The sequence below is a fragment of the Macaca nemestrina genome, chromosome 2 (assembly GCF_043159975.1).
Source record: "Macaca nemestrina isolate mMacNem1 chromosome 2, mMacNem.hap1, whole genome shotgun sequence".
In the NCBI taxonomy this organism is placed as follows: domain Eukaryota; kingdom Metazoa; phylum Chordata; class Mammalia; order Primates; family Cercopithecidae; genus Macaca; species Macaca nemestrina.
The window spans coordinates 193,051,067-193,195,245 of NC_092126.1; the positions used below are offsets into that span (position 1 = coordinate 193,051,067).

General features: G+C 36.0%; 1 long non-coding RNA gene across 5 annotated transcripts; it reads right to left on the minus strand.

Moving 5' to 3' along the window:
• Nucleotides 1–15,788: 15,788 nt before the first annotated feature.
• On the minus strand, nucleotides 15,789–82,726 carry LOC139361811 (uncharacterized). Of its 5 annotated transcripts, none has more exons than XR_011619459.1 (8): nucleotides 82,694–82,726; nucleotides 75,216–75,462; nucleotides 73,154–73,191; nucleotides 67,640–67,718; nucleotides 62,344–62,456; nucleotides 21,075–21,268; nucleotides 16,864–16,981; nucleotides 15,789–16,203 (listed from the first exon to the last, which is right to left on the minus strand). It is a non-coding gene; the product is annotated as an uncharacterized lncRNA (long non-coding RNA). The 5 variants fall into 5 exon arrangements; XR_011619460.1 differs by having other exon boundaries at nucleotides 62,344–62,463; XR_011619461.1 differs by lacking the exon at nucleotides 62,344–62,456.
• Between the last annotated feature and the right edge of the window lie 61,453 nt (nucleotides 82,727–144,179).

Consider the following 144,179-nt stretch of genomic DNA (forward strand, 5'->3'; position numbering starts at 1 on the left):
AATACATAATTTTTAATCTATTATTTAGTCACAGAGTAGTAAGAAAGGCAGGATAAATGCTTCGATGCTTTTATTTATCAGGAGGCCTTGCCAATTATAACAACTTCTTGCTTCTTTGAACCCAGGGAAAATAAGCTGGCCTAGCCTCTTACAGGATAAGAAACCACCTGGAGAGAGGGAGCCAGATGACTTCCAACATGCAAATGAGGTTATCTTGAATCATAAAACCTCCTTCTCCCACTGGCTACCAGCTGACTTCCAATGTACGAGTTTTCCCAGAAAAGACCAGCAGCAAGAAACCACCCAACAAATGGCAGGGAAACTGTATATACTGTTTATATATATATGAGATATCTATATCTATCTATCTATATATATATGATGCAACCTAACAGAAATCAACATATTTGAATGAGAAAACCCCAATGAAGTGGCAGACTCAAAAAATGATTAGCAACAAGAGAAAAATGTAAGCACACACATATATGTATTTATATGCACACACATATATATGCACAACATATATCTGTATATGTATTAAATATACACACATATATGTATGTATTAGTGAAAGATAACTTTTGTTCAAGAATCAAATTTGGAGCTAAAATTTAGAATTCTAAAATTCTAAACGAATGTGAATTTAGATAGTCTAGATTGTTTGAATTATAATCCAATACAAATGGAACTTCAGTATTCAGTTCAGAGGAGACAATATCGTACCTTACCTTTTGATAGTGAGAGGTTGATGAAACAATCAATCTTACTGATATCTCATATCTATAAAATGTATAATAAGTTGTGCTTCACTATAAGAAATCAGGTCTTCTTTAAAGGCACATTAATAGTTGCATTCCTAGAAAACAATAACTAATTTTTGTCTTTACTCAATGTTATCACAAAAAAAAATCCTTACATAGGTACTTAGTAACTTTTAGAAATATACAGAAAGTTTGATCAGAAGCCATACCCTATCATAGAAATAGAAAAAATAATCTTTGTTATGAGAATTTGATTATTTATGAATTGATAACTAATAATATGATTACATTACCTCTCAAGAATAACCTGGAGATTAAACAAATTATCCTTACCAAAGTGAAACCAGAAACAATGAAGAAATGCTGTGTGTGAAACCTTGTAGATCAAAGGACACATCATGGGTACAAAGCAATTTCCTAGATTTTCTAGAAAATTATGCAGTGAGAAAATGTTTCATGTTATTTCTTAAGATAATGTGAGAACTCCTTCAATTTTATACTTCAATGATCTTAGACCCTTTCAAAATGCACAAGTTATTTCCTGTGCAGAAGCAGATCTATATTTGTTTGGTCTAATGATATGTGTGCAGCTGATTGCATTATATTCTTTTTATAAAGTTGATATTAAAGGGGGTAGTGAAAATTAAGGTATTCATCTTAAGTCTTTTTTAATACAAATTGGATTACACACAAGGAAAATTTCTGATGCTACCATTTAAAATAACATTTATTTTATTTATTAAAAGCTCCACACTACTTTTTATCATTTTTCATTAGAAATATTTTTAACCTGAAATGTAACAGTACAATATTTAGCCTGATTTTAACAGATCAGATGTGCTAGTGTTCACCATTCAAAGCCGGCCATTAGCACATTGCCCTTTCTCAAATGGTGTTTGTAAAACGTTTTTTGAAATTGTCTTCAAGATGTTTTGGAAAATGGCAGCAGTGGTGGCAGCATTTTGGGGGGGGTCTTCCGTAATCTACATACAAGCAGAAAGAGTGATTAGAGAGCTAAATTAAATGTTCAAAATTTATAACAAAACTAGATGGCAAAGTATTCCCAAGAACTGCAAATTATAAGGTGGCAGGATTAAACTGGCAATACATGGTAATTATGTGCTATATCCACCTGTGTGGAAGAAACCAGAAGGAAGCAATGGGAAGACTGATAGAAAAGAGAATATGGAACCCCCAAATAGCTAACTGTTGTGCACTAGAAGCCATCAGAGACCAACTGGCAATTAGCAGCTGAAAGAGGTGGGGGAGTTGCTCCCTCTAATAATGGGTGACTACATGGAGTCCATGGAAAGATGTGAAGAGGCTTGGACATTTGATAGCTTGTGAACTCTTGAAACTGACCAGCCAAGATGCCTTTCTATAAGATCACCACACAATCTGGAGTAGAACTAAATTAAGCAGGACAGAGATGAAGGAATAAGAAATAGCCAGTTGAAAACAGGTTAGAACTTATGCCAAATAATTTCACAAAGTAAGCTGTCATCTTTTAAAACCTAAACAAAACTTTCCTAAAGTTGGGAAAGCTATCTCATCTAAGCCCTCTTCTAAGAGTTTATGAACATTAAAACCACATATATATAAGCAGCAGGAAAAAAAATGTCAAATTTCACATGAAGTTGTTATAAGGTAAAAGGAATAAAGAGGAAAATTACTTCCCTACAGAAAATAAAAGCCCACCAGAAAGTCAGGCTCAACACAAAAGAACAGATCAAAACTCTATTGTACTATTTCAATATAGAGTAAAATATATTAAGAACAATGATGCAACCTAACAGAAATCAACATATTTGAATGAGAAAACCCCAATGAAGCGGCAGACTCAAAAAAAGATTAGCAACAAAAGAACAGTGTTTTGTATATGGAAACTAAGGTAGAATAGAAAAAGAGAATAAACACTACAGGTAGTGCTCTATTAAAAATATAAGCTAAAAGGAAAATAAATTAAATATCAAAAATAGTGAGTTGGGAGATCAAGTCAGGCAAATTACTTGAGTCCAGGAGTTTAAGACCAGTCTGGCCAACGTGGCAAAACCCATCTCTACTAAAAATACAAAAATTAGCCCGGCATGGTGGTGTGCGCCTGCAGCCTTGGTGATAGAGCCAGACCCTGTCTCCAAGAGAGAAAGAAAGAGAGAAAGAGAGAAAGAGAGAAAGAGAGAGAGAGAGAGAGAGAGAGAGGGAGAGAGGGAGAGAGGAAGGGAGGGAAATATAAAAACCTAGCCCAATTCATGGCTCATTTGGCAGCAACACTGAGACGCTTTACACCAATAGACCCTGAAGGGTCAGAAGGCCGTCTTATTCTCAAAATTCATTTTATTACTCAATCTGCTCCTGGCATTAAATAAAACTCCAAAAATTACATTCCAGCCCTCAAACCCCACAACAGGACTTAATTAATCTCGCCTTCAAGGTATACAATAATAGAGTAGAGACAGCCGAGTAGCAACATATTTCTTAGTTACAATTTCTTGCCTCCACTGTGAGAGAAACCCCAGCCACATCTCCACATAAGAACTTCAAAACGCCTAAGCCACAGTCGTCAGGCATTCCTTCAGGATCTTATTTCTTCTCCTCCAGGATCTTACTTCAAGTGCCAGAAATCTGACCACTGGTCCAAGGAATGCCCACAGTCCGAGATTCCTCCTAAGCCATGTCCCATCTGTTCGGGACCCCACTGGGAATCGGACTGTCCAACTTGCCCAGCAGCCACTCCCAGAGCCCCTGGAACCCTGACCAAAGGCTCTCTGACTGACTCCTTCCCAGATCTTCTCGGCTTAGCAGCTGAAGACTGATGCTGCCTGATTGCCTTGGAAGCCTCCTGGACCATCACAGACACTTTGGGTAACTCTTACAGTAGAGGGTAAGCCCATTCCCTTCTTAATCAATATGGAGGCTACCAACTCCACATTACCATCTTTTCAAAGGCCTGTTCCCTTTGCCTCCATAACTGTTGTGGGTATTGCTGGCCAGGCTTCTAAACCTCTTAAAACTCCCCCACTCTGGTGCCAACTTGGACAGCATTCTTTTATGCACTCCTTTTTAGTTATCCCCACCTGCCCAGTTCCCTTATTATGTTGAGACATTTTAACCAAATTATCTGCTTCCCTGACTATTCCTGGACTACAGCCACATCTCATTGCTGCCCTTCTTCCCAACCCAAAGCCTCTTTCGCATCTTCCTCTCATATCCCCCAACCTTAACCCACAAGTATGAGACACCTCTACTCCCTCCCTGGCAACTGATCACACACACATTACTATCCCATTAAAACCTAATCACCCTCACCCCACTCAACGCCAATATCCCATCCCACAGCACGCTTTAAAAGGATTAAAGCCTATTATCACTCCCCTGCCACAGCACGGGCTTCTAAAACCTATAAACTCTCCTTACAATTCCCCCATTTTACCTGTCCAAAAACCGGACAAGTGTTACATGTTAGTTCAGAATCTGTGCCTAATCAACCAAATTGTTTTGCCTATCCACCCTGTGGTGACCAACCCATACACTCTTTTGTCTTCAATACCTTCCTCCACAACTCACTATTCCATTCTTGGTCTTAAAGATGCTTTTTTCACTATTCCTTTGCACCCCTTGTCCCAGCCTCTGGACTGACCCTGACACCCATCAGTCCCAGCAGCTTACCTGGGCTGTGCTGCTGCAAGGCTTCAGAGACAGCCCTCATTACTTCAGCCAAGCTCTTTCTCATGATTTACTTTCTTTCCACCCCTCCGCTTCTCAGCTTATTCAATATATTGATGACCTTCTACTTTGTAGCCCCTCCTTTGAATCTTTTCAATAAGACACCCTCCTGCTCCTTCAACATTTACTCTCCAAAGGATATTGGGTATCTTCCTCTAAAGCTCAAATTTCTTCACCACCCATTACCTACCTCAGCATAATTCTTCAGGAAAACACACGTGGTCTCCCTGCCGTTCATGTCTGACTGATCTCTCGAACCCCAATCCCCTCTACAAATCAACAACTTCTTTCCTTCCTAGGCATGGTTGGATACTTTCGCCTTTGGATATCTGGTTTTGCCACCCTAACAAAACCATTACATAAACTCACAAAAGGAAACCTAGCTGACCCCATAGATCCTAAATCCTTTCCCCACTTCTCTTTCCGTTCCTTGAAGACAGCTATAGAGACTGCCCCCACACTGGCTCTCCCTGACTCATCCCAACCCTTTTCATTACACATAGCCGAAATGCAGGGCTGTGCAGATGGAATTCTTACACAAGGACTAGGACCTCACCCTGTCCTTTTTGTCCAAACAACTTGACCTTATTGTTTTAGGCTGACCGTCATGTCTCCGTGTGGCAGTTGCCGCTGCCCTAATACTTTTAGAGGACCTCAAAATCACAAACTATGCTCATCTCACTCGCTATAGCTCTCGTAACTTGCAAAATCTATTTTCTTCCTCACACCTGACACATATACTTTCTGCTCCCCAGCTCCTTCAGTTGTACTTTTTGTTGAATCTCCCACAATTACCATTGTTCCTGGCCCGGACTTCAATCTGGCCTCCCACGTTATTCTGGATACCACAACTGACCCCCATGATTGTATCTCTCTGATACACCTAACATTCACCCCATTTCCCCATATTTTCTTCTTTCCTGTTCCTCACCCTGATCACACTTGGTTTACTGATGGCAGTTCCACCAGGCCTAATCGTCACTCACCAGCAAAGGCAGGCTATGCTATAGTATCTTCCACATCTGTCATTGAGGCTACCACTCTGCCCCCCTGAACTACCTCTCAGCAAGGCAAACTCATTGCCTTAACTGGAGCCCTCACTCTTGCAAACAAACTACGCGTCAATATTTATACTGACTTTAAATATGCCTTCCATATCCTATACCACCATGCTGTTATATGTGCAGAAAGAGGTTTCCTCACTACACAAGGGTCCTCCGTCATTAATGCCTCTTTAAGAAAAACTCTTCTCAAGGCCTCCTTACTTCCAACTGAAGCTGGAGTCATTCACTGCCAGGGCCATCAAAAGGCTTCAGATCCCATTGCTCTAGGCAATGCTTATGCTGATAAGGCAGCTAAATAAGCGGCTGGCTTTCCAACTTCTGTCCCTAATGGCCAGTTTTTCTGCTTCTCATCGGTCACTCCCACCTATTCACCTGCTGAGGCTTCCACCTATCAATCTCTTCTCACACAAGGCAAATGGTTATTAGACCAAGGAAATATCTCCTTCCAGCCTCACAGGCCCATTCTACTCTGTCATCATTTCATAACCTCTTCCACATAGGTTACAAGCCACTAGCCCGCCTCTTAGAACCTCTCATTTCCTTTCCATTGTGGAAATCTATCCTCAAGGAAATCACTTCTCAGTGTTCCATCTGCTATTCTACTACCCCTCAGGGATTGTTCAGACCCCCTTCCTTCCCTACACATCAAGCTGGGGGATTTGCCTCTGCCCAGGACTGGCAAATTGACTTTACTCACATGCCTCCAGTCAGGAAACTAAAATACCTCTTGGTCTGGGTAGACACTTTCTCTGGATGGGTAGAGGCCTTCCCCACAGGGTCTGAGAAGGCCACTGCAGTCATTTCTTCCCTTCTGTCAGACGTAATTCCTCAGTTTGGCCTTCCCACCTCTATACAGTCCAATAACAGACTGGCCTTTATTAGTCAAATCACCAAGCAGTTTCTCAGGCTTTTGATATTCAGTAAAACCTTCATACCCCCTACCCTCCTCAATCTTCAGAAGAAGTTAAACAGACTAATGGTCTTTTAAAGACAAACCTCGCCAAGCTCAGCTTCCAACCTGCAACTTACAAAGGACTGGACAATACTTTTACCACTTGCCCTTCTCAGAATTTGGGCCTGTCCTCAGAATGCTACAGGGTACAGCCCATTTGAACTCCTGCATGAATGCTCCTTTTTATTAGGCCCCAGTCTCATTCCAGACACCAGACCAACTTGGACTGTGCCCCAAAACCTTGTCATTCCTACTATCTTCTGTCTAGTCATACTCCTATGAACTGTTCTCAACTACTCATAAATACCCTGCTCTTGTTTACACTGCTGGTTTACACAGTTTCTCCAAGCCATCACAGCTGATATCTCCTGGTGCTATCCCCAAACCGTCACTCTTAACTCCCTCTTAAAGTAAATTAATAATATTTGCTGGCAGGGCACACTCCAATACTTTCACCCTGATGAAATCCTATTCTTTACTTTTATACTCATTCTTATTCTCGTTCCCATTCTTATACCACCCTCTACCTCTCCCCAGCTATGTCCACCACACTATCAATCTCATTCACTCTCTCCTAGCTGTTTCTAAGCCTCCTTTAACAAAAAATTGCTGGCTTTGCATTTCTCTTTCCTCCAAAATTGCCGAGGCCTCAACTTATTCACTGCTAAAAAAAGGGGACTGTATATTTTTTAATGAAGAGTGTTAGTTTTACCTAAATCAATCTGGCGTGGTGTATGACAACATAAAAAAATCTCAAGGATAGAGCCCAAAAACTCACCAACCAAGCAAATAATTATGCTGAACTTCCTTGGGCACTCTCTAATTGGATGTCCTGGGTCCTCCCAATTCTTGTCCTTTAATACCTGTTTTTCTCCTTCTCTTATTCGGAAAATTGTGTCTTCTGTTGAGTTTCTCAGTTTATCCAAAACCACATCCAGGCCATCACCAATCATTCTCTTCGACAAATGCCCCTTCTAACAACACCACAATATCACCCCTTACCACAAAATCTTCCTGCAACTTCATCTCTCCCACTGTAGTTTCCCACGTCACCCCTAATCCCACTAGTAGAAGCGCCCTGAGAAACACTGCCCATTATCTCTCCACACCACTCCCCAAAATTTTTCGCTGCCCCAACACTTCAATACTATTTTATGTTGTTTTTCTTATTAATATAAGAAGGCAGGAATGTCAGGCCTCTGAGCCCAAGCTAAGCCATCGTATCCCCTGTGACCTGCAGGTCCAGATGGCCTGAAGCAAGTGAAGAATCACAAAAGAAGTGAAAATGGCCTGTTCCTGCCTTAACTGATGACATTCCACCATTGTGATTTGTTCCTACGCCACCTAACTGAGCCATTAACCTTATGAAATTCCTTCTCCTGGCTCAGAACCTCTCCCCCTGAGCACCTTGTGATCCCCGCCCCTGCCTGTAAGAAAAAAATCCCCTTTGACTGTAATTTTCTACTACCCACCCAAATCCTATAAAATGGCCCCACCCCATCTCCCTTCACTGACTCTCTTTTCAGACTCAGCCCGCCTGCACCCAGGTGATTAAAAAGCTTTTAAAAGATTAAAATTTCTCACCCAAAGCCTGTTTGGTGATCTCTTCACACGGACACATGTGAAAAAGAGTGCTTAAAACTTTCCTCTCAGCAAATTTTCACTATAAAATATAATATTATTAGCTAGTCCTTGTGCTGTACGTTAGATCTCTGGATTTGTTCATCTTACATAGATGTAAGTTGGTGCCTTTGATCTGCACCCTTTCATTTTCTACCTCTTCCCACCCCTGGTCACCACAGTTCTACTGTCTCCATGTATTTATTGTTCTGTTTTGTTTTCAGATTCCACATATAAGTGAGATCCTGCAGTAATTTTCTTTCTCTGTCTGACTTATTGCACTTAGCCTAATGTCCTCCCAGTTTATCTATGTTGTTGGGAATGGAAGTATCTCCTTTTTTAATGCTGAATAATGTTCCATTGTATATATATGTACCACAGTTCCTTTATACATTCACCTGTTGATAGGAACTTAGATTGTTTCCAGATTTGTTTTTTATTTTTATTTTAGAGACATAACTCACTCTGTCACCCAGGCTGGAATGCAATGATGTAGTCATAGCTCACAACAGCTTTGAACTCAAGGACTCAAGGTATCCTCCTGCCTCAGCTTCCCCAGTATTTAAAATCACAAGTGCATACCTCCACACCTAGCTATTTTTTATTATTGATTTTTTGTAAGGGTGGGGTCTCCCTGCATTGCACAAATTGGTCTTAAACTCCTGGCCCCAAGCATTCCTTCTGCCTCAGCCTCCCAAAGTGCTGGGAGTTAAGCCATAAACGACTATGCCTGGCCCAACAGCTTGGCTATTGTGAGTAGTGCTTCAGTGAATAAGGGAGTGCAGATACCGCTATGAGGCAGTGATTTTATTTTGTTTGGGTATATACCCAGGACAGGGATTGTTGAGTCACACAGTTAGTTTATTTTTTTAAAATTTTTTGAGGAGCCACCATACTGTTTCACATAATGGTTGCGCCAATTTATATTCCCACCAACAGTGTACAAGGGTGTATTTTTTTCTCTCTCTCTTTCTCTTAACAACAATTGTAATTTCTTGTCATTTTAAAAATAGCCATACTAAAAGGAGTGGGATGATACCTTGATGTTTTGATTTGCATATACCTGACAGTTAATAGTGTTGAGCACCTCATCGTATACCTACTGACCATTTTCTTAAGGCTAGTTCAGTGACCTGTTGGCCATTTTTTATGTTTTCTTTGGAGAAATATCTATTTAGATCTATTTAGATCCATGGCTCATTTTATTTATTTATTTTTATTTATTATTTGCTATCAAGTTATGAGAGTTCCTTATATATTTTGGATATTAACTCCTTATCAGATATATCATTTGCAAATATTATCTCCCAATCCATAGACTGCTTTTTCATTTTCTTGATTGTTTCCTTTGCTCCACAAAACTTTTTTAGTTTAATGTAGTCCTACTTGTTTATTTTTACTTTTTTTGCCTGAGCTTTGGTGTGATATCCAAAAACAGTCATGGCAAAGGCCAAAGCCTTTTCCTGTTTTCTCCTAGGAGATTTACGGTTTCATGGCCAGTATAAGAATCCAGGTTAGTTCCTTTGCATGTGGATATCTGGTTTTCCCAACAGTATTTATTGAAGGTACCATTTGTTATTTTCTGTACTGTGTCTTCTTGGTGGCCTTGTCAAAAATCAGTTGACTGTATATACTTGGTTTTTCTATTCTTTTCCATTAATCTGTTTGTTTTTATGCCAGTACCATACTGCATTGATTACTATAATTTTGCAGTGTAATTTGTAATTCATAATATAAAAATCAGGAAGTGTGAGGTTTCCAACTTTGTTTTTCTTCATCAAGATTGTTATAGCTATGTGGGGTCTTTCACAATCCATACTAATTTTAGAATTGTCTTTTCTATTTTTGTGAAGAATGCCATTGGAATTTTGTACTGTGTATCTTTTGACAATTTATTTTAGGTTTAGTTATTAATAGTTTTGTTTTTTAACTCTTACACATCATCATTAGAGTCCTAGAGTATTCCAAAAAATGGCACTTTTTACTTACACAATTGCGTTTTGTACTTTCATATGTTTAATGTTATTAGTTAGGAGCTTTTTGTTGCAGTATAAAGAACTTCCTCTAGCAATTTCTGCAAGGCAAGTTTAGTGGTGATATATTCCCTGAGTTTTTGTTATTTTTGGATAGTTTTTCTCACTCATTTCTGAAAGACAGCTTTGTTAGATAAGATATTCTTGGTGCAAGGTTTTTTCCTTCAGCACTTTGAATATCTTATCCCACTCTCTTCAGCTTTCTAAGCTGAGAATTCATGGACAGTTGTATTGGCATTTTAAATGGTTTGGTAATATCTACCCCTCCAAATCTCATGTTAAAATGTGACATCCAGTGTTGCAGGTCGGGTCTGATGGGAGATGTTTAGGTCATGGAGGAGGTAAATGGCTTGGTGTAATTTCCATGGTAATGAGTGAGTTCTCACTCAGTTCTCATGAAATCTGGTTGTTTAAAAAGTCTGGCACCTCCTCCCCGCTCTTACCTACTCTCTCTCACCATATGACATCCCTGCTTCCCCTTCACCTTCCATCATGATTGTAAACTTCCTGAAGTCTTACAAGAAGCAGATGTTGGCACCATGCTTATGGTACAGTCTACAGAATCATGAGACAAAATAAACTTCATTTCTTTATAAATTACCCAGTCTTAGGTATTTCTTTATAGAAATAGATGTGGACTAACACAGAAAATTGGTACTGAGCAATGGGACATTGCTATAAAAATACTGAAATGTGGAAGTGGCTTTGGAACTGGGTAACAGGCAGAGGTTGGAAGTGTTGGAGATCTCAGAAGAAAGGAAGAAAAGGGAAAGTTGAAACTTCTTAGAGACTTATTAAGTGGTTGTGATCAAAATACTGGTAGAAATATGGGCAAAGACAGGCTAAGGTCTCAGATGGTCATGGGGAAGTTACTGGGAACTTCAGTTAAGCTCACCCATGCTAAACCTTAACGGAGAAGTTGGCTGCATTGTGTTCACATGCTAGGGATCTGTGGAAGGTTGACTTAAGAGTGATGAATTAGGGTATCTTGGCTGTAGCAAAGTGGTCAATATGTGACCTGGCTGTTTCTAATGCCTACAATCAGATATAGGAACAAAGGGATGACCTGAAGTTGGAATTTGTAATTAAAAAGGAGGAGGAATGAAAAATTCCTGGAAAATTTGCAGGATTGACTATACGGTAGAGAAGAAATTAATATTTTCAGGAAAGGAACACAGGTGGGCTACTGAGCAACAACTTCCTAGGGAGAGATTTGCATGCCTAAAAGGGAGCCAAGTGCTAATATTCAAGACAATGAAGAAAAGGCTTTGAAGGCATTTCAGAGATCTTTGAGACAGCCTCTCTAATCACAGGTTCAGAGGCCTAGGAGGAAAATAGTATTCTGGAAACCAGACATATGGCCTTGCCACCTTATTCAGCCTCAGCTCACTGTTCCCTGAATCCAGACCACTCTGGCTCCAACCTTGCCTCAAAGGACCACAGATATAGTTCAAGCTGCCACTCTGAAGGGCATAAGCTACCCTAAGTTCTGGTGGTTTCCATGTGATGTTAAGCCTGCAAGTGCATAGCATGTAAGACTTGCTTGGCAGTTCCAGCCAAGGAGGCTTGGCAGGTTCCAGCTAGATTTCAGAGGATGTATGCGAAAGCCTGGATGTCCAGGCAGGAGCCTGCTACAAGAATGGAACTATGGCAAAGCGCCTCTACTAGGGCAATGCTGAGGAGAAATGTGGAGTTAGAGCCGCCACACAGAGTCTCCACGAGGGCACTGCCTATTGGAGCTGTGGTAACGGGGCTGCCACCCTCGAGAACTCAGAATGGTAGAGCCACTGGCAGCTTGCATCCTGAGCCTGGAAAAGCCAAAGGCACTCAACTCCAACCTATGTGAGCAGACTGGGGAGCTGCACTCTGCAAAGCCACAGAGGTAGAACTGCTTATGGCCTTGGAAGCCCGCTCATTGCACCAGTGTTTGCTAGATTCAGGACATAAAGTCAAAGGAGATTATTATGAAGCGTATATATTTTTAGGTATGTGAGATATTTTGATAGAGGAATACAATGCATGGTAATCACAGGGTAAATGGGGTATGCATAATTTCAAAGATTTATCATTTCTTTGTGTTATAAATATGCTAATTATACTTTCATTTACTTTAAAAGGCACAATAAATTATAGTTGACTGTAGTCACCTATTGTGCTATGAAACACTAGATTTTGTTTATTCTATCTAACTATATTTTTGTACTCATTAACCATTCCCACTTGCCCCCTTGTCACTCTTTCCAGTCTCTGGCAACCATCATTCTACTCTCTATCTCCATGAGTTCAGTTGTTTTATTTCTGAACTCCCACAAAGGAGTAAGAACAGGTGATGTTCGTCTTTCTGTACCTGACATATTTCACTTAACAATGCTCCAGTTCCATTCATGTTATTGCAGATGATGGGCTCTCATTCTTTTTTATGGCCAAGTAGTCCTCCATCATGTATATGTACCCTGTTTTATTTATCCATTTGTCTGTTAATAGATATTCAGTTTAATTCCAAATCTTGGCTATTGTGAATGATACTGCAGTAAACATAGGAGTGCAAATATCTCTTTAATATACTGATTTCCTTTCTTTTGGGTATATACTTAGCAGTGGGATTGCTGAGTAGTTCTGTTTTTAGTTTTTTGAGAAACCTCCGAACTGTTCTTCGTAGTGGCCGTATTAATTTACATTTCCAGCAACAGTGTGTGAGGATTCCCTTTTCTCCACATCCTCACCAGCATTTGTTATTACCTCCTTTTTGGAAAACAGCCATTTTTACTGGGATGAGATAATATCTCATTGTAGTTTTAATTTGTATTTCTCTGATGATCCTCGATGTTGAGTGCATTTTTATATACCTATTCTCTATTTGTATGTCCTCTTTTGAGAAGTATCTATTCAGGTCTTTTGCCCATTTTTAAAACAGATGGTTAGATTTTTTTTTTTCTTACGGAGTTTTTTTGTGTTCCTTATATATTTTGGTTATTAATCACTTGTCAAATGGGTAGTTTACAAATATTTTCTCCCAGTTCATTGGTTGTCTCTTCACTTTGTTGATTGTTTCCTTTGCTGTGCAGAAGCATTTTAACTTGATGTTATCCCATTTGTCTGTTTTTGCTTTGGTTGCCTGTGCTTTATTGATAGGTGTCTTGTTTTCAGCTATTGTAAATAAGATTACTTTTTTGGTTTCTTTTTCAGATTGTTCACTGTTGGCATACAAAAATCAATACATTTTTGTATGCTGGTTTTATATTCTGCAACATTATAGAATGTATTAGTTCTAATAGTGTTTTCATGGAGTTTTTAGCTTTTCCCTAAATATAAAATTATGTCATCTGCATAGATAATTTGACTTCTTCTTTTCCGATTTAGATGCCATTTATTTATTTCTGTTTTCTGATTGCTCTAGCTAGGGCTTCTGGTACTGTGTTGAATAACAAAGGTAAAAGTGGACATTCTTGTCTTGTTCCAGATCTTAGAGAAAAAGTATCTAGTTTTTCCCCATTCAGTATGATACTAGTTATGTGTCTGTCATACGTGGCTTTTATTGTGTGGTAGTATGCTCCTTTCTATACCTCAGGTTTTTTAAAGGTTTTTATATGAAGGGATGTTGAATTTTATCAAATGTGTTTCTTCATAGTTCAGTCTTGGCAGCATATATGAATTTAAGAATTTATCCATTTCTTCTAGGTTGTCCAACTTATTGGCATATAGTTGTTCATAGTCTCTGATGATCCTGTGAATTTCTGCAGAGCATCAATTGTGATGTGTCTCTTTTTAAAATCTCAAATTTTCTTTATTTGAGTCTTCTCTATTTTTCTTAGTCTGATTGAAGTTTTATTGATTGTGGTCATTCAAAAAACCAACTTTTGATTTTACTAATATTTTATGGGGTTTTTTTGGTTTTAATATCATTTATTTCTGATCTGATCTTTATTATTTCTTTTCTACTAATTTTGGGATTGCTGTGGTCTTGCTTTGTATTTCTTTAAGATACATTGCTGGGTTGTTTATTTGATATTTTTCTGGTTTTTGATGTAGGCACATATTGTTATAAACTTTCCTGTTATTACTGCTTTCACCGTATCCCATAGGTTTTGGTATGTTGTGCATTCATTTTTATTTGTTTCAAGGTATTTTAAAATTTTAAATGTCCTTAACGTTTGTATTCACCCATCAGTTATCAAGGAGCATATTGTTTAAATTTTATGTGTTTATGTAGTTTCATGTGTTTGTATAGTTTCCAAACTATAGTTTGTATAGTTTCATGTGTTTGCATAATTTTCATGTGTTTGTGTAGTTTTATCCGACTCTACAAATAGTATAGCTGGATACCATTTGTATAGTTGGATAAAACTACACAAATATTCTTTTTTTAAAATTGTACTCAGAGAGGATACTTGATATAATTTCAACTTTTTTGAACTTTTAAAGACTGTGTTTTGTGTCCTAACATATGGTCTATCCTAGAGAATGGTCCATTCTTCTCCTTCGGGAGAAGAATGTGTATCCTGCAGTTATTGGAAAAAATGTTCTTTAAATATCTATTAGGTCAGTTTTGTCTACAATACAGATTAAGTTTGGTATTTCTTTGTCAGTTTTCTGTCTGGTAAATATGTCCAGTGCTGAAAGTGGGGTGTTGATGTCTCCAGCTATTATTTTATTTGCCTCTTTCTCTCTCTTTAGTTCTAATAATATTCACATTATATATCTGAGTGTTTCAGTGTTGAGGTATATATATTTAGAATCGTTATATCCTGTTGCTGAACTGATTTCTTTATCATTATATAACGACCTCCTTTGTCTCTTTTTATAGTTTTTATCTTAAAATGTATTTTTAAGACAAAACTTAAAAAATTTTCTGGACAATTGTGTTCCAGAACACAAGTGTGAATATTTGCTATACATAGTCTAGCTCTGGGGTGCAATTTATATAGACAATTATTGCTGAATTTTTAGGTCTAGGTTATTTATTGGAAATATGTGAGTTAAGTTTCCTGGTCAATTTTCTTGAGCCTACAGTCTATTCATACTATCATTATATTTCATATTTGCAATAATAATGAATATGAATATTGCAACACTAGAAATTAACTAATACCAACATAGAACACTTAACTGAATCCTTAATAGTTGATTCATACTGTTTTGGAAATTGTGAATTTTGGTGTCCTGAAAACAAAGAATAGAAACAGGAAGTAGACAAATCATTTTACAAAAATTTAGAAAAGAGCTTTCGAATACATATTTCAAGGGCTTTAGCAATTGCTGCTGTAACTTTCTTGTGTGTCTGAAAATATTCTTTAAAGCATAGTTTCTTTTATTAGGAAGTACAGAGTTACTACATCCTCTAACAGGGAGTGCAGCCTCATTGTATGAGGATGGGAGTTAATCCTAGAATTTCTCTTACCTACATTTTATGTGATCATTTCCTTTTGAGAGAGAGTGAGAGATTCTGAATGATTTTTCCATATTAATATTTCTCTACCAGCTTCAACAGGGTCAGCAATAGTGAGAGTGTGACTTGGAGTTCCTGAGGTTAAATAGCTTAAAGTTCTGAGTCATCCTGGTAAAATTCTTCCAGCTAGTTCACCTCCACAGACACTAAAAACCATGCTCACCATAGCTGCCTAATAGAGGTCATCAGATCCTTTATCTCTGCTTAGGTCGGTCACCAAGAAAACTCTATGTTCCCAGGGATCCCATCTTACCTAGACTTCTACTCTCTCAAGAGCTCAGTGAATTTTCTGGTTTTCTGCTCTCAAGCCCAAGAACTCTCCTCTTCCACACTCGGTGGAACTCACAGACCTTCAGCTAACCCTCCTGGTTAGTTCATTACCCCCTGAAGTCCTTTCAAATGTTGGCTGTTTTGTCTCCAATAAAGCCTAACCATTAGGCCTAGAGATAGATGAGGCCTTCTTCCATCTTATTTTTCAGACCATTATTCCGTCATCTTCTCTTCTAACATCAACTCCTTTGAAGCTCATGCCATGAGGCTGCACTCCCCGTTTCCCCTCTTTATAGCGATTAGCAACTGACTTCTAGAGAACTCCAGATCATTTCTGCAAGAAATAATATGGAATGATTGTACCAGAGTTTTAAAATGATTTCAATACATGTTAGAGAATCTTGTTAATATCCTGGTTCCTCAGCTTTTAAACAACTTCACTTCTAGTTCATTTATCCTGGACCCAACTTCAGCCACTCATTCCCACAGTTATGCATTAGACTGCGTTCTGACTATTAACTGCAGACCTCTCAATTTTCTTAGATTCTCTTTGGGGTCTTTATAATTATTCCCTTACAGAAACTCTCAGATTATTTGCATCTCATACTCTATCATACTCCTTTTGAATCTTCAACCCTTGTTAAATTCAAATCCCTATCTACTCTGCAATGGTCTCCAAGTCATCTAATACACACAATGATACTGACTAGCATCATTTCAAATTCATTAAATGTATCCCTGATAATTTGAAGATGATCTTTAGCTTCAGCTAAGAAGCCTAATACATTTCTCTAGTCAGTCATTCTCACTATTTGCCAGATGACCATTTTACTATTTTCTTTCTCTCTAAATGTGGGAAACCTTCTGCCAGTTCCTCATTCTCAGCTAATACATTTCTTTTTATATCACTGATAAAAAGAAGCAATAAGATGACTTTGCTTTTTGATGTCACTAAAAAGAGAAATTCTACATGCTTTCCCATGAAGCTACCAACCTGCAGAAAGGTGATTACGCACTCTTACTTTCCTCCTTCTGCAGTGTGTGCCCTTCCATCTGATGTGACCACTCTGCTGCAACGAAGCACATCCACTCTTCACTTAAGGACGTCAATTCTGAAAATTTTTACCCAATATAATCAATTTTCTTTTCTATTGTCTAAGTCATATCAGCAAGCACACATGGTATTATAATTCTAGTTTTCAAAAAAATTGTTTTACATCCCACTAAAATTATTATTTCCATCTCATCTCAGTTCATTCCTCACTTATAATAAAACCTCTTAATTTTTTTTTCTGTACTCAATGTTTGTGATTCCTGACTTTCCATCCTATTATGAATCCACTTGTTTCCAACTATTAATACTTCATAGAAATTGCTCTTGTCCAAGTCTCCAATCATATCCATGTTGTCATATTCAATAGTAATTTTTCTCAGTACCCATTTTAAGCTATCAGTAGCATCTGAAATAATTGTTCGTCTTGAAATACTTTAGTCACTTGGCCTTTGAAGTTATTCTAGCTCTTAAGCCTCCTCCTAATTCACAGTCTACGTTGCTGCAAAGCTTTTATCCTTCTAACCTTTAAATGTTGTATTTACCCAGTAGTTAATTCACGGATTCTTATGCTCTCTACATACATTTACATTTTTAGTTTATCTAAATTACTTTTTGGCTTAAAATACTGTCTTTAAGCCAGAGATTCTCAAGCTTATATCTGTAACTCAATCCTGCCCTAATCCCTGTACATGAGACTCACATACCCAACTGCCTATTCAATAATTGAGATTTTAGAAACTTCAAAATTAACAGGGTTGGAGTTTTAAAATTTATTCTCATGTCTTGCTGCCAAAGTCTACTCATCCCTGAGTCTTTTCTGACTTAGTATATTGCTGCTGTGTTTTAAAACAAGCTCAGGACAAGAGGCTTGGTCATCATCCTTGACTTCTCTTTTTCTCTCACATAAGCACATGCAAATCCAGAATCTAATCACACCATTTTATCACCGCTCACACCATCATAGCCTAAGTAATTGTTATATGTTACTTATGTTATTGTAATAACTTCCTAATAGTTTTCCTACTTCCAATTTCACTCTTCCACCCTCTATTGTCCCATGGGCAGATGGAGTAAGCATCATTTAAATTTATTTATTTCATTTTACTTCCTTAAAATGTGTTGAATAATTGATAAATGAATATATAAATACATAAATTATCTTTGGGAATAAAGGGTGTAAAAGAGAAAAAAGGAGAGAAGAAAAAATGTGTACCCCAATAATTCTTTAAGTAACTGAGGAATATTAGAAGATAATGGTAAAAGGATAATGTACTATAATGTGATTACATTAATAAAATTACATGGAATTGAATATTGTCCTGGTTTTGTACTACTTTTATTGTGTTATCTTTGGTTCATTATTTTTCTGTGAGTCTAAGTTTTTAAACTCTGGTAGGTAGGATTATAACATGGCCCTCATAGTGTACATGCACTGATGTGCACACGCTTTCTCCCTACTCAAACACTAATATAAACACTTCCATGAAGAGATTTTGCAGATGTAATGAATATCCCAAATCAGATGACTTTAAACAAACATAACCTGATGAGCCTAACCAAATCAAGTGAGGCCTTAGAATGGACTCCTGATGATGACGATTGGAAACACAAAGGCAATTTTCTATGGCTGAATTCGAAGATGGAGGATGGCATGTGTCAATAAATGCAGGTGGCTTTTAGGAGCTGACAAAAACCCCCACCTAATAGCTAGCAAAGAGGTAGAGTTATCAGTTCTACAGTCACAAAATACTGAATAAAGACACAATCTCATGACTTTGCCTGAAGGCTCTGAATTCCAGAGGAAAATGCAACCTGACTTACACTTTGATATTAGCTTTGTTACACCCAGAGAAGAGAACTCAGTCCCACCGTGCCCAAGATTCTGACCTACAGAACTGTGGGCTGATAAAGATGCATTGTTTTAAGCCACTACATCGGTGGCTATTTCCTATGCAGCAATAGAAAATGACCACATTAATCTCTAAAATAGGGATTTTAATAACATCTTTTTTATGCAACCAAGGGAAGGTAGCACTTATTTTTTAAATAGAATTTGCATAGTACCTCTAAATTTGAAGAAAGAAACTTGTAGAGAGAGATATTGGTAAGACTTTCAGCTGGCACAATGAAAGATTATAGACTAGGAAATGAGAACAATAGCTGGCTCTAAGGATGTTAATATGCCTCATGGAGCTGGGGCTGAGTATGCAGAACTCCTGGAATATGAATACATATTCATCATCAAATTCTATTGCAGGATATGTTTTATTTTTTTGAAAATGTTCTAATATACTTAGTGAATCTACTTTTTGCAATACCTTCTAGATTTTGTATAGAAAATGAGAAAAGCTACTATATTATTTGACTCTGACCATGTGGTAGGTACTATACTAAATACTTAAAATGTCATTTTTAATTTAAACAAAAGCAGATAATTAAAATTAATAATCGTCGTAGTCTGTTCTCACACTGCTATAAAGGACGACCTGAGACGGGGTAATTTATGAAGGAGAGAGGTTTAATTGACTCACAGTTCTGCAGGCTTAAATGGAAGCATGGCTCTGAGGCCTCAGGAAACGAACAATCATGGCGGAAGGTGAAGGGGAAGTAAGACACTTTTTATGTGGTGGCAGGAGTGAGACAGAATGAAGGGGAAGGTGCCATGCACTTTTAAACCATCAGATTTGTAAGAATTCACTCACTATCATGAGAGGAGCAAGAGGGAAATCTGCTCCCAGAATCTCATCACCTCCCACCTGGTCCCTCCTGAGACACGTGGGGATTCCAATTTGAGATGAGATTTGGGTGGGGACATAGAGCCAAACCACATCAACAATCAAGGCTGGATTTGTCTCATAAACATCACCATACCACCAAAAGATGCCAGAGATTCTAGTGCTCAAAGGAAAATGGTTTCTCAAATATAAAATATTTTTTAAGTATTGATGCACAAAATGGCGTTTTAATATTGAGTCATTAGAAATCATATCTTAGAATGAGTTCACAGTCAGTTCAGTTGCCATTATATATCATTTTGGCTTAAGATTTATTGTCAGAAATGTCTTTAAACTGTGGCTCTTTTCCATGCTCAAGAATACCCTGAAAATCAAGTTCAGAGTTTCCACCTGGTAGACATTTTATGCTCTCTGATAATTTTCTCAAGTTCATCCTCCATTCTCACATCTCCTTTTAACTAGGTCCAATCTATTTATTCAGTGTTTTAAGTTTATTATTATACACATTCATTTCTAGAAGTTCTAATTTTTATATATAAAATATGATATTTTATATTATAATCCCTTTTTATATTTAATCAGTGAAACATTTTAACTTTATTATTTCTCACCAGTTGAGAAATAGTTTTTATTATAAAACTTCTTGAGTTCGGAATTCTATTCTTTTTTATTTCTGCTGACATTTCAGAAGCATCATTTCATTGTTTAAGTTTTTTAATTGTTAGCTCATGTTCGATAGGAATTTTAAATTTTTCCTGTGGTTTTCCTATGCTCTATAGATGGTAATTGTTTTATAGGATGATTTTTTTTTTTTTGGTCTGTTTTTCATTGGCATCTTAGGATCTTCACAGTTCCATAACTCACTGGTTAAATTCTTCACCTAGGAGACCAGTAACATGGGTGATATAACCTGGATTCAATGTCAGAATATGCAGAAAAGACTAGGGCTTTGATTTTTAATGGGTCTACTTTTTCCTTTATGAAAACATCTAGGCAGTTTCAAACTTCTTTATTACTTCCTTGGATAGACAGAATACAAATTAACTTCCTCTATGTGGACAGGACAAAACGTATTTCTTCTCCTGTGGGCATTGAAAGTTTATCTCCTTGCCCCTGAGGCTTTTGTCTGATGCAATATGTGTTTATGTAACAATAGTTTGCAGGATCCCTGCTCAGACCTTAAGCCTTCTTCCTTTTCATACCCATAAATATCTTTCTTTTGATTATGGCTATATATTATCAATCCTCTTTCATCCATTCCACGCTTTCCCTGGAACCAGAAATCACTGTATAATTTAAGTTAAAAAAAAAAAAAAAGGAAGAAGAAGAAGAAGAAAAGGTTGGGGAGTGTCTGAGCTATTGTATGAATGATCTTAGAAAAATAAATTTAATCTTTCTGAGCTTGAGCTTTCTCACCTGTAAAATAAAAATGCTGTTTTCCATTTAGAAGGGTTATGGGAAGATGAAGTGAGGATGTCTTATTTTCATTCTATTGTTTGAGGTTACAGCCAGTTAAAGGTCCATTTTTAAACCTAGGAGGTGGCCGTCTCACAAAGATTTAGATAGGGCCTGGGTGTTCTTTCTTAGAAATCACTGGGACTCTGGATAGGCTGTGAAGAGAAACACAAGTACTGATGATACAGTATCATTACTTTACGGAGAACTTCCAAGTGGGAAACTACGTCTTCAGACATTTAGGAAACAAACTCAAGCAGAAAGTGATAATGTATTGGATCTTAATGACATGTGTTACAGGCTTGAAATCCTATACAATAAAACTGTCTTCTCCTACATCTATTAGGTTAAAGAACTGCATATTAATGTTGTACTGGAACCTGCACTACTGGTTCATGAGTGCCAATTGTTAAATATTAGGAAATTTTGTGAACCAATTAGTAGAATGAAATTGACCAAAGAGGAAGTAGTCATACCACAGAAGTTAACAAATACCACAAATCAGGACACTGGTAGATTAATTAACTTGGAACTGCTTTACCAGCCAACACTGCATATAAAAAATGATAGTTATACAATTCCCTCCTATTTAATTATATTTCATTTGACTTTAGTTCTAACAAATTTTTCTTATTTTAACTATTTAAACTACAGTTATAATTAGGGAGAAGAGATTTATATATCAAACTGGAGCAATCTGAGGAGAGTCTGAAAACCTAGGATACACCGAAACCTTAGAATTACTGTAGATCTCATCTCACTAAACTAAATACTACTATGATTGGCTGAAATTTTGGCTTTCCCTACATGCAACAGGGCCCCATTATAAAAGCGTGTTGTTTGAGGAGGAGCTATGAAAGTTCTCAGACTAGGTTTGGAGATCTCACAAAAACCGATTGAACATGCCTATGAAAATGATTCTTATTATTAGATAAAATGAAATTCAAATATGTGGCAAATACAATTTCCTGAAATATTTGTTCAGAGGAAATTACTTATACCATTATAAAACACTCTCCCCCAATAATTTATTCTGGTGTATTTTCCATCAATATTTTGGTTTCCTGTTATAAATGTAGTTAAAATATCCAGTGCATCCTGCTATCTGATTTCCATCACACTAAAGGTACGTTTGACTAATGACTACTTATATAACTTCTTGTTTTACAATATCCTTTCTAATCCTAAATCACTCTCAAAGCCAGTAACAGGTTCTGATGTGTCATGTCACTCAGCATAAAGCTCCTCATGTATTTTTGATGCCACTCAGACTATGGCACGGAAACTCTCAACCTAAAAATCTTACTGTGAACTTTCCAAGGAAATAACTTCTGTAACAATGAGGATTTTTTCCAATATTTTTTGACCTATACTTACTTTTGATGAATAACTCCCTAATAGCACCTAATACAACAACATGTAAACCACTCGTTGCACCCTTGGGGTTCTTTGAATTCTTCATACATTGTTATCTCCTTAATTTTGAGCAGGTATTTATATTTAATCAGAATTATGTAACTGTATTTTCCATGTATTTACTTTGAGGTGCCCTAGTCACCCTAAATATACATTTCTGCTTTGCCTGACCAGTAAGCTAATCCTGAAGGGGCCATATATTTTTAGTATTTTATATTTTATCTGGTCAAAGTGTCTAAAATGAAGATCAATACCTAGTGGGCAGGCAAAATATGTTGAAAGATTCTTCTTACTTGTTTGTCAAATATGTGTAATAGATATACTAAGTCTAGGAGACACCGTATGTAACTGGAAGAATCATCAATTTGTAGCTATGAAAATGGAACATTGCAGTATGGCTTTTTCTTTTTAGGAATCATTATGCTTTAAAGGAACCAATAAATTTATGCTGATATTTTAAACATTTTCAATAAATATGGCATGTCCAGACCCACCAGGTTGGCCAAATTGCTCAAGTTCTCTTGTTAGTCTGGTCTTATAATTACAGTTAGTTTGGTGAAAGGAATTGTTGGTGCATATAGAGGTTCAAGAAATTGGGCCGGGGCTCTGTAACAGAAAATATGAGAGATTTCAGAAAGTCTGAACTTTGGAGCTGAGTTTATCAACAAGTGAGGCTAAGGTCCAGACTGATAAGAAGGTGGAATCATGGAGAGCTGAAAACAAATACCGGGACTTGGGGAAAGGATTCTAATATCCTGGAAAATAGGGTTTATGTACTAAACAGGATTGTCAGTTCAGAAAAGAAAATCATACTCTAAAAGAGAATCAAAGCAGAGTTAATTTAGCAGAGACGGTATCACATTCAGGCACTGGAAAGCAGGGTAAGAAATCAAAGTAATGGCTGGCATAAGACTGTCGTGCTCTCTAGATGCTTGCCAAATATAGGGCTGTGAGAGTCTATAGATCAGAGTTAAATGATTTTATTTGGGAAAGAAAAGCAAAACAAAGGCAGACAATATAGAAAGATTACTAAAGTCTTGTTACACTGGTTGCAAATAAGATGATGCTACAAAAATTCTTTGGAAGGTGAAAGATACACAAATTTGATAGATATATGAAAAGTTCTTCACAGATATTTATCTCTACCTCTTCCTTATCTTGCTCCAAGTTCCACAATTTATTCAGAAGACAGAGACAGAATCAGTGAGTAAAACAATATTAGCAGACTGGTCATTAGTATATTTTAGGCTTGAAAGCATTTGAAGCTTTTAGCATATCTAAATATATGTAACTATTAAACTATTAAAAGTGTTTCTGATCAAAACATATGCTTTCAGATATACACCAGTTCAGAAAGTCACTTTAAACTTCTTGAGAAACACACATTTTATAGACATCGCTAAATACTAAGCAGTACACCAGAAAGTTATTTCAATTAATCTACTCAAGTATATAAATGGTTCTACTAGTTAGACTTTCATAAGAAAAAGTGTCCATAAAATCTCAACAGACTTACATATATGTTTCTTCATATACACACCTTATTTGCTCAGCTTAAATTTAACTAATAGTTTTCTCGAGAAAAGTTTTAAAATAGGAATTATTCACAAATTGCAAAGAAGTGCTTCTAATCAGTAGATCATGTTGTGTAAAAATAGCTATACTGGGAAAAGTAACTTGAAATATACCTTTTAATTCATGAAAGTTTTTAAAAGTACCATACATGTGTAAGTTAGCTTCATTGTGTATTAAAGTGGGAATAACCTGTGAAAATACAGTGTTTATTAGGATAATAGTATTTCAATGTAAAAACATTTTTATCCCCCAAATTTAGATTTTTTAAAAAGTCACATAATTCAAAAATCAAAATAACCTGTCAGTGTATCTTTCATTTTTATTTCATATAAAAAGAATTTATTCTCCAAAAAAGCAAATTATATGTTTGATATTTACATATAAAATATTTTGGTTGCCTTTTATAAAACCTATTAAGATATAAATATTTATACATATAACCTTCCATTAATATTAGTCTATTTCAATTGTAAGAAAAATATACAATTTTATCAGATAAGGTGGAAAATAGGGCTAATTATCTAAATAATATCCGTGCACCCCCCGAACACATTCTCTTTCAAGTGTCTTATTTTCTGAAAAATGGTCTGTTAGCTATTCCCACTCATTTAATCTACTTAGATTATTAGGGTAGACACTGGTTGCATTAAACAAACAAAAATCTATGGTCACATTACTGTTATTTTACTCAAAGAGCAAAAAAAAGAGAGAGAGAAAGCTTTGCAAAATGTTTTAAAAATCTCAATTGTTTAACATAGCATAGTAACAACCACATACACAAACAGGGAAATAACAAATATTCATCCAAGAAACTCATAAATATCTTTATTGTTTCAAATAATGAATAAAGGGCTATAATTTTAGACAAGTTAAGTATGACACATGCAAGACCATGATGTTTAAAATAACTGCCAACCTGATTATTATAAATAATCAAAGATAAATTGTATCATGCCAACATATTAAAAAATATTTTAAAGTATTGGTTAGGGTTATTAAATAAATAGTTAATTATAAATAATGACAGCTAATTTATATATTAACTAGTTGAATACAAAATAACCATAATACAGAGAAGTGACCAGTAGCATGAGACATGTACAGATAATCAGAAATTAAAATATTTGGATGTAAAGATATTAATATGCAATACCTACCACACTTCAACATAATTTAAACTAAGTCATTTGAATTAAGGCTTTATCAAAAAGACATATTCCTAATTCTAACCCTGGATACATCTTTATTCTTTTGAAATCAGGACAATGCTTAGGGATCTTGATTAAAGATAATAAAATTGCAAGAATAACTATCATGCCTGTGTTGACCTTCTAATCCCAAATGTGAGGAAATAACCTTTACCTAGAGGCTCCAACACTTTAAATGGAAAGTAAAATATTTCTAGATGGAGAAGGATTTTGTAGTGAGTGTGGCTGAAGAACTAAACTGATGATGTTGAAAAAGAATAGAAGGAACTGTATGAAAAAATCTGTGCAGAAAGAAGATGAGCTGCTCATGAGCACTGATTACTCTTGACATTTATATTACCATAACTGCGAATGTGTATAACTTAAGCATGTGTCAAAACTTTCCTGGACTCCTCTGCAGCAACCTCCTAAATCTTGCTTCCTCTGCAGTGCCCCAAATCTTCTGCTTCAGTTACAACTACTAACACTAATCATGACAATTAGCAGGTGACAAAATATGATTCTCCATTGCCCATTATTATTGGCCAGGAATTAGCACCATTAGTGCTGCTATTAAGCACTGATCTGTCAGTCTTTATTCCCAACCCATGCAAAGGATAACAAAACTGAACTCACCATAAAATGGAAAAACACTTATTTTTACTACTTAAACTTTCTAAATGTCATTCATGCTACACATACCGTGACAATATCTATTTCTTTTCTCTGATTCCTTTTCCTCTCTCTAAGAAGACTTGTTTTTAAATGCTTCACCAATATGTAAAATTGATCTTTGTTATCCTTTTTCCTATTACCTTCGTAGGTACTGACAGAATAGAATTTATCCCAGGTCACCTTTGTTTCAAACTACAAAACTCCCTTCTACACACCCATGCTTGTCAGGTTTTCTTCTTCATATGAAAAACGGAATATCAAACATGATCTGTTGTTATTAACTCAAATTTTATACATGACTAATTCGTTTAGTTGGGCAATTTACCTACTATACTTTGCAACTGAGTGTTATTATTTATGGTTTTATTTAATTTTTAAAGTAAAGAGCATTAAGAGCAAGAGACATCTGTCAATTATTTTTTTCAAGCTAAAGAAGGCAAAGAAGAAAATGATTATGTTGTCATGGAAACTAGTAAAATATAACAAAAACATTCAAATTCTGTGAAGCCAAAACTCCAAAAATAGTGTCATTAAAGGGGATAATCGAACTATGTTTAGGAGAAGAGAACGAATATTCTCAAGACAAAAAATAAAATGTAAGGTATAAAAAAATACAATGAACACAAACTGGTAATATGCTTTTAATCTACAGAAAATTCTGATCTATAAAGGAAATAGAATATACATGTGAGGTTCAAGAATGAATATTTTAGAAAGTCCGTGATTCCAGATGTTTGACTCTTAAATATTCTTAACATCACCATATTACAATACAATGATCTCTCTTGACAAAAGTGGTAAAGACTTTTACAAGATCTGAGGCATACTGATAAAAATTACTATTTATTTATTTATTTATTTATTTTTGAGACAGAGTTTCGCTCTTATTGCCCAGGCTGGAGTGCAATGGTACGATCTCGGTTCACCGCAACCTCTGCCTCCCGGGTTCAAGCGATTCTCCTGCCTCAGCCTCCCGAGTAGTTGGGATTACAGGCGTGCGCCTCCACGCACAGCTATTTTGTACTTTTAGTAGAGAAGGGGTTTCTCCATGTTGGTCAGGCTGACCTCGAACTCCTGACCTCAGGTGATCTGCCTGCCTCGGCCTTCCAAAGTGCTGGATTTACAGGCATGAGCCACTGCTCCTGGCCTCCTACAATTTAAAACTGATACAAAATAAATGGTTTTAATTTCTGACATTTTAAAAATCATATTACTGGCCGGGCGCGGTGGCTCAAGCCTGTAATCCCAGCACTTTGGGAGGCCGAGACGGGTGGATCACGAGGTCAGGAGATCGAGACCATCCTGGCTAACACGGTGAAACCCCGTCTCTACTAATAAAATACAAAAAAATAGCCGGGCGAGGTGGTGGGCGCCTGTAGTCCCAGCTACTCAGGAGGCTGAGGCAGGAGAATGGCGTGAACCCGGGGAGCGGAGCTTGCAGTGAGCTGAGATCCGGCCACTGCACTCCAGCCTGGGCGACAGAGCGAGACTCCGTCTCAAAAAAAAAAAAAAAAAAAAAAAAAAAAATCATATTACTGGTCTAAATATTTCCACTCATTTTGAAATATATTACAATTATGTGAACTGGTTATCTAATTTAACATCAAAGACACAATCTAGAAGAAAAAGTATCTTGTTCTTTTTGTTTTTTCCTTCCTTGCTTTCCGCTAATGTTTCCAGAACATCTTAAGTTATATTTTATTAGATCTTAGAAATTATCTTCTTCCATTGTTTCACATATTCAACATTTTATATATTGCATTAATTTATTATAATTATTTTGTTATATAATTTGTACTGTGGATATTTACTTTACAGAGAAACCTATACAGTTAAATAAAACACAATACAATGTTATTCCAAAGGTTTTAAAACAAACTATATATCTGATTAATCTATTAGCTTCCTATACCAAAACCATAAGAGTAATCTTGAACAAAAGCAAAAGTCAGAACACAAAGATAAACTGAACAAAGAATTCATTGTTCAATTATCTCATTTATTCTTTCTTTATTTTTGAAACAAGGTCTGGCTCTATCACCCAGGCTGGAGTGCAATGGCACAATTTTGGCTCACTGCAAACACTGCCTCCCAGACTCAAGCAATCCTCCTACCCCGGCCTCCCAAGTAGCTAGGATTACAGGTGCACATCACCACGCCAGGCTAATTTTTGTATTTTTAGTAGAGACTAGGTTTCACCATGTTGCCCAGGATGGTCTCGAACTCCTGGGTTCAAGCGGTCCACCAACCCTGACCTCCGAAAATGCTGGGATTACAGGTATGAGCCACCACACCCCGCTATTCTGTATTTATTTTGATTGTGTAAAATCTAAATTTTATTTTGTAAGATTTAAACTATGATCAATTAACGACAAAATTTCAACCAAATTAATAAATACTTATTCTGACAGTCTTTAAACATGGCCTGTTTGTTTACTAACCCTCCCTTTCATTCACACTCTTTAAACATGGCCTGTTTGTTTACTAACCCTCCCTTTCATTCACATTCTTTAAACATGGCCTGTTTGTTTACTAACCCTCCCTTTCATTCACACTCTTTAAACATGGCCTGTTTACTAACCCTCCCTTTTATTCATACTTTGATAACTCTGCTCTCTCTCTTTGCTGTAATTTAACAAACACACACTCTGTCTCTCTTTCTCATCTATCTCTGTATCTCTCTATTTGTCTACTATAAATGTATACATTTGGAGAAACTGAAAACCCACAATATTAAATGATATGCTTGAAGGTCACACAGCTCACCTTTTGATGAGTCATGTCTAGAGTTCAGGAATCTAATCTCCTATTTGGTGCCAAGTTACCCCTTAATTCCTAAGCACAGAGCAATTTCCCAGCAATTTTAAAATTATGAGCAGATGTTAAATGAGCAATGAACTAGGAAATTGTATAAACATGAATAAAGTTTAGAGTGGTAATCAAATAAAACTTATAACAAGTGCATTTAGCGCATCCTTAATTGTATGCACAATCCATATTTTACTGCATGGTAATTGTGGATAAATAGTAAGCAAAGATCATAAAAGACTACCATTAGTCTTTTAAATGGACAATTGTATTGTTTTAATTCCTTAATTGTTTAAGACCTACATTATTAGTTATTCTTGATTCTGGCTTACCTTTAGCTGTGTTCGGTCAAGCTGTATTTAGAATGATTTCATCAGGTGCAAACACACACACCTTCGCCGGAGCATTTTGAAGATATGCTATAGATAATTGAAAAAAGCAATCTATTCAAAAGCAGCATGGGGGCAGGAATGGCTTCTGAAAAATCCAGGAGCATGGACTAAGTCTTCAGGGAAGTTAGAACATGTTTCCAGCAGTGAACTATTTTCATCAAAAAAAATAGTACAAAAAAGTTTCTAACTTTAAAGAAAAAGTTGCTTGTTGCTTCAAGTAACAGAGTGTTACCAACTGGGACTGCTGAGCTCAGGGTTAAGGTAAAAGTACAACGATAAGCAGGGGAAGAGCAAGGAATTAAACTTGAAAAATCCTGGAGCACAAAGAGGAAGCAAAGAGGGAGGCAGGTTGAATGACTGAATCACACTGGCTCCTTGCCAGTCAGCGCCAAAATACACGCCATGCCCATCTCACTCTTTGTTCCCCCTTAAGTTTAGAATCAGGAAATCAACACATGACAAGTTAAGGGAGGACCACTGGCTACAAGTTGCTTTGTGATACTTTTACTAATTTTCACATAACACAAGAGGATACTATTTTCTTAGAAGAAACATCATTTCTTATCATTTGCTTGCTGAAATTTAACTAATTTGACTGCTTTTTGTTTAAGGAAAATTTTATCTTAAATGAACAGGGAACAACAAAATAAACTATAATACTACAATTGTTACATAACTATTTTGAGATTCTTTGAAGGAAAAGATTATTTCAGGAGCTGTTGGCTCATGTTTAGAAAAGTCAAAAAGGATGTGTAGATGTTGAGGATTAAGGATGAAAATTTTGGAAAAATGATTTATCAAACTCACTATGGCAGAGCTTTTGTTTTTGTAGCCTATTAATGAGTCATGAAACCAATTTAATGGATCAAAACCAGTATTTAAGTGGTAACTGGAATAGAATAAAAAACCAACAGAAATAACTAGTGCATGATTTATGGTAAAGATAAATATTGTTTGAGGAAACATTTGCTTTTATTTCATGAATGTGTGGTGGGATGTGTGTGTGTGTGTCCTGGCTCACAGCTATGGACTAAATGTGTCTCCCTCAAATTCAGGTGTTAAAGCTCTAATCACCAGTGTAATGGTATTTGAAGGGGAGGCCTTTGGGAAGTAATTAGGTTTACATGAGGTCTTGAGGATAGAGTCTCCATGATGGAATTATAAGAGCTCTTATATAAAAAGAGGAAAAACCGCGGAGTTTCTTCCTCTCTTTCTCTCTCTCTCTCTGTGTCTCTCTCTCTCCCCCCCCACCACACCCCCTCCTCTCTCTCCCCCTCTCTCTCTTTCTGCATGCACAAAGGTAAGGCATGTGAGGACATAACCAGGAGAGGGGCCCTCACCAGGAACACAACCATGTTGGGTGGTGCCTTGATCTTCAACTTCCAGCCTCTAGAACCAAGAGAAATTAGTTTGTTGTTTTAGCTACCCAGTCTATAATCATATGTTATACCAGCCGAACTAAAACATTCACTATGCCAATTTGTTATTTGAGTTAAAAAAAAAAAAAAACTACATCTTTCAAGAAAGAGTGACTTTGAAAATCATTACCCTACCTCCCCCAGCCCTGGTATAAGTTGAAAGGGACAGATGCCTAGGAATGTACAAACAGTCCTTTGGGTGGTAAAGTCACAGGAACCCACCAAAACTTTACTTTTCAATCCCACTTTATTCTCACTGTGTAAAAGTCCTGTCTTCCTAACTTGATTTCTATTTTTAATGTTCTCTCACATGCACACAAAAAAGCACCACACTCAGTGAAGCTCACGTAAAAAGTATCCCACAATACATTATACTTACTCATGCTAATTAACTTCTTTTTAACAGCTTGCTTTTTAGGCTTATAATTATTTAAAATTGGTACATCTTTGTTCAGAATTAGGAATCTATAACAATGATGGCCAATTGCTATCCACTCACTTTTTCTGTTTTAAAAGTCAGTCTTCCTATGTTAATCTAAGTATATATACACCAAACACATATACACATGTACACATACCAACCACAGGAACAACAGGAAACCTTTGGAAAATCATTATTGTCAACAGGCTTCAGGACCATCCCCCTACCTATTTTCTATTCATGCATAAATGGGCAGAAAAGCAGCATTCCATCTGGCTCATCCCACTGGGTTTCAAATATGCCATCTGGCCCATATTCCAGAATTCTATTCCTCTCTTCCAACTACCTAATAAGACTACAAAAGAAACTCTGAGTCTACCTGATACCATAAGAAGTATTTATGGAAGAGTTATTCATTAAGGTCATGTTTTTATGCAATCCTTTTTCTAAATCATGGTTATGTTGTGATATCTCACTCCTGAATCATTTGACCCTGTGGAATGAGAATCACTACTTTTCAACACAGTGGAAAAGTGAGCTGCCTCACCTCTCCCTGTGATAAAAGAATGACCAATTCTAATGCTAGTGGAGGCGGGAAACTCCTATGTGAGTTTTAGGAGAAATAAATGGTATATATATCACATACTTACAGCCATATGTCTGTATAAAACGACTTATAATACAAAATTATCCTATAATAGCTATCAAAACTAGAATTTTTCTAAGGTTTTTAATATAAAATGTCCTACATGCAGTGAACAATGGATTTACAAAGGATGAGCTACTCAGTTTTGTTAACGTTATCGGATTTTTAAAAAATCTTTTGCTGTCCCAGGTTAATAAATAAAAGGGCTAGTGAAAGTTAACAGTCCTTCTGTTAGGAGAGTTTTTTGTCCAAACAATGTATGGAGCAACAAATATGTTATACGAAGAAAGTGCTTGGTGTTAAAAGTCAGAGAGTGTAGCTCAGAGAGGCTTAAGTGATTCTGTGTGACTCAAGATTGATGCAAGTAATAATATGGGTTAAGGGGCAGGTGGAGGTAGCAAAGAGGGCAATAAGTTTGTTTAATGGAATGTCTTTCTCTTATATTACTGATGAAAGAGGAGGCTGTTATCTGCTGGTACACACTTAACTTTATATATTTCTTTGTTTTCTTGTTCACAGATTTACAGTTTCTTAGAATAAGTGCAATCACTAAAACTCTAATATCTTTATCAATGCGTTAAGTTCATTTTTTTTTCTAGGTGCTTAAGTACACTAATTCATTTTGAAGGACCCGTAAAATAACAACAGATTAAATGTGCGTATATTTCTCAAATTATTTCATGTTATGAGTTAAAAATTTGCTTAGCTATCTGTCATCCGTGTATTTTTATTATGGTAAATTATATGTATTAAAAATTCCCGTCTTAACCATTTTATATGTACAGTTGAGTTGCATTAAGTACATTAATATTGTTGTATATCCATCATCATTATCTATCCTAAGAACTTTTTTCATCTTTTCAGACTAAAACTCTATACCATACTCACTAAACAATAAACTGCCCATTGCCCCTCTCCTCAGCCCCTGGTATTGATCATTCTACTTTCTGTCTCTATGAATCTGACTGCTCTATATACCATATTTAAATAAAATAATGCAGTATTTGTCGTTTTGTGACCAATTTCACTTGGCATAATGCCATCAAAGTTCATCCATCTTGCATCACGTGTCAGAATTCCCTTATTTTTAAGGTTGAATAATATTCCAGTGTACATATATCCCATATTTTGTTTATCCATTTATTTTATTTATTTATTTATTTTAGATACGGAGTCTCCCTCTGTCACCCGGGCTGGAGTGCAGTGGTGCGATCTTGGCTCACTGCAAGCTCCACCTCCCGGGTTCACGCCATTCTCCTTCCTCAGCCTCCCGAGTAGCTGGGACTACAGGCGCCACCACCACGCTCGGCTAATTTTTTTTTGTATTTTTAGTGGAGACGGAGTTTCACCATGTTAGCCAGGATGGTCTCGATCGCCTGGCCTTGTGATCCACCTGCCTCGGCCTCCCAAAGTGTTGGGATTACAGGCTTGAGCCACCGCACCCGGCCCCCTTTGTCTGTTAACAAACGTGGGTTGCTTTCACATTTTGATTATTGTGAATAATGTTATGAACATGGGTGTATAAATATTTGTACAAATCCTTACTTTACATTTTTAGGGTATACACCTAGAAGTATAATTGGCAGATCATATGGTAATTCTATTTTGAACAGTATTGAACAATAGTTAGAAATCTCGATCTCTACATTTGCTTATTGGTTCAATTCTGGTACACTTGTATAGAGGCTTCCGAATTGCTAACTGGTACCCACCACAATGGAAAAAGCTTTATTAATTTTAGTATTGTGTTTATATGTGCTTTCTTTTGCCTTGAAGCTTGTAGACTTCACTCATTTCCAGAGATACTTAGGTCATGATCTTATCCTCTATCCCCTTCAGTGAGGTTATTTCATATACTTAAAATACACTTAGATCTTTTTACTACATTTTGCATTCATCCTTGCATCCACAACCTCTAAGTTTTTGGTTTTAATTTATATACTTGAAGATTCAGTCTTTGTACTGTAAAGTTCCAAAATTTTTGAGAAATTCATAGTGTTATGCATTCAACACAACAATATCATACAGAATAATTTCACCGTTCTAAGACACACCGTTTGCTTCACTTGCCCAATCTTCCCCTCTTCCTCTGATCTACTGACAATCTGGGTTTTTTGTTTGTTTGTTTTTTGAGACGGAGTCTCGCTCTGTGGCCCAGGCTGGAGTGAGCGGCGCGATCTCTGCTCACTGCAAGCTCCGCCCCCCGGGTTCCCGCCATTCTCCTGCCTCAGCCTCCCGAGTAGCTGGGACCACAGGCGCCGCCACCACGCCCGGCTAGTTTTTTTTGCATTTTTTAGTAGAGACGGGGTTTCACTGTGTTGGCCAGGATGGTCTCGATCTCCTGACCTTGTGATCCGCCCGTCTCGGCCTCCCAAAGTGCTGGGATTACAGGCTTGAGCCACCGCGCCCAGCCGACAACCTGTTTTAACACCTCTACAGAGTTTCCTTTTCCAGAATATCATATAAGTGGCATATACTCTATATAGTTTTTTTAGACTCTTCTTTCACTTACCAATACGTGCTTGTTAATTGAACTATGTCTTTCAGGACTGGATCCTCAGTCCTTTCTATTGTTAAATAGTATTTCAGTGTTTGGATGTAGTATGGATAAACTATTCCCCTATTGAAGGACATCTTGGTTGCTTTTAGTTCTTGGAAACTGTGACTGAAACATCCACAGATATTTGCATGCAGGTTTTTTTTTGGACATAAGTTTTCAAATCATGTGTATAAACATCTGTAAAAACGATGGCTAAATTATGCGGTAACACTAAGTTCAGCTTTGTAAGCCATGCTGTCTTTCAAAATGGCTGCACCATTTTCTATTTCCACCAGCAATGAAGGAAAGTTTCTGTTTAGGTTTTGTTTTTAACTAGCAATTTGGCAATTTCAGAAATAACTGGATAAAGAAACAAAATTATATTCTGCATTAAACCTGCATTTGAAACCTCCTCAGTGATTCCTTTATATGACATAAATCAAGGACAAGGTTGTGGAGTGAAGAACTCACAGTACAGACTGAAAAACCACTGGTAAACTATATGATCTCAGGGTAGGAACTATCCTCTCTGTGCCTTAATTCTTTATCTGTGTAAAGAAATAATGTGGTACCTCTTTTCTAAGAATTTTGAAAATTTAGACGAAATCATGCTTGCTGAAGACAATCATGAAAGGGTTTTTGTTTGTTTGTTTGTTTTGTTTTTTCCACTAATACCATGGGCTGATTCCTCTTGACTTTTACTATTGCTCTGCATTTCACTGACTTCCTGTTACCTTTCACGATGGATTTTTCTCAAATAACTTTGATAGTGTTTTAACTACAAACCTGACTCCACACTGTGAATTCTTGGCAAATGATCTTTCCTCTTACTTAGCACAGTAGATTTAAGAAAATTAATCACAGTTTTATGGTTTATAACCATATGATATGATATTTATAATCATGGTTTTAATATTATATCTATATATGGTTATATTTATATGTGTGTGTGTATGTGTGTGTGTGTGTGTGTGTGTTTATGTCTGTAATACCACCAGCCTAGGTGTCATCTAGTAGAAACACCTGTAGCTCTTGTTCTTACACATATTATTTCTCCACAACTGGAAAGAAGCTTAGCTCCCGATACACCCAGAAACTGAGTAACATTTGTCATCTCTCTGTTCTGTCCCTACCAACCTCACAAACACACCCACACACATACCGTCTCTCATTATTATCTGGAAACTATTCTTTGTGTTTCCGAGGCATCTGGGACTGGCACAAAGGAACTAAGAACATATCTGTTTCTTCCGTTTGTCCTTCATTCCCTAAGGAAGCTTGGAACGCCAGGATGGGTATGAAAGAGGAACCTAGAAATTCTATCCCCTATCCCACCCACCCTCCCCTGCATTCTCTAGGAGGTGTGCCTCTATAGTATCAGCAACTACTTTTCCTTTCTTCCCTGCACCCATGCCTGGCGAAGCTATGTCCAGAATTAGGAATCTCTACCCACAGCCTAGAGCTAGCTATCTCCAACTCATAAAAGAAATGTGTGCTAGACACAGGGAGGGCAACAGCACACACTGGGGCTTATTACAGGGGACGGGGGAGGGAGAGCATCAGGATAAATAGCATACAAGGCTCAATACTTACATGATGGGTTGGTAGGTGCAGTAAACCAACACGGGACATGTTTACCTATGTAACAAACCTGCACATCCTGCACATGGATCCTGGAACTTCAAATAAAATTAAATTAAATTTTAAAAAACTTAAAAAACCCAAATGTGTAAAAAATTACTCTGTTATCTTTTATCCACTAAAATTTCCTGAGCACCTAAAATGTACCAGTAACAAATAATTGGCACATGTTACTGCAAAATACCTTTAATATCATCATCACTATTGGCATTATTATAATATCATCATAAATCCACAAATGTTTATTAAAACGCAACTACTGGAGAAACTGCAGTACAGTGCTAGGAAAAACTGTCCTTGTCCTACACTTAATGGAATTTATAGTCTATTGGAATAATAATAAAATTTTACACAGTAGATTTCAATTTAAAAATGCATTCAGTTACACCATCTATTTTCTCTTTATGACATGTTAAACTCTAAATTCCTGAATATTTTGCTTCTCTTGTTTTCCTATTTTATCATAAATATAATCCTCTGGTTTTACTCATCCAGCTGCTTCTACCATGATACCTATCATTTAATCACGTTATCACAGAGGTACTGCTTTCTGGAGCATCTGTCTGGGAAGGTTATTCGGGCTTTAAGCATGCTGCACTTACAATGGCCATTTAGTTATAAATATTCCCTGTATAAGCAGCTGTCCATAGTATACACAAGCTCTGGAGGGAAAGCCTGGCTGGAGATTTGAAATGAATGAGTTATGTTGTTGGTAGATGAGGCCATTGATAAAACCACCCAGGAAAAAGAAAAAAATATTAGATGAGAACATGGGAGAAAACCCTAAGGATTTACATCTAAGAAACAGATGGGATTGGTCAAAGGAGAAGCTTGCCTAGGAGACATGGTAGAATAGTCTGTGATACATGAGAAATTAGGAGACTGTGCCCTGGATGGGAGCTTACAAGAACAGACAGTGGTCAAACATGATTAAGATCCCAGGCTAAACAATTTCAAAGTAGTTTCTGCAATTAGCGTGTTAATGGTGACCCATAACAGGTGACTTCAGGGAGTTGGAATTGATTTTGTGTTTCAAGAGTGAACGTGGTCAGGAAGTGAAGAAAGCCCGACTATATGAGCATTATATTATTGACAGCATGAAGAGTACATTTTTATTTTATTTTTTTGTGTCCACACTTCTAAAAATAAAATATTCTCTTCTCTTTTTTAATCTCCTTCCCTTCCCTTCCTTCCCCTTCCCCTTCCCCTTCCCCTTTCCCTTTCCCTTCCCCTTTCCCTTTCCCTCTCTCCTCTCTCCTCTCTCCTCTCTGCCCTCTCCCCTCACCCCTCTCCCCTCTCCCCCTCCCCTCTCTCCTTGCCCTTCTCTTCCCTTCCCTTCCCTTCCCTTCCCTTCCCTTCCCTTCTCTTCTTCTCTCTCTCTTTCCTATCTTTGGTACCCTGAGACTACTTACCAGTATTCTTCAGACACTAGAATGCTGGAGTGAGAATTTGACAGTCAGGAGAAAAAAAAAAAAGTTGAATTTATATAATTCTTTATAAATGATAACTTTTACTTCCCTGGTACTGGATTCAACATGTGGAAGGGGTTAGGTGTCTGCTTCACATTTCTGCTTCTCTGGTAGTCAGCTAAAATCCATTTGGTAAATAACACTGCTCTTTGGGGGCACTGAATGCCAAGATTGGTGGCTGGTTCACTGAGTTATCTCTGAAGTGGCTCAAGAAAGAAAAAAAAAGTCTGATCTCCATGGAACATTCTTCTAAAAACAGATATATCAACCAAATGAAAAATTCCTCACCAAAGCATGTATAGAGCAAACTTCCTGGTACTGAAATTTTGGCATGGTAGACCAATCTAGGGAGATTTATACTTTTACTTTTACCCTAGAAAAAAAGTATCATAAATTATTCCAAAACGATTCCTTCTCTATTTACAACACTACTTGGAATGCATTCTAAAACATGAGTTAAGTGATTATTTCACCCTTTTCTACGTATTTGATGTAGCTTCCTGAATCTCTCCTAGTTTAATGAATTCTCCACATTATGTGAGTAAACTCATACAACAGTGCCTAACACAGAAGAAGCATGCGTGAAATATTAAGTATTTTGGGTGAGAGGCAAATCCTATGTCTTCCTTGAAGCTGAAATGCTCTGTGATTGCTTTTCAACCTCTTTGTGCATCTAGGATGCAGATACATAACCTAGATTTTAACATAAGAAACACCCTCTATGGTTTTTTAATTGAAATACACTGACAGAAGGATATTTACACTGACAGAAGGACATTAAAGAAACAGGGACAACAGAACGTATATTCTGATGGCCAACAGTGGCCATGGGGCAAATGTGCGGATTTCTGGGGCAAAAAAGTAGCAGTGCCTTTAGGAGCAGTCTATGATGTCCATAGAAGTTGGATGATCCTGCGTTCGGTGGTAGAGACCTGTTCCTCCTCTGTGCCATGAATTTGGCTAAGTCCTGACTGCACCCTAGCATTCTTTTTCCTACTGTTTTTCTGTACTTCATTTTCAATGTTTTGGGTATTTTGTGATCTACTCACACTGTTTTTAAAAAAATTATTTTCTGCTTAAATCAGAATCAGACTCTTTAGCCTACAGCTAAAAACCCTGAAAGATACAATTGCTATATACATCAAAACTCAGGAACAGTCACCAAGGACCTTATCAAATTTGCCTGACTATAAATTATTAATGCCTCAAAACAATTCAAGTATGGTATACCAATGTGAAAATAATGTTTATTCTCCAGATCTTGCACTAAATGAGATATAAATGCTTGGTTATTTAAAACATCAATTTGGTGACTGAGTCCATAGAAGGTCATGATTGATGTCCACCAATGGAGACGGTTTGTCTAGTTTGATACATAAATGCCCAAACTCAATGGGCCATTTTCTGGCTGATTTCTAGTGATGACCCCTGAAAGGCATGTTGATTTAAAAAGCAAACAAACAAACAAACAAAAACAATAAAACTGCTTAATAATGTCCCAAGCAATATTTCCAGTCTCTGTACTTTAAGGACGGTTTTGAATGGATCTCCAGACGCTACCTATTTGTTTAGTTTCACAGCTTAATGATCAGGGCCCTTCCTGATGGACCACTGTCCTACCTCAATACCTTTGTTGCCAAAGCAGGAATTTTCTAGCTAATAAGGAAGTCCGCTGAAAATCTGTACCAGTTTCTTCCTGTTGAAGCTGGAAGACTGAGCTGCATATTTCTTTAAGAGGAAGGGTATGCTTCTGGGTTTGGCTCAAAATAAATCTTTGGTTTGGAAATATCATGAAGAACGTGTATCTTTTTCTTTGTTTCCATTGTTTACTTCCTTTATTTTTTAATTTAATTTTATTTAATTTCTGGGATACATATGCACAACATGCAGGTTTGTGACATAGGTATACATGTGGCATGGTGGTTTGCTGCACCCATCAACCTATCATCTAGGTCATCTAGGTTTTTGTTTGTTTGTTTGTTTGTTTGAGATGGAGTCTCGCTCTGTCACCCAGGCTGGAGTGCAGTGACTTGATCTCTGCTCACTGCGAGCTCCGCCTCCCAGGTTCATGCCATTCTCCTACCTCAGCCTCCTGAGTAGCTGGGACTACAGGCGCCGCCACCGCGCCTGGCTAATTTTTTTTTAATTTTTTTAAAATTTTTTAAATATTTTTTAGTAGAGATGAGGTTTCACCATGTTAGCTAGGATGGACTCAATCCCCTGACCTCGTGATCTGCCTGCCTCAGCCTCCCAAAGTGCTGGGATTACAGGCTTTTGCCACCATGCCTGGCCTAGGTCATCTAGGTTTTAAGCCCCACATGCATTAGATATTTTCCGAATTCTCTGCCTCCCCTTGACGTATATCTTAATATGCTAAGTTGTACTCAGTATAAGAAGAATTTTCTCTTGATGGATTTATTATATAGGATAAAACATAGAAGTCATCTAGAAGCCTAAAATTTAAAAGTCCATATTGATACTCTGAGAGTGTCTTTCAGTAAGTGAAATTCATATATTTCTGCATGGGGAAGAGAAAGATCCCCTAGTCTCTATATGCAAATACAGTGGCTTTATTTTCTTAAGTTGGAAGTAATATTAGCCAAGAAATGCCCTTAGTACCTACTTGCTACTATAAAGAGTAATTATATGAAGAAGAGAACCTCCAGCTGGTATGTAGATAAACAGATTGTTCAGAAAGTTAACTTATTTAATAACCTAGGAAAACAATTGAAAAAGTTCTCTTCCAGTGTTCAGCTGAAGTTACAAAGAATATTATGCTTTACCAATATTATTTAATTAGCAAGATAGACACATCATCAAATCCAATATCTTTCAGGTAAAACCAATGTAGGTTGACATGTAACCTAGAAGTTTCACCTTCAGGGTTTGCATTAAACCAAACTTGTTTTATTTTTAGGAAAATCTCATCCACATTAATGGCTATTCTTTTCAGTTTGACACTCCTCAATTTTTAAAAGAGAAAGAGAAGTCTCCTGTAAGCTCAGCTGATGGTTTAAATATATGATTTTATTCTTTTTCAGAACAACATTAAGATCTGCTTTCCAGTATTTGTCAAAGAGCACAGTCAGTTCACTGCTATATAACACTCATTGAAACCCGCCAGAGAATTTTTAGAGTAGTGAAACTACTGTGTGTAATACTATAATGGTGGATATGTGCCATTAAAAATTGGTGTCAACCCAAAGAATCTAAAACACCAAGAGTAATCCCCAATATAAACTATGGATTTTGGTGATAACGGCTTTGGTATGAATGTAAGTTCATCAATTGTAGCACATCTACCACTCTAATGGAGGAATGTTGATAATGGGGGAGGCTATGTATATATGGGGGCAGGAGGTGTATGGGACATCTCTCTACCTTCCAATAAATTTTGCTGTGAACCTAAAAATGCTTTAAAAAACAGTCTACTAAAAACAACAACAATTTGGCTGAAATGAATAATTTCTATAGAATATTGCCTAAGAGAAATCTAAACATTCCATTCATTTATCAATCAATTTACATTATTGCTTTCTATTTTTTAACAAAAGCTCTGGAACACTCTAAACAAACAAGGCCTTGTCTAAGCATTTACTATGTAATAAATAGAGATGAAAGTAGAATAATCTTAGTTAGAATGCAAAGGGAAAGCCCTGATTCTAGCCACCGAATCCCTGGAATCCCATAGATCTGGATAGCAGAGTTTGGAAAACATGACATTGCATACAGTAATCCAGATTGATGTGTTAAAATGTTCCATCAAAGATTATTGTATACCAGGGACATGCTGTTTTGAATTCTCACCACCTAGGATTTAACTTATTACATTGCGTATGCTGCATGGCATGGGTCATTGGCTAGATTTCTGACAGATACAACCCTCTAAAGCTCATCACTGTATTTATTATAATTACAATGTGAAGATGTTTGCCATACTTGCCATGCAACTCCTCTTTACTCACAGGGAAACTGTATTTCACATACCACAGCTAGGAATAAGTGTACCCAGGTGGATCAGTTTGTTTCCCTCTTTGGGACACTGAGACACACACATAATGTGTTCCTCATTTACAATGGTTTCTAACAAGCTCAAGGACAAATTTGCGGCTAAAATCTAGCAAGGATATAATTACTTCTGACCATACTTTTTGTGCTAATTGTTAATTTCATGTACTCTGCTTGTATCTTTAATTTTGTTTGTTATTGCTTTTTTAGACTCTAATTTGATCTTTAACCTGTTTCATTTCCTCAACCAAAAAAAAATAAAATGTTTGTATTATTATATTCTTATTTTTGGAACAAAAAAGATACAAGTTCAATAAAATAATATAAAAACTTACTCATTGTTCCTCATCCTTGTGAAGTCTTAAGTGTGTTTATTTCATACAGTGATATGGTTTGGCTGTGTCTCCATTCAAATCTCATCTTGAATTTCCACGTTTTGTGGGAGGGACCTGGTGGGAGGTCATTGAATCATGGGGGCAGGCGTTTCCTGTGCTGTTCTTGTGATAGTGAGTAAGTCTCACAAGATCTGATTCTTTTAAAAAGGGGAGTTTCCCTACACAAGTTCTTCTCTTGTCTGTCACCATGTGACAAGTGCCTTTCACCTTCCACTGTGATTCTGAGGCCTCCCCAGCCATGTAGAACTCTAAGTCCAATAAATCCCCCTTCCTTTGTAAATTGCCCAGTCTTGGTCTTTATCAGCAGTGTGAAAATGGACTAATACATATAGTAACTTCTGATGTTTTTCTTTTATTTTCTGAATATGTATCTTCAACAAATTCACTTATTCCTAAACTGTCCTTACACATAAATGCACACACACACACTCACACCCCATATAAAGCACTATCAGGTTTGCAAATATTTGATGTGATCTTGAACAGCTCTTTGCGGACAGTCCTTTTTCCTCAAAGATAATTAAGATAGAACCATTTGTCTTCCACTTTTAATTCAAATACCTCCTAGGTTCCCAGTTTGGAGCAAAAACATGAAATTCAAAATGCTTTCAAAACCTTAATAACTTGGCAGAGCAAATAAATAATAAAGGCAGCCACTAGTGTCCTTGTACTTTATTAGAAGAATACTTAATGGCAGAGCTTTTTGAAAATGTTTTCAGAAGCTAGGCAGACACACCAAAGAGAGTTATTATACACATACAGATATAAGATATGTAAATTGAGTTGAACTTTGTTTGCATCTATAAACCTATCCTCAATGAAGTTAACCATGAATTTTATAAAGCTCTGCTATAGTAATTGGTATATCTAAAATAGTAATGTTCCTCCCAGGAATGGTCTGTTGGAAGCAACAATCTCAACATTGAGGAGAACAGAAATTTAACTTTATCATTTTCAACCATATTTCAAGGGCAATAGGGCAGTTTCTGTGCCATCAGTTGATTGACCAAATTAACAAACAATACTCAACTGTCCTTAAATAGTTAAATAATTTTATTAGAAGTATTCTTCTTAAAGTGTCAGGCTCAAAAAGCTATCTAGTTGAAAATAAATATTTCCCAATGTTAAAAAATTATCTGCTTAATAGTCAGAGAGCCCAGCAGATCCCCAGGGATAATTAGACAGAATCACACTATGGAAACTGGGAGGCACATCAAGCAGATAATTTTTAATACATTTTAAGCAGAGGCTCTCCACTTTTGGCCTGTAATTATTTCTCACACGATATGATCCTTCCCAGGGCAGAATTTTTGAATATAAACATAACTTTCAGTGGGAACCACTAATGAATGGGCAATGCTTAGTGCTATCTAGCACAAGGACATGCATAAATAATTATCTCAAAATGCAAAAACAGAATGAACTACTCTATTATTCAAGAGTCATGGTGCTCAATACATTAGTATCCCCCAAACTAATGACATCAAGTAGACTTTTATTCTAGCTAAAACTTTCTAATCCACAAAAGGAATATAGATAAATTTATCTTTTTCAAGTTTGAGATACTTTGTAATTTACTGTATAACTTTCAACAATATATTTGTAGTATTTCTTTTAAAGTCAGCATTTTAATCAAACCAAATTTTCTAAAATATTGATTTATGCATTGAATATTTTGTGTAAATTAATCTAATGTTTTATTTATAGTAATTGTATTTATCTCTGATTTTCTTAAAACTCTGCCACAGGACAAACTCTGTAGATAGATTTCACAGACTCTAGATCCAACGTAATATTTATAAAGCCCACTAGACAATAAATGATGACAAAGAAAGTTAATGATTTTTTATACTCCACCTGGAGCCAAGACCAAGATAGGAAATGAAGCACCTTATTGCTTTCTAGTTTTTTTGTTTTTTGTTTTTTTCTGGCTTACTAAGTGAGAGAATAAAGGTATCCTGGCTTTGTTGGGGGAGTTGGGAGGAAGGGATGTGTGTGAATGTGTGCTCACTGACAATAGAGGCAGATTTCTGAGCTGACCTTTCACCTCCCCTTAAATGTGTAACTGGCATTAGCAGAGCACACATACATATTTACTCCAAATTTGGCAGACGCTATCTTGGAAATGCTACTTGAGATGACTTCATCCCTCATGACCCGTGTGTTGTTTCTAGCTTTCACTTATTTTTTTTTTTACAGTCCCTCCAGTTTATCCATTTAAAAGAAGAAAAATATGTCTTACCGTCATGTTTTATTTAGTACTTTTGGTCTTCTGAATTGGGAAAACCTGTTCGCAACAACTTGCTAGCATAATTCCAAAAATTATAAATTACATTTTTTGGGATTGCAGCAATTTCTCACATACGTTAGTCTTTTCCCTCTATAGAATACTTGATGAGGCAAAACATGAATTGTATCTATGTGCCCTCATGAATTAGACATGTACAGAGCTGCAATTATTCTACTTCCCAAAGAAGAGGTTGAGATAACAATACTGAGGATTTTTAAGACTATCTTTTGTTGTATTGTATTGCTATGTCCAGCTATTTCCATCAGAATGGAGAATAAACTCTAATACTACTAATACGGTTTTGCTCTGTGTTCCCACCCAAATATTACCTCAAATTGTAATCCCCTCATGTCGAGGGAGAGATTTGTTGGGAGGTGATTGGACCATGTGGGCAGTTTCTCCCACACTGTTCTCGTGACAGTGAGTGAGTTCTCATTTCCTTGCTTCCTGGCACTCTCTAGCCTGCAGCCTTGTGAAGAAGGTGCTTGCTTCCTCTTTGCCTTCCGCCATGATTGTAAGTTTCCTGAGACTTCTCCAGCCATGTGGGACTGTGAGTCAATTAAACCTCTTTTGTTTATAAATTACCCAGTCTTAGGTAGTATCTTTATACAGTGTGAGAATGGACTGATACAACTTCTTATTGTAGCCTTTTTTTACATTGTGAAGATAAATTCAAAAACTAGGGCCCAGTTGTTGGTAGATATTCAACCATCAGATCTGTTAGCAGCTCTGTGGAGAAAAACAAGGCAACTCAAAACAACTTAAAATGACAAGACTTTCTGTGAACTTCATCTCATAAGAATAGCGCCATTTTGACAAGATAAACGATTTATGATGCATAGTTTTATTTGGGTCTCTGGATTACAATAAAGGAAGACACCCTATATATATTATTGTAATTTTAAGGTAGAGTCAGTGAGAAAAAATTATTTTGGAAATATGGGACACACGAACATATTTCAATAACATTTTGTGTTGAAATTTTCATGTAAAAAAGCTCACGTACTGCTAAGTACAATGATGGACCTTTAAAGAATATAAATTTGAACAAAATAAACCTTATTCTTCATTCCTTTCTAAAACTAACCTTATCACACAAAGCATGTGTCTTTATATATTTTGCTATGCCTCTCCATTCAATTTAATAATGAAATAAGAAAGACTATATTATCCACTCCAACATTTGCAAAACGTGGTTGGAGTTGTTTGCCATGAGAAATAATTGTTTTCCTAAGCATATTTAGTATTCTTTCAGTCCTTTACCTTCCTTGCCCCTAAATGTGGAATGAATGGTTCTATCTATAAACTTATAAAGAATAACCTAAGGAAGAATAACTTGGGCACCTTTCTCATCTTCTTCTTGGAAGTTTCCAGATATCATATGCTTACGTTTGCTGCTCTGCTCTATTGCTTTCTCATTTGAATGTCATGTGGCGCTGCCTGTTAACATCTACAAACTGATGGTTATATTTTGGAATTTACAAATTTTCAAACCTCCAAACTGCCCTTCAGACCAAATTGTTTTCCCATTTAGTGTCCATCAGAAATAAAGATTATATGTTGGCTCTCATCTTTAACTTTCATTTCATTTTTAAAATTTCTTCGAAGAGTACTAACTTATAAATCATCTCAGAGACACCAATAAAACACACATAAACTTTTGTTTATATAGCTTCTTATTGACTATAAGTTAATGCATAATGTCAAATTCATCTCTGAAAGAATTACATATAATGGAAGTGTAAAAGCAATTAACAGACATACTTAGGAGAAAAAGGTTGAAATATGCTGACATCTAGTATGCTTTGTCAAACCACACAAACTGTTCACTGGGCTTGTGCTGACTGATACATAGGTTGGGTTTCGATGAATTCAAAATTTCAAATATGCCTAAATATATTTTGTTTTCCTCATTACCCTTACATCACATCATTTCTTTTAATGCCTTTGACTTTGTTTCTCTTGAGATTCCAAACCACAGGCTCAGAAATGATATCAGGAGGACCTTATTCATGTGTTTTATTTTTCAGTAGAAACCAAGGTCTAGAAACACTGAACCGTTTATTCAATATCACACACCTAGTCAGAAACAGAGAGAAAATTACAATTTAGTTATGAGAAGAAAATCAAACTCTTCAGGTGTTTAATTACATATGCACGGGAGGCAGTTACTACTACATGAATAATATGATAAAGGCTTACATTTGTTGAACACTTACTCTATGCTAAACATGATTCTCAGCAATTTACATACATTACTTCATTTTTGTTTTTGTTTTTCTTTCCAACATTTATTTTAGGTTCAAGGGGTACATGTGAAGGTTTATTACATGGAGAAACTGTGCATTGCATGAGTTTGGTGTACAGATTTTTTTGTCACCCAGATAGTAAACATAGTACCTGATAAGTATTTTTTTTTTTAATCCTCACTCTCCTCCCACCCTCCACCCTCAAGTAGGCCCCTTTGTCTATTGTTTCGTCCTTTGGGTACTCAATGTTATAAGTGAGAATACGCTGATACTTTGTTTTCTATCACAACGACCTATAAGGAACACATATTATCTCACTCATTTGCTAGATGGCAAAAGTGAGACTAAAAAAGTTTATGTAATCTGCCCTCGTTGCATGGTGGGTAGTTGAGGCAAGAGGAATTTGAAACCTGGCTTGACTAACATAAAGCTTAATACTTTAATCCACTGTGAAGCTGTTCTCTCTCTTAAAGTGGAAATGGTTCTCAATTTTCATCCTGGAACTACATTTACCTTTTAAATTTCCAAACTCTCCATGCTATCTTATCCTTGTGAGAAACCATTTAAAATTATTTAAAAATATATATTAAAAATAAATAATATTCAAACATAGATATTCGGTAGTTATCTTTTGCTCATAATATATAAATATGGGTCCAGAATCATCTAACATAGGAAGGAGAACTTAAATGTCAATAACCAAATTAAAATTTTAATGACCACAACTTTGCATTGTGCCTTCTGCGCATTTTCACAAGACACTTGACAAAACAATACGTATACACACACACCTACAAGTATATATTTATTTACATGTGACACAAATAAGTTTCCACGAAAAAATGAACTTAACTCTTACCACTTAATTTAGCTTTTACTCTTGTAGGCATTTTATGAATATAAATTTGTAATATAAAGTCCACTTCATAAATTTAAGCACTAAGAAATAGATAAAACTATTCACATCATATCCATTTTACAGGTAATAGAACTGAGGCAAATGAATGTCCAGATTCACACAGGTAGAAAAGTGGATTTGAAGCTAAGCAGTGGAGCTTCAGTGTTCATGCCACTAACGATTACTCTTTCTTGCCTCATGGTTTTGGGTCTCGCTGTGCTTAAATAAAGCAAAGGAATTCTTTCAATACGTGAACGCTACCTAATACAACCAGCTAAATACTATTGCACGAAACTTTATTGTAGCAAAAGACAAAAACCACCACAAACTGTATTAATTGTTGAACATTATTTGTTATGTACAAATTTCATATAAATAAAATGTTATAAATATAGTATTAGATTGTTTCTGTATCAGCATTGTCCAGCAGAACTTTCTGCGATGATAAAAGATTGGACCCAAGATGTCCAATAAAGTTGCCACAAGTAATTATTGAGCAATTAAATGTGGCTGCCTTGGTTAAGAAACTGATTTTAATTTTATGTAATTTTAATATATTTACATTTAAATAAAATAGCTACCATATTAGACAACTCAGCACTAAAGAAGGCCCTAAAGTCATGCTTTCAATCTTTTATGACCGTGACTAGAGTAAGAAATATATTTTACATCACAATGTCCTATGCCATATGAATGCAATTGAATGTTTGGATGTGTATCTAATAAAATTATTTTTATAAAATAATAGTAACAGACAGTTATTCTGATATTAGCTTTTCAATTCTATTGTATAAAGAAAAATTTGACTCAAAAAAATTGATTCTATGTCATATCAACAGTTTGAAATCAGCTGTTTGACAAATCTAGCAAAGGGTATGTGTGTGTGAAGATGTCACTTCTACTCTCTTTGTACTCCCTTGTTTTATAAAGAGAACTGAATGTCACTGCCAAGAACAGACAAACGGCATTGAACATTTTACTGCTGTCCTTCTTCCAGTGGAGTTAAAGGAAATAAAGAGGGTCTTGAGTCTTGAGAGGAGAAACAGCCTCAGTGGTAGACTCACTTTCAATTTTCAGAAAGGGCTGATGCTGATGCTTCAAGAGAGTCTTCAGGATGTCAGAAGACTTAAGGAGAGAATGTGGGGATAGGGAAAAAGAAACTTTCTCTTTTCAGGCCAGAAGTGTAAAAAGTGTGCTCAGGGATACATGCATCTGAAAGACATCACAATGGATCCCTGCAAGTAAGCACAGAGAAGGATCTATGCTAGAAGGAAATCTAGGAAAAGAGACTGAGGCAAGGAACAAAGTCAGTCTTCTCTACTCTGGGCTGTAGAAGAGGCTGGTTTATATTTCAAAACACTAATGTACACACACACACACACGTACCTGTCCTAGTGACTGGATAATCTGGTCTTAAAATAACAAAGGTACATATTAAAACTCTGTCACAATTAGCATATGACAAATCTAATGCTTATTGATGATGTCTGCTAATTAAGTTTATTTCAAAACAGTATATGAAAGTACTTACAAGTAGCATGTGTCAGGTTGACTGGGGGAAGGCTGTCAACCTCCCCTTTTAAGTTAATAACTCAGAGCTAGGTTTAACAGTAATATTATATTATAATAATTTGTCTTAATTGAGTTACTAACAAAATATATGCAATGTTATTGAAACTGTTTTCTAATTTTACCTTTTTGACAAGGAGGTTTCTTCTTTTTACTTTTCCATGTATATATATATACACACACACACGTATATATTTACACACATCTAATAGTAAGCCTACGTTGTATTAGTATTTCAATGCATATTCATTATATATGTGTGTGTGTATATATATATCCACACCTTTGAATGCCATTTATGCAATGTATTATTATCTTATTCCCATATCATCTCCTCTCCCTAAAGAAAAATATTCTAGGAAATCATCCCAGTTAAAACATAATTATTGGTGTATTTATTACAAACATCTAATCTCAACAAAATTAACTATAGAAGTGTTTTGGCTTTGAAAGTGTGAATACTATAAACTTTACAAAAAATGTGATGCTCACTTCATAGCCCACATACTAAAATTGGAAACAGATAGATAATTAGTAAATGTGCAAAGACTCTATCTAAGGATAAGACCCAAATTCATTTGGACTCTTTTTTTCTTCTGTATTCTCCTTGCATCTTTTTACATAAGCCTGAGATAAATTTTAATAAGAGCAAAAACTGAACAAATATTTTAAAACCAAAATATAATCATTAAAAATAAATAAAGGTTAAATGGGAGCAAATCCATTTATATCTGAATATGTGTAATAAAAACATCCACAATCTTGACATAAATTTGATAATCTCCTCTAACAATAAATACTGTAAAATACACTTACAACACTTTCTAAAAACTGTTTAGAAACTGGGATAGAGAGTCAGGCAATGCATTTAGAGCACAAGTTAAAATAACTCTTTAGAAACAGTAACTTTTTAGTAGAAAAAGTTTAATAAGAAAATAAACAAGTACAAAAATACAAATTACTTTATATTGGTATTTTAATGAATATATATTTCCACATCTTTTAAAAAGTAAAATTGTTTGTAATATACATACGACTTTATTTCTGCCTTAATTAAAGCAATAATATATTACCATTGGAAAGAAATATATGTATATAATATATATAATCATTTACATATAAATCATTAATATATTTTTATATCATTTATATATAATCATTTATATCTCTTGTATATAAAATCACATATAATATATAAAATCATATATGTGATATATAAAATCTTTTATGTATAATCATTTATATATAATCAAAGTTTTGTTAGATGCATAATATTATATCATTGAAAGATGAAATAATTTTTTAATCAATTTTTATTAATGAACTTACACATAATTTGCCGCAATTAACTAAATAATACTGAAATGAATATCATCTATGCACAAATTTATGTTCTTTAAATATAATTTAACGTAAAACATTTAAGAATTTTGTATTGTTTCCTTAGGATTAATTTCTATAAGTGAATTTGCTAGGTTAGTTAGTTTTTATACTTTCAATATTTTTTATACATATAATTATGTTCTTTTCATATATTTTGATGTCAATGTAGCACTAACAAAATAATGAATACTTTCTGCTAAGACATCAGAGAAGGCAAAAAAAGAAAGTCTGACCTTTGAATTGCTTTCTCTTAAGGTAGTTATCAAATTTTGGTGCACATCAAAGTCACCTGGGAGGTTTATTTAAACAAAGACTGGTGGCCCCAACCTCAGAATTTCTAATTCAGCAGGTATTAAAAGGGGCTTGACAATTGGCATTTCTAGCAAGTTTCTTGGTGACATTGCTGCTACTCGTGCGAGGAACACACTTGGAGAAACACTGTCCTAGGGACCTGGCAGGTTTGTAGAAGTATCTCTCCGACAATTACAGTAGAGACTTCTGACAACAGAGAGCTGAACAGAACTTGAAACTGGAGGGCACTACCAGATAGCCTTACCGGATTTTACAAATTTTAAATGGGGAAATAATACCATAGTCACAGCAACTTTTCCGTAAGACTAGCCATAGCTCAATTCATGAAGAGAGAATTACTTTAAAACTTAAACCTGAGAAGGATATTATAAGAAAGGAAAATTACAAACCCAAATCACTCATGAACATAGAAGTAAAAGTACAAATTATCAGTAAATTTAGAAGTACACTCAAATTTAACACTTTTTTTAAATGTTTGACAGTTATTTCTGAAACAATTAAACATCCACTTATTGCCAAAACGCGTATCACACTACAACTAGAAGGGGGAATTTCTTAATCATCTAAAAAACAATAAAAATCATCAAAATTATGGAAGAAATTTTGAAAGATGCTTTTCTGTGATATGAAGGGATAAGGATGCCCATTACCACAATGTCTATTCAGCATTCCAAAGGCAGTTCTTCAGAATAAAATAAGTCATGAAAAAGAAATAAACCGTATTAAAAGTTGAAAAGGAAAATAACTCTAACTTATGATGCATAGACAACTTCATTATTTACGTAAAAAAGTTTAAAAACTGAGAAAAAAAGATTTAATGTAATAAATGGCCTCAAACAAGCATTGTGAGTATAAAAGTAATTGTTTTAGCAACAGATATTTAAAAGATATAATTTTGGCCGGGCGCGGTGGCTCAAGCCTGTAATCCCAGCACTTTGGGAGGCCGAGATGGGCGGATCACGAGGTCAGGAGATCGAGACCATCCTGGCTGACACGGTGAAACCCCGTCTCTACTAAGAAATACAAAAAAATAGCCGGGCGCGGTGGCGGGCGCCTGTAGTCCCAGCTACTCGGGAGGCTGAGGCCGGAGAATGGCGTGAACCCGGGAGGCGGAGCTTGCAGTGAGCTGAGATCCGGCCACTGCACTCCAGCCTGGGCTACAGAGCGAGACTCCGTCTCAAAAAAAAAAAAAAAAAAAAAAAAGATATAATTTTATAAGATGTTTCACTTACAACAGCAAGAAAAAAATATGTCTAACCAAAGACGTCTGAGGCACCTACATAGCAAAATTATAAAACATTATTTAGAGAAATTAAAGAAAAACAAATAAAGAACTATGACATGTCCATCCACTGTAAGAGATAATACTGCAAATATACAAATTTAATGTAATCTCAACATAAATGTAAAATTTTGAAAAAGACAAATGGGTTTAAAACCATACTTGGACATAAAAGAAGACTAAAATTATTCAGGAAAATCTTTAAGAAGAACAAAATGTGAGGATTTCCTCTAGGTCAAAGTTAGTTTGTATATTTTTAATTTTATGCATATTACTATATTGTTATGATATACTTCGGTATCAACACAGGCCTAACAAACTAATGAATAATATCTCCCATTAGATATCAAGACTTATTATAAATCACAGTAATTAAAATAATGAAATATTGACTCTAGGAAGACCAGAATGATAAAACAGAATAGAGAGGATAAAAACAAACCCGTGGATATAAGTACAGTTTAATTATTACAAAGGTGTTAACGTAGAGTAGTGGGAAAAACATGATCTATTCTGTAAACAGAACTAGGTCAGCCGTCCACCTAGACTGGAAAATAAAAAGCCAAACTAGCTCCTAATCTACAAGTACACATGAATAAATTTATATTAAATGATAGATCTAAAATAAGGTAAAACAGTACTTAATAATATTAACATTTATTATATTTAGATAACACTAAGATATCTTAAAATAGCATGTGTTTAAAAAGTACTTGTTAAGAAGAATACAGAACTTAAATTGTACATGCAATAGTATAAATTGGATTATTTTAAGTTGTAAACTTTCATTTTTCAAGACACATGCAATGTAATGAAAAGCCACAGAGTAGAAGAGCAACATATATAACCAAGAAGGTTATTCTATCCAGATACATAAAAATGTTATCATGTTAATGAAGAAAAGATAAACAACATAATTTTTAAATGGATTTTTAAACTTCAGTAAAGAAATTATTCAAAGGAAAAATTAACATGTAAACTTGTTTAACTTCATTACCAGGGAAGTGCAATTTAAAGCCTCAATGAACTATTACTATACACGTTAAGATGTCTGAAAGCTTAACATTTGTCTGTACCAACTTTGGCCAAATATATAGTGCATAAGATTGTCTTATATACTGTAAGAACAAATGTAAATTGAAAAAGCCACTGTGCTTAGCAATGTGAAATGATCTCCTTAAGATAAATGCATGATTGCGCTGTGACCTACAAATTCTATTCTTACAGATATATACAACAGAGATGTGTCCTCAGGTGCACCAGAAGATATGGACAAGAATTTTTATAGTAGCTATATTGATAAAAGCCAAATCTGGAAATAATCTAAATGATAAACAACGATAGAATTCATCTATAAATTGTGATACATTTACCAAGTCATGCTGTACAATAATAAAAACAAATCACCTAGAGCCCAAGGTGATGGAAAAGTTCTAAGATTAGACTGTAGTGATGGTTATACAACTATAAATATACTAACATTTATCAAACTCTACACTGAAAACTAATGAATTTTATGATATTTTATTTAAAAGTTGAATTTAATAAAATAAACAAATTACGTATCTATAAAATTGTTTTAAACAAGTATTCTTCAGAAAAATATCTGTAAATTGGTGCTAGAGATAGAAATGATTAAAAGGTTATTAAAGTTTTTAAAAATTGATTTTAATGGTTTTTTTATAGTTCATCCAATTTAACAAAATCAATTTGTCAGTCAATACACAAAGGTTTTTTTAAATGGATGCTATTTTAATAATTTTCATGCTTCTTATTTTCAAAAGTATCTTGATTTGGACAATAAATTATGTGATCACATCAATCATAGCTCTTTATTTCCACAACTTTAAGAAACCCTTCTTTAATTTTTTTCATAAAAAGGTAGAACTCAAACAATATATTTTATTACTTGATATTAGTATGAAACACCACTATTTTTAAAAGTGTGTTCAGATATTTGTTCATATTTCTCAGACAGTACTGAAATATCAATGAAAGTTATATTAGCCTGATATTTACAGTAAGATAACTGAAACTCAGACTTTCTAAAATCCCAAAACGTGAGCGATGGTTGCACTCTACTGCCTCATCCACAATGGAGCAGGAAATTTGGATCTGTTATCCTGGATCTCACATTGGTATTAACAAAGTATGAGTATGAATTATGTTTTTTATAGAAATAAGGCCTTGCTACTGAGAACTTTTCCATAACAATGACCCTGTCTAGTTTGCCTTTCTTGTTCCTCTTTTTTATCTTGCTGCTCTTACTTAAATGTGTCCCAAGAAAATTCTATCATCTGCTCCAGGCAGCTTTAGGAGTTCCATTTTGGTTGTCTTTACATCATTTCAATTTGTTTTCAGCAACAGTTCAGAAGAGCGATTGGCCTCCACGGCTTTGTATTTTATAAGATTTTTGCCTTTTGAATTTTACTGGTATTGGGTTATATTTTTGCTTCCCTTCTTGCTTCTCCCAACATTAAAAATACCTTTTAATATGAAATCCTAAGTTAAAAAACATTACTTTATCTTGGATGTTAAGTGTGTGCACATAAGACTGTAAATTATCTTTGTGTCTACACGATTGACTCCCAAACTAAATAAATGTAGTGTGCTTTGCTCTTTTATTACTATTCAACTTCCTATTGAAATTATAGTGTATTCATTCTTGCCTAAAATAATTTCAGATGTTGATTGTTCTAATATCTTTCAAAAAATGACAACTAAAACTATAATGTCTGAATGAGAAGTCATCATCTATTAAAAAGCCCTATGTACTCTGTGATTTCCATATGTGGATATGTTTTTAAATATGTAAAGTGCAGCAATTCCCAATTGATTCTTTGAAACATGCATCAATTTTTAGAAACGTGAGCATAACAAAACAAAGGATTTCTGTTTTGTAGTACATGGAGAATCTATATTTCTTCACCAGTGTTACAGAAGAAATTAAAGAGCTTCAAAAATCATTTGTTATTTGATTTAAGGTTGTTATTGGTATTATTTTTCAAATGTTAATAAGTTCCTTTCTGTACTTTTTGCTAATATATTAAATGATTTAAGTTTAAATTGTCTTCAACATATTCCCATTTTTTATTTTGCTCTTTGCTATATTTCAAAATGTGAGCAAACCATAATCCATTTATTAATTATGACAGTGAAAATTTGCCTTATTATTATATGACAAAATCGAGATTTCAAATTGATAGAAATTCTTCTCTCTTTAAATTCTTACAAAGAATACAAAACATTAACTTGTGTCAGAAAGAATCTGCTACTTAAAACAAGATTACGTGCCAGACACATTGACTCACACCTGTAGTCCCAGCACATTGGGAAGCCAAGGTGGGCGGATCACAAGGTCAGGAGATTGAGACTATCCTGGCCAACATGGTGAAACCTTTTTCTACTAAAAATACAAAAATTAGGTGGGCGTGGTGGTGCAGACTTGTAATCCTAGCTACTTGGGAATCTGAGGCAGGAGAATTTCTTGAACCAGGAGGTGGAAGTTGCAGTGAGCTGAGATCTCCCCACTGCACTCCAGCCTGCCAACAGAGTGAGATTATGTCTAAAAAAAAAAAAAAAAAAAGAACTTTTACAGATGCTGGTGAGGCTGTGGAGAAATAGGAATGCGTGTACACTGTTGTTGGATGTGTAAATTAGTTCAACCATTGTGGAAGACAGTGTGGCGATTCCTCAAGATTCTAGAATCAGGAATACCATTTGACCCAGCAATGCCATTACCAAGTATGTACTCAAAGGATTGTAAATCATTCTACTATAAGGATATGCACACATATGTTTATTGAAGCACTATTTACAATAGCCATGACTTAGAATCAATCCAAATGCCTACCAGTGACAGACTGGATAAAGAAAATGTGGCATATATACACCATGGAATGCCATGCAGCCATAAAAAAGGAATGAAGCTGGAAGCCATTATTCTCAGCAAACTAACACAGGAACAGAAAACCAAACACCACATGTTCTCACTCACAAGTGGGAGTTGAACGATGAGAACACATGGACACAGGGAGGGAAACATCATACACCAGGGCCTGATGGGGGGTGGGGACTAAGGAGAGGGAGAGCATTAAGACAAATACCTAATGCATGCGGGGCTTGAAACCTAGATGAGGGGTTGACAGGTGCAGCAAATCACCACGGTACATGTAAACCTATGTAACAAACCTGCACGTTCAGCACATGGATCCCAGAACTTAAAGTAAAATTCAAAAAAATAGAGAATATGCGTAATAAAGGAACTTTTATACTGTACAAATATCCATTTTTTTTGTTTGTTTCCAATGCAGTTGACCTTGATATAAATGTTAACCTCAAAATCTATATCCTTCCTTCTTGTGCGATCGGACCAAATTTATTCAAGCATAGGTTTTTATAAAGAACTCTGTGCTTAGGTCATCTCTGTGGAAATATAAATCAAAATGAGATATTTACCTATTTAAGGTACTTTACGACTTGTGTGAAATGTGCAGTTTAGAGAGATGAGAAAAGTTAAAGAGTAGCTATTGGTTTCAAGTCATCTTCAGGGAGAAGAAATAGCTATGATATGCTTTGGCTTTGAGCGTGATTCTGAAAGTTTTATGATAATGCGCAGTCTACCAAGTTACCACATGTGACAGCTAATCAACTAGAAGAATAAAGGTGCCAAGGCAGACAGTTCCCATCAGGATGAATTCTTGTGTGCAGTGACCCACTAGCATCATATTTTGAAGCTTTCCTTATTATCATTTCATCTTTTATTTAATATTTCAACTCTATGGTTTCTGCCATGCCCTTGTTTTTACTACACATATTAATAAAAATGTATGCAACAACACATTTTAAAAAGTATCTCTGTCATGAAGGAAATCAAAAAGATATTATTACCTCTGTAACTCTAGGCATGGAGGACATTTTAAATATAAATCTAAAACAGAAAAAAAAATAAAGGTCAATTTTAGATAAAAGGTTGATTTTGTATTATATAAAAAGTTTAGTCAAAGTTTGAAAATTCAACAGAAAATGGTAAAGTGTATAAATATGCATTTTTCCACAAAAAATGCAATTAGCATTTAATTTTTTTGAATCACTCTTACTGGTAATCAACACAATGCAAAGAAAATTAATTCAACACACTTATATGGCTTCTCAAATTGGCAGAGATTTAAATAAAGATAGAGATGTAGAAGGGGGCAGGAAGAAAAAGAGAGATTGAGAGAGTACTCTGGGTTGAATTGGAGAGGCACAGGAAAAAGATGTGGACTAGTAGTCCACATCTACAGACTTTTAAAGTATTCAGTATCAGGAAGAAAGCATGCGGTAATGTACAGAGATACTTAGCTTCATCACAGCCTTGCTTTTAAAACAAAATAAATACTCAAAAAGAACAAAGGTTCAAAAAAAGAATACTTAAATTAATTTTTCATGCCTGAGGAAAATGTATGTTTAACGCATTTTGTGTAGTTACTATATTCTAGAAATATTATATTAAAAACAATGCTTCAAAAATATGCAAGAAAATTACTCTTATTACATAATATTAATAAAATTAACAGAAATTTCAACTATATCTCTATATACATGGTATGATTCCATGGTTAATTTATGCATAACAAAATTTTGAATGTTTTTATGCTTTTTATGTATTTCTAAATGTCCAGTCTCTACAATTAATACATTACTTTTCTAATTAGAAAGGAATTTGAAAATAATAGCTTAATATTGTTGACATATCATTTACTGATAGCTTTATTTATCTTTTAACTACCTAACCCTTTTTTAGAATTACATTTTTTATCTTTGAAAAGGTATCTTGTGAAATAAACTCATAAAGATTATACAAATTATGTAATTTGGAAATACTTTCCTTTAATTCCTAAGTTAATTTGCAGAGAATTTATTAAAATTTAATTACATTATATCAACTCTATAATACTGTTGGCTCGCCTATAAAACACAGAGGCCAATTAAAATTTGGGAAGGCTGGTAGTCTTAATTTAATTAAACACATACTTTTGTGCACCCTGCTAAGCAGTGAAAGGATAATCAAAAGTTTAGTTCATTTAAACATAATTGAAGCAAATTTGATGGTAAGTGACTTTTTGAGCCCAAGCGTGAAGTTATAAGACCTTGTATCTTCCATCAAAGAGTTGTTCTGTGCTACCTGTATAAAATGATAACCATCATAGACTTTTTAAAATTATTTGACTAGCTTAAACAAAACATATGACTAAAAATTCCTAAATATCCTCTATTCACTGTTCTTTCAAAATTAAGAGGAGGAATATAATTCTGTTAAAAGTCATCTTACAACTTTGAGGTATCTGTTTTCAGATTCATGCCTAACAAGCTATGAATGAATTCAAGGGAACCATCCTGGACAGCCAGAACTCAGTCATTCTGACAGCTATGTCACCTGACTGAACAGGCCCCGCTGAAATCAACAGAGGTTGCCCCAAATCAATCAAGCCACCTAGATAATCAGTAGACTCACAAGAAATAAAAAAAAAAAAAAAACATATTTAAGTCATTAAGTTCTAGTGTTTATTGTTACAGAGTAGTAGCTGATACACCTGTATCAAATAAAGCCTATATTTATAAATTATTAATTATAACATTTCTAAATTAAGATGAACAGATTATTTTTTCATTTTAAGCTCAATACAGTTTCAAGATGTCCTGTAACTTCCAGGCATTTGTTCTGAGATTCATCTTTTAATAAGCTTTTTAAATATTTAATAAACTATTTTAAATATCTTAACGTTAGACTCTGAGAAAATATATTTGGGGCTAAACAATGCAGCCATTTATACTTATAGGAGCTACATAACCATAAATATAGAAAAGGTTTTTAAAAAGAGATAAATTTTTTGCCTTATATGGAATAGAGTAATGTCTAAGTAATAATTTAGTGTACACAAATGAAATAAGGCCAAATCATGACATAATCCCAGTATATGTTCATCTCCCTGTGTGAAAGTAAGAGTACGAAAAGCACTGACATTCACTTTCAAGACTCCATTTCCTCCCTGCCCTCAGTTCACTTTCACTTTCCTCAGCTCAAGAGGGTTTCACATGAAGCACTGGGTTCCAAACTACCATTTCTCAAACTGGGAGATAACGTGTCATTACTGTGATTTTCGTGATTTTTCTGACCCTGAAAGACTAGACTAATAGTAAAACAAGTAAACTATTTGGAGAGTAAACATTTTCTTTTGTTTTGAATAATGAAAATAAAAGCATAGTTAGGTATCTAACATATTATCCATTGATATCTTAAAACATCCTAAAAAAATACCTTAATAATACATTAACTACTTAATTATTAGACAAAAACTTATTAACCTTATTCATCCAGTGAAAAAAGATGAGCACAAATTAACTGTTGAATGCGTTCTCAAATCTTTTAAAATTTTCATCAGGAAAAGCTCTTGATGGGCATATGTGGGGGATTCATATTTCCCAAGGCTGTCTTCTGGAAATGTGAGTATAGGAAAGTGATTTTGGGAAAGCAGATGAGGTAGACTACTGAACTGCGTAACTATGAGACCTGTGCTTCAGTAGAATGGTGGGGTGCCTATGTCTTTCAAAATAATCATTGCCTATCACAGTACTCAAGTCTCATAGTCTGATACATGATTGGTATGGTGAGTATTAGAGCAATTTATCTGGGTCAAAGTGTTTAGTGAAAACTCATTAAAATGCAAATCTATTACTTGAGAAAGGTAACACATTAAGTCACAGTACATATTAATAATTTAACATATATTGTGCTCTCCTGAGGTTCTCATAATTGATCTGTTGACACAGCTCTTAGAAGGCATATTCACTTGCATTTTTAATAATAGGCTTATCAAATCCAACATGATTTTATCTCAATTCTTGATCTCCACTCTCTGCATAGTTTCTTTGTTTGTTTGTTTGTTTGTTTTTTCTGGAGTATTTCCTCTCTTAGTGTTGCGTCAACCTAATAAATGATATTACCATCCACTCACCTTGTTTCTCAAGGAAACACCCTTGTTTTTCATCTTTCATTCACTTATTTTTTAATATTTCGCATCTAAGACAACAGCAAGTCCTTTGATCTATCTTCTTCTTACTCTTCTGTTGAAAAATTGTCTAATGGCTTCTCCTGCAATAATAATTCAATCTAAACTATTCATTTTAACCCCTGTCTACCTCTCCTACCCATCTCTTAGCACGCCCCTCTTAGTTCACTCACTTTAGTCTCATTAACCTTTCTATCGCATACATCACAAAGTCTATTCCTACTGGAGGCTTCTGTATCTGCTCTTTCTGTGCCAAGCAGGCTGTTCCTCAATAACTTCTTGTGGCTGTCACTTTCTTATCATTCATGCCTTTACCCTTGTCTCCCTGCTCTGAGGGTTCTTCCTGACCATTCTAGCTAATGTATCATTGTCTGAACAATTATTATTTTTCATTTGTTTGCATACATAATTTATGTGTTACTCCATAAAATAGCTCCCATAATGTGTGAATATTGTTTATCTGTTGCTGTAACCCCAATGTGAACAATACCACCTTAATATGTCATAAATGACTCAAGAGGTTACCTAAAGCAGAATGCCAAGACATGTTAATACATTTAATTCTGTCACACAATCTAAAGAAACTTTCTTGACAGAATATATGCATGAATAACATTCAATATAAAATCATAATTCCAGTCAAATATGGGAATAAAAGAATCCCAAAACCTTTGAATAAAGCATAACCAGATCATTGCAGAATTTTCCCATAGAGTATATTTGTAAAATATTCAACATCTTTGGCATTTTTCTGAATAAAAACAAAGAAATGGTAAGATTTATAAATGTGCCCTATATGAAGGTTTTCAGCTGAATATATTTATGTTTTTAGGAAAAATGTTAACAATTATAACTGACAAATTTTAAAAGGCAGAAATTATGTTCATTAATTCTTCCCCCAGACGCACACAGATTGGACAAATATGATTGTTATTTACTATTAGTTAAGTTATTCAACTCTGTATTCATTCTATAAACTATAAGTAACTATAAGTGAGTATTAAGTAACTATAAGTGAGGCTAACTATAAGTGAGGCTAAAGAGTGAATTTCATGTCAGGTTGCAAATATTTATATATGATATGATCTCTGTCCTTAAGGAAATGAGTCTAGGTATAACGAGAGACATGAAAATAAATGGCTAAAATGTGGTGGAGCTGTGTTCAGAGGTGACAAGTACATTCATATTGCTATAAAGGAACATGTGAGGCTGGTTAATTTATAAAGAAAAGAGGTTTTGTTTTAACTCAGTTCTGCATGCTGTGCAAGCAGCATGGCACCAGCATCTGCTTCTGGTGAAGCCTCAAGAAACTTACAATCATGGTGAAAGCAAAAGGAGACTCAGCATATCACATGGAGAGAGCAAGTAAGAAAGAAAGAGGTACCAGGTCGCTTTTTAAACAACCAGATCTCGTGTGAATTCATTACAATGGGGAGTGCACCAAGCCATTCATGAGGGATCCATTCCCGTGACTCAAACACCTCCCACAAGGCCCTTCCTCTAACACTGGAAATCACGTTTCAATATGAGTCTTGGAGAGGACAAATTTCCAGACAATATTAATAGGCTAATATGAATCAATATGAGGAAATGTTTCCAATATTTGAAATGCTGTGGAGAGAGGAAGTCAAGAGGAGGGATCCAGGAAACTTCAGTGAAGAGATTATTTCTAAGCTGAGTCTTAAAAGTCTATTAGGTGGCCAGGCACGGTGGCTCACGCCTGTAATCCCAGCACTTTGGGAGGCCGAGGCGGGTGGATCACGAGGTCAGGAGTTCAAGACCAGCCTGGCCAAGATGGTGAAACCCCTTCTCTGCTAAAAATACAAAAATTAGTCGGGCGTGGTGGTGGGTGCCTGTAATCCTAGCTACTCAGGAAGCTGAGGCAGATAATTGTTTGAACCTGGGAGGTGGAGTTTGCAGTGAGCCAAGATTGAGCCACCACGCTCTAGCCTGGGTGAGACAGCGAGACTCTGTCTCAAAAAAAAAAAAAAAAAGAAAAGAAAAAAATGGTGACTAGGTATTAACAAGGCAAAGGAAGAGAGAGTGGTTCTAAGTAGGGATCAATCTGGAAGGCAAAAGTACACAATAAAAAAAGATAAAAGATGAAGAAGAGAAAGCGTGAAGGAATCTGACTATGCCTTATTTGCCTTGTTCACCTCTTTGTTTATTTATTGTCCATTTGTTTCTTCAACAGGCATTTGCACAGTTCATATGTACCATGCAAAATGCTTCATAGTGAAGAGCTTGCACTTTGTACTACATGTGAGAACAATAAATTTCATATGAGCTTGTATTTCAGGACATGTTACTTGGCATTTCTCTGCAGGAAAAAAAGGGAAGGATTTAAGACTGCAGGCGTGAAGAGAGGCTGTTGTAATAATCCATAAAAACTTGATAATGGTCCACATTAGCGCAGTGGTAATAGAGAGGATGAGACAGATTTAAGAAATATTTAAAAAGCAGTGGGGTGGAGCAAGATGGCAGAATAGAAGGCTTAACTGATCACCCCTGCTGCCGGCAAAAAAAAATCAATTACCAATTTAACAACTATCTACACAAAATAGGACCTTCATAAGAACCAAAAATAAGGAGAGCACTCACAGTACCTCGTTTTAACTCCATAGCACAGGCACTGAAGAGGTAGGAAAAACAGTCTTGTATAGCTGATACCACCACTCTCCCATCCTGTAGCAGCAGCAGCACGATGCGGAGAGTGATTCTGTGAACTCGGGAGAGGGAGAGTACGACAGTTGTGAGATATTGAACTCAGTGTTAATCTGTGTCAGCAGAAGGCAAACCTGGACCAAATTCAACTGACACCAACCTATAAGGTAGCATTTAAAGCAGCCCTTGCCAAGGAGGAATCCTCAATTCCAGCAATCTGAACTTGAGTCCCCACAAACCTCACCACCATGGGGTAAAGTGCTCGAGGGCCCTTGGGCCCTAAGGGAACATCAGTGGTAGTCTGCTAGTACTGCCCATGGGCCTGTAATGATCGTGGCCATAGAGTAAGACTCCTCTGCCTTTTGAAAGGGGAGAGAAGAGTGGAAATGAAGTTATCTGTAATTCTCTGTGTTAAGCAGAAATTCTGGATATGAAAAATGACACTAACTGCATCTTTCGATGTGAGTGCTAGCTCTGCCACAGTAGAGTGGAATACTAGGTAGACTTCTAAGAATTTTTTACTGCAGTCCTTAGCTCCTGAAGACATCTTTGGACCCACCCAAGTAAAGAGAAGGACATAGGCCTGGTTGTGTTTGCCCTCACTGATTGCAGATCCTGAGATCTTGAGCAAACATAGGCCGTAGCCAGGGAGTGGTTACAGGAGGGCTTGGGTGAGACCCAGTGCTGTGCTGACTAAATGTCTGACCTAGTGCAGTCCCTGTAGTGGTGACCATAGTCATGCTTACGTCACTCTACCCCAAGCTCCAGGTGGATTAGAACTGAAATAGAGACTCTGTTTGTTTGGGAGAAAATAGAGGACAAGAACAGGGTTCTCTGTCTCATCATCTAGAAAATTATTCTGGATATCGTTCAAGACTATCAAGCCCGTACCTCTACGAGTCTGCAAGAACCATACTGTTACTGGACTGGGTGGCCCCTAAAGCAGAGCTTAGATCACAACACCCAAGTTTTTTCAAATATCTGGAAAGCCTTCCCAAGAACAATAGGTACAAACAAACTCAGTCTACAAAGACTAATTTAAATGCCTAACTCCAACGCCCAGACACAGACAAATATCTGCAAGTATTAAGACCATCAAAGAAAACCTGATCTCACCAAATAAGGCAGCAGTAACCAAACCATATGTTAGGTCACAAAACAAGTCTTAAACACTTGGAAAATTATTACAATATCAAGCATTTTCTCCGAATGCAATGGAATAAAACTAGAAATCAATAACAAAAAGAATTTTGAAAACTATACAAATACATGGAAATTAAACAATATGCTGCTGATGACTAGTCAGTCAATGAAGAAATTAAGAAAACTGAAAAATTTCCAGAAACAAATGATAATGTAAACACAACATACTGAAACCTATAGAATACAGTCAAAGCAATACTAAGAAAGAAGGTTATAAGTACCTACATCAAAACATAAGAAAAACTTTAGAAAACAACCTAATAATGCATCTTAAAGAACTAGAAAAGCAAGAGCAAAACAAAATCCAAAATTAGGAGAAGACAAGAAATAGTAAATATCAAAGCAGAAATAAATGAATTTAAAATGAAGAAAATAATACAAAAGATAAGCAAAAGTTGGTTTATAAACAAGTTAAACAAAACTGACAAACCTTTAGCCAGACTAAGAAAAAAAGAGAGAAGACCTAAATAAATAAAATCATAGCAAATAAAGGGCGCATTACAACTGGCATAGCAGTATTTGAAAAGATTATTAGAGGCTACTATAAGCAACTACATGCCAACAAGTTGGAAAATCTAGAAGAAATCAATACATTCACAGACACATACACTCTACAAGATTAAAATATGAGGGAATTAAAAAATACAAATAGGCCAATGAAAGTAACAAGATCAAAACCATAACAAAGTCTCCCAGTAAAGAAAAACGCAGGACCCAATGGCTTCAATACTAGATTCTATGAGACATATTAAAAAGAATCAATACCAGTCCTACTCAAGTTATTTCAAAAAATACAGGAGGAGGAAATACTTTGACATTCATTCTATGAGGCCAGTGTTTCCCTGATACCAAAACCAAAGACAAATCAAAAAAAGAAAAATTCAAGCCAATATCTCTGATCAATATTGATGCAAAAATCCTCAACAAAATACTTGCAAGCTGAATTTAACAATAAATTGGAAAGATCATTCATCATAATCAAGTGAATTTGTCCCTGGGACGCAAGGATGGTTCAATATATGCAAATTAATCCATGTGATACATCATATCAACACAATGAAGGGCAAAAACATATGACCATTTCAACTGACGTTAAAAAAAAAATAAAGCATTTGATAAAATTAAACATCACTTCATGATAAAAAAAAAAAAAAAACTTGAAAAAACTGGGTATAGAAGAAACACACCTCAACATAATAAAAGCCATAAATATCAGACCCACATGTAGCATGATACTGAATGAGGAGAAACTAAAATTCTTTCCTCTAATATCTGGAACAAGACAAGGATTCTCACTTTCACAGTTGTTATTCAACATAGTGCTGGGTATCCTACCTAAAGCAATCAGACTAAAGGAAGAAATAAGAAGAATCCAAATTGGAAAGGAAGAGGTCAAATTATCCTTTTTTTTTTTTTTTTTTTTTTTTTTTTGCAGAATATAGTACCTTACAATTTTAAAATTACCTAAAGACACCACCAGAAAACTACTAGAGCTAATAAACAAATTCAGTAAATTTGCAGGACACAAAATCAAAATGTAAAAAACAGTAGTATTTCTATGTGCCAACATCAAACAATCTTAACAAGAAAACAGATGTAATCCCATTTATAGTAGCCACAAATAAAATTAAATACCTAGGAATTGATTAACGTAAAGAAGTAGAAGATCTCTATTATGAAAACTGTAAAACATTGATGAAAGAAATTAAAAAGGACACTAAAAAAATGGAACAAAATATTCCATGTTCATGGATTGGAAGAAATAATATTGTTACAATGTGCATCCTACCCAAAGCAATCTAAAGATTCAATACAATCACTATCAAAATACCAATGACATTCTTCACAGATAGAAAAAAAAAAAATTCCAAAATTTATGTGGAATCACAAAAGACCCAGAATAGCCAAAGCTATCTGAACACAAAGAACAACACTGAAAGAATCACATTACCTGAATTCAAATTATACTACAGAGCTCTGGTGACCAAAACACCATGGTACTGGTATAAAAACAGGCACACGGACCAATGGAACAGAATAGGAAACTCAAAAACATATCCACACATCAACAGGGAACTCATTTTTGACAAATGTGCCAAGAACATGCATTAAGGAAAAGACAGTCTCCTCAATAAATGGTGCTGGGAAAATGGATACCCATATGCAGAAGGATGAAACTAGACCCCTATCTCTCACCATATACAATAATCAAATCAAAATGGACTAAAGATTTAAATCTAAAGCCTGAAATTATGAAACTACTACAAGAAATCATTGGGGAAAATCTCCAGGACATTGGTTGGGGCAAAAATTGATTGAGTAATACCTCACAAGCACAGGCAACTAAAGCAACAATAGACAAATGGGATTACATCAAGTTAAAAAACTTTTGCACAGCAAAGGATACAATCAACAAAGTGAAGAGATAACTCACAGAATGAGAATAACTATTTGCAAACTACCCATCTGACAAGGGATTAATATCTTGAATAATCTGATTTAAAATGGGCAAAGGATTTGAATAGACATAAAATAAGCCATATAAATGGCAAACAGGTATATGAACAGGTACTCAATATCACTGATCATCAGACAAATTCAAATCAAAATCACAATGAGATGTCATCTCACCCCAGTTAAAATGGTTTATATTCAAAAGATACGCAATAACAAATGCTGGCCAAAAGGTGGAGAAAAGGGAGCAATCATAAACTGTTGGTGGAATTTAAATTGGTACAATCACTATAGAGAACAGTTTGGAGGTTCCTCAATAAGCTAAAAATAGAGCTACTATTTGATCCAGCAATCCTACTGCTGGGTATATACCTAGAAGAAAGGCAATCAGTACATTAAAGAGATACCTGCACTCCCATGTATGTTGCAGCACTGTTCACAACACACAAGATTTGGTAGCAGCAAGCTAAGTGTCCATTAACAGATGAATGGATGAAGAAAATGTGGTACTTATACACAATGGTGCACTATTCAGCCATAAAAAGAATGAATTCCTCTCACTTGCAGCAACAGAACTGGAAGTCTTTATGTTAAGTGAAATAAGCCAGGTGCAGAAAGAGACACATTACAAGTTCTCACTTGTTTGTGAGATCTAAAAATCATAACTATCGAACTCACGGAGGTAGAGTAGAATGAGGGTTACAAGTAGGGTAGTAGGGAATTGAATGAGAGGTGGGGATGGTTAATAGTACAAAAAATAGAAGGAATGAATAAAATCTAGTTTTTGATGGCACGACAGGGTGGCTATGCTCAAAAATAATTTAATTGTACAGTTTAAAATAACTAAGTATAATTTGAACACATTTGAACACAAAGGATCAATGCTTGAGGAGATGGATGTGCCATTTTCCATCATGTGATTATTATACATTGCATACCTGTATCAAAATATCTCAGGTACCTCATAAATATATACTATGTACTCACAAAAATTAAATTTTAAAAATTAAAAAAATTAAGGCAAAACATTCATAGATTTTACAAGAGAACTAATTGTCAATGGTATGAAGTGAGCAAGGAGAGGTTATTAAACCTTGTCTTTTATCAGCTCCTCGTACCTGAAAGGCAGTTTCTATAAAATGGCATGACATGTCATGTCAAGGTAATTCAGCCACACCCCCGAAGGGGATGGGGAGAACTCTGCTTCTCTAGTCCTTCTTTCCATGTTGCTCTTTCACTGGTCTTACAGCCCCACAGAACTTCTCTCTCTAGAAAAGAACCCTCTGATGTGTTCACAGAACTTTTGGAAACATATCTACATTTAAATACATATATTTTGCACACATATGTGATTGAAGGTCACGAAAGAAGAGATTAAAAAATCCCACCCCAATCCTATTATAGTTGTTTGGTCTGCTCTTCTCTTCTTCTTCTTTTTTTTAAATCTCAAATTGTATTTTAGGTTCAGAGAGTACATGTGCAAGCTTGTTACATGGTTTTATGCTCACAACCTGTGTGACAGGATTATTCATATCCCAAACCGCAGTGTCACGCAATTTACCCATGCTCTTCTCTTAGTACCTGTATCATGAAATTAGTAGAGAGTGTAAGAGAATTCTGAATATCTTGCATCTTTGCAGATTGGATTTTGATGTACCTCCTGTGCCAAAGAAAAAAAACCGAAAGAGGCTATTCAATCTACCTTTTGCCTTTGGGCTAAATTTCAACTAAAGAATCAACGATAGCCTAGGTCTCTTATTTATAATCACCAAGACAGAAAACTGTATAACCATTGGGCTACAATATCAGTTTATTTAGAAGCATATTCTTAATACTTATGTAAGCAAACATGTTTTGAAAGTAGACATGATGTCTTAATGTACTACTTGAAATTTAAAAAATAAAATTAATTTTTAAACCCAAAATTTTAGTTACATTTTGTTACTGTACACTATCTCACCAAATACTGTAATAATTAGATCAATTTTTGATTAATGAATTATTGGAATCCAAATATTTTTAAATTTATATATGATTGTATTTATGAGTTCAAAAATGTCTATTTTATCTACATAGTACTACTCTTACACACATAAATACATTTGTATTCCTAATGACAATGTATTTGTAACCATAGTTTGAAGAAATGAACATATTAGAAAAATTAAAATCATGTGTAATGAGTAAATGTTATATAAATATATAGATTTTCATTTTACTCTAACATTAAATATTACTCATTTTTTAAATTTAATAGTATTTTGGAGGGAACGTCTTATTTGAATATAACTGTTTCCTTTCTTTTTTTAGTTTTACTTTAAGTTCTAGGGTATATGTGCACAATGTGCAGGTTTGTTACATAGGTATACATGTGCCATGTTAGTTTGCTGTACCCATCAACTTGTCATTTACGTTAGGTATTTCTCCTAATACTATCTCTCCCCCTGCCCCCTACCCCTCAACAGGCTCTGGTGTGTGATGTTCTCTGCCCTGTGTCCAAGTGTTCTCATGGTTCAATTCCTGCCTATGAGTGAGAATATGTGGTGTTTGGTTTTCTGTCCTTGTGATAGTTTGCTTAGAATGATGGTTTCCAATTTCATCCATGTCCCTGAAAAGAGCATGAACTCATCCCTTTTTTATGGCTACATAGTATTCCATGGTGTATATGTACCACATTTTCTTAATTCAGTCTATCATTGATGGGCATTTGGGTTGGTTCCAAGTCTTTGCTATTGTGAATAGTGCTGCATAGCCAAGACAATCCTAAGCAAAAAGAACAAAGTTGGAGGCATCATGCTACCTGACTTCAAACTATACTACAAGGCTACAGTAACCAAAACAGCATGATACTGGTACCAAACAGATATATAGACCAATGGAACAGAACAGAGGCCTCAGAAATAACACCACACATCTATAACTGTTTCCTTTCTAAAGGACATTAGATTATACAAGTAGAAGATCTGGGGTGTCTCTCTAATACAATTCTGTACAGATCTTAAGTTACATAATTTCAAAAGATTTTCTGTTAGCCAACATGAGACTGTAAATGTTTAATATTTGAATATTATCACAAAATTTATGATTGATAGTTCCTATCAATTAAATACCAAATTGTTTTTCTTAAAATATGTTTAATCATATAATTGAGAGTACAACATAACCTTTAAGTAACAGAGCAATTGTAACACATTTTGGCACTTTTCTTTTTTTAATGCTTTATTAAGATTGTTAGCCCATTTTGCACTGCTGTAAAGGAAATACCTGAGACTAGAAAATTTATAAGGAAAAAATGTTTATTTGGCTCACAATTCTGCAGGTCATACAAGCATGACACTAGTATCTGGTCAGCTTTTGGTGAGGCTTCTTGTAGCTTCTACCATGGCAGATGACAAAAGGAGAACATATGTGTCACATGGCAAGAGAGGCAGCAAGAGAAACAGGTGGAGGAGGAGCCAGGCTCTTTTAAACAATTAGTTCTCTTGCAAACGAATAGAGCAAAATCTCATTACCACGAGGAGTGCACCAAGCCACACATGAGAGATCTGCCCCCATGACACAAACACCTCCCAGCCAGGCCCCATGAATATTGGGGGTCACATTTCAACATGAGATTTGGAGGGTACAAATACCCAAACTATATCCAAAGTTAATTTATGTTATTCTTAAAGGGAAAAGAAAGTGACTAGAAGAGGCTGGTGCGGTGGCTCACGCCTGTAATCCCAGCACTTTGGGAGGCCAACGCGGGTGGATCACCCAAGGTCAGGAGTTTGAGACAAGCCAGGCCAACATGGTGAAACCCCATCTCTACTAAAAATACAAAAATTAGCTGGGTGTGTTGGTGGGTGCCTCTAATCCCAGCTACTTGGGAGGCTGAGGCAGGAGAATCACTTGAACCCAGGAGGCAGAGGTTGCAGTGAGCTGAGATCGTGCCATTGCACTCCAGCCTAGGCGACAAAAGCGAGACTCTGTCTCAAAAAAATAAAAATAAAAAGTAAATAACTAGAATAAATAGATCTAAAGTGAATTAAAATTGCAATTATGAAGATTGTGAGAACCCTAGGTTAGATCTGACTGATTTTTACTTCATTGTATTCAAAAATCCAATGCTATTATGAATTTTTAGACTAGAGTCCAGCAGGATTTAAAATATAGACTAGGTCATTTTAGTTTGAGCGCATATACGTATATATACACACATATATTCATATACACATGTTTATATATATTCTATCTGCACATTTTCAGAGTTTTAATAGAAATTCAGTCTTCAAAAGTGAATGAGCAAAAGTTGTGTTCTTCTCTGTTTATGTAATGCTTACATTTTTCCTCAACAGGGTTCTGCCAATGTATGTGCTTTTCACTGTGTAAGGGCAATGTTTAGATGCCTGGCGCTCTCTGTCCACGGAGTAAGAGGCTGAGGAATAGTAAAAGAACTGCCTGCTCTTCATTAGGACAAATACCTAATGCATGCGGGGCTGAAAACCTAGATGATGGGTTCATAGGAGCAGGAAATCACCATGGCCCATGTATACCTATGTAACAAACCTGCCCATTCTGCACATGTATCCCAGAACTTAAAGTAAAATAACATTTAAAAAAAAAGCAAACTGCCTACTCATATATATAAACAATCACTATCAGTCTACCAGAGTGTTTAAAATTTCATCTATTATTTAGGATATTATATCTCCTATTAATATGAATGCATTAACCAGAATGGATAATGCAAGAATTTATTAAGTGTTTTGTAAAGTATAAGATCTAAACAAATGCAAGCTAACAATAGTGCATAAGACATACTTTGACACGGATTATTTCTATCAGGTATCCACCCAGAAAACAGAAACTTAAGTGATAGAAAATTCAAAACAATTCTATTAGTCATCTTAAAAGGTGTTAAAAGAGAACAGCTGCTCATTTAAAGATAGGAAAACTATCTCTAATAAGAAAGTGTTATGCATATCATGAAAAAAACAATTTATAGTCTATTTTGATAAGTAGCTTGCCAATAAAAATTGTCATACATTTTTATAAGCTTTCTAATAGCATTTCAATGTATTATACTTTAATTGGGGGAGTTTTGGAAATTTATAAGTACTAAATTATATTATTAGTTTCTTCCATGTTTTAATATAAATAAAATTCCAATATGCTAAAATTCATTTTATATAGGTATAGTTTTCATAATTAAAGGCATGGAGCAGTCATATGCTTTTAGTATGTCACAGATTACTATGCAATGAAGAACAATATAATCTCTTAGTCTTTTTGTGTAAAGTTCCATTGATAATACATTTCAGAACACTGTAATATAAAATGAACAAGAAAAAAATGCCATCATCATCTCTTGGGTATTGTACAATGCAAATTTTATCAGGTCCTTTCTAAGGCAAAACACAAACCTCTCACCTATTAAACATGATAAATTAACATAAAAGATACACTGGAGTCCAAAGACAAAAATGGAAGCGATAGTATTACTCAGTGGGAAGTACAAACACAATGGAAGAACTTGAATTATTTTTGCTCTGTTGTTCCTGCACAATAAAAGAACCAAGGCAGACATTGCAAATTCATCACACACATTCACTCTATTTGTACTTTCTTTCTGTTATAGAACATGTATTCTTTGATATATTAAATAGATGTGTTCCCTCAGAAATGATAAATTCCATATATTGAGTGCAGTTGTTTTATTAATATTTAATACAAATATTAATGTAATTTTTTTCAGGAAAGTTTTCCGAAATAACAAAATTGGAAACATATCTAAATCCCAAAAAACAAAAGGGTCAGAAACAACCATTGGAAGATAAGTGGCTCTTTACGATGAAAAGTCATGAGAAAAAATGGTTTTATACGTATAACTGTGGGCCCAAGGAGGGCAGGTGAGATGTCTCCCATCACGAAGAAATGCAGACCAATAAGGTCCAAAATTTCTATAAACCTAAACCTCAGATAAGTTTATGCTCTAATTTAATAATCCCATCTCAAAAGATCTCTGCAGAAGAGGCAATCATGTTTCTATTTTAAGTAGAATCCCAAACTACACATTGTGGTAAAAATTTCCGATATGGAACACAAAAATATGCTGGATAAAATGTTAACATTCATTTTAAAAAATGCGTAGAGTAATAAGAAAATAAGAATCCCCCAAATTAAAAGTAATATGCAATTCAACGGACATTAAGCAAGCACTAAATTGCTCTAGAAGCATCTGCTGATCTGGTCCGAGGTGGCCTGGAATTTTGGCTTAATGGTCTGTGCACTATAAACAGGGCAAAGTCTGGACAGGGGTTTGGATCAAAAGATCTTTATAAAGTTGGAACTCTGGGAAGGCTTTACCTTCAACTGAGTATGTCTCAAAAAATCCTAAAATACAGAAGGAGATGTTTGGGACACTTTCTTGAAAAAAAAAATATATATATATAAATATGTCTCCTGGGATTTCTCTTTTCTTTTCTTTTCTTTTCTTTTTTTTTTTTTTTTTTTTTTGAGACGGAGTCTCGCTCTGTCGCCCAGGCTGGAGTGAGTGGCGCCATCTCGGCTCACTGCAAGCTCCGCCTCCCGGGTTCCCGCCATTCTCCTGCCTCAGCCTCCCGCGTAGCTGGGACTACAGGCGCCGCCACCACGCCCGGCTAGTTTTTGTATTTTTAGTAGAGACGGGGTTTCACCATGTTAACCAGGATGAACTCGATCTCCTGACCTCGTGATCTGCCCGCCTTGGCCTCCCAAAGTGCTGGGATTACAGGCGTGAGCCACCGCGCCTGGCCCTGGGATTTCTTAACTGCATTCTGCTTCCAGAGGTGCTTGACAGCAGAATTTCTGAAGTAGGGCTGAAATAGCAGGCTGAAGATTGAGCTTGAAGTGGCCTTAGGCCCTTGCTATCCTTACCTGAGAGAAACAACAGAAGCAGGCTCAAAAACAAACAAAAACCCCCAAAACCCACAAAACTTTAAGTCAAGCCTTCAAATAATCTCCAAGATTTATTTTCTAAAATAGAATATTAACAAAAAATTAAGTTGACAAGAAAATACATATCCTGAGTGAGAGTTTCTGACACGAAAGAGACTATCAGAATGATCTACGTACCTCTGAGTAAGAAGCAAATCTATAAACACACAGGTCACCTAGAAGTAAAAAACATATTAACTAAAAATAATGCAGACTGGTTTTACAACTATTTAGAGAAAACTGAAAACACAATTAGTAAGCTGAAAAAAAGTCAGTGAAATTTATTCCAAATTGAAACACAGATTTAAACATGTGAAAAACCGGTAGGAATAGGCCAGGTGCGGTGGCTCACGCCTGTAATCCCAGCACTTTGGGAGGCTGAGGTGGGCTTATCAGGAGGTCAGGAGTTTGAGACCAGCCTGGCCAATATGGTGAAAACCCGTCTCTACTACAAAAAATACAAAAATTAGCCGGGCATGGTGGCATGTGCTTGTAGTCCCAGCTACTCGGGAGGCTGAGGCAGGAGACTCTCTTGAGCTCGCGGCAGAGGTTGCAGTGAGCCAAGATCGAGCCACTGCACTCCAGCCTGGGTGACGGAGTGAGATTCTGTCTCAAAAAAAAAAAAAAAAAAAAGAAAAGAAAAAGAAAAAAAAACAGTAGGAATAGGAATCATCTACTATGCATTTGTACAGAATACAAAAGAAGAGAGAAATGATGAGAAATAAACAATATGTGAAAAACAATGGCTATTTTCAGAACTGATGAAAACTATTATGCTATAGAATCAAAGATCCCAATTTATTGTAAACAGGAACAATTAGAAATCTATGCATAGACATTTGTAATAATAATATTGCAGAAAATAAAAGACAATGGCAAATTCTTAAAAGGAGCAGAATTCTGGGTGGGGGGAGAGACCATCTTAAAAGCAATCTTGAAAGGATTGCATTAGGTGGACAGATTATTTATAACAGCAACAATGTAAACTAAAAAATACCACTATGCTAAAAAAGAATAACTGCCATCCTAGGAAGCCACACTCTACACCTAAAAATTTTAATCACTATTATGAATATTGAGATATATTTTAGTGACACTGTTGGAAAATAAAGATAAACAATAATTTCTTGGACATCCTGACAAAGAGTCATTTACAAAAGGCAGAAAATTATAATAGAGTTTCATTAGACTTCTAAAACCAATACAGAAACTTTTTTAAATGATTTCAAAACCAGAAAGCATATCACAGACACTGTAGCCAGCCAAATTCTCCTTCAAGTAAAATGGCTATGAAAATGCAAGGACTTGAGAATAATTGTTCCCATAAGAACTTCTTGAGAAACTCTTAGAGAATGACCTTCAGACAAGAAATAATGATTTGAGAAGCTTCAGCATAAGGTTTGTGGATAATCACTAAATATATTTAATTGTTGGATTTAGACTAAATAAGAGAGGTAAAGTGCCAGAATAGTATATGTAAACATTACATAATTGGACAAGTGCATCACTCCTCTCTGAACTGTGGAAGGGAAAAAGCCACGAGAACTATAAAGTAACAACTTCTTTTTAACCCATATCAGAGCTGATATCACAGAACAACAATACAACCTGAAAACTGAGGAGAGACCAACTGGAGATATATGTGACCACCACCAAGTACATAAGAATAAAAGAACCAATACTTCAATGAATTGCTAAAAGCTGAGTAAGTGTTCACATGGCAAAGTAGGATCTCTGGATGGGAAATTGAAGATGGTCTCCCTCTGTGGTTGCAGGTATGAAAGGGACAGTCACCACTGCAGGAAAGATGAACCAGTAAAACTGGGAAATAATGTAAACAAGGCTGTCTTTTCCAGTAGATGGTATTGACATTCACACTTCTCAAATGACCTGTGGTAAACGGCCAGAAGTTTTTGGAAAAACCATTTATGACCTTTTTTTTTTTTGGTAAAATATAGTAATAATACAGTAATAACACACTAAGATGCTGTGACAATTCTATGTTTCTATGAAAATTTTGCTATGTCTATTCTGAATGTCTTCACATACTTCCTTGCAGATGAGTAGTGAACACTGGGTGGAACAGCCTTAGTCTACAAGTCACATTTTGAGTAGATCTGAAACTATACATTTAAAAAAAGTCCCTATCATTTATATTTTGTTTCATAGGATGTTAAGGGCTGGGCACAGTGACTCATACCTGTAATTCCAGTGCTTTCAGGGGATGAGGAGGGAGGTTTGCTTGAGGCCAGAAGTTCAAGACCCGCCTGGGCAAATTAGAGAGACTTGGTCTCTACAAAATTTACCTGGGTGTGGTGGCCTATTTCCAGTACTGCTAGCTACATAGGAGGCTGTGGCAGGAGGATAGCTTGAGCCCAGGAGTTTCAGACTGCAGTAGACTATGATCCCACCACTTCACTCAAGCCTGGGTGATGGAACAACATCGACTTAAAAAAAAAAAAAAGTGTTAAGCAAGGTATTTGTTATAAGGGCCCTAAATACGTGTCAACTCCATTTCTTTTTACCAAAAAAAATTGAAAACAACTTAAAGTACTCATATCATATGCTCACAGATACTTTTAAGAAATAAATCCAACAAAGATATGCAAGGGCTCTATTGTAAGGAATTAAAGATTATATAAACATCTTATTGGGAAATTCAGTACTATGACAATATCTGCATTCCACAGATTGATTTGGGTTTTCAGCTTAATTTTAGTCAAATCCTAACTGGGTATTATTTGGAAGTTGGCAGGCTAATTCTGTATTTTAAGTGCTGGAACAAAGAGCCAAGTATAAGCAAATTTTTACATGAAAGAAGTACAAGGAGTGAGATGATCTATTATAAAATTTTATTAAATAAAACATTATTGTGTTTATGCTCAAGTACAAATAAATGGACTTATTTATGAAAGTAGGACAGAAATGGCATTGCAGATTATGCAGGAAAAGGTGAGGTATTATAATAGTTCTGGTTTTTATTGAAGAGTCAGCACTTAGCTTTAGTGTTGCTTTTTTATTCTTTGGTTATTTTAAATCCTTTTCCCCGTTTGTTTGTGGTTTTGCTTTGTTTTGCTTTCTTTTATGTTTTAGAGGGAAGGATGATTTCAACAGAATTACTATGCTTGGCCTAGATATGCCTTGCTGTATGTTTATCCAGCTTGCCTTGATTCCATAGCGTTATTGCTGAATATCTCCAACCAAAATTTTGAAAATTCTCAACCATAATGTCATCAAATATTGCTTCTGTTTTATTTTCTATCTCCTTCAAATACTTCAATTACAAGTATGATAAACCTATCATAGTTACCAAACCTATCATACTTATATCTTCTACGTCTCTTGTACATTTTTAATGTATTCTTTCATTTAACCTATTCATAGTTCATTATGAGTATTTCTTCTGACCCATATTCCTATTTGCATTTTTCCCAGCTCTGACTAATGTATTAATCTCACCTTTCAGATTGTTAACTTCTGTTATGTATAATTTTCAGCTCTAGAATTACCATTTTCTTTCATGCTTTTGAAAGAAAGATATCTATCAAATTTCTCAAACTCATCTTGTATTTTCTTTACCATATTACCATAGTCTTATCTTTTTTCTTTTTTTTTTTTTTTTTTCAGACGGATTCTCGCTCTGTCGCCCAGGCTGGAGTGCAGTGACGCAATCTCAGCTCCCTGCAAGCTCCGCCTCCCGGGTTCCCGCCATTCTCCTGCCTCAGCCTCTTGAGTAGCTGAGACTACAGGCGCCGCCACCACACCCGGCTAATTTTTTATATTTTTAGTAGAGACGGGGTTTCACCGTGGTCTCAATCTCCTGACCTTGTGATCCACCCACCTCGGCCTCCCAAAGTGCTGGAATTACGGGCATGAGCCACCATGCCCGGCCTCCATAGTCTTATCTTTTTAAATTCTGATCTGATTTTTTAAAGTCTAGATCCCCTTGGAGTCTGTCTCTAATATTACATTTGCTTGCTCAATAGGCATGATTATTTTTGATTAAGTGCTAGGCATTGTAGAAAAAATAGTAGAGATATTTTCAGCTCTGGAGGAAATGTTCTTCACAGAGCATTTGTATTTTCTTCTGCCAGGGGTCTAAGGCAAGAGCAATTCCAAGTCAATTTACTCATTCTACATTTGTGACAATTTGAAGCTGTGTTTCTCTCAGTAAGGGTTTGTTTATCTGAGTATCTTCTACTAAGCTATAATTCTTTGGGTGACCTCTGTAATACTAGTCAGGTCCATCAGGGCTCCCAGTCCCTGGTAGATCCTAAATTCCAACTTTTGTCCCCCTAGCCTTGTGAGTCTGTTCAAATTTCCTCTAAAATCCCAAGCCTGCTAAGTAAATTAGGGCCTCAAATACTTAGAAAAAAGTTTTGTTTAGTTTTTCCTCACAGATCTAGACTTGTATTACCTTGGTAGCTCTATATCTTACAACATATATTTTCAGCATATACTCTCCAGTTTTTCTATTTGTCCTCATCACGTGTGCTTGTTCAAGTACCTAATTCACTGTTATGGGAAAAAGAAATCGGATAACTTACCTTTGGACCTAAAAATTAGGCACTAATAACATTTATGACACCTGAAGTCTGTTCTTTATAACTATATTTTAAGGCATTAAGTGTGTGTGTAGGCTAAGAGCTATCCATATTTTTAGTATAAGTAAGTTTATTTTTGTTACTACATGGGAACCCAAACAATATTGCTGCTAATATAAATTGGTGATTGAGTTGAAAAATGGGCAAGTTCTACTAATTTTAACCATTGACATTGCTGTTCAATTCTACTGATTTGTTTCAACAGAAAAATGTGTGTTCCAACATCTTCTGCTGACCTCTTCATTTTCTGAAAAACCAATTTACCTGCAGATAGGAACAGAAAGGCAGGGTGTGCATACTGGTGAGAATTATGAAACAAAGATTAATGAATGGTGCTTGTCAAAGATTTGCTGAAGTCAAGTATTTTGCACAGGTTGCCTGATATAGCAGTCATGCATTCATTCAGTCTAGAGAGTTTAGGACATAAAAATGGAATCATGCCAGATGAGTGAGCTAACGAAATGTGAGTGCCTGAATGGTAGCAATGCACCCCACATACTTCAACTTAATAAAATCTGGCAATTCTCCCTTCTTAGACCTCGTTTTTCCCTCTGTTGATTGAATATGGATAACATTTCTAAAAGATAAAGGACAGGAGTAGGGATATGCAAACTATTTACATCCTTAATTTACTCTTAATTCTATTGGACTTTCCAAGCACGCTAGACATGGTCCCAACAGGCAATTTAAGGTAAACTGATCTGTGTTTAAAAGAAGATTAACCATAGATAAATTTAAAATGGTAATATAAACTGTAGTCACAATTCACAGCACCAGTATAATAGATTTCTAACATCATTGGAAATTAGATTTATCATTGTGAGGACATTGGAAAGCAATATTTTGTTTTCCTTGTAGTAGTTTGTTCTCTATTTTACATACGTAGAGAGAATTGTATCCTAATTAACTTCTAACTTAAATACTGGGAGCTTAGTTTGGATGTCAAGTCCCTACATTAATTGATAACCAATTATTACTCAAATGTGCAGGCCCTGAGATATTTATAATATGTCCTGTGATACTGTTTCCTTTTATTAGTTGATATGATTTGTCTCTGTGTCCCCATACAAATCTCACTTCAAATTGTAATCCCCATAATCACCACATGTCAAGGGCGGGAGAAAGTGGAGGTAATTAAATCATGGGGGTGTTTTCCCCCATGCTGTTCTTGTGATAGTGAGTTCTCAAGGGATCTGATGGTTTTATAAGCATCTGTCATTTCCCCAGCTTGCACTAACTCTGTTCTTCTGCCTTGTGAAGAAGGTGCCTGCTTCTCCTTTGCCTTCTGCCATGATTGTAAGTTTCCTGAGGCCTCCCCAGCAATGCAGAACTGAGGGTCAGCTAAACCTCTTTCCTTTATAAATGACCCAGTCTTAGATGTTTTTTCAAAGCAGTGTGAGAATGAAGTAACACAATAGTCAAAAAGAATAGCAAGATATATAAGGCAGTAACAAAAATCTTCCTTTACAGAGAAAGACACTTGTTTATCTAGAGAAAAAACTCAGTTTCAAAATAAAAATCTAGTTCTCTAGGTAAAAATTATCTCTGCTTTAAGGTTATTCTATTTAGAAATATTTACTCGCTATGTATAGAGAAACATTCCATTTCTGTTTAGATATTTTATTTAAATCAAAGTGAACGAGCATGTTCTTGAATAAAATTATGTAACTCATCATTCTGATAAATTAATAGTTTGTTTCAATGTCATATGTTTTAGACATTTAAATATTTAAAGTTAAATTTAAATCAAGTTAGAAGTATTTGTGAGGAGATGAGAATAATTGTCCCTGAGAACATTTTAAATCACTATTTATAGATTTTCAAAATCAAATTTTTTTGTCTTGTGCCATAAGTTGATGAAGCAATGACAAATTCAGTGGTTAGAAAAAAAGGCATAAAAAATAAAATTGAGAGAAAAAAATCTATGAAAACAATAATGGCACGGAGCTATTTCTAAGTTATGGCTGCGGGGGATTAGAAAGCTGCACAAGAAGTTTTGGGACATTTTATTTTATTTTATTTTATTTTATTTTATTTTATTTTATTTTATTTTATTTTATTTTTGCACAATAAGAGATACCTTTTATCCTGGATTCCAAGAAATAAATATCTCCCTAATAATGATAATAAAATAATAATAATTTAATTTTCCCCGCTTTCTTAACCACTCATACACATGGCTTCAGCAAATAGAAAGTTGATCTAGAGAAGATGTTCCCACTGCCCACCTAGTGGGTGATAAAGACATGTTTTAATAGGTGAATGAAACAAAAGAATGGTGGTCACAAATAAATCTAAGATAGTTTCTTTACTATAGAACTTCTGAAAGCATGTAATAAATACATAAATGTAGAATATGAATCAACTTGGAAAGAGTATGGTATGTGAACAATATTTAATACTTTTCATGACCACAGTGTGATAAGAAGACTTATAAGATGGCTTCCCAAGATTCCGGGACCCTGGTGTACACACACCTTCTTCCAGTTATTAAATGAAATACTAATCTACGTACTGCTGTGAAGGACTTTTGCAGTTGCATTTAGGGTTCCAAATCTGTTGTTTTAAGGTTGGGGAAATAATCCAGAGACCCTGACTTAGTTAGGAGAGGCCTTTAAAACATGTTTAAAATGTGTTTTCTCCAGCTGTTTGCGAAAATGGAATTCAGGGATTTGAGGCACAAGTAGGAAGTAATGTGTCATTGTTTACGTGGATAGAAGTAGCCATGTGGCAAGGAATGTGTGTGAGCTGTGGGTGCTGACAGTGGTCTCTGGCTGACAGCCAGAACATAAATAGAGCCCTCAGTCCTTCAACAACAAGAAACCAAATGTTGGCACAAATAATAAACTTGGAAACATTTTTCCCATCTAGAGCATCCAGATGAGAACTCAGACTGGAGAATGCTTTTATTCCAGTCTTATAACAATACCCTGAGCAGAGAATAAGAATGCAGTCATGCCGTGGTGAACTGACTTACTGAGCTACGAGCTAATAAATGGGTGCTGTTTATTCAGCTGCTCTGTCAGTGATAGTGTATCACACAATAAGAAAAACTAACACCCAAACACAAAAATATACCTCACTTTTTAAAATTCGATGAACTTCCTAACTTCTGTCTTTCATTTTTTCCCAAAGCCCAGTATAATTACTATGTATAAAAATAATATGGACATGCGTTTCAGAGAGCAATGCCTGATATTTTGTAAAACATCTTGCAAGACTGAAATCTATTTGCAAATTTATTATTTACTTTTTGACAGCTGTCTTTTCCAATCCTCTAAGGCCCTTCATTTCTGGATTCTTCTGTTTCCTTCCTTCTTGGCCAATTCTTGTCGAGCTCATTTCTTTTAGTTTATACCTTGTAAAGGTACTCAATAGTCAGGAACACACAACTAACCATGGCTCTTTCCAACCATATTTTCTTAGAGTTGCAACTCAGTAGGCACATGGTATGCCTCCCAATTTATTATTGAAGAAAATGTTAACCAAATGTTTTACCGAGTAGTAACAGGTTGTTTCAGCCTCCCAACTTACTATATTTGTTTCTTCTGTGCCCATCACCTAAGAGCTACCACAGAGACACATGTTAGAGATTTTGTTATGATAGTGCTCTAGTAAAAGCTGGCAGTTACTTTACTAAAGGACACTAATTGCCAAGACAAGCAAACCTCCACCTTTCAGAGGCTTAACACAATAGAAGTTTATTTTTTGCTCATCTAATTGTTTAGTGTAGGGTTACATTGATAGACATGAGAGAGAGTGGTGATAGAGGCAAACAGATTCTACACAATGATTCAGGAACCAACACTGCTGGCCATTATGCTATTTTCTTCAATTGGACACCAAGGTTTACCTGACTGTCAACATCTAGTTGATAGATGGGCAGAGAGCATGACAGGGTATGATAGTTTATTGGTAATATGCTTTGAATATCATCTCCAAAACTCATGTTAAAACTTAATTCCCAATGATGAGGGGATGGCCTTTAAGAGGTGATTGAAGTATGAGGGCTCTGCCTGCAAGAATTTATTAATTCATTCACGGATTAAGGAGATAATGAATTAATGAGTTAATGGATTAATGGGTTACAATAGGAGAGGAACTGGTGTCTTTATATGAAGAAGAAGAGAGACCTGAGCTAGCACATTAGGATGCTGAGCCCCTTTGTCACGTGATACCGTGAACCGCCTCAGGACTTTTCAGAGGGTTCTCATCTGTAAGAAGGTTCTCATGCAATGTCGCCCCTTGCCTTTGGACTTCTCAGCCTCCATAACTGTAAAACATAAATTCCATTTCTTATAAATTACTCAGTTTCAGGTGTTCTTTTATAAGCAACAGAAAATAGATTACTACAATGTGGTGGGCTTGAAAGTGCTGTGATTTTGTATGCAGCATTCCTTCGACTTGGATTCAGTCACATGACCACCACCTGGATGGTGTAGGGATGCTGGACAATGTCACCCAGCTGTGGGTTAATTAAGAAGAGAAAACAATTTGAGGGATACAAAATATTTCTGTCTCAGTATACTTTCCCACCTGTTCAAATCTTTTTTGAGTTGTTAATTCTTTTAATTCTCTTAATTACCTTTATTTCCCTAAGAAAAACAAGTGTGTGTTATCTTAAAACATTTTTATAGAATTTACATGTAACATTGTGATTGTTTCTAAAATAATTCCTGAAGAGTATATACATATATAAATAATTTAAGTACCATATTGGTGACATACAAATGTTTAAAGCCTTCTCAGCATTACATAGTTAACAATATCTTCACATTGATTTCTTTAGTTTACTGATTTGTGTCTATCAACAAATTCTATCTTACCAACTAAACCATAAACTCCAGAGTAGTTGAAGAAATATGAATGATATTCTAGTCTATTGAAGGTGAATAAAGTGATACACACACATGTCACATCAAAACCTTTTAGGTAAACAGTTGCTTTTAATATTTTATTATTAAAATTTTTGAAGATACACTGAAGTAGAAGAAATAGTACTATGAACTAACATCTATCTGTCACCTATTTTCAACAGTTATTGACTGCTATGGACTGAATGTTTGTGACTCACCTACCACCACCACATTCACATGTTGGAGCCTAATTTCTGCTGTGGTGGTATTTGGAGGTAGGGTCTTTGAGAGGTGATTAGGTCATAAAGCTCTCAAGAGGTCTCCTAGGTCATAGGAGCTCTCAAGAATAGGCTGGAGCTGTTAGAAAAGAGAACTCAGAGATCTCCTTTGTCATTTCCATGATGTGAGGATATAGTAAAAAGACAGCCATCTATAAGCCAAGGAGAAGGCCCTCACCAGACACTCAATCTGACAGTGGCTTGATCTTGGACTTCCCAGCCTCTAGAACTCTGAGAAATAAATATGTGTTGCTTTTAAACCACTCAGTCTATGGCATTTTGATATAGCAGTCCAAATAATCTGAGACATCAACTCATGGACAATTAAAGAAGTATGTTTTAAGTGAATGGTAGCACTTCATTTTTCCAAGGTATAACAATTTTTGTATAATATTTTGTTTAGTCAAGTGGGGATGTTCAATAATCACGAAAGTACTATCGTTGAATATACCTTTTATAATTTCATGATCTAATAATTAAATGTGCAAATCGTGAAATAACATCCACACACATTACCTACTAATACTGTATATAAGACACAGAAATGACTAAAGACTCTTTTTTTGCAAGTGTGTAATAGATGCCTTGAGCTATATTATTATTCTCAATGCTATTCGCTTTTCTTGAAAGTTCTAATGATCTTAAAAGCCAAATTTCATACATTATTATCTTTAAAAAATGCTTTTATCTAATATTTTTATAGACAATAAAAAGTTGAATCTGATGTTGTTTTAACTCTCAATGTTTCAGTTAGATAATAGTTAAATAAAACATAACAGAAATTGTCATAAATTCAATTGAGAGGCAAAAAGATTACAGTGATTCAGATAACTAACAAAGCACACATATTCAGGTGAGAGAAGACTACAAAAAGTGACATTTAATATGGGCTTTAAATAATTGTTAAGTGTTTAATTATATGAGATGAGAAAATGTTCTAGTCAGAAATATACACACATGCATTCATGCATATACTTCTCTATAGATGGTCCTTAAACAAGATATAAGATTGGCCAGGTTTTTTTTTGGATCGAAAACTCTTCACACTTTGACTCTCTTGTGACCAGCATTGAACTGACAATTTTTTGAGTTTCATAAAGGTTTTAGAATATAGGTACCATGTATTTATTACATCTGTTAATCATGCAGCATGTTCAATTTAGTCACATGACACTGAAATAGCATTAAGCATCAGAAAGATAGTACAAAGCTACGTGATGAGCCAAAAGGTATTGGCAATATAGTTCAATATAGATAACACAGCAAATGACTCAGGAGATTCTATTCTAACCTGAAAAGAAGCCAGGATATGTGGTCAAACATTTGAACTTTAAAAAACACAGTTGTCTTATTTTTAAATTAAAAACTGCAAATGTATACAGACATGTTTACATTGACATGCTTCTTTATTCAATAACTAATCAATTCATGTCTATCATCCGGGAGAGGGTCTCATATGGATTAGAAAGAACCACTAAGTACTGTATTTCAAATTTTAAGAATAAAACTAAAGGTTATTTACTTGATCTCATAGCATGTAAAAATCAGAAAAGGAAATTGCTTTTGCTTTTCATGTCACTTAATGGTAACAGTGTTCATCAAGTCTTTCAACTGTAATCCCATCAAAAGTACTTCAGATATGTCTCTAAAAGTCTGTTTTTCTCTCTTTCTTCTCATTGTTACTGCTTAGTTCAAGCTCTCATATCTGTCACATGAAATATTATAAACAATCATCTAGCCACTTCAGTTATTACTCCTAAAATAGAAATAAGTCATCTATTTACCAGTATTAAAACTATTTTGGCACCCTGGGCATATGGAATAAATGGAGCCCTTGGGTGGGCATAAACTGTAGGCTTACAATGCACAGTATAGCTCTGGTCCCTTATTTGCTATACCTGTCTCTATCCTCCCACCCCATCTCTTACAGTGTAGTCTATAAAACGTTTTGCCATATCTTAGACATGTTAGATTATTTTATAATCATAGAGCTTGGCTCTATTTACTCCTCATTGTATAAAATCAACTCTCCCCAGTTGAAGTCTGACTATCATTGAAGACCCAGCTCAAATATAACCTCCTTGTTATAGCATTCCTTGTAAGGCCCAGGCAATACTGATTTTCTTTTCTCTGTGCTACCTTAGAATTGTGTATAAATATACTCATATATATTAAGTACAAATGTATGTTATATCTGGGTGTATGTATATTCCAACAAAATCATTTTTATAGTGTATTATAATTATTTAGTGCATAGGTTTTCTTCTACCTTACTATACTAGGCTAAATAAATTTAAGTTTCATTACCATTTATCTTTTTATTCTTAACATCTATAATAGCATATTTCCTAAATGACAGTAACAAATGTTTGTTAAATAAATAAATACATCTGATGGAAATGATGGTGTAATAAAAATAAGGCTTTATACATAAACTGTATATTTCATATTTGCTTTTTTGTTTATTAATCAAGCATAATTTTATTTTCTATTGTTAAGTGTGGTAGCAAGAGAAAGGGTTAAGTTTTGTGAATTAAATTTGTTCATAGTCAATACATTTTCTCAACAAAGGATGGAATTTTGCCTGTTGAAGTAAAATATTTTCTCCTCTCCCATCAGTTCTGATTTATGCCCTCTTAGTATGCCAATATAAGTTCAAAGTTTAAATACATGTTCTATATTTTTACCCTTGAGACAACGCTTTTTTAAAAATCTATGTTTTTGTGAGAAAATCTCTACATAAGATCAAAATAAACTCAGAAATTGGTAAAATATAAAAATCACAATTTTTTTTCTAGGAAGTCTTTCAGACTTCCAAAACTTACATAATTAGAAACTTTTTATAGACTTTCCTATTTATATTATATTTGAACAGCATTTCTCTGGTTGTGAAGTTTGTGAGAGATACTTATTTAAAATTCATGGAACACTGTACGATTTAGTAAACTATTTCTGAACTTCATTATTATTAATACCAGTATTCTTCAGCAATGTTCTAGAAATGTAATTTAACCTCTGCCCAAGAAAAAACAATTTTTTCACTTTTTAGTCTAAAAATTTACATATGAAATCTGAGTCTATACTATATGGAGTAAGGTGGTGGATAATGGAGTGAAGAAAAAAGAAAAAATGTCATTTATTTTTCTTACCTTCTACTCTTTTTTTCTAAACCAAATCCTTTTAAATATGAAGTTAGAAGACCAAAGTTAGGGGACAAAACAGTAAGATGAGATATTAGGAAAGAAAAATAAATAAATGAGAGACATGGTGTGAGAATTTATGGAGTCTATTCTGGAGTGGTTGTGTAACTTCAGAATCTTTTCAGAATGAAAAGAAATATTTCTAAAACTAGAGCTCTCTTTAACTTCATTATGCATGACTCAAACATTTCATTAGCTGTCTTTCCTTTTTGATTCCAAAAAGTGTTTGTGGTATACATTATAATCTGTTCAATGAATACAGAATTATATATGTATTATTCACCATTATAAATGATTATTTGCAGTGTTCTTCCCCAGATTTCTAAATGATAGCGATTTTTAAATTTTGAATACTAACAATATATAGAACACAAAAGTGTACCTGTAAGACTAAACAGATTTTACCTTCTACCAATTCTTCTCTCTACAATTAAATGCCATCAAATAACTAAGCTGACGAAACTTTCTAATGTCCTTTAGTTTTGGAAAGTGTTAAGAAAATAACATAATAACATTAAAATAAAACTTTGAAGAAAAGGCTATTGTTCAAAAATTTTAATGAAACATTTTCAGTTCTTATTCATGTGTGCACATATATTATCGTAAGTATAATCATATTGCCAACTTTTGTTGCTTAAGTTAGCATTATACTCCTGCATTTTCCATGCAGCCATACATGATGAATCATTTATTGTATGTATCATTTAAGTATTCTCAATTAAAATATATTTTAATTTTCAATTATTGCAGATAATGCCTCATAAATGTAGAAATTTGTTCTTGAAATAGTTTTTTAGGTTCCAAAATGAAGTTGAAGGAAAAGTAACAATATACCTAGGAAGAGAACAGATTTCAAATATGTTTGGTTTTGAGTGATTTATAAACAGTAATATGTATAGATCTTGATACTTTAAGGTTTTTAGAACTTACACATGGAAGTATATATTCATTTGGGAAAAGAAAGTGATTGAAAACCACAAAGAACTTTTTCTGCTATCCTGGGTAAGTTATTTAAGACTTCTAAAACATCCTGGTCTCCTTTGTATACAAAGATGATGATTCGACTTTTCAAAAAAATTTTTTTGAGGATTGAATAATTTTTTATATATATATATATATATATATATATATATATATATATATATATATATATATAAAATTACCACTACACCCAGCTAAGTTTTGTATTTTTAGTAGAGACCGACTTTCACCATGTTGGGCAGGCTGGTCTCGAACTCCTGACTTCATGATTCACCCATCTCGGCTTCCGAAAGTGCTGGGATTACAGGCGTGAGTCACTGTGTCCAACCCCAGCATTTGTTATTGTTACTCCTTTTATTTTAGCTGCTGTAAGAGACATATAGTTGTGCAGAGGGGTTAACGTAGCAAACCTGAGATTGCTAACCTTAAAGCTCCCTGCTTGCAAGGCTGGCTCTTGGTTGGCATTTTGAAACATGGATTTTGAAAGGGTCTCCACTCTCTCTGATAAAAATGGCTTACCTGTACTTAAACTGTTTGTACAAAAATTTGGTTTATGTTGAGCATCTATGTTCAGTCTGGGAGTCTGGGATTTTGATATATGTTAGTCAGTGAGTGCCTACATGACCAGCCCCCAGTAAAAATCCTGAGAAATTAGTTTAATGAGCTTCCTTGATAGACAACATTTCATATTTGTTGTTACAACTTATTGCTGGAGAAAGTGTGTCCTGTGTGACAATACTTGGAGAGAAATGTTGGCAATTTCTGCCTGATTTCTACTGGAATTCTCTCTGTGCAGTTTTCCTTTATTAATGTTGCTTTGCATTATTTCACTATAACAAATAATGGCCATTGGTATTACAATATGCTAAGTCCTGTGAGTCCTCCTAGTGAATCAGCAACCTGGTGGTGCTTTTTTGGATCCCCTGACAAAGTAATAATATTTTACATTAGTCTCAATTTGCATTTTCCCACTGGCTAGTGATATTGAACAAATGTGCTCATTTGCTATGTGTGTGTTACCTCTGGTAAAATGTCTCTTCCTGTTTCATGTATTTGTTTATTTTCTAGTTAGGCTTTTTTTAACAGTTGAATTTTGAGAGTTGCTCATATAGTCTATATATGAGTTCTTTATCAGATATTTAGTTTACAGACATTTTCTTCCAGTGTATAATTTTTCTTTACATCCTCTTGATGGGGTATTCAAGAGACAAAATATTTTAATTTTGATGAAATTATATTTATTTTTTATTTATGGACTATGTTTTTTATGTTATATTTAAGAATACATCATCAAGTCCTATGTCCCAAGGATGCTTTTGTTTTCAAAGGAGTTATAGTTTTCACTTTTGTGTTTAAATATCGAATCCATCTTAAGTTATTTTGTATAAGATATAAAGCTTAGAACAAGGTTTCTGGTTTGTGCATGTCTGATATTTCCATCTCCGATTGTTGAAAACATTATTTTTTTCCTCCACTTAATTATTTTTGTACCTTAAAAATACCCATTAGTTATGCTGTCATAGGGATAATTCTGGGTTCTCTATCCTGCTCTATTGGTCTATGAGTTTTTCTCTTCACCAACACCATGCGGCCTTGATTACTGTAGTTATATAATAAGTCTTCATATCAGGTAAAGTAATTTTTTTTCCATTTTCTTATTCTTTTATCAAAATTGTTTTAGATATTCTAGTTCCATTGCCTTGAAATATAACTTTAAGGATAATCCTGCCTATATCGGTAAGATAATCTTGCTGTGATATTGAAAAGAATTGGGTGAAATCTGTATAACAATTTAGGGAGAATTTTCATCTTTATTACGTTTAGTCTTTCAATCCATGTACATAGTATATCTCTTCACTTTTTTATATCTTCTTTTTTGTATCTTCTTTGATTTCTTATATTAGAATTTTGTAGTTTTCAGTAAAAAAAAGTCTTGTGCATGTTTTGTTATATTTACATATAAATATTTCTCTTTTGGGGTATTTCTAAATAGTGTTGTATACTTAATTCTTTTGTATATGTATTTACCACTAGTATACAGAAATTATATTTTTAACATATTTAAGTTGTATTCTGAAAACTTGCTAGACTAGTTGTAGGACTTTTTTTTTTTTTTCTGTAGATATTTGTAGATATTTTGGTCTTTTTTTTTTTTTAAACTAGTTCTAGGAATTTTTTTTTTTTTTTTTTTTTTTTTGAGACGGAGTCTCGCTCTGTTGCCCAGGCTCCGCCTCCCAAGTTCACTGCATTCTCCTGCCTCAGCCAAGTAGCTGGGACTACAGGCACCCGCCACCAGGCCTGGCTAATTTTTTTTTTTTTTTTTTTTTTTTTTTTTGGTATTTTCGGTAGAAACGGGATTTCACCATGTTTGCCAGGATGGTCTCAAAAAGCTAAGCAAAACCCAGACAATACAAGCCTAAAGAAATCTGCCAAAACACACGTAATCAAACTTCTGAATATTAAAGATAATAAGAAAAGTAAAAAGCAGTAAGCTTTGGACAGATTTCTTTAGGCTTGTATTGCCTGGGTTTTGCTCAGCTTTTTGAATCTGTTGGCTTGCATCTTTTGCAAAATTTGGAAAATTACGAGTCATTATTTCTTTGAAAACATTTTCAGCCACACTTCCTTTCTCCTCTCCTTATGGGTTGTGATCATATTAATTGCCCTATATTTTTAAATTGTCCCATAAGTTTTTGAGGTTCTGCTCATCTTCATTTCAGTTCATTTTCTTTTGTGGTTAACGTTGGATGATTTCTACTGTTTTATCCTCATGTTCATTGATTCTTTCCTCTGTCCCCTCCATTCTGTTGTAAACCTACCCAGTGAGTTATTTTCTTTTTCTTAGTTGTTTTTTCTTACTGTATTTTTAGTCACAAAGTTTATATTTGGCTTTGCATATTTACTTTTTCTTTACTCACATTTCCTACTTCATGGAAGACATGTTCTATTTCTTAAGTTAGTTTTAAGCTTGCTTGTAATTGCCTATTAAAACATTTGTTTGGTGTCTGCTTTACAATCCTCGTCAGATAATTCTGTCATATTTGTCATATAGTGTTGGTATCTACTGATTGCCTTTTTTCATTCAATCTAAAATTTTCCCACTTCTTTGTATTAAAAGATCCAGCAATCCCATTACTGGGTATATGCCCAAAGGATTATAAATCATTCTACTATAAAGACACTTGAACACATATGTTTATTGCAGCGCTATTTACAATAGCAAAGAGTTGGAACCAACCCAAATGCCCATCAATGATAGACAGAATAAAGAAAATGTGGCACATATACACCATGGAATACCGTGCAGCCATAAAAAAGAATGCGTTCATATCCTTTTCAGGGACGTGGTCGAAGCTGGAAACCATCATCCTTAGCAAACTAACACAGGAACAGAAAACAAACACCACATGTTCTCACTCATAAGTGGGAGTTGAACAATGAGAACACATGGACACAGGGAGGGGAACATCACACACTGGGGCCTGTCAGGGGGTGGGGGGCAAGGGGAGGGAGAGCATTAGGACAAATATCTAACGCATGTGGGATTTAAAACCTAGATGACGAGTTGATAGGTGAAGCAAACCATGGCAAATATATACTTAAGTAACAAACCTGCATGTTCAGGACATGTTTCACTGAACTTAAAGTAAAATAAAATAAAACAAAAAGTGATTTTCAATGGAAAAAAAATGACCATTTGTTTTATTATATTATAAGACTCTAGACCTTATTTATTTTTCTTTCTTTAGTTTAGCCAGTGTCTTCTGACATCACTTCAGAAGGGGACGTGGAGAAGTACTGTCTCATTACTGCCAAGCGGATGCATAGAAACCCAGATTTCCCTCTTGACCTCCAATGATACCTTTAGGAGTGAAGAAAGGGCTTCTCATTACTATTGAGTAGAGATGGAATTTCCAGTTCCTGGTCTGCCTCTGCTGAAACCAACCTAGCTGGGAGGGGCAAGGCTCTTGCTACCTTTCCCCACATGGCCTTCAGTGACACTGCTGGGAGAGGAAAGTTCAGCACTGTTGAGTGGTGGTCAAAGCCTTCTTTCTCTGTTAGGCCTCTACTGGTGCCACTCCGGTGGAAAGGTAAGGCACCTCATTTTCAGAGGGTAAGGGTGGAAGTGCAGGCTCCCCCTCTGGTGTGCATTCACACTACTGGTGGGAGTGGGGTAGATAAAACACTTTCTTTGTTATAACTTTAGCAGCAGTGTTAGGGTAATTCCTTATAGCCAGGTGGGATTGTTACCCTAAGTACTCCACTTGGTACTCCAAGTCTTTGAAGTATCTAGGTACGAGATACTCCAAGTCTTTGCTGCTGGATGTGGAACTGGTATTATGCTTTTAATCTGTGTGTTTGGTTGGAATAGGGGGTTTTCTTTTGTCTAAAATATTTGTCTTGTTAGACACCTTTCTTTCACTGTCACTTCGCTAATGAGAGCAAGCATTTGTTTGTTTATTTTCGTCTGCAATTGGCATTTCTGGTTTGCTAGCTTCTCTATCACTGAATCTGGGAAAATTAGGAAAAAAAAACCCAGTAACTTGCCATGTTATTCTTCAGGTCTCAAGCCTCTTAACTAGTCTACCTCCTTTTCCTTATTTTCAGAGCCTTATGTCTACTTTTTATATAATGGTCAGAGTTTTTAGTTCTATGTAGCTGGAGAAATATGAAAAAGTACTTCTGCTCCTTCTTTCCAGAAGCAGAAGTACCCACAGGGTTTCAGCGACGAATAAATGAGATAGTTTTTTCAAAGAGCTAAACACTGACTTTTAGGGACATTTAATAATCATTAATATTCTACTCTGGTATATGGAAAAGTATTCTGAAAATTGATTAAAATAGTGGTTACATAAAATGACGAATTAAGTTTTCTCATTGATAATGTATATTAAGTTTACATATTGGTTAATACTCTTATCAATAACTTGTATAGAGTTTGTTAGAAAAAGTGAAGATTTTTAGGATGAAATCTATCTACTAAATGACAGTAATATTTCTTCTACACAGCAGTTGCATAAGATTTAATTATTTTGAAATCTGGTACATCGTCCCAATTTATGCTCCTTAGACATAATTACTAAAAAGGAATTGCATCAACTGGTCTTACTGCCCTATTGCTTTCCCATCTCTCCTTGACATTTAAATGGATTTTCTGAGGATGAAAGAACATCATAAGAGAGAGAAAGAAAGTGGTAAGAGCATAAATGGAAAGAAGTCAAATCCTGAATTTTTTCTCCCATTTAGCAGCTTGAAACCTTAGAGAGTCTACAGTCTGTAGATACACTTGCTAGTTAAGCTGTTCCACATCAAGTTTTACTTATAATGGTGCAAAATAAAGAACTGGATAGTAAAGCATGCCCAATTTAACAGTCTTTATCCATTTCTCTCCTTACTGTGGAGACGTACAGATTAGTACTTCTATTATCTTTCAAAGACTTGGCACAAACATCCTTGTCTGAGAATTTGCAAATTTGTTGTTTCCTAGTTTTCCTACTGTTTTATCCTAACCCTACTGCCTACACACCACCTTCTCATTTTTATTTTTATGTTTTTTTCACTTCTATTATATTAAGTGTTATGATTTCCAAAGCCTTTGCACAGAGCGCTGTGTTCTTAGAAGAAAGAGCACTATATAAGCCTAACAAGCAAAACGAAGATTGAAATCCAATAAAGGCCAATCTCTAGAAATTATTAGACTCCACTGACAAAGAAATTAAACCTTGCTATCCCATTTCCTTATCTTTTCACTGCTGTAGAATTACTGAAATCAATATATCTGAAATGAAGTGCAAACTGTCCATTCAGAAGAAAGGCACTGGCACAGAAATGAGTGGCTTCCAAACTTGCCAAGACTTCTTTTTCCTTGAAACAATGTGCATAGAGAGTTTTAGCAAGGTGGTTTTTTTTTTCAAGTTATCTGCACTGTTAAAGTGAATTCCAGTGCTTTTGACCCCCATATTAAAGAACTGAACATCTCATAACATAGTCAGGATATAATAAAAGGTCATCCCATTTTCACATTTGAAACTCAGGAGCATCAGGATATAACTAATGTTTATAGATATGATAGATAAGCAAATAGCTTGAAATTTAACTAGGAGGCACTAGTACCTAATCTAGAAAGAGTGCAACAAACATTTAGATCAGCTTTGCAGAGGACATATGCCATCCAAGCGTGTTTCAGATAACAGGAAACACAGATGCTTTGCTCTTTCGTATTTTTTCTACGCTAGCTAGTCATATATATATTCAAATAATGTATAGGTTAAGCATGGTGGCTTTCACCTGTAATCCCAACACTTTGGGAGGTAGAGGTGGGAAGATCACTAAGTCCAGGAATTCGAGGCCAGCCTGGACAACATAAGGAGACCCCATCTCTAGAATAAATACAAAGATTAGCCAGGCATGATGGCATACACCTGTGGTTCTAGTTACTTGGGAGGCTTGAGCAGGAGGATGGTTTGAATCCAGCAGTTGGAGGTTGCAGTGAGTTATGATCATGCCACTATATTCCAGCCTGGGCAATGGAGTGAGACTCTGGCTTTAAAATTTGTGTGTGTGTGTGTATGTGTGTGGACAGTGAAGAAAAACCTAAGAGGTAAAAGAGTCCAAAAATAATACACTAAATAAACATCAGGTACTGGACAAGGCACTTGTACATACACCGTCTCATTTAATACCCCAATTTTCACTACCAGTGAGGAAGCAATACCTTATTCTAGACTTGCAAATCACAGTCCCCGATATGCCCCTAACTTCTTGGGAAATGCTCTGGCTACAGGCCTGAGGGGGTAATGAATTTTATTAGGTGACTTTTACTGTATTACTCTTTTTTATATTTGATTTGCTTGGAAGTTGGCCTCTAGTCCAAGATCAGTCAAAATGTATGTTGCCAGAATTAAAACTATATTTTAGGCAAAATAAATTCTTTCTTACAGGAACTTCAACTGAATCAATGGAAAGTATCCACCAATGAATACCTGTATCAATCAAGATTCAGTCAAAAGGCAGAAACCTCACCACTTAATTGGATAGAGAGAAATTAGTGTAGAGAATTTTTACCTAGGTGACTTAGAGGCAATAAGAGCATAACAAATTTATTATTCCTAAAATGAAATTTCTACCTCTCCTACAGCTGGAGAATATAAGGAAGAAGTTAAAATTATTGAGGTTTAGAGGCTTTGACAAGTGGCCTCCAAGGGAAAGGGTTTTTTTTGAGACTGGCTGTTAAGAAAGTGGTGCTGGTCAACTCATGCTAAAGTTTCTGACCTTGGAGGAGGAAACTTAATGGTCTGGGAGCCAGATCTTTAAGATGGGAGCTTGAGCCTCTGGTATTGGTGTCTTAGAATGGGACACAATCAGGGCTGGTATTGCATATGCTGAAAAAAGTCCCGAAAACTTCATTCATCATCTTGCTGCAAAGAGAAACTGCAGCCTGTTGGGTTAAAGATTGCTAGGGTAATGCTCACAGAACCAAGAAGTAGATAGAAAGCCACTAATAAGGAACAAGCTCCATCTTTCTGCTATAGCCTTCCTCTCTTTCTCTAACACCCTGTACAGACAGAGACCAACAGGGAGCCAGCTGTCAAAACAGATACACAGTCTTTAGAATTGCAGCTTCAGGATCAAAAAGTTTGGCTCTGAGAGACAAAACCTTATTAACTGTCACACTCTCTTTTGGGCACTTGGCTTTCACACATGCTCTTCTGTACATATTTGAACTTCCATAAAACAACAAAAATCTGTGTTTACCCTTAATAAGATGCTACTATCTTTCATTCAAGTGAAGATGTTCTTACACTCTGCTGAAAAAAATCATGTAAAATTCTAACCATCATTGTATCTGACTCTGGGAGAATGTCACATTTTCTCTCTCTGATCTATGTTAATTCACCCTCAAATTCAGTCACAGTCATGTCTACATATTCTATTCCCTGAATTATAAGTACTGTTACCTGGGAAGTAAAACTTTTACTGAATGACTAATGTCACCTTCTATAAAATTTGAATAAAATAAGAAGCAGGGATGAAAGGGAAAAAAATTACAAACACACAACAAATAAGGAAGACAATGTATAAATATATAAAGCATAAATTATTTCTTAAACTGGTCTTGAGGGCATAGCTGATATTTATAACTTTTCTATCTTACATGATTTATTCCACTTTTCATTGCCCTTAAGACATAGGCTTTAGGCCATAGTTAATGTCTATAATTTCTTTTTTTTCCAGAACTCCTTCCATGCTTTCATTGCCTTCAATTGCTCAGGTCATGTTCCTTTTCTTAGTGTAGTACCTTCAATCCTTCAATATTGAAAGGCCTGAAGTGTGAGTGGTTACTCTTTTTTCAATTGCTGTATTTTCCCATTCATTTATATTGTAATACAGAGAAGACTATAAGATGCCTTAAATAATTATCTGGGCTTCATACATATCCTTTCCTGTTCTCATTTTCTAGTAGCAACCAACCTTCCCCTTGGTAGTCTGAATCAGTTACCCCAGGGAGCAGAGTATCCCCTTTATTTAACTGTTGTTTCCATAGTATGGAGGGCACAAAAAAGGCCACATGACATTCTCAAGTAGCAATTTAATGGAACTGCAGCCGTTTCTTAGGTGAGAACATACCTCTCTTGGAAGCAGCACTTCCAAAAAAGCAGAGATAAAAATGGAGCAGATGAGAAGCAGTAACTCTGTTATTGAGCCTGTTTTAATAATGAGAAGAGCCACTTCAACTTCTGCTACTTGGTTCTCTTATGCAGAAGGCTTCCTATCAGTTTGACTTCCAGGAACACCGTGATTAATTGGCCAGTGCCAGAGCTCCGCACGAGTCAGACTGTTCTGATTGCTGTTTTGCCTTGGATGTCCATTACGGTAGCTATATCCACCTTACCTTTGACAGTTGAGTGCTGCCACTGGCCCTTGCCACCTCGAGATCCAATTACTCCCATTGTATTTAAATTTTGTAGTTGAGTGACTGCGCTTCCCACATTAGATCTGACATACAGAGAAGAGAAATTACAGGGCTCTTAAAAAATGCAGGTGATGCCCTCATCAATCTATTTCACAAAGCACTGGGCAAGGATATATCTTCTGGACTTTCCTAGCTGGGATAAGTAGGTCTAAAGTGACTAATCCACTCTACCATCTCAGTCTCCCTAAGTCTTTGGATTCCTTCCTCTACATTAAACCAAAAGAGATCAGGCATTTTCAGCTTGCTCACAGTGGGCTATCTTTTAATTCATATTTCAGAGAACCAAGCAAATAAACTATTACAACCTTTTTAAACTCCCTGAGCTGCAACATTAAATGCAGAATTCCTGCTTAGTTGCCCAAAATCAATACATTCAGCCTGATACAACTATATGTTCTTTCTACCATTATCCCACACCCCTAACATCCACCTGTTTTCCAGATTTCTGCTTATATAAATTAGAAACTCAAGCAGTTCTTTTCAGGTGTAGTGCACCTCCTTATGGGTCACACTCTGACCCTCACCTCTAGGGGCCTGCTGGGACTTTAGTCAAGTTATAGGTCTAGAAGCAAACAGAGGTGTTGGGAGTGGGTCCTGAGGAGAACCAACATTGTCTTGCCTGGCAACTGCCTCAGGGGAGGCCATGACTGTTTCTTCAGGCAGCACAGAGTTTTTCTCCTTAGACAAAGGTAGAAATGCTGTAGGCAGCATTGATCAGGAAGGGGATGTTGCCACTATGGGAATGGGGAAGCTGCTTCTTCTGGCAAAAAAGGTACATCAGAGTTTACAAATGCATTGTCCCCAGCTTCATCAGGGTCCTCCCACAAGTTCCCATTCTAAGTTTCAGGGTCCCATTCTTTCCCAACCAGTGCCCTCATTTTAACAGTAGACACCTGGTGAGGCTGTGCATGAACCTTTCACTGTAGATCAGCCACTTGCGTGATAAGAGCTTGTGTTAGATTTTCCACAATTTCAGCTTTTTCTCTGCAGGACACAAGACTCTCACTCAGGGCAATCTTAGAACAATTGAGGCTCAGTATCTGCTTCTGAAGCTGGGCATTAGAATACTTGAGTTCATCCTTTTGTTTCATCACTTTGTCCAGTGAACTTAGGAACAACCAACCAACTTCATTATGTTCCTTGGTTATCGGGGGAATCAGCCCCCAATATTTCAACATAGGTTCTTTTCTATTTTCCCTAAGTGTTGGCCAGTCTGAAAAATAAAGAGAAAGAGTACAAAAGGGAGAAATTTTATAGCTGGGCCTCCAGGGGTGACATCACATGTCAGCAGGTTCCGTGATGCCCCCTGAAACACAAAACCAGCAAGTTTTTATTAGGGATTTCAAACAGGGAGGAGTGTTAGAATAGGGAGTGGGTCACAGAGAGCACATGCTTCAAATGGCAATAAAAGATCACAAGGGCAGAAGGGCAGAGCAAGGTCACAAGGTCAGGGCAAAATTAGAATTACTAATGAGGTTCCATGTCCTGCTGTGCACACATGTCATTGATAAACATCTTAACAGGAAACAGAGTTCAAGAGCAGGGAACCTGTCTGACTACAATTCGCCAGGCTGGAATTTCCTAGCAAGCCTGAGGGTGCTGCAGGAGACCAGGGCATATTTCATCCCTTATCTTCAACTGCATAAGGCAGACACCCCCAAAGGCAGAATGCATTCCCTTCCCAGGGTTATTCCTTACTGGGAAAAGAGTTCAGTAACGTTTTTCCTACTCATTTTCTGCAATAAGAAAAATATGACTCGGTTCTGCCCAGCCCTGTTCTTCTGCCATGGCTTCAGCCAGTCCCTCTGTTCAGCGTCCCTGACTTTCCGCAACATCTCTCCCTTTCCTTTTATATAAATGTGCCATGGTGATGAAGGCTTGTTCATTCTCTTGATTTTGACGCAGGGTTCTTTGACTGTTTCGGCACACTAAAGACCAGCCTATTAAACAGAGAAACATAATTCCAAAATTTACTACAGTGGAGCCCCTAGTAGACTTAATCCAAGTTGTGGGGTTTATTCCAGAAAGATTTTCTGCCACCTGATCTAACGCCTCAGCTCCAGGCACAATGGATAAATGAGCTTGAGAAGCTTCCAAATTTGTTTATTTAATTTACTTATGTCCAATGATAAATTATCTTCCCTACCCAGAAGGTGTCTTTTTACCATTTCCCACTAATAATCAGTCTCATTATGGGAATAAAGGGTGATATAGAAATCAGAAGTGTTCCAATCGCACTGCATTTGCATGTGATGTTTGAGACTCACTATCCAATCTCCAAGCCAAATAACAGACTGTCTTATATCATTAATTTGATTAACCAATTTTTGATCAATGCCCTGTTGAGAATTCCACATTTGGGTGGAATTGGCTTGCCAATCATTAACAAAATGAGCCGTTTGAATAGATTGATGTAACGCCACTCCGGCAGTGGTGGCCATTGCAGTGACTGTAATTAGGCCCATGATCACAGTGATTAAAGTGAAAACAAATCTCTTAGATCTTTTCAGAATTCACTGTAACACTTCATTAATTAAATGTATCAAGGGGGAGGATTCCCAAGGTCTGGGCAAACTTACCAGAATCCAGATTCCTTCTTGGGCTCGAACCAACATTACATTTTTCCTGGAGTCAAAATGGGAGTTAATATAAGTGTATAAATGACAATTAATGCACTGGACAGTTTGATTGTGTGTCCGAATTTTGGTATTTCCCACTAGCAGCATGTAAGGAGGCTTAACACAACTCTGTATGGGAACTGTCAGGTTGGAGGTAAGCAAAGCAGAATGTCTGGATCTACGTTGATACTGAGGGAGGGGGACGGTAGCGGGGACAACAGACAGAATAATTTCCCCTTCCCATACTCGCAGTCCAGACATGGCAATAGCCAATTTCCAAAGTTCTGGGTGTTCTGGGTGGGCTCAGAATGGGGAGTATCATACGACATCTCGGGAGGGGGGGTAATGCCTTTATCTTCCTATTTTAAGGGAAAGAATGAGTTAAACTTCCTACACAAAGTAGACTGATGATTCTCGTTCTCCCTATAAGAAATAAAATAAGTACCCTCCAGGCATTCCCTTCTGCCAGAGGAGCAATTATTTTTTAAATAGCCTTTTGGTGCCCAGTCCATTAATAAGCCATATGAGTCATTTTTTAATATTACTGCATTAACACAATCTGCCAAAATTAAAGTTTTAGATAAGCCTTCAAAATTTTTAGGGCATGGGTTTCCTGCAGGTTTATATTGAAAGTATGGGGTATCTCCCATTATTCCCTCTTTCATTTGTTTTAAAGGAGAAAGGGAGAGGCCTGAGACCAAATGTCGTGGTTCCTCTGTAGCTGATATCTCTGGAAGATAAGCAGCCCAGCCTTGGGTTTCTAGATGGATGTATAATCCAGCCTCTGTAATACGGTGGCTCAAAATTTGATAACAGTCAATTAATTCTTTATCAATGGGGGCAACAATTAAAATATCATCAATACAATGAAAAATATAGGCCTGGGGAAATTGGGCTCGAACCGGTGAACGCACTTGTCCAACATAAAGCTGGCAGACTGTAGGGCTCTTCGGTATTCCCTGAGGAAGTCCTTTCCATTGATAACGAGCTGCAGGCTCCTGATTATTGATAGACGGTACAGTAAAGGCAAATTTTTCACAATCCGATTCATGTAAAGCAATATGAAAAAAACAATCTTTAAGATCAATAACTATGAAAGGCCAATTTTTAGGTATTAAAGCAGGGGCAGGCGTGCGGGGTTGGATGACCCCCATAGGTTGAATTACAGCATTAACGGCCCTTAAATTGGTTACCATCCACCACTTGCCTGATTTCTTTTTTACTAGAAACACAGGACAATTCCAGGGGGAAAGAGAAGGCTCCACATATCCAAGTTATAACGGTTAAGAAATCAAGTGAGATAAAGCCTCCAGTTTTTCTTTAGAAAGCAGCCGCTGCTCAATCCACACAGATGTGTCAGATTTCCATTGTAAAGGGATAGGATCAGGAGGCGTGGCAGGAGCCACCATTAAAAAGGATAACCTAAACCAGCCCTGTCTTCTTTTACGGTACTTGGGAGGGGTTTAGTAATCCCTTCATGTTTTGGACCAAGATCGTGTCCAGAAACAAACCCCATGTTTTCCATCATATGCTGACTGGGCGCACTATAGGAATTATGTGGAATATTAATTTCAGACCCCTGATTGTGCCGGTAAATCTCTACTCTAAAGATTAATGGGGACTGGCGTGATATAAGGCTGAATTGTACCCTTTTGACCATCAGGGCCAGTGCAAGGCAAGATAAATATGCTCTCGTAAACTTCATCGGCTTTTCCAACACTTGCTAGTCCCATGTTAGCAGGATGTTTAAGCCAGGAGGAAGGCCATAAACTAGAGAAAATAATAGAAACATCAGCCCCAGTATCTACTAAGTCTGCAAACTTTTTCCTTGAATGTACATGGTGCAGGTGGGCCATTGTTTAGAAATTACATTAATCCAATAAGTGGCCTTTTCACTCCCGGAGCCCATCCCAGGGCCACGTGCCTTACCTGCTTTGTTTAAAACAATATTAGGTAGGAAAAGCAATTGAGCAATTGACTCATTGGCTGGAATGGAAACAGGAACCTTGGCAGACACAATTAGTTTAATCTCGTCAACAGAATCAGAATTAATGAGACCAGTATGAATGGTGATTCCTTTAGCAGAGGTGGATGCCCTACCTAACACCAGTCCCACTGAATCTTGAGGTAAAAAGCCAGTGACCACTGTGGGGACAATTAAAGGCAAAGAGTTAGGTAGTAAATTTAGAGGAATAGTACTACAGAGATTGACTGCCCTGCCCCCTACTGTGGAGGTGGACAAGCATTATACTGAGACAAAAGAAGAAGCTGGGACCCATCTGGGTTGACTGTAGGTAAATTTATTTGTGCAGGGGTCTGTGTTGGGACCACCTGAAGCAGAAACACAACACTGGTCTGAGTCTGAAGCATCCCATTGATATTGGCTGAACTAGCTCAGTCGGTAGAGCATGATACTCTTAATCTCAGGGTTATGGGTTTGAGCCCCATGTCAGGCACCAGATATCGGGGGAACCGGCCCCCAATATTTCAATATAGGTTATTTTCTATTTTCCCTAAGTTTTGGCCGGTCTGAGAAATAAAGAGAAAGAGTACAAAAAAGAGAAATTTTACAACTGGGCCTCCAGGGGTGACATCACATGTCGGCAGGTTCCATGGTGCCCCCTGAAACGCAAAACCAGCAAGTTTTTATTAGGGATTTCAAACAGGGAGGAGGGTACAAATAGGGCATGGGTCACAGAGATTACATGCTTCAAATGGCAATAAAAGATCACAAGGGCAGAGCAAGGTCACAAGGCCAGGGAGAAATTAGAATTACTAATGAGGTTCCATGTCCCACTGTGCACTCATTGTCATTGATAAACATCTTAACAAGAAACAGCATTCAAGAGCAGAGAACCTGTCTGACTACAATTCGCCAGGCTTGAATTTCCTAATCCCAGCAAGCCTGAGGGCACTGTAGGAGACCAGGGCATATTTCATCCCTTATCTTCAACTGCATAAGGCAGACACCCCCAGAGCAGCCATCCATAGGTCCCCCCTGGGAATGCATTCCCTTCCCAGGGTTATTCCTTATGGGAAAATAATTCGGCAATATTTTTCCTACTCATTTTCTGCAATAAGAAAAATACGACTCTGTTCTGCCCAACCCCACAGGCAGTCAGATCTTATGGTTATCTCCCTTGTTCCCTGAACATTGCTGTTATCCTGTTCTTTTTCAGGGTGCCCAGATTTCATATTGTTCAAACACACATGTTTTACAAACAATCTGTGCAGTTAACATAATCATCACAGGGTCCATCACAGGCAACATACATCCTCAGCTTATGAAGACGACGGGATTAAGAGATTAAAGTAAAGACAGGCATAGGAAATTATAAGAGTATTGATTAAGGAAGTGATAAATGTCCATGAAATCTTCACAATTTATGTTCAGAGATTGCAGTAAAGACAAGCGTAAGAAATTATAAAAGTATTAATTTGGGGAACTAATAAATGTCCATAAAATCTTCACAATTTATGTTCTTCTGCTGTGGCTTCAGCCAGTCCCTCCGTTCAGCGTCCCTGACTTCCCACAACACTTGGTTCTCCACATATAGTCAAAGTATTATGTATAGAGTCACTAAACTCATGCCTCTCATGAGCAGTGAATCAGGAGTGTCAAATACATTTATCTTGCATAGCTCTCTAACCAGTTTATGCCAAGGACTATCAGCATTCTCCATACTATTAGAAGTAGAGTCCTTAGAATTTTGGAGTCTAATCATATTAATCAACCAACTCCAGAATCCCCAAAACCAATGGAAGAATTCCATCCTCAATATTCAGTTCATCTAGAACCACTTCTGGTACCAAAATCTGTATTAGGATTCTGTAGAGAAACAGAACTAATAGAATATAAATATATACCAGAGTTTATTAAGAAGTATTAAACCACATGATCACAAAGTCCCACAATAGGTCATCTGCTAGCTGAGGAGTAAGGAAGCCAGTCTGAGTCCCAAAGCTGAAGAACTTGGAGTCTGATGCTTGAAAGCAGGAAGCATCCAGCACAGGAGAAGGATGCAGACTGGGAGGATAAGTCAGTCTAGTCTTCCCACGTTTTTCTGCCTGCCTTATATTCTGGCCATGCTGGCAACGGATTAGATGCTGCCCATCCAGATTAAGGATGAGTCTACCTTTCCCAGCCCACTGATTTAAATGTTACTGTCCTTTGGCAATACCCTCACAGACACACCCAGGATCAATAGTTTGCATCCTTCAATCCAATCAAGTTGACATTCAGTATTAACCATCACAGACCCTGTCTCAAAATTTAAAAAAAAAAAATTTAAAAAGAGCAAGAGAGCGAGTGAAGTTTTTTGCAGAAGAGGGCAAGGGTTTCTCAAAAACTGTATATGACTTCACTATGATTCTTCTATTGTTCCTTGGTAATGGCTTCATATTACTCCCCATTTGTCACAGACACTTTGAACATTATTGACTGCTCTTGTTCATAGGCAAAGTAGAAGAGCAGCTGGACTTCAGCCTAGAATTACTGCTGAGCCATCTTTTGCTCCAATTCTCACTAAAAACTAGTAGAATTACAGGTTATTTTGTTAAGGGTTTGAATAAGCACACTTAAGTAGGACATATGATGCTCCCAAATCCAAAAAGACCCTTCAAGCATTGTGTCTTGTCTGTGATAGCAGTAGTGCAAAGTATGGCAACTTGTCTTTCTGTCCAAAGATAATATTATGATATGCTCCATCCCTTTGTATTCTCTGATACTTCCCAGTGTTTGCAGGCCCTTAAATATTCTTGGGGTTTGCATACTATCTTCTGATTCACAAATGTCTTACTAAGGAGTCTAAAGTACCTGCCACTTCTTCTTCATTAAGTCTAATAAGCCATAATGTTACTGGAAGAATGTGAGGGCATATGAAATATTAAAACTATTAAGATCCCTGCAGACTATATTATTGCAGTATGCAGGAAAGTAGATATAGTCCTGAGGCAAAATTTTTTGTTGATCCTATCAGGTAAAAGCAACAGCTTTTGATAGACTTTTCAAATTGATATGTAACCTGAACATGAATTACTCAGGTTAATAGTTACAAGTACCCAGGGATGTGTCACTTTACTCCAAAATATATACTGTTCCTGGAACAGCAGAGGCAACTTGAGTCCCTACTTCACAATAATTTTTATTCTCCCCCCCCCAAAAAAAATGAAAGAAAACATTTTATTCTCTAAGATTTACCCACCTTGTGCACAGGCAGAAGAGGCAAGTTAAATAGTGCTGTCATAGGATTGTTCACACATCTTTCAAGATTGTGATAGTCACGCTAATATTTGCAATACCCTAGGAATGTGTTACTGCTGCTGGTACAATCTTGGAAGAGAAGAAAGGTGTAGGGGCTTCCACTTCACCTCTTCTACCATAATATCTCTGTACCATCACTTGGAGGGCAAATGTGGGGATGTTGTTAGTTGCTGTTTATGAGTGTATCTAGTACATATTCGGGAATGGAGAGATAACCACAAGACAAGACTTCAAAGATATTGGGCTCAGTGTGATGTAAACTTAAGCCAAAGCCCTATTTAACACCTGAATCAAATAAAATATTCCCTTAGCTGTCAGATCATGAACAATCATGGAATTTTATATTGTCACGATTTGCCATCAATTCAGAGATAGTGTCTGGTAATTTCGCAAGGCTTAGATATTTGTTTTTCTAAAATGTGCAGTTACTCTAGTAAATGGCTGCAATTCCCTTTGGAATGTGCTTGTATGAAAGAGATACTTAGAGTATATACTTGTGCCAATGTTGCAGGGTCCTTCCTCAAAGGAATCCTAATTCTTCCTCAATCTGCATTCTTTGGGTCTATAAACGGCTTAGTCCTAGAAACTGGGTAAACAGCAATAATTCCTTATTGTGTTTTTTGTCCACTACACCTGGACTTATTTTTAATAACCTGACTATATATAGATAAGTAAATATGTAATAATCAGACTATATAGTCATTCTTAGAGACACCGTGATCCATTGACTAACTACCAACAAAAATTCATATGGATCAAAACTTTCTAATTACCACTTTTTTTTTAACCTAATGCACTTTTTAGTTAAAAAAAGAAGAAAAAAAAAGTGATTAAATCCTGCTACCGCTGCTACCTAACATGTGTTTTTCTGGAATCCAGTAATCCCCACTAAAATCAGAAAATTCATTTCCATTGTATAATCTTTACCATGATATCCATCCTACAAAGGACATTTAACACAAATTTGTTAAAGATACTGATGTTCAATTTACTAATTTATTTTTTGATATCTTTATAAATGGAGAGTTATCTGGGTCCTAGGAGGGCACATATTGGTAGGGTAGGTGTATATATTATATAGGAAATGTCCATTACAATACTCTGTACCCTTTAATTCTTTGAACGTCTTTCTTTAAATTATGCCAGGAAAGTTCTGGCATCTCAACATGAGTAAATGAAGATCACAACTAAGTGCAATCCTCCGTCAACCAGCCACGGAAACTATTACAGTCACTTGCAGGTGCCCAAATTATCCGATTAATCTGTACATCACATCAGTAAAACTGACTTGGTGTTTTGTTCCATTTTTCTTCATCTACTGTCCTTAGACTATATCTTCATACATATTTCACATGTTGCCTCTGATAGAAATGAACAAAATCTTAAAATTATTTTGGTATATCAGCTGTTTTCTCCTGGGGCAGTTTTTGTACTCGCCTGTCTGAAGCATGCTGTAATATGTCCATATTTATGAGCCTAGTGACAATAAGCTATTTTGGGGTCATTCTTTTAAAAAATGGCATTTCTTTGCAATAAAACTGCTACAAATAATGTTATTATAGATTTTTCAAGCAAGGAAAGACTTATAATACTATTGAAGAGAAACTGCTTCTATTGGCAAGAAAAATTGAGTAACTTGAAAGTTCAAGGTCCTTGGTTTCATGTGGCTTCAAATAGACTTCTCCGTTCTAAGTTTTAGATGCTCAGTCTTTCACAGTCATTATCATAGCATTCCTGTGAAAGAATTGAAAGGCAATGAATTCACCTCACATTGCAATTCTGGAACGGAAAGAAACTTTTTGTTTAGTTTTAGCTATATTTTTCCTGATTATGTTATGGCAATGGTTGAAGCTCTATATGTTTCCTGAGGGTGACTTAACCTCAGAAATTAAAGATGTATTTCATTTAATTTCTGTAAGCACTTAAGTGTACTCAGAGAATCTACATCACAGAACGTGAAGTTATCATTACTGCCAAATTGAAAATGCAGCAGCTATTTGGTCTGAGGAGGCATTTGCTTCAGTAAGCATTTCAAGATCAGACCTAATAACATGATGATAATGTATGTCAGGAAATACTAGCCTTTTATTACCTATTGTCAAAAGAATCTGCCACTGCATTGGAGACCAAAAACCTCACCAATACAATTCTCAAATAATGTCTGATTATTTCTTTGCTGCAACAAATTTCTTATCAGTCAAGAGACAGAAACCATATGAATGAAAAAAAGCATAATATAAGGATTTGATAAAGTAGGTGTAAAATTGTTCATTAGCTAACTGAAAAGATATAAAGAACAGTAAGTTCTTACAAAGGTTACAATTGTAGAAAGTAGCTACTACTTCTAGGAAGTTAAGAACAAAAGAAAGAAATTGTCGTGATTAAAGGTAGAAGGTCTGAAGCGAGGCCTCATGGAGCTAGTGCCCCTTCTATAAGGAGGTACTGCCAGCCACTAGGATACTCTTGTCTTTCAGTGAGAGCAATTAATCTGGTTGTTCAAGGGCTGGAAAATCTTCATGTTGGGTTCACTTGCTGCTAACAGAAGGAACACTGCTGGCCTCCTCAACAAGCATGTTATGATGACACAGGAATAGGAAGCAGAAAGAAAATAGAAAGCCGAAGGGAAGGAGCAAGAAAATAAAGCGTTTTAAAGAGTTTAAGCCTAAGTAACACAAACTGTAACTAGAGATGGTTCATTGGAGCTGAGAGACAGTAAGTTGAAAAGTGACATAGTAGCTGAAAAGAAAAATAAAATTGGAACACCCAAATCAATGGTAGAGGACTACAGAGAAGATAGTGAACTTTCTCTAACATTGATATTTTTTCTGGGTCACTTGCACATAGTTTGCTAATTTCATAGGCATATATATCCTTAGAAAAATCTCTGTACCCATACTTAAGAACATTTGAGGAAGTCTAATTCTTCTTAACTAAATAAAATATACTTAAACAATTCTTCAATTTAAAGATGACAAAACGACAAAAACTAAGTGAACTGCTCACAGGTAATTTGGCAAAAATAAAAGTTTAATAAAGTTCTACATATTTAACACTAGAAATGGCACATCCTCATTATTTTTAAAATTTTGTCAACTACTACAAATACATTCGTTTGGTAGTCTTGTAACTTTTGGCACAATAATTTAGCAGTGGTCACATTCTATTTTCTGATTAATTATTCATACATGTAACAGTGTCACCTTTTTTTTTTTAATTTTATGTTTAACATATGGAATGGAGATTTTGAGACCAAAGCCTCATGACTAATTCAAAATAATTGTACTGGATTATTCCTTTTGGGAATTTGCATGTCCAATCCACTTAGAATTACATTTCACCTGAGGCAGGGATAACCCTCACTAGAAATTAATTGACTTTAGCTACAAAACTTTTACTTGTGAATTTGGTTTCTATAAGTGTGTCTGCCAATGACTGATTATCTCAGGGTCTGTTGGCAACTGAGCTTTCCAAATCATGAGGCAAGGAACCAAATCCCTGAAGAAGAAGTGATCAACCTGAGGCAGAATGTTATTCTCAACAACCTATCACTATTCCTGACAAGCAACCATAACTTCATTCTATTTGCAACAAAGTATTAATGAGGTAATAAAGTAGAATTTCAGATGATTTCATTTTTAATATTTAACTTTTTTTTGTTTTCTACAGTGAAATAATTACAGACTCCATATATATCATTATGCATTTAAACTTTTAAAAGCTAGAATGCATTTAATTGCATGGTGGCACTGAATAAGACATTTGATGTTAACATTGCTAAATAAATGTTTCTAGATAAAATTATGAAATAATAGTACAGTATCTTGTCACCATTCATAATGCTTTATGCCAATATGTCACTCTATTTTATCCCAAAATGCAACTCACTTATCATTTTTATTTTTGTTTTTTGTTTTGTTTTTTGAGATGGAGTTTTGCTCTTGTCACCCAGGCTGGAGTGCAATGACAGGGTCTTGGCTCACTGCAACCTCTGCCTTCTATGTTCAAGTGATTCTCCTGCCTCAGACTCCTGAGTGGCTGGGATCACAGGTGCCCGCCACCATGCCCAGCTAATTTTTGTATTTTTAAAAGAGACGGGGTTTCGCCATGTTGGCCTGTCTGGTCTCAAACTCCTGACCTCAGGTGATCCACCCACCTCGGCCTCCCAAAGTGCTGGGATTACAGTAATGAGCCACTGCGCTTGGCCCTCACTCATCATCTTTATAATAAAATTCGTGTCTAAGCAGTGCATTTACTTTACTCACCTATCACACATTCAGGTTCCATTTAAATTGTAACAAAAACTTTTCCATAAGTTAATGCATCATTTACTCTATTAATAGTCAGAGGGGTCAAACCCTCTTTTAAAATATGTTTATAAGAGAATGTAGTTATTTCTTCATAATTCCTTATTTTTTTGACTACCTACTTAAAAATAGCATTCCATATAACTGTAAATATTGTATGTGTGTGTATAAAGTTACAAGCAATATAACTATATCGCAGAACCAAAAAACACTTTAAAAATAGTCATAAACATCATACTCCATATAGAATATAATAAAAAATTGAATAGTATTACAGTAAATAATACAGGAAAGAATATTCTTAATGCTTAATGTAAGCCTAAGGCTACTCCATGTTTTATGTAGATAGAGATAATTTTAGCTTCTATTGATTAATTGTAATACTCTTATTTTTCCAATAAAATAAAACCTAATAATCTTAAATTTGTCACTGTAACCCATGTGCATTTACAGTGATAATTCTATATCTGAGTTTTTCAGATAGAAAATAATTATATTCTTCTAGATTATTCCTTACCTTATGATTCTGGAGAAATTAATGTTTCTGTAAGAACAACAGGCTAAATCACAGAGCAGCCAGAATTTTAATGCAGAGAATCATGAAAAGAGAAAGCTAAGAAGAGCCCTCCTGGGGTTAGAACAAATCTCAAAGTCTGGCCTCAAAGACTACTACTGCAAAGGGATCAGAATCTAATTGGATCAGACTTTGGATCAATTTATTCCCTGAGCATCATGGAAAAGAATAGAGCATTTAAGCTAGCAGTTAGTAGAGGCTAACGGCTGGGTGCGAAGCAAATGGATGCAGCTACTTAAGAAAGATCATGGAAAAGACAGTCAAAGGAAACCAGGCTAAAATCATGGTCAATCCAGAATTATTGTGAATATGGCCAAAGCCGTGCCTTATGAAAAGTGACATCAAAGACTACATGCTATGGGGAAAATAAACTTTACTAAAATAGTCCAGGCAAAGAATTAAACAAGTAAATAAGCAAACAATAGTAACAAAAAATCCTGAAGAGGAAGGATGTGTCAGTATCCAGATTTACCATAATACATTATGTAAAATATTCAGCATTCAACTCAGTAACAAAAAATATGAGACAAACGAAAAATAGGAAAATGTGACCCATACAGACAGAGTAGTGAGGAAGTGGGAACCAGGTGATAGAAACTGCTTTTGAGAGGGCCTGAATGGCAAATTAGAAGAGAAAGACTTTGGCCAGGCCTGGTGGCTCACGCCTGTAATCCCAGCACTTTGGGAGGCTGAGACAGTTGGATCACCTGAGGTCACTAGTTCAAGACCAGCCTGGCCAACATGGTGAAATTCCATCTCTACTAAATATACAAACAATTAGCCGGGCATGGTGCCTTGTGTCTGTAATCCCAGCTACTCACGAGGGAAGCTGAGGCAGGAGAATTGCTTGAACCCGGGAGGCAGAAGTTGCAGTGAGCAGAGATAGTGTCACTGCACTCCAACCTGGGCAAGTGAGACTCCATGAAAAAAACAAAACAAAACAAAAACAAACAAACAAAAACAGACAAAGACATCAAAGCAGCTACTATAAATGTGTTCAGAAAACTAAAATAAATCATACTGAAAGAAATAGAGTTAGACAACAAGGAGTCATCAGATAGAGAACACCAATAAAAACATAAAAATTATTAAAAAGAATCAAATGGAAAGGCTGGTGTTGAAAAACACAATAACTAAAGTAAAAAATAAAAAAAGACTCACTAAAGGATCTCAACTGTAAACATGAATTGGTAGAAAAAAAAAAAAGCTTACCTTGAAGATTGATGTAGATTATGCAGCATAAGGAACAAAGAGAAAAGAAAAATGAACAATGTACTAAAGATCTTTGGGATGCCAGAAAAAGCAGTAACATATTTGCAATGAGAGTACAATAAGAGAAAGAAGAGAAATAAGAGAAGTAAGTAGAAAAAAACCGAAGAAATAATGTCTGAAATATATCCTATGATTCAAACATTTCACACCAGGTCCCTCCTAGAACATATGGAAATTTTGGGAGCCACAATTCAAGGTGACATCTTGGAGGTGACACAGCCAAACCACATCATAGTTCATCAAAATACAAAGTATGGAGCTACCTTATTAGTCAGTAATTCCACTCCCAGGTACATGCCCAAGAGAAATGAAAATATACATTCACAAAAAGTTTCTACACAAATGTTCATAGCAGCGTGACTCATAAAAGCCAAATCATAAAACTATACAAGTATCCACAAACTAACGAATGGAGAAACAAAATGTGGTATATCCATACAATGTAATATTATTTGGCAATAAATAGGAATGAAGTTCAGGTACATTCTACAACATGACTGAATCTTAAACATATGAAAATGAAAAAAGCCAGAAATAAAAACAACGATATTGTATGATTTCATTTGTATGAAACTTTCAGAATAGACAATTCTTCAGAGGTTAAAATTAGATTATTGGTTGCCTATGGCAGGAGAAATTGTAGAAAATGGGAAAAATTGCTAATGTATAGTTTCTTTTCTTAGTAACAGTTACCCAATTCTATGCACTTACTAAAAGCCATTAAATTGTATAGATTAAATACAGAAAATGTATTTGCGCTATATCTCAAACTGTTTAGAAATTTCATCTGCCCTTCTAATTATAGAATGATAAAAATATCACTTCAACTCTCCAAATAACATAAATAAACACATTTTCGAGAGTATAGTGTCAATGTATCAAAAATAGTTGGTGTTCTATGTGTTTGGTTTTAGACATTATGTTTCTTCAATAACTGAATTATCTTTCTGCATGAAACTAGAAAAAAAAGATTCTTTCATGATTCTTTCTAGTTATTAGATTTATTTGCCGGGCTCTTTAACATATTTATATCATGTTAAGAAGATTTTAATATTTTGGTTCTGTTACCCCGAGTCTCTAGGATTTTGAAATATGTTAGAATTAAGGTTTAAATTTTCAGAGAGAGAGAGAGAGAGCGCGCGAGAGAGAGAGACAGAGTTTCAAAACTTAGATTATCATTTTGGTAATACAATAAATATTCATTGAGAAACAAATGATAATTAATAATGTTTTAAATCTGTACAGTTAAAAATTATATTAACTCATATTGAATGTCTTTCAAAAGTAAGGCCATTATATATTAAGGTATTACATTGCATTTTGATTTTAGAGAAGCATACTTGCAATTCTGAATGTCTTCTAAGAGTAAATCTAATATTTTAATTCTTTAAAAGAATTTAGAAGGCAAAACTGATGTTGATAATTATTGCTTGAAAGTTTAGAAATTATTAAGAAAATTTGTTTTGTCAGAAAAAGAGAAAAGTGCTTCTGACCCTTCTATTAAGGTTGGAAATACTGTATTTAGTTATTTTACAAACATCCAAGTAGTGCACATGGGAAATGCCAACTGATAAGATGATATTTCTGAAGTATTACTTTTTTTCTAATTAAAAGAGAAATTACTTAATAAACTGGTTTACACATGATTATAAAGCATCAGTAAAGACAATTATCTTCTCCCATTGAATATGAAGTTTAAAATTAAAGTTCATTTTAAATTCAAAGTCATTAAGGGAGATACATAGTAAAAATAATTTTATTCTGTAAAAAGGCAATAATCAGAAATAGAACTCCATAAATCAATTGCCTAACCAAAATTAATTCTTTTTGAATTATTTTAATTCCCTTAAAGGAAAATTAGAATAAGATTTAAATAAAACCAATATACTATATTTTCTACACTCATCAAAATAATTCTCTAATAACAGTGACAGTTTGTAGAATTGAATGTAAATTTATATTAAATTTTAAAAAGAGGGGGTCTTTCAAATCTGTTTAATTAATCAAACCTTAGTGAACAATTGATTAGTCCATTATTAAAAGTAATGTATCCTGAAAATTTAAAAGGAGGTTTAGTGTATAAAATTTATATGAATCAGCCAAACAGAAACTACTTTACAAATGTCTCTCTAAAGTCAAAATTGTTCAAGGTCTAAATTTATGAAAAAATATTCATAACTGAGTAATTGAAAAAAAATCAAATGTAAAACGTATATACAAAATGTGTTATTTATGTATATCCAAAATGTAAAATGTATGTGTTAAAATGAATTAAAATAACATCTGTGAAGATTTTAAAATATAGGAAAATAGAGGTGAAATTTAACTCTCAAGTGTGGTACATTGGAATAAGATGTGTTTTGTATGTTATACATCCACATTCTAAACAATCTTTTTGTAAAAAATTAAATGTATTTTTTCTCAATGAAAAGTATTATTTTAATTATGTAGTGTTAGTATTGCATGTCAATAATAGTTTCAATTATTGACATATTTGCCTATACTGCAGCATTTATGCAATTGTATTTATACATTCTTTTAGATAACTATTCTATGATATTAATCATATTGATGTCAGTGATAATAAATATAGGTCTCAAAATATTGATCCAGAGTGGATTACAAGTAACCTGCTTGAAACAAAGCTGGAGACTTAGTATTATCATTCAGTACTAAGATTTGCATTACTGTGACGGTATTATTTTTTTTAAAGAAAATGCATAAAACCAGCAGTTGAGTTGAAGATAAGTGTCACATTCCCCTTTCTTTTTGTATCTTTCTCTGCTATTACAACATCTGTTTCAAAGAAAAAATACTACTTAAAAAATGAAAATGTGCTATTTTTCATTGTTGTGTAGATACTATCCTTTTTAGAGCAATACGTTTTGTTTTAAATAAAGGTGGAATTGTCCATTAAATAAAATAGATTCTGAAATCTAATTCCAGAATCCAATACATTATGCTACATTTCGTAAAAGTAAACAAACCTTTACTTTTTTAGTTATACATATTTCTATCTATCTATCTATCTATCTATCTATCTATCTATCTATCTATCTATCTATCTAATCTATTTTTTGAGATAGGTTCTCACTCTGTCACCCAGGCTGGAGTACAATGTCACAATCATAGCACATTGCAGCCTCAATATCCCAAGCTCAAGTGATTCTCCAACCTCAGCTTCCTGAGTAGGTGGATCTATAGGTCTGCACCACCACAACCAGCTAATATTTTTGGTGTTTTAGTAAAGACAATGTCTTGCTATGTCACCCAGTCTGGTCTTGAACTCCTGAACTCAAACGATGTATTTTCTTAAGTTATAAGGAAAATACTAAATGCTGATATACATATATTTTACTGAATGTATAAAATCTATAGCTTTCATAAAAATCTCCAAGAGACCAAAAAAGGTAAAAACATTTTTCTCTATATGCAGTTAACATTTATTGAGTATATATGGTAAATTAAGTGCAGTAATGAGTATTTGCATGCTCTATTTAATTTAATATTGCTATGGTCAGAATGTGTTGCTCAAAATTCTGTGCTGAAATCCTTAATCTTCAAAGTGATAGTGTAGGAGGTGGGGCCTTTGGAAGATGATTAGATCATGAAAGAGGCACCCTCATTGTGGGGATTAGTGCCTTTATAAGAGTCTCCAAAGAGCCGTCTTGCCTGTTGCCCTTTCTGTCACGTGAAGATACAGTTAAAAGGTGCCGCTTATGAACTGAGAAGTGGTCCTCACCAGACATCAATTCTGCTGGTACTTGATCATAGATTTCCCAGCCTCCACAACTAAAAGAAATAAATTTCTATTGTTTATAAGCCATCCGATACTATAGAATTTTGTTATAGCATCCTGAACAGGTTGAGACAGATATTGACAGATATTTTATTTTTCTTTTTCAACTCTTATTTTCATTTCAAGAGGTACATATGGAGGGTTGCCACATTAGTAAATTGTGTGTCTCTGAAGTTTGGTGTACAAATGATTCTGTCATCCAGGTAATAAGCAAAGTGCCCAAGTAGTTTCCAGCGTCTATTGTTCCCATCTTTATGTCTCTATGTACTCAGTGTTTAGCTCCCACCTACAGAGAGAACATGTGGTTTTCTGTTTCTGCATTCATTGTCTTAGGATAATGGCCTCCAGCTCCATCATGTTGTTTCAAATGACATAGTTTCATTCTTTTTTTTATGGTGTAGCACTCCATAGTATATATATACCACATCTTCTTTATCCAGTCCACCATTGATGGGCATCTAGGTTTCTTCCGTGTCTTTGCTATTGTGAATAGTACTGTCATAAACATACAAGTGCATGTGTCTTTTTGGTATAACAATTTATTTTCCTTTGGGTATCTACACAATAATGGGATTGCTGGGTCAAAAGGCAGTTCTAAGTTCTTTGAGAAATGTCCAACTGCTCTCTACATGGCTGAAATAATTGACATTCCCACCAACAGTGTCTAAACATTCCCTTTTCTCTACAACCTCACCACCATCTGTTATATTTTGCTTTCTAATAATTGCCATTCTGACAGGTGTGAAATGATATCTCATTATGGTTTTGATTTACATCAAATGAGTCATAATATTAAGCATTTTTTCATATATTTGTTGGCCACATATATGTTTTATTTTGAGAAGTCTCTCTCCATGTCATTTGCTCATTTTTTAGTGGGGTTATTTGTTTTATGCTTGTTGAGTTATTTAAGTTTCTTATAGATTCTGGATATTAGACCATTGTCAGATGCATAGTTTGTTAATATTTTTTCCCATTCTATAAGTTGTTTGATTACTGTGTTAACAATTTCTTTTGCTGTGCAGAAGCTCTTTAGTTTAAATTTACTTATTAATTTTTGTTTTTGTTGAAATTCTTTCGGGGACTTAGTCATAAATACTTTGTCAAGGCTGTTGTGTAGAATGGTATTTTCTAGGTTTTCTTCTAGGATTTTTATAGTTTTAGGTTCTACATTTAAGTTTGTAATCCTTGGTGAAGATTCGTAGAGGACAAATGCTTTGTGAATCCTTATATTCGGATCCTTAGCTTTTTAAAATTTTTATTATTTTAATTTTAAATTTTATTTTAGAGACAGTGTATTACTGCATTTCTCAGGCTGAACTCAGACTCCTGGCTCAAGATACGTTGCCCTGGCTGGACTCCTGGCCCAAGTGATCCTCCTGCCTCAGCCACCTGTTTAGCTGGAACAGGAGCACACTATCATGCCTGGCTTGACCCTTTACTTTTATCAAGCATTTAATTGGTGTTTCAATAAATAACTCTTTAATAAATTATGAAAGTATATGGAGCCTGTTTATATATCACAGAGTGTTTGTACATGGTTCTACAACTATCTCTAAGAAGCAAAGAAATGGCATCATCAATGCCACATCTTGTTGTCAAGAAAAATTCTCTACCATCAATCATCATTTTAGAAATCATATTATAACCTATTATAATCTTTTTAGAGAAATGGAATCAGTACATTAAAAAGTGATTAAATATCAATATGACATTGGTTCTTCGTTAACTTTTCTTTACACTTTTTCTCTATTAATTTTTCTACAAAGATATTCATATATTTTAAGTGTTGTAGATTGATTAGTTTTAAGAAATGTGTACAACTGGGCAGTCGATACTCATACCAAGATAAAGAACATTTTCTTGTCCAAATTTCTCAGCAGCATATACTCTAATTTGTTATCATCGAGTGATATTGATGTCTAGAACTTCGTATAAATGAAAACATACCATATATACTAAATAAATGTTAATTGCATATAGAACAAAATACTTTTACCTTTTTTGGTCTCTTGGAGATATTTTTGAAAGGTGTAGATATTCAGTAAAAAAATGTAAAGAAGCATTTATTATTTTCCTTATAATTTAAGATAATACATATTCTGAAATGGTTTTATAAGGTCTAAGGCCAGTGCGTAGACATCTTTATTATATGGGAAACAGGCAAATAGAAAGATATGTATATACATGTGTAACTAAAAAATTAAAGGTTTACTTTTTCAAAAAGTAGAATATATTGGATTCTGGAATTAGATTTCTTCCATTTTAGTAATTATTGGCTCTCAGTCTTGAGTTTCTTTCTCAGTAAAATGGGACCAGTAGGAGAACCTACCTCAAGGTGATTTTTAAGGATTAAATTTGCTAATATTGTAAAACACTGTGAATGACATGTGGACACGCAGATGTAGGATGTATAAATGAATAGCAACTAAAATTTTACTGACTTTGGAACTATGTCAAAAAAAAATAGGCTGTAGAGATTTTTGAGAAATAGTGAAAAGAGTTAGGTAAAATTATTGAGACAGGAAAGAAAGTACATCACAAGTTAGTTCCAGATACTATTTTCACAGCCACAAAAATGGCTTCAATTAGCCATTAAAAGTAAAAGGAAAGTTTTAAAAAATCTCTTTGTATTTAAATCCCTGTGCTTGTACAAATGACTTCTGAACTACCAAAACAAACATTTTAAGAACAGCTTGCTAGATGCCCCATATGATTTGGCTTTTTGTCCCCACCAAAATCTTATGTGGAATTGTAATCCCCATGTATTGAAGGTGGGGCCTTTCGGGAGTTGATTGGATCATGAGGGTGGTTTCTAATGGGTTAGCACCATCTCCCTAATGGTGTCTCGGGATAGAGCTCTCATGAGATCTGATGGTTTACAAGTGTGTGGCACATACTTACAAAATTTCCTGTGTGTAAATTTCCTGAGGCCTCCCATTCGTGCTTCCTATTAAGACTGCGGAACTGTGAGTCAATTAAACCTCTTTTCTTCATAAATTACCCAAGTCTTAGGTAGTTTTTATGACATTGTGAAACCAGACTAACACACTGTCTTTTATAAATGTCTAAATTATGGATTATGGAAGGGTAGAGGGAATTGACATATGCTCATTTCTAGGCCATGGAAAAGCTAGAACGAGACAACAGAATAAAGGTTGAAATAAGAAAAAATGATTAAAAAGAAGAAAAACAAGCAAAAGTGCTTATAGAGATTCTCCATTGTTCATACACAAAGCTGAGTGGACCTAGAACTTGTTGTAGGCAGATCAGAGCACAAAATGTTTGCTGTCCATGAAACTTTGAATCTCAACTGCACTCACTGCAATTAAATTCCCCTTTACACAGTTATTTTCTACACCCAGTAATTTCCTTTCTCTCCATTTTTCAACAAGTTTTTATTATGTATTTAATATATACCAGGCACTGTAGAAAAAACAAGTATACAAAAACGCATTGCATTCTGTCCCTGACCCAGGGTTGCCTATAGGCTAAAGGAAGAGAAGTTCGTGTAAGCAGAGTTGTAAAGATATAAATGCTGTATTAGTCAGGGTTCTCTAGACAGACAGAATAGGAAAGATACATATATAAAGGGGAGTTTATTGAGTATTATCTCACACTATCACATGGTCGCACAATAGGCCGTCTGCAAGCTGAGGAGCAAGGAGAGCCAGTCCGAGTCCCAAAGCTAAAGAACTTGGAGTTTGATGTTCAAGGGCAAGAAGCATCCAGCATGGGAGAAAGATGTAGGCTGGGAGGCTACGCCAATGTCGCCTTTTCATGTTTTTCTGCCTGCTTTATATTTGCTGGCAACTGATTAGATGCTGCCCAACCAGATTAAAGGTGGATCTGCCTTCCCCAGCCTACTGACGCAGCAAAGGTTAATTTACTTTGGCAACACCCTCATAGACACACCCAGGATCCATACTTTTCATCCTTCAATCCAATCAAATTGACACTCAGTGTTAACCATTACAAGTGCTATAGCAAAGTCTGGAACAAATTTGCAAGGAAGCAGAGAAGTATAAACAGGTTAAGTGATAATCAAAAAGCAGAATTAGAAATATATTGTTGCCATTTATCATCATTTGTTGCTTTTGTTGCACCTTTTTCTAGGTAGACATACTCTACACTGTGTGTGTGTGTGTGTGTGTGTGTGTGTGTGTGTGTGTTTATGTATGTAGACACATCTTGCCATCTTACCCAAGCTGATTTGAAACTCCTAGAGTCAAGCAACTCTCCTGACTCAGCCTCTTGAAGTGCTGAGATTGCAGGCATGAGCCACTGCACCCAGCCTAATTTTTATTTCCATGTTTTTACCCTTTTATATGAATATCTTCTATATTTTATCACCGTTGGGATACTATTCCAGAAACTTTGTTCATTATTCTCTTTCTACGTATTTGCAAATTTTTCCTTTTATCATTAAATTATAACACATGTATATTAATCACTAAGAATTTTTCCTTTCTACATAAAATTATTTTCAGCATTGAATTAGAATTCTTTTGTACAATATACACAAAGACGTTAATCTACCTCCAATTAAAACATTGAATAGCGATATTACAAATATAAAAGTCACCTGGAGTAAAATATAATTTATGTAAGATGAGGCTCTAAACAGGCCAAATGTCTCAAATAGGACTTTTTAGATTAACACATTTGGATGCATCTCTCTAAATATGCATGAAAAAAAGAAAATATAAATTCAGGTATTTAGTAGTCCTGAACAAAAGTAGATAATAATATTTTTGCATTTGAATTATCCTGCTATATGCAGCTATAAATTATTCTATGCACACACACATACAGCCACAAATGTGAAAAAAAAATTAAAAACCTGAATAGAATAAATCACGTTGAACTTGTTTCTTCTTACGCATGTTTTCTATGTGAAGGCATTCTTCTGATATTTGGACTATTTATTCATGTTAGCTGCTTCTTACCTTGCCCATTTCAAAGTATGGATTAAAAATTCTTAACTATGTCACATACATCATGAGGACTGATGATTCCAAGAAGCTTTCAGGATGAAATTTATCTCAAGTATAAAGCATCATTAATAATTAAAAAAACAGGAAATTAAACTTTAGCATAAATATCCTTGCATATGATGACACATCGTCTCCTGATGTACATAGTTGGCATTTCACATTCCTGACCATAAGGCAGACTTTTCAGTGGAGCATAATTCTATGCAGGTGCACAAATGATACACATAATGAAACGTACACATCCCATACCTAAACATATGGCATAGAACACAAATACAAGTCTCACATGCTCTTCACAAGTTCACCAGTAAGATAATTTAATATCATTAATGAATTATAATTAATGTGATAAGGCTTCTGGGTTTTTATAATAAAAAGAACAAGTTAAATTGATCATAAGTATTACACATGCATTTTTTGACACAGCTAATATTTTAATGTCTCTCAAAATTTTTTTAAGGGTTAATCTGAAGTAAATAACTATTTTGTAAAACCATGAAGTATCATATTCTGATATTATAAGATATTAGCTAGAATATTTAATTTAAAATTCAATATCCTCAGAAAAATATGCAATACTAATTTTGCTGATAAGAGAATTAGCTACATGTTTCAAATCAGGCCCACTTCCATGGTCACCTAAGATGAGAGTTTTTAATTATTGTCAGCATATAAGCTAACATGCAACACCACGTGCAGCTATTTTATGAGAAGCAAAATTAATTTTGATATGTTTAAATAATATGGTATTTCATTCAAAACATGTATTTCAAAACAATTCTCTGTGATGCTTTTGATTCAGAAGTTTAGAGATGATAACACTGATGAGAATGTGGATAGTAAAATATCAGAACTGGCAGCACACAACTCCAATTTAGAAAAGAAATTAGATTTCCTTGCAAAATAGACTAGGAGGGGAAGTGGAGACAAAGTGCAATAGAACACAAAGACAGTTCAAGCAACTATTTTGAGACTGGTAAGACGGAGTTGCATTTCTGCTTAACGAAGTGGATGATTTAGAAACTGACTCCTCAGGTTTTAAGCGGAAGCGGAAAAGAGACAAATGTAAAAGCGTTACCGGGCAACCAGCTTTGAGATGTAAAGTATTTATGCTCAATATTGCATACTACCCTTGCATTTCTCTATTTCTATAGCTCTAAAATATTTCATTGCTCTAAATATGAAGACTATTTCAATTTTAAAAATGTATACAGACATGTAATTAACAGCTATTCCCGTGCTAAGAATAAAGACAATATAACATTGGTAAGTTAAAGTGACTCTAGTGGAGGCACAGTGTAACTCACTCTCCCATTTGTAATCATGTATTAAATATTCACTGAGTTCCTATTAATTGCCACGCCTTTTTCTAGGCTGTGGGGATAATCTTTTTGAGTCTGGCATTCTAGAGGAGGATTGACAATAAAAAAAAAAAAGAAAAAAAAACCGTAAAAAAGTTACATATAAGAGACTGCTGGCATTAAAGAGAGAATAAAACAGGGAAGGGGCTAGTGAATGAAGGAAGCATGAAGGAGATGAGGGTGCAAGACTCATAGGTGTCTGGGAAAATTGTTTCCAGCTAGAGTTTGCCAGTAAAAATTTCTGGAAGTCATAGTGTCTCAACTACTTTAAGAACAGTAAGAGGTACTCTGGATGATAGCGAATGAGAGACGGAGCAGTAGGAGATGGATACAAAAGAAAAGGAATCAGATCAGAGAGTCTCATAGGCCACTGGAAACCTTCACTTTCAGTCTGAGTGAAATAAGGGACACTGGATGCTTTTGAGCAAGAGGTTACATGGTTGAACTGAAAGAATCACAAAAGAGTGTGTGTGTGTGTTATTTTGTATACATTAAACAGAGTATAATGACTAAAATTATGCCTATTTCCTTGCTATTTTTAAAAGTACGAAATTACTTTCATTATGCTTTGGGTAAAATGGCCATATTTCATATAATACATATCTTATCTTCTTTATTTACTAATACGAGTTTTCATTGACAATCACAGTTGTACATGGATAGACAGGACGTATCTTACATTCTTAATTTGATCTTTTGTTTAAAACAATTTCTGTAGAACAATCTATTTACAAACTGGAATACAGGGCTATAGCAGAAGTCTCTAATCTCCCTGAATCCATTCTACCCTTGACTCATAGTAGTTAAATAAGTAGGTGTGCACGGTCACCCAAAATATAATTATATTCTATTTATATTATTTATATAATATACATTTAATTATTATATAATTTATAATTATAAAGTCCCCTTTACAGATATGTGAGTAATTTCTGGCCAATAATATATAAGTGGTCATGTTCTATCACTGTTCCTGTGATCCATTATAAAGACAGAAAGAGCTGGCATATATGATTTGTCTATTTCCCTGCTCCTTTATTCTATTAAGTAACATCAACATTTCATAATTGCCCTCCAAGTGGAAATGTATAGCTGTACCTTTTGGAATACTTAAAAGTGTAATGACAGTACTGTGGTTAACAGCATGTGCTGCCATGGTAACGTTCACCTATACAACAAACCTGCACATCCTGCACAAATGCCCCGGAACTTAAAAGAAAATAAAAAGATAACATTTCTGCAGAAGAAAACAGTGTGTGCTGTAATTCAGAATGCCATTTTTAAATCCCAGTGTTTCAACTTGATATGGCTTGGTTGTGTCCCCACCCAAATCTCATCTTGAATTAATGCATGTTGTGGGAGGGACCCAGTGGGAGGTAAATGAATCATGGGGGCAGATCTTTCCCATGCTGTTCTCATGATAGTGAGTAAGTCTCATGAGATCTGGTGGTTATTATAAAAAGGAGTTTCCCTGCACAAGCTGCCGTTGCTTGCTGCCATCCATATAAGGTGTGACTTACTCCTCCTTGCTTTCCACCATGATTGTGAGGCTTCCCCAGCCACGTGGAACTGTAAGTCCAATTAAACCTCTTTCTATTGTAAATTGCCTAGTCTTGGGTATGCCTTTATCAGCAGTGTGAAAACAGACAAATACAGTGAATTAGTTCTGGTAGAGTGGGGTGCTGCTGAAAAGATACCCAAAAATGTGTAAGCGACTTCAGAAGGGGTAACAGGCAGAGATTAGAACAGTTTGGAGGGCTCAGAAGAAGGCAAGAAAATATGGGAAAGGTTGGAACTTCCTAGAGACTCGTTGCATGGCTTTGACCAAATCCTGATAGTGATATGGACAATAAAGCCCAGGCTGAGGTGGTCTCAGATGGAGATGAGGAACTCATTGGGAACTGGTGTAAAGGTAACTCTTGTTATGTTTTAACAGAGACTGATGGCATTTTGCCCCTGCCCTAGAGATTTGTGAAACTTTGAACTTCAGAGAGATGATTTGAGGTATCTGGCAGAAAGAAATTTGTAGCAGCAAAGCATTCAAGAGGTGACTTGGGTGCTGTTAACGGCATTCAGTTTTATAGGAAAAGCAGAGAATAGAAGTACAGAAAATGTGCAGCCTGACAATGTGATAGAAAAGAAAAAATCCATTTCCTGAGAAGAAATTTGAGCTGGCTGCAGAAATTTGCATAAATAACCAGGAGTCAAATGTTAATCCTTAAGACAATGTAGAAAATGTCTCCAGGGCATGTCAGAGGTATTCACAGCAGCCTCTCTCATCATAGGCCCAGAGACCTAGGAGGAAATAGTTTCATGGGCTGGGCCCAGGGTCCTTGTGCTGTGTGCAATCTAGGGACTAGGTTCCCTGGTTCCCAACCACTCCAGCCATGACTAAAAGGGGTCAAGGTGCAGCTTGAGCTGTTGCTTCAGAGGGTGGAAGTCCCAAGGCTTGGCAGCTTCCATATGGTGCTGAGCCTGTGGGTGCATGGAAGTCAAGAATTGGGGTTTGGGAACCTCCACCTAGACTTCAGAAATTGTATAGAAAAGCCTGGATGCCCAGACAAAGGTTTGTTGCAGGGCATGTTGAGGTTTGTTGAGACCCTTATGGAGAACCTCTGCTAGGGCAGCGCACAAGAAAAATGTGGGGTGAGAACCCCCACACAGTGTCCCTACTGGGGCACCACCTAGTGGAGTTGTAAGAAGAGGGCCATCATCCTCCAGATCCCAGAATGGTAGATCTAGCAAAAGCTTGCACTGTGCACCTGGAAAAGCCACAGACATTCAATGCCAGCCCATAAAAGCAGCCAGCAGGGGGGCTATATCCTGCAAAGCCATGGGATGGAGCTGCCCAATACCACTGGAACCCACCTCTTGCATCAGTGTCACTTGAACGTGAGACATGAAGTCAAAGGAGACCATTTTGGAGCTTTAAGATTTGACTGCCCTGCTGGATTTTGGACATGCATGGGGCTGGTAGTCCCTTTGTTTTGGCCAGGGTCTTACATTTGGAATGGCTGTATTTATCCAATGCCTGTACCCTCATTGTATCTAGGAAGCAACTGACTTGCTTTTGATTTTACGGGCTCATAGGTGGAAGGGACTTGCCTTGTCTCAGGTGAGATTTTGACCTGTGGACTTTTGAGTTAATGCTGAAATGAGTTAAGACTTTGGGGGACTGTTGGGAAGACATGATTGCTTTTGAAATGTGAGGACATGAGACTTGAGAGGGACTGGGGCATGTCCCTATGATATGCTTTGGCTCTGTCCCCACCCAAATCTCATTTTGAATTCACACATGCGTGTTGTTGGGGGGACCTGGTAGGAGGTAATTGAATCATGGGGGCAGATCTTTCCCATGCTGTTCTCATGATAGTAAGTTGTGCGAGATCTGATGGTTATTATAAAAGGGAGTTTTCCTGCACAAGCTCTTTGTTTGCTGCCATCCATGTGACTTGCTCCTCCTTGCCTTCCACCATGATTATGAGGCTTCCCCAGTCATGTGGAATTGTAAGTCCAATTAACCCTCCTTCTTTTGTAAAGTACCCAGTCTTGGGTATATCTTTATCAGCACCGTGAAAACGGACTAATACACAACTGGTTTGGCTGTGTGATCTTTGGCAAGCTATTTCATTTCTCTGTGCTTAACTTTTATCATCTATAAAATAGGGTTGTTCTGAGAATTAAATGACTTATTCATATAAGATATATGGATGTCTGCCCATAGTATGCTCACAATGTCATTTTAGCTACTTTTATCATCTGCTTTATTAGCAAATAAATTCATTAGCAAATAAATTTATTAGCAAATAAATTCCTTTTAATATAATGAGTCCCAAACGTGAACAATTTGAGAATCACAGAGACTTAATGTCACACTTTCCTTTCTAAGAAGTGGGGAAGAGAAAGGTTTACCTAAAATACTCTTTTCATTTCCTTCCAAATCCAGATTACCCAGATATAACCAAGTTCTAAAAAACAAAACAAAACAAAACAAACAAACAAAAAAAACCTGTCTGTTTAACCTTATTACCCACCACCACAGTAGTGCCAAGCACAAAACAGTTGCTCAATAAGTTTTCATTGAGTAAATACATGAAATTATACAGAAGTTAGGATTCTTAAGACCTCAAGGACTTAAAAGTCTTCAACTCCAGTCTTTGTTTTCAGATCATTACATAAAGTCCTCTCCAAAGCCAAACCTAGTAAAATTTAGATTGAATGACTTCCAGGAAGCATTATTTAATAGTAGAGGTAGGCTGTTCCTGAAATTAACCAGTAAAATGAATAAATAAGTGTAAAGAGAAAATAAGTAATGTTATTATATCTTAATTCAAAGATAATTACTTGTAGCATCCTATGGTAAGGCTACTATTCAAACACAGACATAGACTTGGAAAAACACAAGCAAAAATATTTTATTTTAATGCCACTGGATTGTAAGTGTCAGTTAATGTGCCTAGACAATGTTGCTGTCAAGGTATGGCCAACCTGGTGGAACAGAACTTAGAAGTCTCCATTTTCATGTGTGTTTTTAAGTGATGTTCGAGAAGGAAAGTTTTGGTGCATAGGAGAATATGATGACTGTTCATAAACTGATCTTTTAGAAGAAGTCCTTAATCTCTGGAGGAAAAAATTAAATTAACTTTTTTTTAATACAAAGAACGGAGAAATGCTACATCTGGGTGAAAAGGTGTTATGTGGTTTCTTTCATTTGTTTTTATCTTTGTACAGTGGAATTATGGCCATTTTTTCTCCTTTAGTGACGTTTCCTATAGCTTCCAAACTTTCTATATGGGTATTAGTCTTTTTTTTTTTTTTTTAAATAGCAATTTTTTTTTAATTTATTTATTATTATTATACTTTAAGTTGTAGGGTACATGTGCATAACGTGCAGGTTTGTTACATATGTATACTTGTGCCATGTTGGTGTGCTGCACCCATCAACTCGTCATTTACATCAGGTATAACTCCCAATGCAATCCCTCCCCCCTCCCCCCTCCCCCCTCCCCTCTCCCCATGATAGGCCCCGGTGTGTGATGTTCCCCTTCCTGAGTCCAAGTGATCTCATTGTTCAGTTCCCACCTATGAGTGAGAACATGCGGTGTTTGGTTTTCTGTTCTTGTGATAGTTTGCTAAGAATGATGGTTTCCAGCTGCATCCATGTCCCTACAAAGGACACAAACTCATCCTTTTTTATACAGCCAACAGACACATGAAAAAATGCTCATCATCACTGGCCATCAGAGAAATGCAAATCAAAACCACAATGAGATACCATCTCACACCAGTTAGAATAGCGATCATTAAAAAGTCAGGAAACAACAGGTGCTGGAGAGGATGTGGAGAAATAGGAACACTTTACACTGTTGGTGGGATTGTAAACTAGTTCAACCATTATGGAAAACAGTATGGCGATTCCTCAAGGATCTAGAACTAGAAGTACCATATGACCCAGCCATCCCATTACTGGGTATATACCCAAAGGATTATAAATTATGCTGCTATAAAGACACATGCACACGTATGTTTATTGCGGCACTATTCACAATAGCAAAGACTTGGAATCAACCCAAATGTCCATCAGTGACAGATTGGATTAAGAAAATGTGGTATTAGTCTTTAAAAATAGTAATCAGAAACAAACAATACTAGCTTCCAAATTTTCTATATAGGTATAAGTGTTTAAAAATAGTAATCAGAAACAAACAAATACTAAATAAGAAAGTGAGTGAGCAGAAACCTAACATTTTCACTAGATAGGTAACAGTCTCTGAAACAGACATGGAAGAAATGATATCTTTTAAAATAATTTAAGAATAAAAAATGATTGATAGGGAAAAGAAATAGATTGCATGAGTTAGTAAAATACTGGGCTGGTATTGTAAATATTACAGAAGGACTAAACACCTAGAAGGTAGATGGAATAGAGTCAAAAATTAATGATGAAGGAAAATCTTCCTGGCAGAAACAAACAAACAAACAAAAAGATGATACACTTGGGCCTGTGAAATAGGATGTGGAGTTTGAAATTGTGGAGTTATTAATGATGGAGTTTCAAATTACAAATCAAAGGATACTGAAAGGATCAAAAGTGACCGATATATACAAGTAGTTTGTCCTTGGGCCAACTACCTAATCTCAGCTATTCCATCTTTAAACAAGGATTCTGTTTACCTCTAAGAAAGTTTATGATAATTTAATTTGGTAATATATGACAACGTTCATCAAATTTCTCTTGTATCTGGTGATGTAGGAAAGGAAGAAACATAATACAAATCAATTTCCACCTCTCCTAAAGGAAGACATTTCGGAATTATTTAGTTAGCACTAGAAACTAAAAGGACAAAAAATATGAGAGTCCAAAACCTGCTTGATTTTTTTTTTCAAATAGGTATGTATTGATATGCAAGGAAGTGCTGGGAAGGGAAGAGTGTGGTCCCGTTAAATGAAACTGAAGCAGGGAATGGAAGTGCTGGGTAGAGGATGGTGTGGTCCCTGGCGAGGGCTCCACCTCCACGGACCTAGGCGAGGACAGGCATTTTTGTTTTCCTGCCCAAACGTTGTGTTTTCCAAGACCACCCTGACCTGCCACGCCCCGATCCTGTGCCTATAACAACCCTTAGACCCTAGCAGGTAGACGCACAGGTGACTGGACGTCGAGAGTAGCACATCAGTTGAGGAACACAGGAGTGGCTGAATGTCAACAGGAAGGTACCGACAGGCACCAGCACGCCTGCAGGCCACCAATCAGCAGAAGCAGAATGACACAGAATTTGGCTGGAGCTGTCAGGAGAGCCCAGGTCGCTAAGTGGCTTACTCCAGGGTAAAATCTTCCCACTCCATCTCCCTCTCCCTTCTGGCTTCTCCCATCTGCTGAGTGCTGTCTCCCCTCAATAAAACCTTGCGCTCATTCGCCAAGCCCGGGTGTGATCTGACTCTTCCAGTACACCAAGGCAAGAACCCGGGATACAGAAAGTCCTCTGTCCTTGTGACAAGGTGGAGGGTCTAATTGAACTGGTTAACACAAGCCGCCTATAGACGGCAAAATTAAAAGAGCACATTGTAGCCCACGTCCACTGGGGCTTCAGGAGCTGCAAACATCCACACGAGACAATGCCCTGGGGTGGGAGCGCCACAACCTGCATGTCCGTATGCTCGCCTAGAGGTTTGAGCAGCGGGGCACTGAAGCAGCAAGCCATTCCCCCATCACACACCCTGGGACGGGGACAAGGGAACTTTTCCCATTTCAGTATGATTATCTTCTAACTTTAATTACTAACCTTTTTTTTTTTTTTTGAGACAGAGTTTAGCTCTTGCTGCCCAGGCTGGAGTGCAGTGGCGCAACCTGGGCTCACTGCAACCTCCGCCTCCTGAATTCAAGTGATTCTCCTGCCTCAGCCTCCTGAGTAGCTGGGATTACAGGCATGTGCCACCAAGTCTAGCTAATGTTTTGTATTTTTAGTAGAGACGGGGTTTCACCATGTTGACCAGGCTGGTCGCGAACTCCTGACCGCTGGTGATCCACCCGCCTCGGCCTCCCAAAGTGCTGGGATTACAGGCATGACCCACTGCACCCAGCCTAATTACTAACTTCTACTAAACCATACAATGACGTGAATGCAATGATTAACAATAAAAACATATTTACACTGAGGTACACAGCATTACAAAAGCAGCTATTATAACACTAAACATAAGTCTGCAAATCCCCTTTAGTGAATACAGAAACAAACTAAAATTGAAGAGTATATAACATGTCCTCTGAGAGTTAAACTCTAAAATCAACAGATCATGGATCCTAACTGAGATAGCCAACATCACCTAAAGGAGATAGGATAAAAACGAACACAAAGAAATGCCATTCCCAGGTGAAAAGTAGGCCTCCAAGCACTATCTGGGAAGACAGTAAGCTTTCAGACGAAGTCAAGTGTTCAATCTTTGTGGCAATCTGTCTGTCAGCAGAGATGTGAACATCAGAGTCTGGGACCAGGAAACCTATTACGATGGGTGGTCTTCCTCTGATTTCCAGCTCAGCCAGCAACATTCTGTCAGTTGGCTTTGCATGAAGGTTACCTATGCTGGTCTGCAAACCACAGCTATTTTTTCTTCCCTTGGCACTTATATTTATCATTTAAACTAAGAAATTAGCATTTTGCTTTTTCAGATGAGTCTCTTGCCATCTTTTCTATTTTGGCATTCATCATTCTAATGAATTGTGAGACAAAGACAAGGTCAGGTTTTAAATCCAAAAGATGGAGGGCTGAGCCCTTGATCATGCCAGATCAAATTCCCCAAGTTTCTCCCTAACTACCTACTTTCATTTTGAAGACAGACACATTATTAAAAATAAGTCTCAATTATTGTTTTTTAACATTAATCTTTTATTGCCTGCATGTTTTTACAACCAAAAGACCAACAATATTTGTTCCAAGTTGATTTTCACAACAAATACAAGAAAAAAAAAAAGATAGTTTTAGTGAAGGGATTAAAATAGGTCAGCCATATCATACTGTAATTGTAACAGATATGTTAAATCAAAAAATATTAGCATAAGTTTCATATTTAGAAAATTTTCTGATATGATTTATTGCAGAAGAGGAAGATCATTGAGAGAAGATCAGTCAGAAGATAATTAAGAGTAATAAGGACCTGATCATTAGCAGAGAGGGGAAAAATGATTGTATTTAGGAACTCTTCGTGTGTGTTCAATATTGCAAGTACAAAAGCTGACTGGCAGATTAAGCAGAACATGAGTTTATTAAAAGAACATTAAGTAGTTCAAAGAACTACAGAGAAAGTTAGAGAACTATTCACAGGTTCCCAGCTGGGGTTCTGGTAACAATGCTACAAACCTGGCTACCAAATTAACTTGGTAAGAAAATGTAGCCAAACACAAGTCCAGCTGCTTGCCATCTGAGAAACTGAAAACATAAGAAACGAGGTGTGGTGGAAGGAAGGCAGCTTATTAATCAAAGGCTGGCACTTGAGGAATGGCTGGGCTCATGCTTCTAAAAAACCATTTCAAATTTTTGGGCTGAGCGAAGGGGTTTAAAGGGGAAACTTGGTGTGAGAAACATACAGGAGTGTTTCAGGCTGCGGAGACCGTGTGTCTTCTTCCGATGGCTAACTTGAGTAATTACACATCTGGAGGTCTGGTTGACATCATCTTGACCTCAGCATAGCGGTGGTCCCCTAATTGTTTGTGACTCCCCTTAAGCGAGAGGATTCCACACCTGAGCCTCCATGCCTGGTTTGTTTCAAAATTAGCCCTTGGAATTTCTAAGCATGCGCAGAGTCAGATAAGCATGCATGGCACAAGGGAGTGTCTGGTAGGAAAGCAAGAGAAACAGAGTTTTAAAGTACATTTCAAGGCTGCATTGTGAGTTGAGGGGAAACAAAGTTTTAAGTTGTATTTTAAAGCTAGGCTACTGGATTACAAAACACACCTCTCCCACTCTATCCACCAAGTGGTAGGTGGTAGACAGCAAGCATTATTGCCAGATTCAAGGGTAATGCCGCCACTACCTGTTTGCCAGGATCTTGACCTTATTTTTGTTTCATTTTGTTTTGTTTTGTCGGTTTGTTGTTGTTGTTAGGATCTTGACCTTCCAATTATTACCAAGCACCTCTGCCATCACTCATAAACAATACAACGAATTCTGTATGTGGTCTCCTAACTCAGTTTGCTTATTTTTTTAATCAGACCCTCAAGACTATTTATTTAATTGTTATAGACTAGGTCCTGAATACAAAGAAGATGAGAAAAGCTGGATATTTTTACTTCTATCTGAGAGAGGCAAGAAACAAAGGAGGGAAATTTCCCCCCAAATATAAACAATGTGTTAAAAATGGTAGATATTCCAGAAATAAATGATAAATTATACTATCAAGAGACATTTCAGAATTCAAATTGCTATATTGATTGGAAGTGGTTGGTAAGATGTAGCAAAGGAGAAGGTACGGGGAAGGAGAGGGAGAATAAAAGATCAAAGATGACTTCAAGGTTTTATATTTTGATGTGTTTGTTAAAATTTCAGCTGTATTTTACACTTTGTGAACTATTTAGCAAATAAAAATTTAAACAGTACACTATTATATAAGTGACTTGAATTAACATATTTTAAAATTAATTAATGAATCATAAATATTCATTGGGCATATAAAAAGTACTTCCTGTGGAAAAAAATATACATTAGATTTTGGCCTTAAGAAGTAGGCCAGTTGTGATGTCTCAGGTCTGTAATCTCAGCACTTTCAAAGGCTGAGGCAGGAGTAATGCTTGAGGTCAGGAGTTCAAGACCTGTCTGGGCAACAGAGCAAGACTCCGTCTGTACAAAAAATTAAAAAATTTGCTAGGCATAATGATGCATACCTGTAATCCTAGCAACTTGGGAGGCTGAGACAGGCAGTTAGCTTGAGCCCAGGAGTACAATGTTGCAGTGAGCTAAGATCAGAATATTGCACTCTAACCTGGGTGACAGAATGAAACCCAGGCTCAATAAATAAATAAATAAATAAATAAAACCGTTTAGTTTTTTGAGGAATCTCCTCCATAGTGGTTGTACTAATTTACATTCCCACAACAGTGTACAAGTGTTCCCTTTTCTCACATCCTCACCAGCATCTGTTATTGCCACGTCTTTTGGATATAAGCCATTTTAACTGGGATGAGATGATACCTCATAGTTTTGATTTTCATTTCTCTGATGATCCGTGATATTGAGCACTTTTCCATATGCCTGTTTGGCATTTGTTTAAGAATGTAATTGGATTCTTTGTAACTCAAAGGATAAATGCTTGAGGGGATGGTTACCCCATCTTCCATGATGTGCTTATTTCACATTGCAAACCTGTATCAAGACATGTACCCCATAAACATACACACCTACTTTGTACCCCCAAAAACTTTAAATAATGAAATAAAATAAATACATAAGTAAAAATTTTAAAAATGAGAAACAAAAAGTTTAAAAAGTATAAAATAGAAGACAACAGGCATTTGAAAGCTATTAGTTTAGACTATGTGACCAGGTAGCATAATATGTGCTATTGACTTAGGTTGGCAGGCGAGCAGTAGCTGAAATCAAGATGAAGATTCCTCAGTGGTGCTTTCTTTACCTGAGTTATGGAAGCATGCATGAGGTAAGTGTGTGTTTGTGTGCACCAAGTACGTGCATTTTCATTTCCAATGTTCAATGTACTGAGCACAGAGGCCAAGTAATTCTTCAGTAAACACATATTTATGCAAGATTCATCATACACCAGGAATCATGCAAGGCACAAATGATTCAGAGAAAAATAAAACAAGACCTCTATTCTACAAGAGCCCAAAACTTGATAAATGTTATGATAAAATTAAACTTTGATAGTAGGAAAGGAGATACAAAGGTAGTCATTATAAAACAGATGTTAAGGAGGAAATCTCTGGAAAATGTAATACCCAGAGGACACTTTTTATATTTATTTATTTGAGACATAGTTTCTCTCTGTCGCCCAGGCTGGAGTGTAGTGGTGAGATCTCGGCTCATTGCAACCTCTGCCTTCAGAGTTCAAGCGATTCTTCTGCCTCAGCCTATGAGTAGCTGGGATTAAGGCACCTGCCACCATGCTCTGCTAATTTTTTACATTTTTAGTAGAGACTGGGTTTCACCGTATTGGCCAGGCTGTTCTCAAACTCCTGACCTCAGGTGATCTGCCTGCCTCAGTCTCCCAAAGTTCTGGGATTACAAGGACGAGTCACAGTGCCCAGCCCCTGAAGGGCATTTTTTTAAAATGATGTAACCAAATGAGGAATTGGAGAAGTATCATTGGTTCATGACTTGCAGCTACAAATGACTTTAATTAGCATCACCACTTTTGAATGTCGTATATTTTTCAAAAAATAGAGAAGAATAGGTTTACCAACTTTGCTTTTTTTCTTTTTTTTTTTTGTTAAAGGCAACCACAGACATAGTTTTCTTCCCATAACCTTGTAAGGAAAATGCAAAAGTAAAAATTATAAACCACTAAACATAGATACAAATTATTATACAAGAATGGAGTATCATGTATATAAATTGAATTTAAATACTGGCCTGATCAGATAGTGTTCACTGAACCCAGGAATGTCTAATGTTGAAGAAGACAATAAAACATTTAACATAATAACACACAACAATCTAGTTATCAAAGTAATACATCTCATGCTTATTATTTCATGATGCCTTTTAAAAATTATAGATCTCTATTAGTTCCAAAATGAAACAGATTAACAAGACAATAGAACCGCTTTACATTTACAAATTTTTTAAGACCATCTTTTTCAACCTCATAAGTTGTATGATTAAAAAGTAATGATTGCTTTTTCATGGAACTCAGTTCAAGTGTTCAGGAATGGCACTGGACTGTGTCTTTGGGGTCTTGTTGCTACACTCCCCACTTGAATATTTCTTGGATGTGCGAATGTGGTATCACTTCTCCCCACAACCCCAGCCCTCTTGCTTATGACTGGATTCCACCATTAATTGTGGCAATAATGTGCCAATTATTCCTCACCCCTAACTGTCCTCATAGCCATTTTAAGGGTCTTTCAAAAGCAATGCCTCTGATATCTGTCAGAACTTTCCCATACTCCTTGGAAATACTTGTGTAAATCAATCTAGATCCAAACCTTCGATTACAAATAAATGAATTCAAAAGTACCACTCTACCAGGTAAATTATTTTACAGCATAGAACAGTGCAACTGTATGACCTGAGAATCTTGAGATATTTGAAGGCTTGAGAATTACCTTTATCAGTTTTACAGGATAAAAACGGGCCAACAGCAGTTCAGGGCTGGGAATAAGATGTCATGAGTGATGGTGTTGGTGATTATCTGGGAGTTAGAGACAGAAGGGAAAAATGTCGTCCACTACGAGATGATGATAAGAGGAAAGTCACATGGCTGAGAGTTGACATCTTTAAGAAAACATCTTGCAAAGCTCGTGCTTCAAATATATTTCTAGGGCTACTAATACAGAAAACAAGCATACCATTTATATTAAATTTAACTTAAATTATTAAATAATCAAATGCTAATAAAATATCTTGTAACCTTGGATAATCACATCAGCTGTTGGAAAGCAATAGTACCATTTTTAAGTCCGGTTTAAAAGAAACAAGAATAAAAATATTAAAAACACAACACTGATCTAGACATGTTGAAATGCAGTAGGTTAGACATAAACAGAAGTAGAATACTGAAAAGACCAAATGCAAGTGAAATCTAGTTTCTTAGATTTTTTTTTTTTTTTTTTTTTTTTAGTTTCTCATTTAACATTAAAAATTTCAGACACTTATCTAAAAATTAGTTAGTGCCATAAGGGTAACCTTGGTGTTATCTTCAAAGTAGGTTGAATTTAACTGCCGAATCCACTATCCTATTCTCAAAATACAGTGTGTATTTCTTCTCCGTAGATGGCTCACTTTATATTCTTCATTCACTTTGAAATAAAAGACTTCAAAAGGATTGAATTTGGTTAACCTGCAAATGTGAGTGACAGTGTCAAGGTGCAACTCAATAATTAATACAATTAACTAATCATTGAAACAGTGGAGGTATCCATTCAACATTAATAAACCACTTTCTTTTTAGGATCTGTTTATCTCTCTCAAAATACCGGTGGAAATGTGTGTATTTAAGTCACTTTTAACACACAATTTAAGTGATCATTAACTTAAAGGATAATGTATATAAATTTTCTCATAAAGTGAGGAAAAATTAAGTTGATTTTTAAAATAAGAGGACACAATTTCTGTCTGAGTTTTGCTCCAAGGGGCAAACTAATTCTCCCAATTTAGCTATTGTTATCTAGGTATTAGGAGGGTAACAATCTGATTTAATCGCATTAAGAAGTGAATAGGAGAGAGTTCTACCCACTATGCCTAGAGAAAATTCAATGGGAAATTTTAAACTGATGACTTTTCAGGGAATATGACATTGCAAAGTGGGGAAAAAAAAAAGTCAAATTATGATGAGACGTTTTTGAGCTAGGATACACTTTTTTGACTTTTAAATTTTCCTTAAGCCTCAGACTCTATTTTCCTTATTACCCTAGCTCTGAGTAGGGCCTTTTTGTTCACATCTTCCTTATATATATGGGCTTGCTTATGGCAAAATATGATTTCAGAAAAATTTTCTGAAGCCACAGGAATTTAAGAGAATGAAGGATTTCCTTCTGCTATAAACAATTCATAGATAATTATTTGGGTTAATTTCTGATTTTTAAATAAAAAATGAAGGAAAATTTAATTTTATTAAAGATTGGCATTTTATACTGTTCATTTGAAAACAAATAGTTCATATCTTATTTAACTTGACAGTTACTCTGATGACTAAGTAAATGGAAATATTTCTTCTCTTGGTCCCATACTCTTTCACTTCATTATGTGATACTGATGACAAGGTTTTCACCTAGATTGCAGCTAGCAGGCTTGAACATCGCCTGCCAGAAGTGATTAATACCAATCAAACAGAGTTTGTTCAGTTGGAAAGACTGGCAGAAAACATTTATCATCTTCTAAAGGAATTAGAGTTCCAGATTGGCTCTGTGCTTGAGATAAACAGGATATAAATGCCTGTGCTCCAATGTTCACTTTGTTATCACAGTTACTGAGCCTATTTATCGAAGCAATGAAAGTAAGCGTGCCCACACTTTCCAATGGTCTTTGTGCTTAAATTGCAAACATAAAATCCTTCTGTAATAACTGAAGTTATAATGTCTGAATCTTACAATCATGGGACAAAACACCGCCCTCAAACTCTTCTGAGATCTCTCCCTAGATAATAAAGCATAAAAGGGGAGAAGTCAGACGTTACCAATCTCACATGTTGAGGAATGTGTTTACACTTTCCTATTGTTGCTTTTTATTGTCAAACCAGTACATTTTATGATTTTTAGTCATTTCCAGGGAAAGGCGCTCAGAGAGCTCCTGCCAGTATTAACCCCTGCCTCCTTTTCGAGGAGGTGAAACCGGGTAGCTGAGAAAGACCCAAAAAGGACAAAAATGGGACCAATGAGAAGAGCAATCATGTAACATTTGCTAATCTCTTTTTAAAATGGATGTATTGAAATATAATTTTTTTAGATCAAAATTTACTCACTAAAATTATAATTTAGATTTTTAGTATATTCAGAGTTATACAATTATCAGCACGGTCTAATTTTGTGTCCAAAAAAGAAACTTTGTACGTGTTATCCGTCACTACCCATTTTCTCTGGGTTCTCCTCCTCCACACTCCTAGGCAAATACTAGTCTACTTTCTCTCTCTGTAGATTTGCCTATTCTGGACATGAATCCTGCATGTTCATTATCCTATAAAAACAGGATTATGAACATTATTAATTTTTTAGGGTCTTTCATGATTGACTTCTTTCACTGAGCACAAGTTTTCAGGTTTCCTCTACGTTGTAGATTGTATCAGTACTTCACTCCCACATTTACTAATCTCTTAAGGTTGCCTCTGTCTCTCCAGTGCTACCGCCCTTTCCCCTGACCACTGCAGCTGGACTTTTCAACGCCAGTCACTTTCCCGTACCAGCTCCAAGTTCCTCAAAGTTCACACCTGGGGCTGGGTGCAGTGGCTCACACATGTAATCCCAACACTCTAGGAGGCCAAGATGGATCACTTGAGGCCAGTAATTCGAGACCAACCTGGCCAACACAGTGAAACTCCATCTTTACTAAAAATAGAAAGAATTAGCCAGGCATGGTGGCATGGACCTGTAATCCCAGCTACTCAGGAGGCTGAGGCTGGAGAATCTCTTGAGCCCAGGAGGCAGGGATTGCAGTGAGCCGAGATCATGCTACTGCACTCCAGCCTGGGGAGACAAAGTCAGACTCTGTCTTAAAAAAAATAAAAATAATAAAGTAAAAAATGTGCGCACCCCATCAACCTTCTCTGTGCACCTTCCAAGGCTAACGCTGATTACTTACATGCTACCATTTTGTCACCAGCCAGTCTTTGTTCTTAAAGCTCTCAAGATGGTGGCAGCAGCTCCCAAGATGGCGGCAAGCCTTTGTTCTCTGACCTGGGGTTCTTGGCCCCATGGATTCCAAGGAATGGAATCTTGGGCCATGCTGTGAGTGTTATAGCTCTATTAGAAGCAGCGGGTCTCGGAAGAGAACCGTGGACCGTGGAACCCAGCAACTAGTGTTCAGCTCGATTAGGACTAACCGGGCACTTAGCCATCCAGGAACAGTGGTGAGCCTTTAGCCGATTGGGAGCAGCAATGGGCGCCTCCCTGGATCAGGAGCACAGCGGACACCCTGCCAGATCCCGAGGGGTGGAAGTCAGTGGCGGCCTGCCTGACCTTCAGCAGGGGTGGACAGCCAGCGAAAGCTCAGCTCCAGCCCTAACAAACACGGACCAGAAAAGTGTGCCCTTGCAAGATTTAATAAAGTGAAAACAGAGATCCCATGCAACAGGAGGGGAACCAAAGTTGCCCACTCCCGGTTCCAATGCCTGAGGTTTATATCCCAATCATTGTCCCTCCTCTTGTGCGCTCAGGCAATATATGATTTGACTATTTCTTTACCTCCTGATTTTAGCTTAATTTGTATTTTTAGTGAGCCCTCTTTACTATCTGATTGGTCAGATGTGAGCTGAGTTACAAGTCCCGTGTTTAAAGGTGGGTGTAGTCACCTTCCCCATCTAAGCTTAGGAATTCCTAGTCAGCCTAGGAAATCCAGCTAGTCCTGTCTCTGAATTTCAGGGTCTAGGAATGATGCAGTTTATCTCCTCCTCTAATGTCTTTCCAGTCTGTTTCAGTGGAAACTCTGTCAGGCATTCCTTAAAACATTTCTTATTTATTTGCTTAATATTTATTGATTTGGCAAACACAGCTTCTGCTATAAGAAGCAGTGTGACATTGGCTGGACTCCCTAGAATCTTGGGAGCTCTAGAAAAGGATATGTCAGAGGGAAAAATGTATGCCTTCCACCACAAAAAAAAGCATTAATTGCACCAATTAAACTGAAATGCACACCATTCTTACAAGCTTAAAGAATGGAGAAAAAAGATACTACAAAACTGAATGTGAACAAAGTATTTTAGAACTCATTTCTCCTTAAACAATACACAGTAAGATATGTGGGAATAAAAAGTAATAGGTGATACACATTACAATACTCAAAAGTGTGGAGATCAAAATATCCTAACCTCTATTACATTCAATAAAGGAATTATATTGTAAATATTTTCTATAACAGTTATGTTAGATCATTGTTTTTAAGAGTCTATATTGAAGCTAAAAATAAACAGAGAAATCAGCATTTCTGCTATAAGTACTCAAATTTCCTAAACGCAATTGTGTGGCTTCTCACTGATTAGGGAAACATCATGGAAAACAAAAGCACCTGAGGAGAGCACACAACGATTATCTCATGGTTTGTTGTTTCCTTTACTTAACAAACACTTACCCAGCATTCACCACACATGACCAGACCCCCGAGTAGCTCATTGACTAATGGGCTAGAAGGAGCGCAAAATCAATCCTCACAATACCTCACAAGAAATGTGTGTACCCAGTAAATGTTTTGCATCTCTAAGAGGCCCACATAGGGATTTGGAAGGACACTTGATCTGATTATTAGAGCACAACAGTTAAGACAATCTCATTTACACCAACAGAACAATGGGAACAAAGGCACAGGGGCATGGATGAGCAAGGCAAATTAGGAGGAAGAAAAACGCTTCAATTTGCCCACTGATGACAGATGATGAGAGGCAAAGAGTGACCAGAATTCATATCAGAAAGGGTCCTGTTTTGTCATCATAAACAGTTTGAACATTAACTAAAGCTATTGAAGCCATTGTCAAATCTCAGGAAGTTTTCTAGCAAGAGGTAATAGAAGTCACAACGTTAATTACAGAATCACAATGTTAATTACAGAAAATTTAAGTGAAGCTTGCAGGAAGAAGAAATAGAAGGCAAGTTACTGCCATTATCCAAGGGAGAAATTATGAGAGCCTTAAGGCATTGGAAGCAGAAATTTTGAATTTAGATTGTCAATACAGAAGCCCAATCAACCAATATTTATACATGCTATTGTTTCTTTCTTTAAATTAGCTATTGCATAGATATGTTCAATGTGGTCACCATCAAGTAATGTTGCTCTCTTGAAACGTCTGCTTTGGAAGACATGGTGGTTCCAATTTGGGGAAATATCCTCTGTCCTCTGGGAGAAGGGGTGGGCATGTACTGACATAAAGGGCAAGAAAAAAAATAGCAACTAATTAAGAAGTTCAAGCTAAATCTTATTTTATTCTTTGATTCTTTGGCATTAAAATATCAAAATCCCTAACAAATAATTTTATCTAAATAATTTGTTTTTGATTTGATAATTGTAACTTAAGAAAAAAAAAAAAAACAGACTGGAAGTAGCTAGAAAGTACCTATGTAATCCAATTCATCAATCCAGACATGTAAAATAATCTTAGAAACAAGGTTATGCCCTTCCAATGAGCTTGAAATTTCTGCTTGTGGCAAAAGCAATAAACAGTTTCTTACTAATAAAATTGGAGAAAAAAGACACGGGTAGGAGTCTGTGAAGGTGGAAGGTCAATGTTGGTACTTCAAGTACTTACTGAAAAGCATGTGTTGCCTCAAACTGTTTACTTGAGTCAGAACTTTTATTAACTACATTCTTTTCTTCTGGAAGATGGGATTCTACTATAAATTATTTGGATAGACCACAATCTCCAAATTAATTCACCAAGGCTTTCATCCTCCTACACTGAAGTGTATTTCTTAATACAGCTCAAAAGACATCAAGTACCTCGTCCAACCTATTCACCAGCTCTAAATGGGATTTGACATTATGAGGTCAGCATTGCTTTCCCTCATAGATGACTAACAAATTTACGGAGACATAAGTTCACTGTTCTCGTATGGATCACTGCGCAACAGACCACTGTTTTTTGATGGTAACATTTAGGTTTCACTTATTAAATGAAAGCGGAAACTCAGGCTGTGACAAATTGCTTGGCACCTAAATAATGATCCAGAGAGAGAGTTAGAGGGAAGGTCAACCTGTCTTCAGGTTTCAAGAGGGGAACTTGGTCAATAATAATGGAATTACACCATTTCATGGAATTTTGTGAAAGTCAAATATTAGAAGAAATTAAAATATAATTTAGTCTTAACATCTCATTAATGTACATAAAATTCTTTGAAATTACAATGCATTTAAATTTTTCTGAACACTCCTGCAGAGCTAATATTTGTAGCGTAAGAGTAAATAATTATAAAATTACAGTTTGCTTTGTCATGTACCAACCTTTTAATTAAATTCAGCAACCTGAGAGCTTGGGAAACTAATTATCTTATTACTAGAGAAACCAAGTGGGTGAAGAGAAAAATCCATGTGAATCTCCAGTGAAAAGTTGATTCATAGTTTATTGGTTATGTTTACATGAAGTCCAAGGTTTAAATGAATAAATTAGTAATGTATTCCAATGTGCCAAATACAGGCAAGCTTTGACTTAGAGCACATGATTTAAGAATGGCTTCTTCAGAGGAAAAATTCAGTACTGCCATATCGTGTTACAAAGCACAATTTCAGCTTTTGCTTTCTATTCAGAGAAAAAGCAAGTAGTTTGACTGATCAGGTGCTTTCTCTTGTTTATGCCTCCATCGTGTTAATTGTACGCCCTCTCTTCACTTAGACAACAAGTTTTCCATGTTTAACAACCAAAACCTTAACTCTTCTTCACCCCTCACTTCTACTTCATTGCTCTACCATCTTCGCAGCAGATGGAAAAAATGTGTTTTCTTTATCTTTAGCTACAAATCAGAAAGCATTTTTCCCACCAAAGCACGGATTCTCATAGAATCGATGTTAAATGCTTGTTGGATAGAGGTGAAAAAGCATGAATGAATTCCCTTCTCCAATGCATAATTCATGTGTCAATTTAATAAAGATATATTAAGAACACAGTATATGCCAGTTACCAGGGATAAGAAAAGCAAGAAACAAAACAAAGCTTCCAGAAATGTCCTTCCTAGTAGAGGACAAAGACAAAGTAAATATAATACAGTTAATGGATACTGTAGATGGCTTAACTGACATCCATTCTTTCCTTTCGCTTCTAAATAGACCCTCAATTCTCTTTAATTATCCACAACTTCTTCATGAAGCCATGGCTCTGGAAATATGACTTCATTATTCTAAGCCAGTAGCTCTAAACATGGGACTAATTTTGCCCTCCAGGACATATTTGGCAATGTCTGAAGACATTGTTCGTTGCTACAACTTGGGGGAATGCCACCTCGTGAGTTGAGGACAAGGATGTTGCTAAGTAGCCTACAATTCACAGAACAAGGAACTATCTGGTTCAAAATGTCAATATCGTTACTATTGAGAACCTGGCCTAAGTTGAGTTAAGTAACCCTATTCCTTCCTGATTTAGGAATGAATCTATTTGTGAGATTATAGCTTCCTTCTGGCAACTGTCATTGGTCTAGTGGGTTCAATAAAAATAATTGTGGAAAGGCTTTCTCTTTCACCCTTTAGAATTGAATAAGGGGACATTTTGCTCCAATTATTTCTTGCAGTTAGCTTGGCTTATTTGGCATATAGAAAATAAAGCCAACACAACAAAGCGTGCAAAAAACACATTCTTTTGCAGAGAGGAAACCAGAACCTTGATAATGGCATACTTTGTGGCTGTGTGAAATAATCCATTGCTTCATTGTTAAAGTTAGTTTGTGTCAGGCTTTCTATTACTTGCAAAGAAAAGTCTCCTAAGCATAGATAACGTTAAGATATATTTATGTACTGGGATCTAGTGGAGTACAAAATAGAGTCAACTAGCAAAACAAAGAAAAGTCTGGAATGGCTTTTCCAAGGAAAAACTAAGTTGAGTCCCAGCCAGCCAGATGAAAGGGTGGGAGAGGAAAGATAGTTCAGATAAACTGAGCATCCTGTACAAAAGCCTGGCAAGAAGAGGACATGGCACACTGGAAGAACTACATGAACTTCAGTGTGATAGAACAGTGAATGTGTGGTTTGTGGGTGAGGGAGAGTGACAAGAGCATTATCCTCAAGAGTTGGCTCAGGACTAACTCAGAAGACCTTGTGCACCAAGCCAAAGAACTCAAACAGTTTACTGAGACCAGAGAGAACTATTGAAAGATTGTAAGAATTAGAGTGGTAGGATCATATTTATGTTTTTGAATAATCACTATAACTATGCTGTGAAGACTAGAATGCAGAGAGAGAAAATTTAAAAAAAAAAAAAAATCAGGGCTGAGCACAGTGGCTCACTCCTGTAATCCCAGCACTTTGAGTTGCCAAAGTGGGCGGATCACGAGGTCAGGAGTTTGAGACCAGCCTGACCAACATGGTGAAACCCCGTCTCTACTAAAAATGCAAACATTAGCCAGATGTGGTGGCACACACCTGTAATCTCAGCTACTCCGGAGGCTGAGGCATGAGAATTGCTTGAACCCAAGTGGTGGAGGTTGCAGTGAGCCAAGATTGCAACATTGAACTCCAGCTTGGGCAACAGAGCAAGACTCCATCTCAAAAAATAAAAAATAAAAAAATAAGCCGAGCATGGTGGCTTTTGCCTGTAATCCCAGTACTTTGGGAGTCTGAGGCTGCCAGATGACTTGTGGCTAGGAGTTGGAGACCAGCCTGGCCAACGTGGCGAAACTCCATCCCTACTAAAATACAAAAATTAGATCATATGTGGTCCCAGCTGAGTTGTGAGGATGACTTCAGCCTGTGGTGGGCAGGGGTAGGTGGTGGGGGGTGGGGGAAGTGGGGAAAGGTTGGAGACCCTGTCTTAAAAAAAAAAAAAAAAAAAAGAATTGACCCTATTTGGGACTGTTACAGTCACTTAATAACAAGTACTGAAAGCTGGACCTAAGGTGATTCCAGATGCCAAAAAGAGTAGAGAGGAGGGCATAGAAAACACTAAGCAATATGAAAGAGGCTAGATTTGGCAGGCTTCACTGATTAACTGGAGGTAGAGATGGGAGATGGGAGAGAGGGAAAAAACAATGAAAATGAGAACCAGAACAATAACAACCCAAAAAACTTAATAAAAGTGGTCAATCCACCCACTGTGGAGTGCAAGAGAACCAAAATGTGAGAAAAGGTGATACATTAATCTATTGACCTACTGAGGTTGAGGTAAGAGAAACCACTGTCTGTAACTGGACCCCAGAGACTGGTAGAGAGAGGTAGGAAGAAGGAGCTGGGGGATGAGAAATAACCATTATTATGTCTGAAAATCAGAAAGGTGTGCTTGAGAAAATAATCCCTCCACCCCAACATGTTCTTATGCTAATCCCAAGGATTTGTGAATGTCATGTGATAAAAGAAATTCTGCAAATTTGATTAAGTTGGGATCTTGAGATATAGGGATTATTCTGGATTATCTGGGTGGGTCAAATATAATCCCAAGAGTTCTCGTATGAGGGAAGCAAGAGGATCAAAGTCAGAGAGGAGATGTGACAACAGCAGCACCGTTTGTAATCATGGCCTTTGAAGGTGGAGGAAGGGGCTACAAGCCAAGACATGAAGATAGGCTCTTGAAGCAGAAAGAGACGCCTGTGGAGGCTAAGTAAGTCCATCCTGGAGGCTAATCTCCCATAATACTTCTGATTAACCTCAATTCTAAGAATACCTCTGAGATTTTCAGTTTCTATTTTGTTCTTTATATGACAGCACATGCTTACCATAAATCCTGCCCTTAGATCAAATTTTCACTCACTCCCCCTGAAGCATGTATACCCTTTCCCTATAGTGCACCATCCCTGGGTCTGAGGGGTAAGAGAGTGGAGAGCTGTCTGTCTTGTAGTAGCCCAAGACCATGCTTCTGTCCAGTAAATTTCCCAATAAAATCACCCTATAATGACAAACTGGATTCTTCCACCGCTTTTGAGTTCTTGGCTCTTTCTGCATTAAGAGGCCACTTTGCATGTAAGGCCTTTTTACGAAACAGCAAAGAAATGAATTTTTCTCAAAGAGCCTCCAGACTGAAGTGGAAGAAGAAACCCTGTTGACAACGTGATGTTAGGACTTCTGTACTGCAGAACGGTGAGATAATAAATTGGTGTTAAGTCACTGCATGTGTGTAATTTGTTAGCCTATCAATGAAAATTAATACAGGTAGTAAATATGTAGATGAAATAGCCAAAAAGAAAATTTAGCATCTTAATGTGTATATTTATTTAACTACAACAAATTTAATCGCACTTTCAATTATCTTTGTGGAACAGCAGGGAAGACTATAGAAACACTTTGCCAGTGTACTCTCAGTTGATGCCTACACCAATTTCCTGAATTAGCACTACTTTTCTTCATTGATGAAGAAACTGAAACAGGGAGGTTAAGGAGTTGACACAGTGTCACATGGTTGGTCAAAATGGATTCTTCAAGAAGAAAACAAAAAACTATTTGTCTTGTGATTTTTAGAGTATTGAGGGGAGGATAAGTTCACATGTTCCTTTCAGTTTATGGTCCAGGCCTTCAGCTAAGATATTATGTTACAACCATGTGATAAGAAGAATGCAGTAGTTGAGAGAGTTCCAATGTACAGTCTAGGGTTTGCAAGCAGTAAGGGTAAATCCTACAGTGCTAGAGAACTTGTGTTCTTCCAAAGTTGCCTGTTTGTTTTTGTTTTTGTTTTGGTTGTTTATTGTTTTAGCTGTTGTAAGATCTCGTTCAAGTATTCTGTCATTTTATGATTTTCCTCCACTCATAGATGTTTTACTATGAATACAATGTTAATACATGAGTTTAATTTATAAATTATAGATGATTGATCAAATTTGCATTAATTATATGGTTTTTAAGTGAAATGACAGCTATTTCTGAATTTGGTTGCTGAGTTCTAACTTAAACAACTTTGTGTTGGATCCTAGTGTAATCAGGTTACTGCTGAATTTGGAATAATTACATTTATTTGTGTTGTAACACATGCAACCATCACCTAATGAAGCACGCTTATAAAATTGCTGCTAAAGGAAGAGCCCTAACCATAAAATGATGTGTTTCTTGTTTTGCACAGTTTACAGAATGTTTATATTATTCTGTCTTCTTCAATAA